General features: G+C 38.5%; 1 long non-coding RNA gene across 4 annotated transcripts; it reads left to right on the forward strand.

Moving 5' to 3' along the window:
* Positions 1-17,922: 17,922 nt before the first annotated feature.
* Positions 17,923-60,449, forward strand: LOC141583628 (uncharacterized). Of its 4 annotated transcripts, none has more exons than XR_012516329.1 (4): positions 17,923-18,133; positions 50,700-50,795; positions 51,145-51,311; positions 59,473-60,449. It is a non-coding gene; the product is annotated as an uncharacterized LOC141583628 (long non-coding RNA). The 4 variants fall into 4 exon arrangements; XR_012516330.1 differs by lacking the exon at positions 17,923-18,133 and adding an exon at positions 48,786-50,394; XR_012516328.1 differs by lacking the exon at positions 17,923-18,133 and having other exon boundaries at positions 48,786-50,795.
* The last annotated feature ends 83,730 nt before the right edge of the window (positions 60,450-144,179 follow it).

Genomic DNA, 144,179 nt, shown 5'->3' on the forward strand with positions numbered 1-144,179 from the left:
AGCCCATTGTAAAAGATGGAGTTTCCTTTAGCCTGGTGTTCCTGTGTTCTGTGGCTGTGAGGCAAACCCACTGTGTGCTCAGCATCCACCTGGCCTACTTGAGACCACCCCTATGGGCTTTGAGGGCAAGGGGAACCAGTATAAATCTGAAGCTTATGCTTGTTGTTGCGAGTAAGAAAGTTCTTTGTCTCTCACCTTGGAGACGAATCTCTTCTGCCAGCATCCATGAACTACGGCAGGCTTCCTTGTTAGCTTGCAAGAGGTTAAAACCTCAGTCCCTTCACAGTTCATGACTGTGTGTGAATAAAATCTGTGTATGTGCGTGTGTGTGTGTGTGCACGCCTATGGGTTCCAAATATTAAAACTTGAAAAAAAACTATTAAAAAAGTCGAAGAAGATGTACTTATTATGAAATAGTGAGAAGTTTCTCAGTAGCATGAAGTAAATAGGTTTTGGGCTGTAATGCTGTCTTCTAAAGCCTTGCCCTTTATTGTGAATCTCTTGCTAACAAAGAAATATTATATTCAATCAGCAAGAAGTCAGAAGTTACACTGAAATAAAGAGCTATGCTTAACTTTTTAAAATGCTTATTTTGCGACTGGCTAGCATGTTTAATTAATATAGACCTTTCCCAAATATTACTTTATTTTATGTAAATTTTTTTCACATTCTTCCTGTTTTTTTTTTTTGTTTTTTAAATATCTTTGCTTCATTTAAATAATAATAGTGGTAATGGTGAGCTAAGTTGTTGCTAAAAAAATTTTTTTTTTCTTTATTGCATTTTAGGTTTTGGGGTACATGTGATGAACATGCAAGATTGTTGCATAGGTACACACATGGCAGTGTGCTTTGCTGCCTTCCATCCCCTCACCTGTATCTGTCATTTCTCCCCATGCTATCTCTTCCCACCTCCCCATCCCCATTTTGATATGCTGTTGCAATCGGTTTGCCAGTATTTTATTGAAGATTTTTGCATCTATGTTCATCATGGATATTGGCCTGAAATTTTCTTTTCTTGTTGAGTCTCTGCCGGGTTTTGGTATCAGGATGATGTTTGTCTCGTAAAATGATTTGAGAAGGATTCCCTCTTTTTGGATTGTCTGGAATAGTTTCAGAAGGAATGGTATCAGCTCCTCTTTGTATGTCTGGTAGAATTCAGCTGTGAACCCATCTGGACCTGGGCTTTTTTTGGGTGGTAGGCTCTTTATTGCTGCCTCGACTTCAGACCATGTTATTGGTCTATTCAGGGTTTCGGCTTCTTCCAGGTTTAGGCTTGGGAGGATGCAGGTGTCCAGGAATTTATCCATTTCTTCCAGGTTTACTAGTTTATGTGCATAGAGTTGTTTGTAATAATCTCTGATGATGGTTTGGATTTCTGTGGAATCTGCGGTGATATCCCCTTTATCGTTTTTTATTGCATCAATTTGGTTATTCTCTCTTTTCTTTTTTATTAATCTGGCTAGTGGTCTGTCTATTTTGTTGATCTTTTCAAAAAATCCAGCTCCTGGATTTATTGATTTTTTTGAAGAGTTTTTTGTGTCTCTATTTCCTTCAGTTCTGCTCTGATCTTAGTTATTTCCTGTCTTCTGCTAGGTTTTGGGTTTTTTTGATCTTGCTCCTCTAGCTCTTTCAATTTTGATGATAGGGTGTCAATTTTAGATCTCTCCTTTCTTCTCATGTGGGCACTCATTGCGATATATTTTCCTCTAGAGACTGCTTTAAATGTGTCCCAGAGATTCTGGTATGTTGTGTCTTCGTTCTCATTGGTTTCGAAGAACATCTTTATTTCTGCCTTCATTTCATTGTTTATCCAGTCAACATTCAAGAGCAAGTTGTTCAGTTTCCATGAAGCTGTGCGGTTCTGAGTTCGTTTCTGCATTCTGAGTTCTAACTCGATTGCACTGTGGTCTGAGAGACTGTTTGTTATGATTTCTGTTCTTTTGCATTTGCTGAGGAGTGATTTATTGCCAATTATGTGGTCAATTTTAGAGTAGGTGTGATGTGGTGCTGAGAAGAATGTATATTCTGTGGATTTGGGGTGGAGAGTTCTGTAAATGTCTATTAGGTTTGCTTGTTCCAGGTCTGTATTCAGGTCCTGGATATCCTTGTTGATTTTCTGTCTGGTTGATCTGTCTAATATTGACAATGGGGTGTTAAAGTCTCCCACTATTATTGTGTGGGAGTCTAAGTCTCTTTGTAAGTCATTAAGAACTTGCCTTATGTATCTGGGTGCTCCTGTATTGGGTGCGTATATATTTAGGATCGTTAGCTCTTCTTGTTGCAGTGATCCTTTTACCATTATGTAATGTCCTTCTTTGTCTCTTTTGATCTTTGTTGCTTTAAAGTCTATTTTATCAGAGATGAGAATTGCTACTCCTGCCTTTTTTTGCTCTCCATTTGCTTGGTAGATCTTCCCTCCATCCCTTTATTTTGAGCCTTTGTGTATCCTTGCATGTAAGATGGGTTTCCTGGATACAGCACACTGATGGGTTTTGGCTTTTTATCCAATTTGCCAGTCTGTGTCTTTTGATTGGGGCATTTAGTCCATTGACATTTAGGGATAGTATTGTTATGTGTGAATTTGATGCTGTCATTTTGATGCTACCTGGCTGTTTTGTTGGTTAGTTGATGCAGATTCTTGATTGTGTTGATGCTCTTTTACCATTTGGTGTGTTTTTGGAGTGGCTGGTACTGGTTGTTCCTTTATATGTGTAGAGCCTCTTTCAGGAGTTCTTGTAGAGCAGGTTTGGTGGTGATGAAATCTCTGAGTGCTTGCTTGTTCACAAAGGATTTTATTTTTCCTTCACTTATGAAGCTTAGTTTGGCTGGATAGGAGATTCTGGGTTGAAAGTTCTTTTCTTTAAGGATGTTGAATATTGGCCCCCAATCTCTTCTGGCTTGTAGGGTTTCTGCTGAGAGATCTGCTGTGAGTCTAATGGGCTTCCCTTTGTGGGTAACACGACCTTTCTCTCTGGCTGCCCTTAGCATTTTCTCTTTCATTTCAACCCTGGTGAATCTGACGATTATGTGCCGTGGGGTTGCTCTTCTTGAGGAATATCTTTGTGGTGTTCTCTGTATTTCCTGTATTTGAATATTGGTCTGCCTTGCTAGGTTGGGGAAGTTTTCCTGGATAATATCCTGAAGAGTATTTTCCAGCTTGGATTCATTCTCTTCATCACATTCAGACGTAGATTAGGTCTTTTCACATAGTCCCACATTTCTTGAAGATTTTGTTCATTCCTTTTTGCGCTTTTTTCTCTGTTCTTGCCTTCTCTTTTTATTTCATTGAGTTGATCTTCGATCTCTGATATCCTTTCTTCTGCTTGGTCAATTCGGCTGTTGAAGCTTGTGCATGCTTCACGAAGTTCTCGTGTTGCGTTTTTCAGCTCCATCAATTCACTTATACTCCTCTCTATGCTGTCCATTCTCGTCAGCAGTTCGTCCAATCTTTTTTCAAGGTTCCTATTTTCTTTGCGATGGGTTAGAACATGTTCTTTTAGCTCATTGTAGTTTCTTACTACCCACCTTCTGAAGTCTGATTCTGTCATTTCATCACCCTCCTTCTCCATCCGGTCTGGTTCCCTTGCTGGTGAGGAGTTGTGATCACTTTTAGGAGGAGAGGTGTTCTGGTTTTGGGAGCTTTCATCCTTTTTGCACTGGTTTCTTCCCATTTTTGTGGGTTTATCCACCTGTTGTCTGTCTCTGTCCCAGGGAGTTGGAGCTTTATGAGTTTCCGTTGCACTACTGCCTTTTTTGATTTTTCTTTCAGGTCGGACCCGCCTAGCTAGCAGCATGCCTAGCCACTGCCTGCCCGCAGGGGCTTTGCTGAGCTGCTGCGGGCTCCGCCCAGCTGCCCTGAGCTCTTCCCTGTAGTTCTTTTTATATGGGCATAGTTAGAACTGTCTCTGCAATGGTGGCCCCGCCTCTGTTATGGGGGACTCTCTCTGTTGTGGCAGGTTGCCTCGGCAATGGCAGCCTGCCTCCATAGTGGTGGAGAGTCTCAGTAATGGTGGAAGCCCCTCACCCACGGAGCGGGACCGTCCCGGTTCAGCTGTGCTTGGTTTGAAGGGCTCAACCCAGAGGGTTTCCAATTACCGTTTTTGTTTTCGTTGTTGTTGGGGGTGGAGGGGTGGGACCAACCGAGCCTGATCACCTGGCTCCCTGACTCAGAGTCTTTTCTTTTAAGTTGAACGACCCCGCGTTCCGGTCGCTTGTTGAAAAGGCGCCGGGATCTCCCGTGCTGCGACTCACGGAGTCGGCTCGAACTGCAGCGCCGGCTCCTGGCGGATTTTTTGCCTAGGAATCGCCTGGCCTGACTCGCTATTTCAGATGAATGGGCAGCTCTGCCGTCTCAGGGTTCTGCTCGCCAGCTAAGAGGGCTCCCAGACCAGTGGCTTTTGTACGGAGAACCGCAGCAACAGGGAGTGGTCACAGCAGCCGCGCGGGCGGAATCAGCCCCGCGGGGGCCAAAACAGCGGCACCGGCTGGGACTGCGACGCTGGCGACCCCTCTGCCTGGGTATCTCCTGGTCTGTGGGCAATAAAAGTTCGTCTGGAAATGCGGCGTCCACTCACCCTCTGCACTTTCACTGGGAACTGAAGTCCTGAGCTGTTCTTAGGCGGCCATCTTCCCAGCATTTCCAATAAAAAATAGTTTAGGCCGGGTGCGGTGGCTCACGCCTGTGATCCCAGCACTTTGGGAGGCTAAGGTGAGTGGATCACCTGAGGTCAGGAGTTCAAGACTAGCTTGACCAAGATGTGTGAAACCCCATCTCTACCAAAAATACAAAAATTAGCTGGGCATTATGGTGGATGCCTGTAATCCCAGCTACTCTGGCAGCTGAGGCAGGAGAATTGCTTCAACACAGGAGGGGTAGGTTGCAGTGAGCCGAGATCGTGCCAGTGCACTTCAGCCTGGGTGACAGAGCGAGACTTCATCTCAAAAAAAAAAAAAAAAAAAAAAAAGCTATACTTTAAATTTTGGGAGCTGACATGAGCCTTGGGTAAACATTGCAAGAGATAATAATTATTTTCAACAACTTTTAAGAAGATTTAATTTTGTAGAAGGGCCTCAGTGTAATAGCACTTCACTAGAAAAAAATCAAAATTTAGTAGATATTTATTGCTCTTTCTAGAAAGATTGAGAAAGTCTGTGAACTATTGCAGCCCTGTTTTCACCTTTTAGATCCATCAAGGAGAAATATAAGTGTGAGTGTGATCTGAAAACACTCCGTGGGTTTTTTTTTTTTTTTTTTTTTCAAAAAGGTGTTATGTTGAGGCTGGGAAAATTTCAGGTATTCAAGTATAGCTTGTTTGGTAACAGATACCACTTGATAGTCTTCTATATCAAATTTGTCTTTTTCTTGACTGTGCCTATTGAATATTCATTGTGTCTACCAAGACAGATTAAATATTTGCATGCAGAACTGTTCCGATTTTTATAAAAAGACTCTAAGTGTGTTGTTTTTTGTTTTGAGTCACCACTATTTCTCCATCTGCTTTTCATAGATTTCTGCCAAGTGAAAGAACATGAAAAATAATCTAGGCCAAATGCTACCGTTTTGTGGTTGAAATTTTGTGTTTGTTTATAGCAGAAAAGCAATAGGAAGTAATTGTATAATAAGGAGTTCCTGTTTGCTGAGTGGAAGATGATTGCCTGGCAGTCCTGGTTAAAAGTAGAGGTGAGTGGTGATGAGGAAAAGTATGATGACAGGTACAATTCCCTCTTATTATACAATAAAAAAAGGTAACTATGTGAAGTGAAGGCTGTGCTAATTAGCTTGTGTTAATCATCTCACAATGCATACATATATCAAAACACCATGTTGTACATCCTAAATATACACAATTGTAATTTGTTAGTCATACCTCAATAAATCTAAAAAAAATTTTAAAAGACCTGTTTTTATTGTAGAGTTCAAGGCCGATCTGAGTTTTTTTTAATTTGAAATTTTCACAGTTAAGTTAAAACAATTAATTCTTCACTGCTTTTTGAGCATCTCCTGTATATAAAATACTTTTAACTAAAGAGTGCAAATCTTTTTTTCTTAAAAACATAGCAAGTCTTGCCAAGCCCCCTTTTTATTCAACAAAGATAAATGCCAATCTCTTTTTGCTGCAGATTTGTTTTTAGTATTTTGCATCTAACCCTCCAAGGAGAAGAGTTGTTCTTGGTTTGATAAAATGTTAGAACCATTAACTTTATCTTCAAAGTTCTCTCTCCCACTTTCATCCCCACTGAGTCAGTAAAGTGTTATGACTTGATACTGAAACTTCTTTTAGCTGATAAGACACCATTTTAATATTATAAGTCATGCTTTCTCTTATTCTTTATCGTTGATGTCAATGCTTGATTTGTTTATTTCCAAACTATTTCTTCATGTTGGAAATACAAATTCAACATGTGACTGAAAGTTTATCAGTGATATTGCTCTTTGACATCTACTAGCCTTTGACAGAAATGCTTTTATTTTGTGAATTATGAATGTTATGTAATATTCCCAGGCTATGTTTTGTGAAATCATAAAAATGAGCCTTGAACTATATTCCCAGGCTATGTTTGTGAAATCATAAAAATGAGCCTTGAACTATATTCCCAGGCTATGTTTTGTGAAATCATAAAAATGAGCCTTGAACAATCTGAGGCATGAAATTTTGTGTCTTTGTTGCTCTCTGGTGTCTCTTTTTAAGGTCCAACTCAACACAAGCCATGGTGTCTTATTGGTATTGTCATTTCCACATACAGTGTAATTTGTAAATACCTATGTAAAGAGAATTTTTTTTCATAAGGGAGAGAGTAAGCCTAAAGAACTTTTTTTTTTTTTAAATAATAGAATGAGGTGAGAGTTCATAGTCTTAGTGTTTCCTCCCTTTAAGGGAAAGTAATATTGCTCCAGGATTAGTTATTCACATAATTCCCTTTGCACTCTACCCCCAACTTCCACCTTGGATATTTTCTGTACTTTGTTAGCATGAAGGGAGTATTTTCAGCAGTTTCTTTGACCAAATTGGGAACTATTCTGGGTAGTCTTCAAAATGCCGTACAAATTCTCAACTCAGCACCCAGCTCAAGTGTTTCCTTTTCCAGTGATGTGATCCCAAACCTGACTCCACTAGAAAGTCCACTCAGCTCAGATGATAGCTTTTCTGAATGTCCTCAATTTTGTCTGATTTAGCCCACATTAAAGTACTCCTTTCTATTAACTCTTATCTGCTGTAGAAGGTCTTTCCTTTGTCTCTTATGCCTTTCTCTAGTTATTTGATTTGTATGTGTTTTGACTTTTGAACTGCTATGTAAAGTCTGTGGGAGTAAGGCCCATGTCTTATAAATCCACTGCAACCCTGTGATGCTGGAAACAGAGTAGCCACTTAGGAAAGAATTGTTATTGATTGGCTGAATGACATCTAGTGAGCAGTGGCGTTTACTTTCTCATGCCTTTGATATCCTTTGTGGGAAGGCCCAGTGCCTTCAATACGGAAGCGGCTTAAAGAATATTAATCAAATATTTGAATGTGGTAATTAATGAGATGTGGTCTTTTTGGGTTTGTTTTGAATTAGGTGACATGATGTTTTTTAAGAAGTCATAGAAATGGTGTCATATCTGCTTGAAATGGAGTATTACAAATGGACATGTCAAATATGGCGGGAGCCGGCTATACAGGACACTGAAAACTAGGCAAAAAGGTGATAGGATAATGAGTTTCTCCTTACAGGGACAAGACCATATGCTTAGACCCATTCTATATGGGAAATGGAAGCTCTGATTGAGAATCTGGGCATCTTAGTCCCGTGCCTGTGGCCTGACCATGTTTTTTTATTGGTTTTCATAGCCTGACCCCTTTGGCTAAGAACAAAACTTTTCCTAAATACTGTTAGACAAAGTGATGGTGAGAAAAATCAACCAAAAACACCCAAAGCTGCTGACTCAGCAGCAGTTCCAGCTATAGGAGTGCTGCCGCGGTAGGTCATTTGTAACAGAGAACAGCTGCCTCTGGAATATTGGCGCCAGAAATTCTTCTGCTTGAGCTTTCATAGTATGTTTCTTGCCAGAAGGGCTGTATTGCTCACGGGGTGCACACATTTTTGTAAGACTATTTTGGCTTCACAATCTGTTAATATGAGAAGTTTTTTTTGGGGCTCCAAAAACGGCCTGGTGAGTGCAGCATCAGTGATGCCTTCATGTCATTTTCCTTGGAGGCAGGTGGCTATGTAGGCGTCTTGATGTTTATTTGTGCAGCATTTTGATATCATGTCATCACCTCTGACTTCAGTAGGGATGGAATATTTTACTCAACTTCTGTGTGTTTTGTTTGTGAAAAATACATTTAAGAGAATATAGTTGAGGTGCTGTGGCCTAGAGATCAAGGGACAGAAACTGTTTTGACTTCAGCCTGGGAGAGATTTGTTAGGGGCTCTGTTAGCAGAACTTGAACTGGTAGCTGTCTTTTGCGGTAGGAAGCACCTAGGATTACTCAGATGTCTTTGTGACTTGAAAAAGAATCTGCTACCCTAAAAATGTCCTAAGAGCTAGTAGTTATTTGACCTATTAGGAAAATTATGCTGCAAGATTTTGGATAAAGATAATATGGGGAAACTACGTAAATGTAATGCCTTAAAATAAAATCAAGTCCTTAACCCTATGAAAAGACAGATTTTTCCTTTTCCCATCTGAATATTAACTTTCAATTACATTAATATGTGTATTAAATCTTTGCTTTTTTTCTTACTTAAAAGAAAAAAAAATCTTTCTTCCTATTCAAGGATGGTCCCTCCATTTTTGCTGATGATCTCATTTATTTGGACTACTTTCAGAGTAGTAAAATAAATTTCTCTTCCTTTTATCATTTGCATATTTATTCCCTCTTCCTTCCTTGGCTCTTTTGCCATTTATCTACAATAAATTAAGGTTTCTCATCATCCTGAAACCCACTGTTTTTTTTTAACCCGACTTCCCTTTGGTCTACTGTCCTATTTTTCTTCTTACTATTAATTGAATTCAATTTGGCTTTATGGGTTATGCGTTGTGTTAGCTGCTGGGGTGCGGAGATGAATTAACATAGAGTGTCTGCTTTCAGATAGCTCATGGTCTGCTAGAGGATGCAGATAAAAACAGCTGACCTGGTAGATTATGCTAAGTACAAAGAAGAGTTAGGCATAGAAGAATTGAAGGACACAGAGCATGGGACATGTGACTCCATCTCAAAGACCAGGAAGCTTTCTCAAAAGAGATCATGATTTAGTAGAATCTTGAAAGATGAGTAGAGCAGATAGAAAGCCCTGTATGGACGGCCACATAAACATGAGGAAATTAATACATGGTTTGGCATCTTGGAAGGTATGGCTTCATTAGTAGGTACGGCCCATATCGTCCCATGCAATGGCTCTGTATGCTGTACAAAGGAGTTTTAGTTTTCTTTTGCCTTTGTAACAAATTATCATAGACTTGGTAGCTTAAAATAATACCAATTTATTATTTTACAGCTCAGGAGGTCACATGTCTGAAATAGGTCTTATGGAGCTAAGATTAAGGGTTGCCAAAATTGTATTCCTTTTGGAAGCTCCAGGGGAGAATCTGTTCCTTGTCTTTTTCAGCTTCTAGAGCCTGGCTGTATTCTTCAGCCTATGGGTGTTACTAGTACTGGGGACCAGGACATACACATCTTTTGAAGGCCATTATTTTTCTTACCACATAAGGTATTTGAATTTATCCTGAAGGCAAGAAGCTCTTGACACATACTTAGCCAATGAATATGGTGGTGCTTTAGAAATTTATGCTTTAGAAGAATCACTCTATGGAAAAGAGACACTGGAGGTGGGGGGGAGGAAATTAGAAGTATATTGCAGTGGTTCACACAAGAACAATGGGCTCCTAAAACAAGGCAGTGGCAATGTGGATGGAAGGGGAGATGGCAGACTTAGTTAAAAAGAATGGATATGGAGGCTGATGCAGGTCTTTAGGATGAGTCACCCTGGATAACTCTCAACTTTCAGACTTAGCGAGCCTAAGTATACAGCTATTCCATTAACCAAGATAGAAAATAAAAAAGAAGGTAACAGCAGATTTGGGGTAGCAAAATATTTGACTCGTTTTGGTTGTGTTGAATGTGAGCAGAGAGGCACTGTACCCAGCTAAAGATGATCTGGAACCCACGAGAGAGGGTGTTATTTGGACTCATAAGACAACAATTGCATAGAAGAGATGGCCTAAAGATAATATGTAAAATGGAAAAGTTTAAGGATCAAGTCTATTTTATTAATGACTGGTCTTGAGGAGCCCTTGCTGTACTTTTTACAAGTAGTACTGAACACAAACCCATGTACATCTTGTATTTTGTTCAAACTCATGGTAAATAAGAGCAGAGGATTTTTGAGGATAGGAATAGCCATTACCCTTGAATCTCCTCTTATGTCCTCCCATTGATTGAATGAATACCCACCCACACCCAGGCATAAATCTAGCTTGGGGTTATATTGCATCTCTTTGTGTTGAAATATAAATCCTGAATTATTACAGTCAGTGGCATATTGGCTCGTTGATACATTTACTAATATACACCTTTACTAATTTACAAGAAGAAATAGTTGAGGTTTCTCCTATTTGAGAATTGTCTTTTAAAGTCACAATAATTATCAGTACTACAACTTGGTTAAATATAGATGCTTTCCAGGGAAGTGGTTGAAATGTGTGCGTTTTCAGGGCTGGAAATCTGAAGAAAAAGTTTATTTTATTTACCTTAAATTAATGACTATACAAAGTGTTTTTTTTTTTTTTTTTTTTTTTTTTTGTTGTTGTTGTTGTTTGTTTTGTTTTTTTTTAGATGGAGTCTCTGTTGCCTAAGCTGGAGTGCAGTGTGCTCACTGTAATGTCTGCCTCCTGGATTCAAGTGATTCTTCTGCCTCATACTCCTGAGTAACTAATTTTTAGTTGAGATGGGGTTTCACCATATTGGCCAGACTGGTCTCAAACTCCTGACTTTGTGATCTGCCTGTCTTGGCCTTCCAAGGTGCTGGGAGTACAGGTGTGGGCCACTGCACCTGGCTGAATACACAAAATTTTTATGTTCTGTGTTTTTTTTAATCACAAAGTTTTATGTTCATTCCACACAACTTTATGATGCTATGTCAGTAAGAAGTGATAAGAGACAATCTGGAAGTTTCCAAGGCTTCCAGATTCTCCCTGGGTCTATTTTTCCAGTGAATAACATCCATTCCTGTCTTTTAGAAACCTCAGAGCTTCAGAGTCACCTTTGGCTTTTCTCCCCTTCTCTTTGTTCAACTAGCCACAAAAATTGGTCAGCTGACCTCCGAAATGACTCATCATTTTCTACTTCTGATTTCTCCTGAGCTCTTGTGTTGTGCTGAATCCTTATGAACCTCAGCAGGGAAGGCACCCAGTTTGAAAGGCTGAAGAACAGACCCAGAATCAGCAAATGAGACACGGGGTTTTATTAGGGGCTTACATACAAGAAAGAGAGTCCAGGAGTGGTGGGCTGGGCTGGAAAACCACAGCCACTCGCAAACAGCATGCAGTTTATATAGCATTTTAACTTACCACACTCTCCTTAATGACTTCTACCTGGCAACCTTCAATTAACTGAAAGCTTAGGGCTTCAATCTCCTCAACAGCCTGTGTTCCACCCAACAGTACAGGGGCTCAGAAGATCCTCATAGACAAGGAACGAATCTCCAGATAGGCCACTTCTGCATTCTCTAGCTTGGAACACACGTTCAGGGGCATCTGCCATAAAGTGTCATTCTAAGGGTATGCTTAAGTTATTGCTGTCAGGTGCATTTACCCTACATCTTGAAATAACCTTTTAATAACTCAGTATTCAGCCTATCCCCAGTGCTAGTTTATTTTGAACACTGTAAATTAGGTAAGTTTTCTGAAACACACAACTATCAAGTCCTGTACAAACCCTTCAGTAGCTCTCCATCACCTGTCAAGTAAAGCCCCAGACTCAGCCTGCCTTCCTCCAGATATTTCCAACCATGGAAACCCTACTCTATGCTTTATGATTTTTCTCACTATTCCGATGAGAATGGCCTTCCTTTTTCTGCCTTCCTGGTTTTTGGAGTGCCTGATACTAGTTGTTCCTTTCTATGTTCAGTGCTTCTTTCAGGAGCTCTTGTACAGCAGGCCTAGTGGTGATGAAATCTCTCAGCAATTGCTTGTTCATAAAGGATTTTATTTCCCATTTGCTTAGTTTGAAGCTTACTTTGGCTGGATATGAAATTCTAGGTTGAAAGTTCTTTTCTTTTAGGATGTTGAATATTGGCCCCCACTCTCTTCTGGCTTGTAGGGTTTCTCCTGAGAGATCCACTGTGAGTTTGATGGGCTTCCCTTTGTTGGTAACCTGACCTTTCTCTCCGGTTGCCCTTAGCATTTTTTTCTTCATTTCAACCCTGGTGAATGTGATGATTATGTGCCTTGGGGTTTCTCTTCTTGAGGAGTATCTTTGTGGTGTTCTGTGTATTTCCTGGATTTGAATGTTGGCCTGCCTTGCTAGGTTGGGGAAGTTCTCCTGGATAACATCCTGAAGAGTGTTTTTCAGCTTGGATTCATTCTCTCTGTCACATTCAGGTACACCTGTCAAATGTAGATTAGGTCTTTTCACATAATCCCATATTTCTTGGAGGCTTTGTTCATTTCTTTTGACTCTTTTTTCTCTAATCTTGCCTTCTCATTTTGTTGTTGTTATTGTTGTTTTTTAATTTGGTGAATCTTCAATCTATGATATCATTTCTTCTGCTTTGTCAATTCGACTATTGAAACTTGTATATGCTTCATGAGGTTCTTCTGTGTTTTTCAGCTCCATCAGTTCATTTATATTCTTCTCTAAGCTGTTTATTCATGTTAGCATTTCATCAAACCTTTTTTCAAGGTTCTTAGTTTTTTTGCATTGGGTTAGAACATGTTCTTTTAGCTCAAGAAGTTTGTTATTATTCACTCTCTGAAGCCTTTTTCTGTTAATTCATCAGACTCATTCTCCATCTAGCTTTGTTCCCTTCGTGGTGTGGAGTTCAGATCTCTTGGAAGAGAAGAGGAGTCCTGGTTTTTGGTGTTTTCATCCTTTTTGCACTGGTTTCTTCCCATCTTTGTGGATTTATCTACCTCTGTTCTTTGTAGTTGGTGACTTTCATATGGGGTCTCTGAGTTGACATCCTTTTTTTTGATGTTGAATTTATTTCTTTCTGTTGTTTAGTTTTCCTTCTAATAGTCAGGCCCCTCTGCTGTAGGACTGCTGGAGGTCCACTCCAGACCCTGCTTTCCTGGGAATCACCTGTGGGGGCTGCAGAACAGTAAGGGTTGCTGCTAGTTTCTTCTTCTATTATCTTCGTCCCACAAGGGTACCTGCCAGATGTCATCCTGAGCTTTTCTTTACAAGGTGTCTCTTTGGATATATAGGGGACAGGGAGCTGCTTGAGGAGACAGTCTATCCCTTATAGGAGCTCAAATGCTGAGCTGGGAGCTCTGTTGTTCCATTCAGAGCTTATGGGCAGGTACGTTTAAGTCTTTTGCAGCAGAACTCATAACTGCCTTTTCCCCCAGGTGCTCTGTCCTGGGAAGGTGGGGCTTTATTTATATGTTCCTGACATGCTGCTGCCTTTTTTCAGATGCTCTGCCCAGCAAGGTGGTAGTCTAGCCACAGTCTGCCAGCAGAGGCATTACTGAGCTGCTGTGGGCTCTGCCCAGCTGATGTGTGAACTTCCTGTTAGAACTGCCTCAGTAATGGTGGTCTGCCTCAGTAATGGTGGACTGCCTAAGTAATGGCAGACTGCCTCAGTAAAGGTGGTAATGGCATACTGCCTTGGTAATGGCTGATGCCCTTTTCCCCACCAAGCTGGACTGTCCCAGGTCCAGCTGTGCTTGCTGCGAAACTCTCAATCCCAAGCATTTCAGATTGCTGGTCTTTTTGGGGGTGGGAACTGCTGAGCCAGATCACCTGGCTCCCTGTTTCAGCCCCACTTTTTTCAGTTGAATGGGTGGCTCTGTATCCCAGGCATTCCAGGTGCCTGTTGAAACGGCCACCTGGATTTGTGCGATTTTTTGTGTGGAGACCCGCAACACCGGCTGAAACAGCTGTGCTGGAAACTCATGGAACTTTTTAGCCTGGGAATCTCCTAGTCTGTGGGTAGTAAAAACTCGTTTGGAAATGCAGTGATCACTCACCCTCTGCATTCTTCTCGCTGGAAAATGTACTCTAGAGCTGTTCCTCTTCAGCCATCCTGGATCTCTCCTTACCACTCTCAGATTCTTTATCCTTAGCACATAACTGGTATTTATAATGATTTAATGGGTTGAGTGGTTTGATGGAAAATCTAGTTGTAGTTTAGTTTCAGTCCCTCTCCTGATTGACTATGGGTCTCTCTTCCTCTTTTGTTTGCCTGTAAAAGGGGAGAAAACCAAAGTACAGGTATATTAGATCAATTCACGATAGCCTGAGATCTGTACTGTAAGTGCTCCTAATTTACATAGTAAAGTTTTAAGATAAAGAATGAGAATGTTACTCAAATTCTGTTCAGGTGTTTGTGCCTAGGTGTGGCTAGCAGGTCCAATATAACTTCAAGTCAGATTTATGCCTGGGCATTTCAGAAGGAGCCATTCTTATTATTTTCTTCCAGGAATGCTTGGTAAAACAATTTCACAGGAATGTATACTTTAACCTTATTCAATTTTCTGGGTTTCCCAGGAGACTTGCTCATGTCTTGCTGTTGTCCAGGGTTAAAGAGCAGATGGGACTGCAAGTAACCTTTGATAGTGAAACCTGGCTTCTATTCAGAAACATGAAAATCTAAACTATTTCAGGATTTGAGAGTCCATTGTTTATCAAACCCCCTGAGTTCCTTAAGGCTGTGGACTCTCCGATTGGGTTGTGAGAATGTACTCACTAGGCTAAAGAACAATCTTCCTTTTATCTTTCCAAGACTCAAGTAAACTGTGCTTATGTTTTATGGAAAGCCAAGGAGGTAGACGCCACCTCATGGAGAGGTGCAGTTAGAAGTGCTGTATTGATGCCGGGCGCAGTGGCTCACACCTATAATCCTAGCACTTTGGAAGGCTGAGGCGGGCGGATCACTTGAGGTCAGGAGTTTGAAACCAGCCTGGCTAACTTGTTGAAACTCTGTCTCTACTAAAATACAAAAATTAGCCAGGCATAGTGGTACATACTTGTAATCCAACTACTCAGGAGGCTGAGGCAGAAGAATTGGTTGAATTCGTGAGGTGGAGGTTGCAGTGAGCTGAGATCATGTCACTGCACTCTAGCCTGGGTGACAAGAGCAAAACTCCATCTCAAAAAAAAAATAGCGTTTTACTGGTTTGCTAATAACAAAGTACCACAGACCAGATGTTTTAAAGAACTGAAATTTATTATCTCCTAGTTCTGGATGCTTGTCGTCTAAGATTAAGATGTTAGTAGGGTAGGTTCCTGCTCAGGCTGTGAGAGAGACTCTGTTCCATGCCTCTTGCCTAGTTTCTTGTGGTTTGCTGGCAATCTTTGCAATTCCTTGGTCTGTAGAGATTATCATCCTGATACCTGTCTTCATCCTCTCATGGTGTACTACCTGTGTACATACCTCTCTGTGTCCAAATTCTCCCTTTTTATAAGCATACTAGTCATGTTAGGTTCGGGTTCACATGAATGACCTCATTTTAACAAACTTATCTCTGAAGAAAGCCTGTTTCCAAGTAAGCTTATACTCTGAGGTACTCGGGGTTAGGGCTTTAACTTACTGTTTTTGGGAGATCCAGTTCTACTCATAGCAAATGGTACGTGCTGGTCTGGCACACTGGCTGAAGCCCTGTAGTAAGATCTTGGAGTCCTTTGATGCTGGATTGTGGGGATACGGAGAACTCTTAGAGAGAGGATTGAAGGGAGGTGCTAGATAAGTGTGTGAAGCAGAGGCTGTTTACCAATTGGTAGGACAGCATTTTAATTATCTTGCCTGGGTAGAGAGATTGACTTACTTTGCAATATATTTAGGGGTGCTGAGAGAGCCACTGCCTCATGAAATTCCTATTTGTTGATGAATACTTGAACTTAACCAACTTCTACAAAATTCAGAAGTTGTTGCTTAGGAAGTGTTCAGTTTGTGCCAGGCATTGTTCTTCCTCATCACAACTCTATGAGGAAGATGTTTTATTTTTTACAAGATGAGAAAGCTAAGTAACACCAGTTAAACAACTTATTCAAGGCAACAGCTAGTAAGACTTCCCGAGTCTGTGCTGCTAACAGTATAGTAGTGTGCCTCTATGTAAATAGCTGTATAAATAGGTAATAATAAGAGACTATAGTATTTTCACTGTTCTTGGGTTGGTCTCCTGATATATTTTTAAATGATTTTGGCCCAATCTATTTCAGATTCATTTTGTAGTAATGAGGAACACAGAAAATATATAAAATGAAAGACTGGCTCACTGGGATGCAATCCATTCTCTCCTCTCCCTTTCTGCAGCAGAGGTCATAGGCCTTGGCTCTGACCATGACCATATTGATTAGGAGCAGATATATGATCTAAGAAATTTTCCTGGCCTCAGCTTTTGATGTCTGAAGTTTTTTTGTTTTTTTTTTTTGAGACGGAGTTTCACTCTTGTTACCCAGGCTATAGTGCAATGGCGCGATCTCGGCTCACCGCAACCTCCGCCTCCTGGGTTCAGGCAATTCTCCTGCCTCAGCCTCCTGAGTAGTTGGGATTATAGGCACGCACCACCATGCCCAGCTAATTTTTTTTTTGTATTTTTAGTAGAGACGGGGTTTCACCATGTTGACCATGGTTGGTCTCGATCTCTCGACCTCGTGATCCACCCGCCTCGGCCTCCCAAAGTGCTGGGATTACAGGCTTGAGCCACTGCGCCCGGCCGATGTCTGAAGTTTTAATCCTGGGGATTCATTGTACTTAAAGGGGCTCTCAGATAAACAGTTGATATGATTTGCCTACACTGGGGTATTCAAGTTTGAGTACCTACTCCCTGCTGTTAGCATTTTAATTGAATCTGAGATTACTTTCTTAGATGACTCGCTGGGACGAGACTTGCAAGGAGTTACATTGATGGTGTAGAACTTGGCTGATGGTAGCCAAGGAATCCAGGAATATAATCAACCAATTAATTAATCAATTAGTTGATATCACCAATATTTATTGAGCACATCTTCTGGGCCAGATATTGTGTTATATGCTGGCATAGAGCCAACCACTACTGTGGCGAAAAAGAGAAGCTGAAAGGAGAAGGGTCTAGGGCTCTGAAAATAAACCCATGATTTTGGGAGTTTTGCCTCAGGCTAGCTGGTCTTTCTCCAATACAATATTATTTCCCGTGGATAAAGTTCAAGATAAGATGTTTCCAGGGAGAGATGATGGATAGTGATACGTGGAATCTTGTTGCTTTGCTTCCCTTCTTTTGTCTTGTAGTTATGCCATAGACTATGAAACTCTGTACCAGAACTGGAAGAGTCAAGGGTAGATGAGAGGTCTCACCAACATTCATAGATCTGGAAAAGACGTTGCTACTTCGACAAAGAAAACTTTTGGAATTGTCTGTGATTAGAGATTTTTGTGTTGTCATTTATTATATCTCCTGTTAATACAGTGTCTGACACATAGGAAGCACTAATTAAATGTTTTTAACATTTTTACAATTAAATAAAATACTATTTTTCTATATGGGCAGATAGTAATTGCTTTGGTTTTCAAGGATACCTGAATTTTCAATTCCTTAGATGGTAGAACCTGAATACTTTCATTAATTAGAGACGTTAAACAAACATACACATGAAGAAAAATGTTGTATCCTTTATCTTAACACTCTCAGAATGGGTGGGGTAAAAATAGGGCTACTGTGGGTAGCAACTTACTGAACTCAGTATCTGGAAAAAAAGATTGTACAAGAAGACTGGCTGATTGAATTGAAGCATGGACATACAACAGCATTAGACTTTGCTTTTTTCCTGCTATTATCTTTATGAATGACCTGTTAGAAGTTTCTAAATACAGTTAACTGTTTCAATTTTCTCAGAGTTTTTTGAAAACAGTTCATGTCAGAACCTGGATGATGAATGTGGCTTCTTCTGCACTGCTGAGTTGATGAATGGGAACTGCTGACAAATCCATACAAATGAGAACTTTCTGGAAGGTGGGCAGTGATGAAAGATAGCTGTTTTTTGCCCCTTGGTTCCAAATTGTCCTGTTTTACTGCATGCTTGGCTCTTGCATATCTCTTTCTGTGTTAGTAATGGTAGATTTTTTGGTGAGGAACGCTGGTGTTCTAAAGGATGTTCCAGCTGGGAATTTTGGGGTTAAGTACTTGTGACTGAGAGCTGGCCTTGATATTTTGGTTCACCTGCTGTTACCATTTTAAGATGCTTAAAAAAGTAGTCCTTTTAATATACATTTTAAATGTTTAATACCAATCTAAAGTGAAACCTGCATCTCTTGTGTTGATGATACAGTTACTCTATCTGGTGGTTAACTGCATCAATAATGTTCATTAATAGAATTTTTGTGGCTGGTTGTTAGGTTTACCAGGAGTCTCTAGTTTTCTTGCTTTATAAATACTTGAGACGCAATTATAGAGACTATTTCTCTTCCTCAAGAGAGCTAGTTTTCCCTCCCTTGATTCTATTTCTATAGTATTTTATTGTACTAAGCTGTCTGTTATCTTATTATCAACCTTAAGCTCATTAATAATTCATGCTCCAGATGTGTGAATTGGTAGCTTTAACTATTACTATTTTCTTTAAAAGATTGTTTCACTTTTGAGTATTATTACATGGAACAAACTATTTAAGGAATGTATGCACTTAAACATGAAATAATTTTATTTGACCCGTGTTTTTAGGCTCCAAATTTATTTTCCTTTGTATTTTCATTTTACTTTAGGTATGAAAGCTTGTTTATAAAATTTTACTTTTGTACATTAGCATGTTTTATACTTGAAGTGCTTACAGTGTTTTGGGAATGCTTTTGCATTGCCTTTCCCCAATATCCCATTTCCTTGGCCATATCAAACTTCAAGTGGTTAGTTTATATTCTTTTATAGGCTATAAATTTGTAAGCCATATGAAGAATGGCTTATGTTTTTGTCTAATATTTCATAAGCCTTTGTACTTTACTCTGACCACAATCGAGTACCTTTTACAGACTTGACATGATTGCTTCCAGCCATTGTATTTTGACTTAGCTGACTCGAAGGGCATGGAGCCTTCAATCAGGCAGAACTTGGCTCCAGGAACAATACTGCTCAGCGCATTTTTATGGAAGTAGAGTCCCTGTGTACATGTTGCTCTCCTTATCAGAAGGTATAGCCATTTGAGTATCCCGACAGCTGTGATTAAGATATCTTAAAACTAAATAAGTTTGAAACCGTCTTGAATGCTTCAGAATTTATAGGACGCAGGGAAAGAGAAGATGCTGCAAAATCTAACACCACAATTTGTCAGGTTTTTAAGCTTTGATACATTGGGTTTGACCAGTGTTCCTCTGAACTGGTCTGTTTGAAGAGATGGTGGGATAATTTTATGATTGAAAAGTTCTGTAATTAAATGTAGCATAAAAGAAAACTTTTACAACTAAAAAAATTTAGAAAACTGTGTAAGTTTGGGTTTAACTTACTGGGTTGAAGGAACTCTTAGATTATCTGAGTAAGTGCCTCTAGATAAACCTGAGAAAAGCAGAGAACCCATTCCAGTGATAGGTTTTCATTTACTTCTAGAAGGACAGTTAAGTCAGTCAGTCTGGGAAAAAATTCCAACTGGAGGCAAATTGTTAGATACGTAGAGATTTACATAGATTCGCTTTCTTGTGAACTATTTGGGCTAATGACATGTTGGAAAAGTTGTCTAAAATTCTTTTGTCATTTACACCTACTTTATCGAGTAATCTCTCTTCCTATTTTTAATTTTATAATATGTAGAATTCTGTGTAATCAGTTCTGAGCTGCTTCTGCTGCTATTCAAATTGAAATACAGACTTTACAATAAAAACTTTTCCTATTAGGCAAGTAGTTTTATTGATTGGTTAATTGTCTAATTTCAAATTAGGAATAACTGTGTGTCTGACTTTCCATCATAATGTTGTATGCAGTGTAAATAATTACAGAAAGGTCTCTGCTAGATCGTGGTTTGCCAAGTACTCATGAGCTCATTGAACATATCAGGCAAAGTGTTAATTTGCCTGTTTTATTTCTGTCTCTGTTATCAATAGCTTTCAAGTCTTCTGGGATCACGGTTTGGTTTCTAGTCATTTGCTAATTGTCATTTGAATTATAATTTCACAAATTACAAACAGAAGATTGTCCCAGGCTCTATAGCCCATTTTTTTCCTCCATGAAAAAAAAATTTATTTCTGTGAAAAGGGTGACATTACCTTTTACACTGATTGTAGTTTCTTAGGATAAATGAAACTGGAAGGCGTTCTGGTTCCTCATTAGGCCTTAAAACCCCTGGTTCAAAAAACCGTGGCCATATTACATTCTACATTCCTTTTGCTGCTTTGCCTTGTTAAGGTTTCTGTGAAATGATTTCAAGGGCTGATTGCATTTCAGAGCATGTTTTAAATGGAAATATGAGTCCTCAAGGGAATTTGTGTTATCTCTGAGGTACTTTAAAAGAGGGAAGAGGAAACAAAGATACAAGTGAGGGGAAAGCAGAAAAAAGGATCCTTTCTGTGAAGAAAGGTGCATATTTAGGTGTGCATAGGGGAAGTCGTATTAATTGATAGAGGTTTATTTTGTGGGGACTCTAAAAGGTAACTGTCAAACCATAGTGCTGCATTTTCAACTACTACTGTAGTCAGAATTCTTCTGGTTGCAAGTGACCAAAAATCCAATCTAAACTGGTTTGTGTTGTTTTAAGAGAGAGTTTATTGATACATATGAGTCATTTGTGATACAGCCTCAACTGTGCCTGAATTCATGGCTCAAAACACACAGCCAAGAACTGGGTTCTTGATATCCATTTATTGGATCAGCTTCTTCAATGCTGGCTCTATTTTAGGACCTCCCATAGTTACTAGGTGCCTATCAGCAACTCAGAGATTTAAATCCAGGACGAAAAAAAGAGTCCTTGTCCCAGTGTTCCTAGGAAATGCCCTGAGGGCCACCAGGCAGAGACTGAATTAGGCTGTCTGCCTGCCCTAAGCTGATCATTGTGGCCAGGATAGGTAATACTCCGACTGAGAGAAGTTCACCCCCAGAACTGAGGATTGGCCCTGCCTAGATCGTATTATTTGAGATTGGGAGGGGGTGGATCCTTAAGCAAAAATTAAGGCAGTTTCCAGAAGAGGGAAGGGAGGTTGGAGAGGTGAAGGACAAATGGACACCATAATATTGTATACGTCTCCCTCCTTGGACTGAGCATTATATTTAGACACTGTGGTATGTTTGCATTCCCAGGGCTCCATAAAATGACTGCAAAACCCAGTAACACATGAGGTATAATTATTCAGTAGAGGAAAATTTATTCTTTTACTCTCAGGCCCAGAAAAGGCAAGGATTCATAATGGTTATCCCCTTTAAACTGCCATAATATTATAATATGCAGTAAAAAAGTGAATCATCTCCAAATATTTTATATTAAACATGCAGATTGAATTCAAAGATGCTCTGGAGTTTATGTAAAACAGTGTTATGTAAATTCTTAGAATCTGGTAAAAAGCTGTCAACACTGTCTAGAAAATGTACATGGACACATACAAGATATGATGTGTAATTTCAGAATTTAGCAGTCCCAGCCCCTTAACTCCTGATGTAGTCCAATCACTCATCCAAAGCTGGAATACCTTCTGTAATACCCTAGTGGGAAGTGGTTCCAGTCTAGATTTGGAATCTCCTGGCCATGCACTCAAATTTGGCCCTAAAAACTCTAGGCACAATGGCTGTCTCTGTCTACTGGTCACCTCAGGAGCTTCTCGGGGCTTTGCTTCTCATCCTTTAGTTTAAAGTCAATTTCTTCTTTTCTTTGTTTTAAAACAGGGTTTCTTTCTTCTATGTCTCTTTCTTTAGGGTGGATTTCTCTTTTCTTCTCTTTTGGAGAGATGAGTCTTTGGGACAATTTGAGAAACTTTCTGATTATGATTTCTGTTAAAGTGCTGCTGCCTCTGGATGTATCCTTTGAGGGAAATACCAGAGGGGTATGTTTGTACCCTATGTAGCCTTCAGGGGAGGTTTGATCCCTATCTAGCCCTTTTAGACTTCTAGAGCTATCTTAGTTCAGGCAGCAATTACAAAATAGCATAGACTTAAAGGTGGCTTAAACAGCAGCCATTTATTTCTCACAGTTCTGGAGGCTGGGAATTTTCAGGGGACATAAACATTTAGCCTTCTGCAAGAGTCTTGAGATTCAGCACTTATCTGTGAGAAGGGATTTGGCATGCCCTGGCAGAGAACTTATTGCCACTAGAAGGTGGCAACACCGTGTCTAGGCTGCCCTTTAATTCTTGCTTAGATTGAACCCAAATCTGTTCTTTTGTAGTTTCTACCCTTTGGCAGTAGTCCTACTTCTTGGAACTACATGGAGAAAACATAGGGCTACACATTGGATGTAGCAGGGCATATTTACAGTCCATTTGTTCTCCTGGCAGCTCTGCCTCTGTGTTGAGGAGGGTCTGCCCCTGAATTCTCTGAGAGTTCTCCCACCTAGTGGTCTTTCTGGTGAAAATACCCAAGGCTCTGATACAGGAGAAACATGACCCTTTTTAGTGGTCACATCTGCAATTCTCTTTTCTGTCTACCCAGACCAATGCTTCTGGAATGGGAGTTCAGTTTCAAGTTGGTCTCTTAATTCCTAGTAATCTACTTGCAAATTGTATTGGTGGGTGATGGAGCTGGCTGCTAGAATTCTGTGGGGTCAGTGCTCTGTGTCTGCTTGACATGAAGGGGTTTTATTTTTACTTTAAAAGGTGGAGCAGATAGAGTTTCCAGCATGTGTTAGTCCTTTTTAAGCCCCATCTGCTCTGCAATCAGTAGATAAGTGAAGGACTATGGGTGTCAGCTGCCAGCGTTTTTGCAGTCTCTTACTCTGTTTCCTGGAAAGATTGTCTTTGTGCCAATGGTGTGGGCTTCTTTGAGTATCTACACTGTCATGCTACTTAGCCGCCCTGGCAGGGAAGCCACTGGCAGCAGCTTTTCAGTTGGCCCTCTAAACCGGACAGGAGGGAGAGCTCAGGGGCAGCTCGTGCCAGAGTGTGGCTAGGACATTCCTTTCAGTCTTTCATAAACACAGGATTTCAGCTTTTGGACTGGAACTAGCTTGCTGTAGGAATCCTTTCAGCACCTAAGCAGGATTGACATGGTGTAGACATGGCAGCCTTGGTGGCTTGTTAAGCCTTGTGTCCCAGTCAGCACATTTCAAATCACCCTCTCTCCCAGCCGCAGGTGCTAACATCACAGAGGGAGTGGTATAAGCTAGGGAACAGCCCAGGAGGAGTTATGAGTGGAGCTAGAGGAAGTTAGCTCATAGCAGACTCCATAGGAAATAAGCGAAGAGGAAAGGCAACGTGACAGGAAGAAATTCTATGGTAGGAGTGAAACCACTGTGTAGTGAATTTGGTGATGCACAGACATCTGTGTTAATGCAGAACTGCTGACTGGGGGAAAGCACCACACCACTAACTTGACCAAGTAGTTTGTAGTTCCCTTGCTTGAGTTTGTAGTTCCCTTGCTTGGGCAGACAAAGCTTATGTAAACATGGTCAGAGTTTCATCAATGCAAAGTATGCAGTGGCTCACGCTTGTAATCCCAGCACTTTGGAAGGCTGAGGTGGGCTGATCACAAGGTCAGGAGTTCAAGACCAGCTTGACCAATATGGTGAAACCCCGTCTCTACTAAAAATACAAAAATTAGCCAGGCATGGTGGTGCGTGCCTGTAGTCCCAGCTACTTGGGAGGCTGAGGCAGTAAAATTGCTTGAACCTAGGGGGCAGAGGTAGCAGTGAGCCAAGATCACGCCACTGCACTCCAGCCTGGGTGACAGACTCGGTATCAAAAAAGAAACTTACATAAATGTGGTCAGAGTTTCATATCAATGCAAATTATTAATGTTTTCTCAGATCCTGCCTGCTCTCTGATTTTACCTCAAATAAAACTAGGACAAATGCTAGGACAAATCCCATTAGGGAGATTCTGGCTTATCCAGAGCAGCCTCAAGGGTAGTCACGCAAATGGATTTTCAGGGCAAGTGGAGCAGACTTGTCATCCCTCCTCATAACCAGTTAACCTTCTCTGCCCCAGGAAAGGGCAGGAAATGGGCAGGGTTGGTTGGGCTAGCTAACCCCACCGCAGTTCCCAAGCCAACGGAGACTTAGGATGCACATTCATGGTTTCACCATGCTCTGTGCCTCTTGCCTTTTCCCTTTTATCCTTGTCTTCTGTCACCTGTAAGCATTTACTAAGCACCTCTTAGGTGTCAGGAAGCCAAAGATAACACAGATGCACTTCCTGCCGTCATGGATCTTACAGCTGAGAGAGAAGGAGAATGAAATAATCATATAAATATATGTATGGTCATAAACCTGGACAAATGCCAGGAAGGAAAGGTATAAGATGCTATATGAGTGTCTAACAAGGGGGCATGTCTGAATTTGGGGGTTTAGGGAATGCTTCTATGAGGCAACAGCATTTGATCTGAGGTTTGAAGGATGGATATGAGTTACTAGTTGGTTGAGAGTGGGGAGGAATATTTTGGGTGGATTCCCTGTGTCTGTGAAGGTCATATGGAGGAAGTAAGTCATGTTCGAAGATCTATAAAGACTGTAAGATTGTAAAGACTCTAAGATTGAGAGAATAATTTGAAATGAGTCTGGTAAGATAGCAAGGATCCGTCCATGTGGGGCCATGCTAAGAATTTGGTCTTTATAACAATGGGAAGCCCGTGACATGTTGTAAGAAGTGGGAAAGGGGTTGTGGGTGGGGATATGGTCTGGTCAGGTTTATATTTCAATATGCAGAGTGGAAACGGCTGGGTGAGGCTGCTGCTGACATAGGGAGAGGGGTTGGGAAGCTACCGTGGCTGTCTTGTGGAGGTGACAGTTGCCTGGACTGGAGTGGGAGCAGCAGGTATAGAAGTGGATAGTTCCAACAGTATTTAGAAGGTAAAATTGGCAGGACTTGGTGATGAACTGAGCATAAGTCGGGAGGGAGGGAGAGAGGAGCAGGTTAATTGAAAGATGCAGAATGACTTCTACATCCTTGGCTGGCAGAACTAGATGGGTGCTGGGATCACTCACCAAGAAAAGAAAATGGAAGGAGGGAAAGAACTTACTGGGAGTGTAAAATCATGAGTTGTTTTTAGACATGTTGAATTTGAGAGAACCTTGCAATATTTTTTCCTCCATTAAGCTGGAATTTGAAACGAATTCACAGCACAGATGAGAAATCTTGACTAAGCCACAGTATTCATATCCTGACAGGTCTACACTCTGAATCCTTACCTCCTATTCCGATCTAAGCGGTGGTATTTTCGGGCTTTGGGGTCAGCCAGACCTGAGTTCCACAGCTATTTATGATGTGGACAACTTACATTTATAAAACTTGGTCTTCTCTCCTACAAAATAAAAGACTTATTGAGATTAAATGTGTGTTAAATCATGTGGCAACAGTCCTGCCTCACCTGTGAAATAATGGTTTCTCAGGAGAAGAATTTGAATGCTTGGTTTCAGAGAAGTTTGGGGGCGTATTTATAGTTCTACTTAGCTCAGGGATGCTAAGGAGAAATGGATCTGTGAACTGTTTCTCGATGTCCTTCCTCAGTACACAGGGATACAGGATTTTATGCTGCCCAGGAAAATTCCATGCCATGATGTATTGGAACCTGTCCACCTGCTCATTCAGCACCTTCTCCAAGACAGACAGTTTGATTCCAGTAGGGCCCCTTCAATATTCACCTTTTCAAACCAGTGTTGATAGTGCATGGTCCGCCTGGCACAAGGCCTAGTATGTGGTAGCTACTCAGTATTCAGTTCCCTTCCCAGCAGAAGCATATGTCTTGCCTTTACAATGACTTTCTCTAAGGTCCTAATTGCTCACAACTGACCACACAGCTAAGTTACCATGATGAGACTCTGCTTCGAAGTTGGGATCCCTTGAAAGTATATCAGAAAGAGGCATTTTTGATAAGTCAATTAAGATGAGAATTGGCTGTTGAATTTAGCAATGTATTTGTGACCTTAATAAGAGAAATTTTGGTAGAGTGATCAAACAAAGCCTGATTAGAGTGGGCTTAAAACTATGAGAGAAGAGGAATGAATTAGTAAGCAGAGAAAACTCTTAGGAAAAAAAAGAAGTTGGGATCCCTAAGTCCAGTCTCTGGCTCCTCAGTGAACTCTCAGGCTTCAGAGATACAGATTTTCAAGGCTTCAGGATATAAAAGGATGGGTTTAGGGGGAATTTTATTGTGTTCCTCTTGGAAGATTGGCTTTGGCCATTCTTTATGAGTATGGGATCCGGACAAGTCTTTTGCCCTAGGAAATTTCTCCTGCCATTATGTAACTACTAATATTGAATGTTGAACTCACCTCAGGTCACTCAATAAATTCTACTGATGCAAAAATAAAATCCTATTCTTGTCAAATTTAGTTTTATTTTTTACATATGTTATTAGTACTAGAAAAGTTGACATGGGTGTAGCTTTCTCATACTTATCAATGGGAAAGTACTAAATTATAAATTTTCATTTAAATATTGCTAATTTTTTTTTATTGCATTTTAGGTTTGGGGGTACATGTGAAGAACATGCAAGATTGTTGCATAGGTACACACATGGTAGTGTGGTTTGCTGCCTTCCTTCCCCTCACCTGTATCTGTCATTTCTCCCCATTCGACCTCTTCCCACCTCCCCACCTCCCCGTCCCTCCCCCATTTCCCAACGGACCCCAGCATGTAGTGCTCCCCTCCCTGTGTCCATGTGTTCTCATTGTTCAACACCCGTCTATGAGTGAGAACATGCGGTGTTTGATTTTCTGCTCTTGTGTCAGTTTGCTGAGAATGATGGTTTCCAGGTTCATCCACGTCCCTACAAAGGATGCAAACTCATCGTTTTTGATGGCTGCGTAATATTCCATGGTGTATATGTACCACATTTTCCCTGTCCAGTCTATCGTCGATGGGCATTTGGGCTGGTTCCAGGTCTTTGCTATTGTAAACAGTGCTGCAATGAACATTCGTGTGCATGTGTCCTTTTATAGTAGAATGATTTATAATCCTTTGGATATATACCCAGTAATGGGATTGCTGGGTCAAAAATAAATAAATAAATAAATAAATAAATAAATATTGCTAATTGGATAGCTCATATATAGCATTTTAATGATTTCTAGGACAGCTTAAGGCAACTTTTTTCTTGCCTATTGATTTTGGAGAGCAGGGGGTCAGCAGGGAAATATGAAATAGGTAATTCAAATACATTTAACAAATAATTTACTGAACATTAGGTTTATGATACTACTCTTGGCCTTTTCTATGAATGTTAGAAAATACGTTATTCCATAGGAATTTTTATGTAATGCTTGCCATTAAGTCTCAAAGCAAACAGGAAATTTGCTTGTAGTTTTGTGCTCATCAGAATTATTTTTCAACCAGAAGGATTTTCTGAAATCAGAGTTTGGCCTTTTTAGTCTGTGTGATTTGCAGGGAGTAGAGCTTGCTCAGTGTTTCTTCAAATCCTTCCCTAATGGCTGATCCTCACACAGCACCCATATGTCAATGTATTTCTGAGTGAGGGCTTTACAAAAAGGTGGTTGCAAAAGTTTTCTTTTCATACCAATCTAAACATCAGCGTCTACTAAATGCAAATGTTATGCACATGATTGGAGTGATACCATTTTATTAAAACTCTTCTCATAATCTACCTCTAAAAGGCCTTCTGTTTCCATTATAGCTAGGTTATTGATGCTAAATAGTTCAGCAAATTGGGTTGTTGAAGCGCATCTGCCATGCATTATTCATTAAGTTCGGCGTTCACAAATCATAGCTGTCTGTTGCCTAATCCTGGAGTCCCAGTAGCACAACTTCTTGGGGAATCTGCTTCCTTTGTGAGCCAAGAAACGGAGTCACAGGCATATCTGTCAAGGCAACACTTGGTTCCACTGTTGTCTTCAAAATGTAGTGCATAATGGGGAAAAGGTTTAATTAATGTTCTACAGTAATGTGTCTGTTTATAAAGAAATAATGTACTATAAAATTAAGCAACGTATAGTGAATGTACCTCCTAATGGCAAGGCTGGCATTTTAAGTGATCAGTAAATCACTTAAATATTAGGACTTTCTTGAACAAGGGTAATAAAAGGAGACATTTGGAAATGGTAGATACCGGTACATACAATTATCCACTAAATAAAACATTTTTATTGTGATCACAGTGTTAATCACATTGTAGAACAGCCTGATCAGGAAATGTGAGAAATTGTATATGAATTTTGTCATTTCTGACACAGTTAGCTTCTACATTAGAATGTAAGTCCCCAAATATTTAAACCAGGATATGGCTTTCCTCAGAGGATGGCTGGCCCTGCTTTAGTTTCCTGAGGCTGAAAGATTATTTCTAAAACCACTAAAGCTGCTTCTTCTCATGATTAAACTCTTCCTTATTTGGATCAAGGTATGTAGGCATGTGACTTTTCTCCAGTGCCTTACCTCTGGGTTGTCTTTTCAGAGCCTGGGGCAGAACTCTATTCTTGGGCCTTTGCTGCTTTTCTCACATTGATGGGGGCTTTTCTCCTTCTGGCATCTGCAGACACCATCAGTCCTGTGTGGTCCCACTGACCCATTTCTTCGGTAGGTGATGTCCCTTTGCTTGGAATGAAAGAAGTCTGAGGGCTGACCAATAAGACTTAATGTTGTCAAGTTGTCCCCTGGAACTTTTTAATGTTGTCTCTGTGCCCTGCCTTCCTTTGATCATGGAGGTCACACTCAAGCAAACAGAATTGACAAGGGGGCTGTATCATTTCCTCCAAGAGTTCAAGTTTTCCCACTTAACTCCTCTTTTCTGGCATAATACAATATGATCATTAAAATTTTCTACTTTAAATCTTCTAACATCATGCTCCCAAATCATATTTCATCCCTGACCCCTCACTAGTTTTTTTCTTTTAAAGAAAACCTTTTAAAAGAGCAAGTCGATATAGTTACATTAAATACTATTTAATACAAACAAAATTTGAGATCTGCAGTCTTTGCATATTGTGTATGATTAAGAGTATTCTTCAAAATGTAAATTGTATCTGAAGTGTTAAGCAAACAGTAATGCCTTTAAAATGCTTTAGAAAGCATCCATTTATATTTAATCTTTTACAAGGCTAATATATGTAAGATAGACTGTCTGTGGAGGGTTTTTTAAAACAAAATTGTAAATTCCAAGATATGTGCTTAATGGGTTGTGATGTTGGAATCCCAGACCTCTACTGATGAAAATTTGGCAGGTTGGGAAGTAAGATGAGGATTTAATGAACAAAATCTAATCTAAAAGATGGAAAATTCTGTTAATCTTAAATACAGATAAATTAGTGGGCTGGAAAAGGCACAGACACTTTACACAGTGGCACAGAGTGATTTCTGTAATGGAAAGAACTGGGGCTGGTTGGTTGCAATGTGTATCAATGTGCTGATGGCCAGGGCTGAGCTTAGCCAGTGGGAATTATGGATGGGTTGTTATTCCCACACCAGATCCCTTGGTTTAGTTCATATTGGTTTTCCAGAGCTCTGATGGGGTGAGGGTAGGAGTGGGGGCTGTTTTGAATTGGTTTAAATGCTTCTGGATGTTTGTTTCTTTAATTTTACAAAACATCATGTAACCAGAAACTTTTTTACTAGGACCTTGAGTAATAAGTACATAACCACTGTTATAAGATAGAAATTCAAAGATTTTAATGAATGGGAAAAGCTTCTCTTACAACCGGTTAATTTTCTGCTGTAAATTCTTATCCAATTTCTCTTCTGGTGTAAGTCAACAAAATCTCTGAGAAATAAATATCCCTTGCTAGAATTTAGTTATGAACGAAAGCCAGTTGCTAGGGCAACCAGGCCAGAGGCAGTTAATTAATTAACCTCTTTCATTGTGTGAAGATAAAGCCACTGAGTCCTGGCTAGAAAGTAAATGGGCAAGGTCAGGGTGCTTTCATGCTCTCCAGAGTGGTGAAGAACAGCCTCGCCTTAACCCTATTCCTGCTCTTCTCCACTTCCATTTCCCAGCAGGAAGTTGGTGGCCTTTGTTTTGAAGTCAACAAGGGAGAAAGATGAAGAAGCAGGGCATGAACTCAGGGAACTTATGGAGAAAAGATCCTTAAAGGAAATAAAATAAAACTATTGAGCTGAGAGATAAGCTATTGGTTAATGCTTAGGTGGCAGGGCCCTGTTCCCTTTCTCTGTCTCTGATTCATTCTCACTCTCCGTCTCTCTCTCTCTCTCTCTCTCTCTCTCTCTGTGTGTGTGTGTGTGTGTGTGTGTGTGTGGGTGATGAGTGAGAGGTAAGAGAGAATTCCAAGTCTGTCAGTGAAGAATACGTGCCGGGGTGATGTCAAGGAGGTCTGAGTTTCTAAAGAATCACAAATAAGGCTCCAGAGAGCTAGTGACACAGTTTGTTTGCTTGTGAGTGCTATTACACAGGTGACCCATTATATGGTAAGTGGTGGGTAGTGGATGGCTCTGTGCCTCCAGTGCTGAATAACATCAGAGGGAATGACAGTAATGGTCAACCATAGGGTGGAGTAGGTTGTCTCCTGGTCATATTCCCTCAGCATCAATATTAGATCCTATGGTAGCTTCATAGACTAGAGGTGTACTCTGCTTTAGAGAGATAGTTGTAGTGACGGCCCTCTTTATTTATGCAGAAACAGCTATCTATGGACAAAAGAGCCTTTGGGTGAGCTTTGGCATTTAGGTAGGAGGTTGTGAAATCTTGGTGGTACCCAAGATCTAGGAGAGCCACTTTGAGAGGACAGACTGGGGTCCGTATCTGGATCTAGAATCCATACTTGGAAACATACATACACAGCTCACTGAGGACTCAGATACAGCTCCATTTGGCCTTGGTTCTGCCTCTAGAACCATCTGCCAAGATACTGGGGAGGAGTCATGACCATTCATACCTTAGGTGACAGGTATGAATTCTGCCCACTCAGGGACCTGGTAGGAGATATACCTATCTATGCCTTTGTAGGCAGGCCAAGTTGATCTGGATCTCACCACAGATCCTGACATGGCCCTGCAGCTCAACTCCAGCACCTCTCAGCTGCAGCCTGAGAGCAGTTCTGACTACCCGTAGACTTGGAGGGAGACATACAAGCCCATGTCCCCCAGGGGCAGGTTTGAAGACATTAGTCTCTGCTGTGGATGTTGAACTATCTCTGTTACTGAGTTCCAGCCCCTGTCAGCCATGGCATGGGACCAGCACTATCTGCCAAGGGACCCACCCAGTCACTCAGTGGAAGTTCTCCCAGGGACACCTGGAGGAAGCTGTACCCATCTGCATACCTTGTAACAGGCCTGTCATCTGCAAACCCTGAAGCAGACCCACATCTTGGCATGAGCTGTACTGACCAAGGTCCTGAAAGCAATTCAGTCTACATAGCAACTGCAAAGGATCCATGCCTGCTTGATCCCCTGGTAACTGTGAACCCAGCAGCAGTCATATGACCCAGCTCCAACCCCAATTTACCATGATTCTGGCAATCCTATCAGCCCAACGACCCAAGAGGGGAAGATCTTTACCTGCTGAAAGTGTGTATTAAGACAGGAATAAGTATTTGCTTCTTTAAATGCACAGACATCAATGCAAGGCTACGCAAATAATGAAGCACCAGGCAGTTATGAACTACTAAAGGAAAATAGTAAAGCTTTAGTGACTGACCCCAGAAATAGAGATCTATGAATTGCCTTAAAAAGAATTTAATATTAAAGAAGTTCTATGGGATGCAAGAGAATAATGATAGAAAACTAAAAATATCAAGGAAACAGTGCATGAACAAAGGAGAAGTTTAACAGAAAGCAAAACAAGAAAAAAGAACCAAGTGAAAATACTGCAGCTGAAGAATACAGATGCTTCCTGATATACAATGGGGTTATGTCATGATCAAACCATTGTAAGTTGAAAATATCATAAGTCAAAAATGCGTTCAATCCACCTAATCTATCAAATGTCATAAGTTAGCCTAACCTATCTTAAATAGGCCTACAGTTGCCCTAAAGGACATTAGCCTATGGTTGGGCAAAATCATGTGGCAACACAGTGCACTGTGGAGGTATTGGTTGTTTACCCTCATGATCATGTGGCTAAATGGAAGCTATGGCCTGCTGCTACTGCCCAGCATTGTGAGAGGGTATTGTACCACTTTCTAGTGAATGCCCATCACTTTTGTACCATCATAAACTAAAAAAATCATAAGTCAAAACTTCATAAGTTGGGGACAGTCTGTAAAATGACAGAACTGAAAAAATAGAAAACTTGAAGAGAAGAATGGAAAGAATTGGCTATCTCAAAGATGGGTCATTTGATGTTTGTCAATTAGAGAAACAAAAAGAAAAAGGAATGTGAAAGAGAAGAAAGCATAAGAGTGAAGAAAGTATTATCAAACAAATGAGAATACGAATTATGGGATTTTCAGAAGGAACAGAGAGAAAAAGAAATCTTACTTTAAAAAAATACTGGCTGAAAACTTTCCAAATATTGGAAGGGTTATGGACTTCCAGATTCATATGTTCAAAAAAATCCTAAAAACCTTAAAATACTGCGTTTGTGACAACATAGATGAACCTGGATAACATCATCAGCATAGATAACGTCATCAACATAGATGACATTGAGTGAAATAAGCCAGGCACAGAAAGACAAATACTACTTGATGTCACTTACACATACAATCTTATAATGTTAAAGTAACATAAGCAGAGAGCAGAATGGTGGTTACCAGGGCCTGGGGGGATGTAGATAAAAGTTTACAGTTTCAGTTTGAAGAATTAGTTTCTGGAGATCTATTGTACACCATGATAACTACAGTTAATAAATGTTTTGTATACTTGATTGCTAAGATAACAGATTTTTTTATTTTTTATTTTTTTGTGCTTTGAAAAGACAGATTTTGGGTTTATTTTTATTTAATTTTATTTTTTTAAATATACTTTAGGTTCTGGGGTACATGTGCAGATCATGCAGGATGGTTGCATAGGTATATACATGGCAAAGTGGTTTAGCTTCATTTTTTAATTTGTCGATTAAAAAAAAAAAGAAGACACAAATGTGGCAAAATTGATGCTACGATATGGATATTTGTCACTACCAAACCTCATGTTAAAATTTAGTACCAGTTGTTGGGAGGCAAGGTCTAGTGGGAGGTGTTTGAGTCATGGGAGCCGATGTCTCATGAGAATATCAGGGTCCTCCCTTGGGAGTGAGTAAGTTCTCACTGTATTCATTCCCAAGAGAGCTGATTGTTAAAAAGAAACTGACACTTTAACCCTCTCTGTGTAATTTCTGAATACGCCAGTTTTTCTTTACCTTCCACTCTGTGTGGAGGCAGCCTGAGGCCCTCACCAGTTAGAGATGCCTCATCTTGGATTTTGCAGACATCCAGAATTGTGAGCCAAATAAACCTTTTTAATTAAATTACCCAGCTTCAGATATTCCTTTATAGTAACATAAAACAGATTAAGTGAATGATTATAATAAAAAGATCCAACAATATGTTGTTCACAAAACTCACTTAAGCCTTAAGGACACATACAGGCTGAAAGAAAAAGGGGTAAAAAAAGATATTCTATAGATATGGTAACCAAAAGAGTATATACATTGAGAAATGATTAAGTCAAGCTTGTTAACATATTAATTATCTCACATACTTATAATTTGTTTTGGTGGTGAGAACATTTAAGATCTAGTTTCTTAGCAATTTTCAAGTATACAATACATTATTATTACATATGGTGATTTTATTTCCATCATATATATACCCAAAGTGGAACTGCTGGAACAAATTGTTCTACTTTGATTTTTTTGAGGAACTTCCATGCTGTTTTTATAATGGCTATCCCAATTTACTTTCCCATAAACGGTGGATTAGGGTTCACTTTTCTTCACATCCTTGTTAATACTTGTCATCTTTTGTCTTTTTGCTGATAGCCATTCTAACAGGTATGAGGTGATATCTCACTATAGCTTAATTTAAATTTCACTGATGATTACTGATGTTGAACATTTTTTTCATATACCTTTTGTCCATTTGTACTTCTTTGGAAAAATGTCTATTTTAATTAGGTTGCTTTGTTGTTCTGTCATGTGTGTATATTAACATATTTAGGATATTAACCCCTTATGATCTGTGTGGTTTGAAAGCATTTCTTCTCATTCTGCAGGTGGTCTCTTCTTTCTGTTGATTGTTTCCCTTGCTGTGCAAAAGATTATTAAAATAAAAATGAAAGATGTAATTTTATTAGTCTACATTGGTTTTTGAAAAATTTACCTGTGTTTTTGGGGTCATATAAAAGAAAAACAATTAGTTCCTAGTCCAATGTCAGTAAGTTTTATCAACTATGTTTTCTCACAGTAGTTATACAGTTTTAGGTTTTGTGTTCCTATTTCTCCACATCCTCTCCAGCATCTGTTGTTTTCTGATATTTTAATGATCACCATTCTAACTAGCATGAGATAGTATCTCAGTGTGGTTTTGATTTGCATTTCTCTAATGACCAGTGATGATGAGCTTTTCTTCCATGTTTGTTGGCTGTATGTCTTCTTTTGAGAAATGTCTTTTCATATCCTTCACCCACTTTTTGTTGTTTTTTTTTTTTTTCTTGTAAATTTAACTTCCTTGTAGATTCTGGATACTAGCCCTTTGTCAGATGGGTAGATTGCAAAATTTTTCTCCCATTCTGTAGGTTGCCTGTTCACTCGATGATCGTTTCTTTGGCTGTGCAGAACCTCTTTAGTTTAATTAGATTCCATTTGTCTAGTTTGGCTTTTGTTACCATTGCTTTTGGTGTTTTAGTCATGAAGTCTTTGCCCATGCCTATGTCCTAAATGGTATTGCCTAGGTTTTCTTCTGGGGTTTTTATGATTTTAGGCCTTATGTTTAAATCTTTAATCCATCATGAGTTAATTTTTGTAGTGTATAAGGAAGGTATCCAGTTTCAGTTTTCTGCATATGGCTAGCATGTTTTACCAACACCATTTATTAAATAGGGACTCCTTTCCCCATCGCTTGCTTTTGTCAGGTTTATCAAAATCACATAGTTGTAAATGTGTGGTGGTATTTATGAGGCCTCTGTTCTGTTCCATTGATCATATAACTGTTTTGGTACCAGTATCAACCTATTTTAATTACTGTAGCCTTGTAGTATAGTTCAAAGTCACGTAGCATGATGCCTCCAGCTTTGTTCTCTTTGTTTAGGATTCTCTTGGATACACACAGGCCCTTTTTTGGTTCCATATAAAATTTAAAGTAGTTTTTTCTAATTCTGTGAAGAATGTCAATGGTAGCTTGATGGGAATAGCATTGGATCTTTAAATTAGTTTGGGCAGTATGGTCATTTTCACAACATTGTTTCTTCCTATTCATGAGCATGGAATATTTTCCATTTGTGTCCTCTCTTATTTCCCTGAGCATGGTTTGCAGTTCTCCTTGAAGAGGTCCTTCATATCCCTTGTAAGTTGTATTCTGAGATATTTTATTCTCTTTGTAGCAAACTGTTAATGGGAGTTCACTTATGATTTGGCTTTCTGTTGGTCTATTATTGGTGTATGGAAATGCTTATGATTTTTGCACATTGAATTTGTGTCCAGAGACTTTGCTGAAGTTGCTTATCAGCATAAGGAGTTTTTTGGCTGAGATGAGGGGGTTTTCTAAATATACAATCATGTCATCTGCAAACAGAGAAAATTTGACTTCCTCTCTTCCTATTTGAATACGCTTTATATCTTTGTCTTGCCTGATGGACCTCGGGAGAACTTTTAATACTATGTTGAATAGGAGTGGAGAGAGAGGACATCCTTGTCTTGTGCCAGTTATCAAGGGGAATGCTTCCAGATTTTGCCCATTCAGTATGATATTGGCTGTGGGTTTGTGATAAATAGTTCTTAAAATGTTGAGATATGTTTCATTAATACCTAGTTTATTATTTTTAGCCTGAAGGTATGTTGAACTTGTTGAAGTTTTTTTCCTGCATCTATTGAGATAATCATGTGGTTTTTGTCATTGGTTCTGTTTATGTAATGGATTACATTTATTGATTTGCATATGTTGAACCAGCCTTGCATCCCAAGGATGAAGCCAACTTGATTGTGGTGAATAAGCTTTTTAATGTGCTGCTGGATTCGGTTTACCAGTATTTTATTGAGGAATTTGACATCAATGTTCATCAGGGATATTGGCCTGAATTTTTTTTTTGTTTTGGTATCAGCATAATGATGGCCTTATAAAATGAAATAGGGAGGAGTCCCTCTTTTTATATTGCTTGAAATATTTTAGAAGCAGTTGTAAGTGAGCTTCTTAATCCTGAGTTCTAACTTAATTGCACTGTGGTTTGAGAGACTGTTATGATTTCCTTCCTTGCATTTGCTGAGGAATGTTTTACTTCCAGTTTTGTGGTTGATTTTATAATAAGTGTGATGTGGTGCTGAGAGAAATATATATTCTGTTGATTTGAGGGGGAGAGTTCTGTAGATGTCTATTAGGCCAACTTGGTCCAGAGCTGAGTTCAAGTTCTGAATATTCTTGTTAATTTTCTGTGTTGTTAATCTGTCTAATATTGACAGTGGGGTGTTAAAGTCTCCCACTGTTATGTGTGGGAGTCTAAGTCTCTTTATAGATCTCTAAGAACTTTCTTTATCAATCTGGGTGTTCCTATATTGGGTGCTTGTATATTTAGGATCATTAGCTCTTCTTGTTGCATTGATCCCTTTACCATTATGCAATGCCCTTCTTTGTCTTTTGAGTTTTGTTGGTTTAAAGTTTGCTTTATCAGAGACTAGGATTGCAACCCCTGCTTTTTTTTTCTTTCCATTTGCTTGGTAAATAATCCTCTATCTCTTGATTTTGAGCCTATGGGAGTGTTTGCATGTGAGACGGGTCTCCTGAATGCAGCACGCTGATGGGTCTTGACTCCTTATTCAATTACCAGTCTGTGCCTTTTAATTGAGGCATTTAGCCCATTTACACTTAAGGTTAATATTGTTATGTGTGAATTTGGTCCTGTCATTATGATGCTAGCTGGTTATTTTGCTCATTAGTTGATGCAGTTTCTTCATAGTGTCAATGATCTTTACATTTTGGTATGTTTTTGCAGTGGCTGGTACTGGTTGTTCCTTTTCACATTTAGTGCTTCCTTCAGGAGTTCTTGTAAGGCAGGCCTGGCGGTGACACAATCTCTCAGCATTTGCTTGTCTGTGAAGGATTTTATTTCTCCTTCATTTATGAAACTTAGTTTGGCTAGTTATGGAATTCTGGGTTGAAAATTATTTCTTAAAGAATGTTGAATGGCCGGGTGCGGTGGCTCAAGCCTGTAATCCCAGCACTTTGGGAGGCCGAGGCGGGTGGATCATGAGGTCGAGAGATCGAGACCAACCTGGTCAACAGGGTGAAACCCCGTCTCTACTAAAAATACAAAAAAAAATTAGCTGGGCATGGTGGTGCGTGCCTATAATCCCAGCTACTCAGGAGGCTGAGGCAGGAGAATTGCCTGAACCCAGGAGGCGGAGGTTGCGGTGAGCTGAGATCGCACCATTGCACTCCAGCCTGGGTAACAAGAGCAAAACTCCGTCTCAAAAAAAAAAAAAAAAGAATGTTGAATGTTGGCCCCTACTCTCTTCTGGCTTGTAGGATTTCTGCAAAGAGATCCACTGTTAGTCTGATGGGCTTCCCTTTGTGGGTAACCTAACCTTTCTCTCTGGCTGCTCTTAACATTTTTTCCTTCATTTCAACCTTGGCAAATCTGATGATTATGTGTCTTGGGGTTATTCTTCTAGAGGAGTATCTTTGTGGTATTCTCTGTATTTCCTGAATTTGAATGTTGGCACATCTTGCTAGGTTGGGGAAGTTCTCCTGGACAGTATCCTGAAGTGTGTTTTGCAACTTGGTTCCATTCTCCCTGTCACTTTCAGGTACATCAATCAAATGAAGATTTTTGTCTTTGCACATAGTCCCATATTTCTTGGAAGCTTTGTTCAACTTTTAAATTATTTTTTCTCTAATCTTGCCTTCACACTTTATTAAGTTGATCTTCAATCTCTGATATCCTTTTTTTTGCTTGATTGATTCAGCTATTGATACTTGTGTATGCTTCACAAAGTTCTCGTGCTGTGTTTTTCACTTCCATCAGGTCATTTATGTTCTTCTCTAAACTGGTTATTCTAGCGAGCAGTTCCTGTAACATTTTATCAAGGTTCTTAGCTGTCTTACATTGGGTTATAACATGTTCCTTTAGCTCATAAGAGTGTGTTATTACCCACCTTCTGAAGCTGACTTCTTTAAATTAGTCAAACTCATTGTCCATCCAGTTTTGTTCCCTTGCTGGCAAGAAGTTTTAATCCTTTGGTGGAGAAACAGCATTCTTGTTTTTGGAATTTTCAGCCCTTTTGCATTCGTTCTTCCTCATCTTCGTGGATTTGTGTACCTTTGGTTTTTGATGTCGCTGACCTTCGGATAAAGCTTTTGCCTCATTATACCTTTCGTTGATGTTGTTGCTATTGCTTTCTGTTTGTTAGTTTTCCTTCTAACAGGCCCCTCTGCTGCAGGTATGCTAGAGTTTGCTGGAGATCCACTGCAGACCCTGTTTTCCTGGCTATCACCAGTGGTGGCTGTAGAACAGCAAAGATTGCTGGCTGTTCTTTCCTCTTACCTCTGGAAGCTTCATCCCAGGGGTTCACCCACCAGATGCAAGCCAGAGCTCTCCTGTATGAGGTGTCTGTTGACACCTGCTGGGAGGTGTCTCCCAGTCAGGAGACATGGGGATAAGGGACCCACTTGAGGAGGCAATCTGTCCCCTTAGCAGAGATACAGTGCACACAGTGCTGTGCTGGGAGATCTGCTGCTCTCTTCAGAGCCATCAGGCAGGAATGTTTAAGTCTGCTGAGGCTCTGCCAAGCTGCCCCTTCCCCCAAGTGCTCTGTCCCAGAGAGATGGGAGTTTTATTTATAAGCCCCTGACTGGGGCTGCTGCCTTACTTTCAGAGATGTCCTGCCCAGAGAGGAGGACATCTGCCTACAGCAGCTTTGAGGGGCTTTGGTTGGGTCTGCCCAGTCTGAACTTCCTGGTGGCTTTGTTTACACTGTGAGGGGAAAACTGCCTACTAATGCCTTGGTAATGGTGGATGCCACTGCCCTGAGCAAGCTCGAGCATCCCAGGTTGACTTCAGACTGCCGTGCTGGCAGAGAGTCAAGCCGGTAGATCTTAGCTTGTTGAGCTCCATGGGGGTGGGATCCACTGAGCAAGACAACTCCGCTCCCTTGCTTCAGCCCCATTTCCAGGGTAGTGAACGGTTCTGTCTCACTGGCATTCCAGGAACCACTGGGGTAGACAAAATAAAACAAAACAAAACTCCTGAAGCTAGCTTGGTGTTTGCCCAAATGGCTGCCCAGTTTTGTGCTTGAAAACCAGGGCCCTGGCAGTATAGGCACTCAAGGGAATTTACTGTACTGTGAGTTGCGAAGACCACAGGAAAAGCATGTCTGGGTCAGAGTGCACTGTTCCTCAATGCACTATCTCACTTGGCTTTGCTTGGGTGGGGGAGGGAATTCCTTGACCCCTTATGCTACCCAGGTGAGATGACGCCCTACCCTGCTTCAGCTCACCCTTCGTGGGCTATACCCTCTATCTAACCAGACCCAGTGAGATGAACTGGGTACCTCAGATGGAAATGCAAGAAATCACACACCTTCTGCCTTGGTCTCACTGGGAGCTGCAGACCAAAGCTGTTCCTGTTTTGCCATCTTGCCTGGGAATTGTTTTTTAGTTCTATGTATTTGTTTTTATGAGTATCATGCTATTTTGATTTGTGGATAAATTTGTTTTGATACAACTTTGTCGTATATTCTGAAGTCAGGTAATATGATGCTTTCAGCTTTATTCTTTTTGTTCAGGATTGCTTTGGTTATTTAGAGTCTTTTGTGGTTCTATACAAATTTGAGGATTTTTTTTTCTACTAATGTGAAGAATGTCATTAGTGTTTTGTTTTAGATTGCACTGAATCTGTCAACAATATTATATTCATGAACATGGGACATTTTCCCTATTTTTTGGTGTCCCTTGCAGTTTCTCTTGTCGGTGTTTTATAGTTTTCACCGTAGAGATCTTTCACTTCTTTTGTTAAGTTTATTCCCAGGCATTTTTTTTTTTTGGTAATGATTATAGATGGTATTGCTTTCTAAATTTCTTTTTCAGATTGTTAACTGCTGGAATATAGCTATTGATTTTTAGATGTTTGTTTTGTATTCTGAAACTTTGCTGAAATTTTTGACCAGTTCTAAGATGTTTTGTTTTGTTTTGTTTTGTTTTTTGGTGTAGTCTTTAGGTTTTTCTAAATGTAAGATTATATAATCTGCAAACCAAGACAATTTTACTTATTCCTTTCCAGTTTGGGTACCCTTTTTTGTTTACTTGTCTAATTGTTCTGGCTAGGACTTCTAGTACATTGTTGAATAGAAGTGGTGAAAGTGGGCATCCTTGGCTTATTCTAGATATTGGAGAAAAGGCTTATAGACATTCTCTATTCAGTATGATGCTATGAGTTTGGGTCATATGGTCTAGGGTATTTGTCACATATGGCCTTTATTATTTTAAAGTATTTCCTTTTCATATCTAATGTATTGAGAGCTTTTTTCATAAAGAGGTGCTGAATTTTATTGAATACTTTTTTGTCATCTATTAAAATCATATGGTTTTTGTCCTTGATTGTAGTAATTGGATGTATCACTCTCATTAACTGGTGAATCCCACTTAATAATGGCAAATAATCTTCTTAATGTGTTGTTTAAATTGGTTTGCCAGTATTTTGTTGAGAATTTTGCATCTATGATTATCATAGACATTGGCTTACAGAGGTTTTTGGCTTGCTTTTGTGTCTTCATCTGGCTTTAGTACCAAGTCAATGCTCGCCTCATAGAATGAGTTTGGAAGTATTCCCCTGCTTTTCAATTTTTTGGACTAGAGTGAATAAAACTGTTGTCTATTCTTTAAACAACTGGCAGAATTTAGCAGTGAATCCATCTGATTCTGAGCTTTCCTTTGGTGGACAACTTTTTATTACTGCTTTGATCTTGTAACTTATAGGTCTGTTTATTTCTTCGTGGCTCAATATTGGTAGGTTGTGTCAGAATTTATCCATTTCTTCTAGGTTTTTCAAATTATTGGCATATAGTTTCTCATAATAGTCTCTAATAATCCTTTGAATTTCTTTGGTATCAGTTGTAATGTCTCCTTTTTCATCTCTGATTTTATTTACCAAGGTCTTCTTTCTTATTTTCTTAGTCTAGCTAAAGGTTTTTTAGTCTTTATCTTTTCAATAAACCAATTATTCATTTCATTGATCTTCTGTATTTATCTGTCTAAATTTTATTTATTTCTGTTCTGATATTTATTATTTCTTGCCTTTTACTAATTTTGGGTTTGTTTTTTATTTTCTAATTCATCATTAGGTTGTTTATTTGAAGTTTGTCTATGTTTCTGATATAAATATTTATTGCTATAATCTTCCCTCTTAGTACTCCCTTTGCTGTGTCTCATAGGTTTTGGTATGCTGTGTTTCCATTTTTATGTATTTTGAAACATTTTTAAACTTCTTTCTTAAATCCTTCATTGACTTACTTGTTGTTCAGAACCATGTTGTCTAATTTCCATGTTTTTGTATAGTTTCCAAAGTTTGGCTTATTGATTTCTAGGTTTTTTTTTTTTCTATTGTGGTCAGAACAGATACTTGATATGACTTCATTTCTTTTGAATTTATTAAGACTTGCTTCATGGCCTAATATACAGTCTACCTTGGAGAGTGCTCCCTGTGCTGATGAGAAGAATGTGTATTTTTCAATAGTTGGATGAAATGTGCAAATGTCAGGTAAATCTGGTCCAGAGTTTAATTTAGCTCTCATGTTTCTTTGTTGATTTCTGTCTAGATGATCTATTGCCAAAAATGTGTTGCTGAAGTCCTTTACAATTATAGTATTACAGCCTATCTCTGTCTTCATATCTCTTAATATTTGCTTCATATGTTTGAGTGCTCTGAAGTTGGTGGCATATATAATTTGACATCTTCTTGACTAAATTGACCTTTTTATTATTATGTAATGACCTTCTTTATCTCTTCCTACAGTGTTTTTTACTTCAAATCTATCTGTCATCAGATTTTTTAAAGTTTGTATGAAGCTAATTTCTTGCATGGATAATTGTTCAATCTGATATTCCTGTGTGTGTAAGAAATTGCTGGAGGGCAATTTGCTCATCTTGCTCTGCTTCCTCCTTCAATTTATTTTATCAGTGTTTTACAGTTTTTGGTATACCAGTCTTGTATCTCTTTGGTTAAAGTTATTCCTAAGTATTTTTTTTTTGGTGGGTATTATAAATGGAATTGTTTTCTTCATTTCTTTTCAGATATTTCATTTTTAGTGTATAGAAATGCTAATGATTTTTGCCTGTTGACTTTATGCTACTTTCATGAATTGGTTTATTATTTTTAACAGCTTTTTGGTACAGCCTTTAGTGTTTTCTCTATATAAGATTATGTCATCTGTAAACAGAAACAAGTTTATGTCTTCCTTTTTAATTCAAATGCAATTTATTTCTTTTTCTTGCTGAATCACTCTGGTTAGGTCTTCCAGTACTTTGTGAATAGAAATGGTAAGAGTGACTATCCTTGTCTTGTTCCTGATTGGAGAGAAAAAGCTTTCAGCTTTTCAACATTGAGTACAATGGTAACTGTGGGTTTTCATATATGGCCTTTATTATGTTGAGTTCAGCTTTTCCTATACCTAATTTGTTGGTAGTTTTAATCACAAAATACATTGAGTTTTGTTTAATGCTTTTTCTGCATCTATTGAAATGATCATATGATGTATCCTTTATTACACTAATCTGGTATGTCACATTTATTTAGTTGAAACCATTTTTTGCATCCAGGCATATAGCCCATTTGGTCATGATGAATGGTTCATTTACTGTGCTGCTTAATTAGGTTTGCCGATATTTTGCTGAAGATTTTTACATCTATGTTCATTGGAGATGTTCACCTGTACTTTTATTTTCTTGTAGTGTTCTTGTTTGGCTTTGGATTCAGGGTAATACTGGCCTCCTAAATGAGTTTGGAAGTATTCCTTCCTGTTTAATTTTTTGAAAGACATTGAGAAGAGGTGGCATTAAATATCATTTAAGTATTTTGTTGAATACAACAGTTAAGTCATCAGGGCCTGGGCTTTACTCTGTTGGAAAATTTTTGATTATTGATTGATTCAATCTACTTACTCATTACTGGTCTGTTCAGATTTACTGTTCATTCATGATTCAACCGTGACTCATGAAAGAATAGAAGGCTGTACGTCTCTAGAAATTTATCCACTTTTCTAGGTTATTCAATTTGCTGGGCATAATTGTTCATAGTAATCTCTTGTGATCCTTTGTATTTCTGTAGTATCAGTTATAATGTCTCCTTTTTCATTTATAATTTTATTAACTAGAGCCTTCTCTCTTTTTAGTCTAGCAAGTTTGTTTTTGTTTCTTTTCAAATACTCTTAAGTTTCATTGTTAATTTTTATCGTTTTTCTACTCTCTACCTTGCAGTAATTACTCAGAATAAAGACAAAGCAATGCTTTCAAATAGAAACAAAATGGGATGCAACTTAAAATAGAAAACAGGTTCAAAATAAAAAATTACCTTCCCATTTTGCTTGCATAAAATCAGAATAAATTAAAAAGCATTCCTCTGTCTCCCAGTAATAACTGTCTTTTTTTGAATTGTTATCCTTTCTTAATTTTAAAATTATAAGTATTTAATGTATAAATTTTTTGATTCACATAAACATAGTGGAATTATTACTATAGTCAAGTAAATTACATATCTATCTCCTTACATAGGTATATCTTTTTCTAATTATTTTTCTGGTAATAAGAATGCCTAAAATTTCTCTTTGTAAATTTCAGTATATTATCTATAGCTATCGTGACATAGATTTTATTTCTAGACTTATTTATCCTCCATAATTGCAACTTTGTACCCTTACATATGAGTCCAGATTTGACTCCACCCTCTACCTCTGGTAACCACTGTCTACTGTCCATTTTGATTTATTTGACTTTTTAAGATTCCAGATGTTAAGGGAGATAATCAAATATTTTTATTTCTATATCTGGTTTATTTCACCCAGCATAATGTTCTCCAGGTTAATCTATACTGCTATGAAAATAGCAGGACTTTCTTCTTTTTATTTATGTAATTGTACTTTAGGTTCTGGGGTACATGTGCAGATCACAGAGGATTGTGGCATAGGTACATAAATGGCAATGCGGTTTGCTGCTTCTATCCTCCTGTCACCTATATCTGGCATCTCTCCCCAATTTCACCACCTCCCACTGTCCCTACCCTAGCACCCTGCAACAGACCCCAGTGTGTGATGCTCCCCTCCCTGTGTCCATGTGTTCCCATTGTTCAACACCTGCCTATGAGTGAGAGCATGTGGTGGTTGATTTTCTGTTCTTGTGTCAGTTTGCTGAGAATGATGATCCATGTCTTTAGAAAAGACATGAACTCATCATTTTTTATGGCTGCATAGTATTCCATGGTGTATATGTGCCATATTTTCCTTGTCCAGTCTATCATTGATGGGCATTTGGGTTGGTTCCAGGTCTTCGCTATTGTAAACAGTGCTGCAATGAACATATGTGTGCATGTGTTTTTATAATAGAACGATTTATAATCCTTTGGGTATATGCCCAGTAATGGCATTGTTGGGTCAAATCGAATTTCTGTTTCTAAGTCCTTAAGGAATTGCCACACTGTCTTCCACAATGGTTAAATTAATTTACACTCCACCAAAATATTTCCTTCATTATGCAGAAGATTTTTGGTTCAGTGTAGTCCATTTGTTTTTGTTTTTCACTTTGTTGCCTGAGCTTTTAGTCTGATATACAACAAATCGTTGCCATGGCAAATGTCATGAAGCATACTGCCTGTATTTTTTTTTCAGAATTTTTATAGTTTCAGGTCTTATGTTTAAATATTTCATACATTTTGAGTTAATTTTTATGTGTGATGTAAGATAGTGGTCCAGTTTTTTTCTGTGAATATTCAGTTTTTCAATACTATTTCTTGATGAGAATATCTTTTTCTTGTGTATTATTAGTTCACTTGTCAAACATTAATTGGCTGTATATGCTTGGGTTTATTTTTGGGTTCATGATTTTGTTTCAGAACCATACTGTTTTGATTGTTACAGCTTTGATCCCATCCAAGGCAAAAATGCATGTTCTCACTACTTCTATTTGGCATACTGCTGGAACCAGCAAGAGCAATCAGACAAGAGAAATAAGTAAAAGGCATCTAAATAGGAGAGGAAGAAATAAAAATATCCCTGGTTGCATGTGAGATAGTCCCATACGCAGAAAAACAAAGGCCCTACCAAAAATATAGCAAATATATGAGAGGCAATTGAACAGAAGGCTGTTAGAATAAGTAAATTTAATAATAATCCAGGTTAAAATACTAATCAATTGTCTTCTTTATACCAGTAAAAATCTATACAAAAACAAAAATCAAGACAATGATCTCATATACAGTAGCATTAAAAAATAAATACAAATAAATTTAGCCAAGGAAGGGAAAGATTTATACACTGAAACTGATAAAACACTGAGAAAAGAAGTTGAAGACGACACAGATCAATGGAGAAATACCCTGCATTCACAGATTTGAAGAATTAGTGTTGTTAAAAATGTCCATAGTACCCCCAACAATTTATAGATTCAGTGCAATATAATCTCTATCAGAATTCCTGGTATTATTTTTCACAGAAATAGAAAAAGCAATTCTACAATTAGTATGGAACCACAGAAGATGTCTAATAGCCAAAGCACTCTTGAGAAAGAACAAAATGGGAGGCATCACACTTTCTAATTTCAAATTATGTTACAAAGTTGTAGTAATCTCCCAACGATAATTGTGGCTGGAGTAGGGCTCATGATAACTCCTCCTTGTTAGGGCACTGCTTATAATCCTCATAGCTGAGCATGTCATACACAACCTAGTGTCACTCTCCAGCAAAATATACTGCTTCTTAGGTTTTAGGTGTGTGCTACCTTCCATCACTACCTAGTATTACCATTTTCAAATTGCCGTGGATAATTCTGAGAGAGCTGAAATTACCAAAAAATGAAAAGAAAAACTGAATGAGTGATGCTTTCGGTGACACAAATTTTTTCTGAAAATATTCAGAATTAAAAGAGGATAAAACTGCTATTTTTCATTCTTTTAAACAAAGTCTCCCTTTTAAAAATGTGGGAAAAAATTTTTCTTGATTTTGAGAGACTTTTTAAAATACAATTCTTTCAAAGAGCACATGGATTAAGGAATTTATAAATGTGTTCTTCCACAAGATTATCTGCCTCCCGGTAAATAATTCTGGTGAACAATAGAATGAGCCCTTGAGGGCAGGGTAATGGACTGGCAGGTGCTGTATGAATAGGCATAGGGCGCTTTAGCTGAAAGCACTGATTCGAAGTAAACTTCTCTGGTCTCTCATCTTATATTCTACTCTTGGCAGCATTAGCTGAGCTAAAAGTTGACTGACCCCCAGAAGCTGACAAAAATATTTCAGAGAGGGGAAATTAATTTATTCTGACTGCCTGTCAAGCATCAGCCTAACTAGCCTCATCTTTTTGCCCTAGAAGGTGCAAGATTCTAACCTTTGCTTCGACAGCATCTGCATTAAGTAACAAAGTGGCAAAGCAGTTTTTATGAGGAGGAATATGCATTAGTACAGCACCATTAATAGCAGTGAGTACTTAAAAGCGGCGATCTTTTGAGATCAAGAGCCAGATGGTCAGATATCTTGACCTTCATTTTTCTTTTTAATTCAAATGATTTATCAAGGAAGTGAATGAATTCTCTAAACTTTGATATGTGATGCAGGGCTCTTGTGGCACATTTCTACTCAAGACAGTTTTAGGTGGACTTCCTATGAGTTTCGTCACAATAGACTTATCAAACACATTTTTGATCTGGGGAGTGTGGAACTACAGACTTGGGAAGTTCCCTGTTAACCATAGGAAAACTCTTGGATCGCTTTTTCTTTTACTTTTTCTTCCTGAAGTTCACTCTCACTGCCCTTCCTATGTGATCTGAGCCAATCATCCAAAGGGACTGGCTTTGTGTGCTACGTGGTGCTCAAGTGGAGGGCACAGGATCTAACAACAGCTATAATGACCTTTCAAAAAAGCAGGCTTAATTATGTCACAGTTGCCCATTGTGCTCAGTATAAAATGTAGAAATCCTTAGTGTGCCCCCAGGTCCTCTGGAACCAGCTCCTTCTTGCTTTCCTGACTGCATCTGCTCCCGCCACTCTGGCCTTCTTGCCATTCTTCAAGCACCCCACACTTCCTCTAGCCTCAGGATCTTCCCACCTGCAGTTCTTTCTCCTTGGAATACTTGACCCTCAGATTTCCAGTTTCCACCAGCAGGTTCTTCGTCATTCAAATCTCAGCTCAGCTATTACCCCAGCTCACGCATCACCTTATTCTTTAGCCCTCTCCGAACACTCAATCTAATATTGCCTTTTCTTCTCTCAGTCTCTTCATTTGTTATTATACTAATTTACTTGTCATAATATTTATTACTCTCTGTAATGCCCCAAGACAAGGATTTGAGCCTAAGTAGTTTTCTTGGAGGTGATCTTAGAAAGAACATACAGGAGTGAGGAAGTAAGTATGGGAAGCAATGGAAGCCAGTGCAGGGTGCCTGCTATGGGAAATTGGGGCCGTTGCCACTGGGGAACTCTGGGTGACAGAGTAGAAGACTGCTTCAAAGTTGTCCCACCTGAAAGGTGAGGGAGCTAGGGTATTTATCCAGTAACTTGAATTGGTTATTGATTGAGGGCTGTTGCTGAGACTATCAAGGCCTCAGCACTTGATGTGGGCCTGTCCTGTGTGAGGACCAGCTTCACCACAGAGAGTCTCGGGAAAGTCATGGGTGCTTATAGGAGGAAGCAGTAGGACTGGCACACATAAGAACGGTCAGTGCACAGCTCATATGAACAAGCAGAGACAGTGGTCACTGCGCTCTTGTTTATGTGTATTCTACTTTACTGACTGTTCCTCTCCCCTAGAATGGAAGCTCCATGACACCAGGGAGGCTACTTTATGTACCCCTGGCACAGTGCCCAGAATAAAATAGGCACTCAATAAACATTAGTCAGGTGAATGAGAAGACAATCAAGTTTTAAGAGGACAACATATAGCCTCATATTTATTTCGTAGTAAGGTAGGTGACACTAATATGGCAGATCCAGGAGGGAAGAGATATTAAGTGAGACCTGGCAATGTCCGAAAAATTCAGGGTGTCTGACTGGGGAGGGGTCAGAATTTGCGTGGGGTACTGGGAAGGCCATCAGAGCCTGGTCTAGATTGGGATTTAGACTTAGTAGGAATACTACCTGTGGAAATGGCCACAGTCAAAACCTTCACTCTCTCTGGGATTCTTTTCCTTCAAGCTACTTTACTTGCTTCACAGAGATGTTAAGACAATAAAAGGAGATAATAGATTTGAAAGCACTCCTAAAAAGAAGTACTCGTATGGAAAAAGCTACTATTTAACTGTTGGAAATATGTTATGTTCAAGTTAAAATTGTTCAGAAGTGCTTAGTCCCTTTAAAAAGTGATTGCTGCTGGCAAGAGCTATTTTGATGGACAGTTATTGCCTCCCAGCTGAAGTGAGTAGAATAATCAATTTCCATGGTGTGCCTGTTGACCCGTGGCTGAAAAGAGAGGTCAGTGGGTGATCGGGTGACACTTATCTCATAGAAGGCTGGCAGCCTGGGAGTAGGGGACCCATGAGAGGTATGCTTAGGTGACACTGGAAATTTGTATCTCCATCTGATCTGGAAATCCATTTTGATAAAGTGAATAAGCCAGGGGAGCAGGGAAAATAGAACTGCAGTGAAACAGCGGATACAGTCAGAACTAGGTAGAGAGGAGAGTTTTAGTATTCCAGCTTATCATTTGAAGGGCTTTGATACTGAGGCTGCCTGGATACTTGTAGGACTGGGGTTGAAGTGAAAACAGGGCACTGGCTCCCAGCCCACCCACTCTGGCTCCATCTACAATTCAGGGGGCCTCCAGTCAATTGCATATATCAAGATCTATAGAACCTTTGTCACCCCAACAGCCTGGAAGTCCAAGCCCCTGGCCATCTTGGTTTAGGGAGCACACTGAGAGAGCATGCCCTGGTCAGGGATGACACACCAGGAAAAGGGGGTTGTACAGACCCTGGGAATAGGAGTCTTCCCTTGAGGCAGAAAGATCCTGGGTATTGAACTGTGCTCTGTAAAGAGGCAGGCAGGTCTAGGTGGGAAAATTGCTTGATCTCTTAGACTCTTCACCGCATGGGGAGAAATAGAGCCCGGAAAAGGCCATCAGGGTAGGCCCTCTTAAATGTGAGACCCAGGACCAGGGCCCAGGTTCCAGGTCTGAGGGAAGTACACTTGACAGGAAACTGACATTGCCCCTCTTAGTAAATGACCTAAATGATCAAGACCAGGACAGCTAGCTGCAAATGCCCCAATTGTCGAGTGCGGAAGAAGATGGCAACTCTAGGCAGCTGCTTGCAGGAAGAGAAAGGTAAGTCGAGGCAAACTCTCCAGTGGGTCTCCATGCGACTCAGAATAAAATCATAGTTGTTGTTGCAGCGGCTACAGGGCTATGCCTGATCTGCCACTCCTCCGTCATATGGTCTTTCTGACTTCATCTAACCCCTTCCCCATTCCCTGCCAGTACACCCTGCTCCATTCACACTGGCCTCCTTGCTGAACTTCAGAAATGCCAGATGCATATTCATTGGCCTTTTCTTCTGTGTGGAACACTCCCTGTGTGATGGTTAATATTGAGTGTCAATTTGATTGGATTGAAGGAGGCAAAGAATTTGTTCCTGGGTGTGTCTGTGTGGGTGCTGCCAAAGGAGATTAACATCCGAGTCAGTGAACAGGAAAAGGCAGACTCGCCCTTAATCTGGTTGGACACAATCTAATCAGCTTCGAGCACAGCCAGAATAAAAGCAGGCAGAAGAACGTGAAAAGACTAGACTGGTTTAGTATTCTGGCCTACATCTTTCTCCTGTGCTGGACGCTTCCTGCCCTCTGACATCAAACTCCAAGTTCTTCAACTGTGGGACACTGACTGGCTTTCTTATTCCTCAGCTTGCAGACGGCCTATTGTGGGAACTCTTTGTGATCATGTGAGTCAATACTCTTTAATAAACTTCCCTTTATCTAGACATCTATCCCCTTAATTCTGTCCCTCTAGAGAACCCTTACTAATCCACCCTGACAGCTGCTGGTGTGCCCTTTGTACAAATGTCACTATCATCATTCACCTACCCTGAGCAGCCTAGTTAAAACTGAACCCAGGAGTCCTGATTCCTTCAACCCCTCTGTTGAATTCACATACTACCCCCGACACCTGTCACCTTCTTAGATCCCTGATGATTTACTTATGGAGGATTTTTTTTTTTTCCCTCTATCCTGCCCTTGGGAATGTAAGCATCATAAAGGCAGGCTCCAGAACCCAAAGGAAGGCTTGGCACAGAGGAGATGCTAAACACATCTTTTTCAAATGAATGCAGCGACTTGAGTTTAGGTAAGTAGCAAATAACAATAGGAATTCTTTAACAAGAATATTAATGTTTCTTAAAATATTCAGGATTTATAATTTCTTAAAATTCTTGCCATATGCAGAGGGTTAATGTCTAGCTATTTATATGAAGGCTTTTCCTTCTTACCGTTTCTCTTGTGGCCTTGTGGATCTTTCTTTTTAAGCCAGTAACATCATTGTCTTTGAGGGTACAGATTTAGACCAGAGCAAAGAGCCAAAGAAGTCCACAGGAGGCTCTGGAAATCCATTAAAAAAAATTACCTGAGAAGAGAACATAGAAACATGGAGATTTGATTGTGCACATTTTGTCTCTTCTTTCTATCCCTTTTCTCAGCTTTCTTTTCTCTTTCCTTTCCTCCTTCAAACTTTGGATCAAGGCACTAGGTTAGGACTGCAGGACTCAGGAATAGATAAATTCAGTTTTCGGAAGATGACATTTTGGTGGCGGAGATTTCTACAGGAAGATATCATCAGCGTTACACGGAGAGTGCTCTCATGGAGGTATGCCAAAACACTATGAAAACAAAGACCTTGCAGGATGACTAGGTTGACCTGAGAAGGGGCTGCCAGGGGAACACTGGGGCACATGAATGGGATTCTGTATCTTAGAGACTGGGAAGAATATGCAGTGATTATTTCCAGATTTTTAAATGTTCTTAGGCCTGAAACACAATTTTTGATTTAAAAAATTACCATCTTGAAAGCCGTATTTCCTTGCACAAATTGTGCCTCTGTCTAGTTACATATTAATATGTACATATCAGTTACAGTATCAGTAGATATATCACTATATCAAAAACACCAATAGTAGTAATTATAGGAACCACGATGCCAGGCATAGTGCCAAGCTCTTTATTCCTTACAATGCACCAAGGCAGAAGATAATATCCTTATTCTGATTTTATAGTTGGGGAAACCAAAGCATCCTGAATGAAAAAACACATAGTGATATCATTATTTAACAAGTCTTTCTGACATTGATTGTCCATGTGTTCTTTCCACATCACCAGTATGTGTTCTAAAGAAATGTATATTCTTTCTTTCTATTTTTTTTTTTTTTTTTTTTTTAAGACAGAGTTTTGCTGTTGTTACCCAGGCTGGAGTGCTATGGCACGATCTCGGCTCATCGCAACCTCCGCCTCCTGGGTTCAAGCAATTCTCCTGCCTCAGCCTCCCCAGTAGCTGGGACTATAGGTGTGCACCACCACACCTGGCTAATGTTTGTATTTTTAGTAGAGACGGGGTTTCACCTTGCTGACCAAGATGGTCTTGATCTCTTGACCTCGTGATCCACCCACCTCGGCCTCCCAAAGTGCTGGGATTATAGGTGTGAGCCACCGCGCCCGGCCAAGAAATGTATATTCTAAGATGAGGGAGATATGTATGTGCCAAAATATGCTGCTAGAAAAGTGGCCAAGTCAACAAGCATAAATGTGTACATTCTAGAGAAGTGGTTGCTTTAAGATGCTTCTAAGAATGGAGAGGACTCAGTGACTGCTGCCTGTGTCTTAAATGCCAGGTAGACATTTTCTGTGAAGAACAGAAACAGCTGCTGTATAATAATACTCAAAATAATGCCTAATTTCCTTATAGCAGAATATTTAACTGAAGCTATCAACATTTTATTTGGTGGTTTTTGGAGAATTTAAAGAAATGGTAGCATGGGGATTTTTCACCACTATGGCCAAATAGAAATAGCTCCAGTATTCATTTCCCATCAAGAGCAATGCACAAGGCAGGTGATCTCTGCATTTCCAACTGAGTTACCTGGTTCATCTCATTTGGGCTGGTTAGACCAGGCATCCCCAAACTTTTTACACAGGGGGCCAGTTTACTGTCCCTCAGACCGTTGGAGGGCCGCCACATACTGTGCTCCTCTCACAGACCACCAGTGAAAGAGGTGCCCCTTCCTGAAGTGTGGTGGGGGGGCCAGATAAATGGCCTCAGGGGGCTGCATGCGGCCCGTGAGCCATAGTTTGGGGACGCCTGGGTTAGACAGTGGGTGCAGCCCAAGGACAGGGAGCTGAAGCAGGGTGGGGTGTTGCCTCACCTAAGAAGCTCAAGGGCCTGGAGAACTCCCTCTTCTAGCCAAGGGAAGCCATTAGGGGCTTTTCCTGACACTCTGGCTCAGACACTGTGCTTTTACCAAGGTTTTCACAACCTGCAAACCACGAGATTTCCTCTGGGGCCTACACCACCAATGCCCTGGGTTTCCAGCAGAAAATTGGATGGCCATTTTAGCTGTAGCAGATTTTTTCCTCTCATATCCCAGTGGTGCCTAGAACACCAGCAAGACAGAACCGCTCATTCCCCTGAAAAAGGGGGCTGAAGCCAGGGAGCCAAGTGATCTGGCTTGGTGGGTCCCACTCCCACGAAGACCAGCAAGCTAAGATTCACTGGCTTGAAATTCTCATAGCCAGCAAAGCAGTCTGAGCTCAACCTGGGACATTCCAGCTCCGCATGGGGAGGGGCATCCACCTTTGCTGAGGTTTGGGTAGGAGGTTTTAACCTTGCCTGTGTCAACAAAGTTGCCAGGAGGTTTACACAGCTACTGGGTGGAGGCCATGGGAGCACAGCAAGGTGTCTGCAGGCAGACTGTGTCACAGGACTCCGTTTTTGCTGTGCGGGACATCTCTCAAAAAAGGCAGCAGCCTCTCAGGGACTTGTAAATAGAGTCCCCAACTTCCTGGGACAGAATACCTGGAAAAAGGGGTGGTTGTGGGTTCAGCTTTGGCAGACTTAAATGTCCCTGCCCAGCAGCTCTGAAGAGAGCAATGGATCTCCCAGAACAATGCTCAAGCTCTGATAAGGACTGCCTCCCCAAGTGGCTCCCAGACTTTCATGTATCCTGACTGGGAGACACCTCATGTAGGAGAACTCTGGCTGGCATCTGGTGGGTACCCTTCTGGGATGAAGCTACCTGAGGGAAAAAAAAAAGGCAGCAATCTGCTGTTCGGCAGCCCCTATGGGTGATTCCCAGGCAAAAAAGGTCAGGAGTTGACCTTCAGCAAACTCCAACAGACCTGCAGCAGAGGGGCCTCTTAGAAGAAAAACTCACAAACAGAAAGAAATAGTTTCAACATCAACAGCAACGACATCCACTCAGAGACCCCTCATCCACAGATCAACTTCAAAGACCAAAAGTACATAAATCCACGAAGACAGGAAGAAAACAGTGCAAAAAGGCTGAAATCTCCAAAAACCAGAATGCCTCTTCTCCAGGGGATTACAATTCCTCAGCAGCAGGGGAACACAACTGGATGGAGAATGAGTTTGACAAATTGACAGAAGGAGGTTCAGAAAGTGGATAATAACAAACTTCTACGAAGTAAAGGACTGTGTCCTAATCCAAAGCAAGGAAGCTAAGAACCTTGATAAAAGGTTAGACAAAAGGTTAACTAGAATAACCAGTGTAGAGAAGAACTAAATGACTTGATGGAGCTGTAAAACTCAGCACAAGAACGTTGTGAAGCATACACAAGTTTCAATAGCCCAATTATTAAGCAGAAGAAAGGATATCAGAGATTGAAGATCAACTCTATGAAATAAAGGGAGAAGGCAAGATTAGAGAAAAAAGAGTGAGAAGAGGTGAACAAAGCCTCCAAAAAATATGGGATTATCTGAAAAGATGAAATCTATGTCTGATTGGTGTACCTGAAAGTGACGGGGAGAATGACAACAAATTGGAAAACATTGTTCAGGATATTATCCAGGAGAATGTCCCCAACCTAGGAAGGCAGGCCAACATTCAAGTCCAGGAAATACAGAGAATACCACAAAGATATTCCTCAAGAAGGGCAACCCCAAGACACATAATTGACAGATTCACCAAGGTTGAAATGAAGGAAAAAATGCTAAAGGCGGCCAGAGAGAAAGATTGCATTACTCACAAAGGGAAGCCCATGAGAGTCACAGCAGATCTCTCAGCAGAAACTCTATAAGCCAGAAGAGAATGGGGCCAATATTAACATCCTTAAAGAAAGGAACTTTCAACCCAGAATTTCATTACCAGTCAAACTTAACTGCATAAGTGAAGGAGAAATAAAACCCTTTACAGACAAGCAACTGCTGAGAGATTTTGTCATGACCAGGCCTGCCTTACAAGAGCTCCTGAAGGAAGAACTAAACATGGAAAGGAACAACCAGTACCAGCCACTGGAAAAACATACCAAATTGTAAAGACCATTGACACTATGAAGAAACTGCATTAACTAATGGGTAAAAAATCAGCTAGCATCAAAATGGCAGGAGCAAATTAACTAATCTGTAAAAAATCAGCTAGCATCAAAATGGCAGGATCAAATTCAAACATAAAAACATTAACCTTAAATGTAAGTTGGCCAAATGCCCCAATCCAAAGACACAGACTGGCAAATTGGATAAAGAGTCAAGACCTATTGGTGTGCTATATTCAGGAGACCCATCTCACATGCAGACACACATAGGCTCAAAATAAAGGGATGGAAGAAGATTTACCAAGCACATGGAAAGCAAAAAAAGGGGGGTTGCAGTTCTAGTCTCTGTTGGTTTAAAGTTTGTTTCATCAAAGATCAAAAGAGACAAAGAAAGGCATTACATAATGGTAAAGGGATCAATGCAACAAGCTAACTATCCTAAATATACATGCACCCAATTCAGGAGTACCCAGATACATAAAGCAAGTTCTTAATAACCTACAAAGAGACTTAGACTCTCACACAGTAATAGGGGGAGACTTTAACAGCCCACTGTCAATATTAGATAAATCAGTGAGACAGAATATTAAAACGGATATCCAGGACTTAAATTCAGATCTGGAGCAAGCAGACCAATAGACACGTATACAACCTCAAATCAACAGAATATACATTCTTCTCAGCACCACATGACACTGATTCTAAAATTGACCACATAATTGGAAGTAAATCACTCCTCAGGATTTCCATTCTTTTGTATTTTCTAACAGTCTCTCAGACCACAGTGCAATCAAATTAGAACTCAGGATTAAGAGACTCACTCAAAACTGCATAACAACATGGATATTGAACAACCTGCTCCTGAATGACGACTGGATAAATAATGAAATGAAGGCAGAAAGAAAGATGTTCTTTGAAGCAAATGAGAATGAAGACACAATGTTCCAGAATCTCTGAGACACATTTAAAGCAGTGTCTAGAGGGAAATTTATAGCACTAAATGCCTGTAAGAGAAATGAGGAAAGATCTAAAATCGATGCCCAAATGTCACGATCAAAAGAACCAGAGGAGCAATATCAAACAAATTCAAAAGCTAGCAGAAGACAAAATATAATTAAGATCAGAGCAGAACTGAAGGAGACAGAGACACAAAAAACCCTTCAAAAAAAATCAGTGAATCCAGGAGCTGTTTTTGAAAAGATCAACAAAACAAATAGAGTGCTAGCCAGATCAATTAAAAGGAAAAGAGAGAAGACTCAAATAGATGTAATAAAAAATGATAAAGGAGATATCACCACTGATCCCATAGAAATACAAACTACCATCAGAGAATAGTACAAATACTTCTATGCAAATAAATCAGTAAATGTAGAAGCAATGGACAAATTCCTGCACACTTACACATTCCCAAGACTAAACCAGGAAGAAGCTGAATCCCTGAATAGACCAATAACGAGGGTTGAAATTGAGGCAGCAATTAATAGTCTACAAAATTTAAAAAGTCCAGGACCAGATGGGTTCACAGACAAATTTTACCAGATGTACAAAGAGGAGCTGGTACTATTCATTCTGAAACTATTCCAAACAATACAAAAAGAGGAAATTCTCCCTAACTCATTTGATGAGACAAACATTATCCTGATACAAAAATCTGGCAGAGACACAACTAAAAATTAAAATTTTGGGACAATATCCATGATGAATACTGATGCAAAAATCCTTATTAAAATACTGGGAAACTGAATCCAACAGCACACCAAAAAGCTTATACAACACGATCAAGTCTGCTTCATCCCTGGGATGCAAGGCTGGTTCAACATATGCAAATCTAGAAATGTAATCCATCACTTAAAAAGAACCAAAGACAAAAACCACATGATTCTTTCAATAGATGCAGAGCAGGCCTTTTTGAATTGACAAAATTCAACAGCCTTTTATGCTAAAAATTCTCAATAAACTAGGTATTGATGGAACGTATCTCAAAATAATAAAAGCTATTTATTTCAAACCCACAGTCAATATCATGCTGAATGGACAAAATCTGGAAGCATCCCCTTTGAAAACTGGCACAAGACAAATATGCCCTCTCTCACCACTCCTATTCAACATAGTATTGGAAGTTCTGGCCAGGGTAATCAGGCAAGAAAAAGAAATAAAGAGTATTCATTTAGGAAAAGAGGAGTTGTCTCTATTTGCAAACGACATGATTGTATATTTAGAACACCCAAAATCTCCTTAAGCTGATAAGCAACTTCAGCAAAGCCTTAGGATACAAAATCAATGTGCAGAAATCACAAGGATTCCTATATACCAGTAAGAGACAAACAGAAAGTCAAATAATGAGTGAACTCCCATTAACAATTGCTACTAAGAGAATAAAATACCCAGGAATACAACTAAGGGATGTGAAGGACCTCTCCAAGGAGGCTACAAACCACTGCTCAAGGAAATAAGAGGACACAAACAGATGGAAAAACATTCTATGCTCATGGTTAGGGAGAACCAATATTGTGAAAATGGCCATACCACCCAAAGTAATTTATAGATTCAATGCTTTTCCCATTAAGCTACCACAGACTTTCTTCACAGAATTGGAAAAAACCACCTTAAACTTCATATAGAGCCAAAAAAGAGCCCGCATGGCCAAGACAATCCTAAGCAAAACAAAAACAAACAAACAAATAAACAACAAAAACAAAAAGCTGGAGGCATCACTCTACCTGACTTCAAACTATACTACAAAGCTACAGTAATCAAAACAGCATACTGCTGATACCAAAACAGAGACATATATCAATGGAACAGAACAGAGGCCTCAGAAATAACACCACACACCTACAACTATCTGATCTTTGACAAACCTGACAAAAACAAGCAATGGGGAAAAGATTCCCTATTTAATAAATGGTGTTGGGAAACCTGGCTAGTCACATGCAGAGAATTGATACTGGACCCCTTCCTTACATTTTCTACAAAAATTAACTCCAGATGGATTAAAGATTTAAACATAAGACTTAACACCATAAAAACCCTAGAAGAAAACCTAGGCAATACCATTCAGATCATAGGCATGGGCAAAGACTTCGTGACTAAAACACCAAAAGCAATGGCAACAAAACCCAAAATGGACATACGGGATCTAAACTAAAGAGCTTCTGCACAACAAAGGAAACCATCACTACAGTGAACCAGCAACCAACAGAATGGGAAAAATTGTTGCAATCTACCCATCTGACAAAGGGCTAATATCCAAAATCTACAAAGAACTTAAATTTACAAGAAAAAAACAGCCCCATAAAAAAGTGGGCAAAGGATATGAACGGACACCTTTCCTCCTTTCCACTTTAGTCAGTTTCATCAATTCTTTGCTTTGACCCGCATATATGGGTGTGTTTAATGGGAAGCAACTGAAGTTTCCTATGCCCACATTGTTTTACCTATAACAATGGTATGCTCCTCAAAGATTGTATAACAGCGAGGTTCTGTAGTAGTAACACTAGGGATAATCAATGGGCATTTTTCTGAAGAAGCTAAAAATCTTTCAGAATTAAACATGCATACTTAAGAACACAGAGAAACAAATTATAAGCTCCTTGAGGGTAATTTCCATCTCATTCATAATTAGGTCCCCAATATCTGACACATATTAGGTACCCCAAATGTTTGACTCATGTATAAAAGCAATGTTTACTATGATGATGGACATAGGATAGATGTTTGGTAACTGCTTATTGATTTAGAGGAGAATCCTGAATCTTCACACTGGGAAAAGAACTGTTATTAACTGGAGTATCTTTTTAAGGCATGGGTGTAGGCATGGAACTGAGTAAGGTTAGACATAGGTTTTCACCTATTCTTTTCTTCCTCTTCTTCCTCTTTGCTCCCTTCATTATCATTTTGCTGTCATAAGCAGCTAATTCAGAATCCTTTTTGATTTAACGCCATAGGCAAATGGATTTCAAAGTTCCTCCTTACAGTACAACCTGGAACTTCCTGTCATAGTATATTTTAAATTTACATAGCAAAACTCACTGTGAAGGGACTGCTTAAATTTTGAACTGTACTCCGTGCCTAGAGTTGTGTGAATGCTAAGAATACATGCACTTATGAACAGTGTCGCAATAAACATACAAGTGTCTTTATAATAAAATGATTTATAATCCTTTGGGTATATACCCAGTAATGGGATTGTTGGGTGAGATGGTATTTCTATTTCTAGATCCTTAAGGAATTGCCACACTATCTTCCACAATGGCTGAACTAATTTACACTCCCACATTCTGCATATGTACCCCAGAACTTAAAGTATAATTTAAAAAAACCATGCACTTGCCCAAAAGAGTTTACAACATTCACAGCAGAAGCTTTAAACTTTCATTTGGAGGTTAGAGAAAGTTGGCTGGATGGCAAAAGCAAATTTATTTAAATACCATTTTTACACTCGTTTCATAATAGTAACATTTTATCTTTTTTACAATGATTTATAGGCACTGGAGCAGAACAGGAGAGTCAAGAAGAAAAGCAATTAACGAATAAAGGAAAAAGTACCAATAGTGAAGGAAAAAAAAATTCTTCTGAAAGCTAAAGAAGAGAGAATAATTGATGGTTCCATTTTAACTTAATGTTATTTCTGGACCTCTTTTATAATGTGTTATTTACTGCATAGTTTAGAGTTGACAGAAAATAAACAGCATTTGCAATATAATGTCTTTAGCTCTGCATGCACTTGCTCATCCCACTTCCTTGTCAAGTTAGAACTTCAACCAACATCCGTCAAAGTCTCCTGTGATAGAGTCTGTTTTTAATAAGCCCGGCACTATAATTACCTTATTGCAAAGTTAAGGCCAAATGACACTTATGATGAAGGTTTCATGGCTAAACAGTAAAGTCAGTGAAGCATATGCATACCAACTGTCAGACAGGAAATAGCTGTTCGAGGATTTGTTTCTTTATTGCCTGACGAGGGTCACTTCATTTGTACTTGGAAAGTTTATCACAGCTACAACAGGTAGCACAGAAGGAAAAAGAATAACAAAGAGGATAACTGAGGAAGATACCATTATTAACAGATTTTTGAAAAGATGAATTATTGAGCATCGGTGCTCAGTAATGTCTGTGCTGCGTGTTTTCACAAATATTTCCTAATTTAAAACTTCCCAATAATCCAGAGAGTTAAAATATTGTCCAAATTTTGTAGATGGGGAAAGTGGGGCTTTGCAAGTTTTAAAATTATGTGCTGGAGGGCACTTAGCTGACAACTGGCAAAATTACACTAGCAACCCAGTCTAGATTATTTCAAGTCCAATGAGGTTTTCGCTTATGTGATAGGGGCCATATTTGGTCAAGCATGATCCAGATTGTGGTCTGGATGGAAGTGAGGTATGGTTTAGACAGGTCCACATACTGAGTTACTAATAGTAGAAAGGCGGAGAAGCAGATAAATGATGATCCTCTGCATTTCATAGCCAAGATCCATCTCTATTTTACATTGTCTGAAGTTTCACATTTTTGTGACAATTACAATCAACTGTGAATGATATATCAGTATACATCACATTAAGCATCACAGCATCTTTCACCAAAGCAGCTCTGGAAACAAATGGAGTCTTGCTCTCATCTTAGCATGTCTGGATGACAATGACAATGACAGAATGGCACTATGTCTGAAAGGTTAGGAGCATCATTTTCATTTAACGGATGATAGAAAATGAATCACTGCATCATTTGACTCATTTAGTAGTCACCATTAGTAGTCATCAGTCTACTAAATCTGGGATATTTATTCTCCCTTTAATATCCCAAGGCAGAAACATGGGACTTCTTTTCTACTCTTCTCCTGAGGTATTTCAGATTCTTCTCGCAGTTTACCTGAGGGTTCATGTTGGATCAACTTCAGAATTGCTCTGATGCACATCCTGGAAGAGGAATGCTCTACTTTTCAGTGGAGTGCTTAGCATTGGTGGCATCAGACCTGAAGTTTATTTACTGAATAGGGTATTTTGATTCCCAGGACTAATCCACATCAGGGCAGGGTTTTAAAATAATGAATTGATGCAAGGTAAAAATAACTTAAATATTTTGGTTACAAAATCAATGTTAAAGAAACTTGTATTTCAGGCTATGGGAGTTAACATTTAGTCATTGCCATGATATACCAGCAAAGATGGATAATGTTGAAATCAAACTCTTGGCTCTTCAATGGTATCTCTGTGTAATGCCCGGCATCTCTGTATAACTCCCCAATTGAGTTTTCAAGTACCATTCAGGACACAAAAAAACAATTAGGAAGTCAACAAACAAGTGGATTGAGTGAAAGCAGGAGCCTTTCCTCACTCCGTAACACTGTTCACCTCTCCTCCTCTCCTTAGTGTCTGTTGCTTTGGAGATTAGAAGGTGGGGAGGGCCTGGAGATTGGAGAGATCAATGTGGTGGTGGGAGGTCACAGGACTGATTTGGCATCTCCTAGTAATCAACAGAGGGGGTGTCTGGCCATCAGCTTTCCACAGCTTTCTTCAGAATGTGGAGTGTGTGATGCTGCTGTCATCAGTTTTGTCTTCATGCCACTGTTTCTGAGGTAACAGGTCAAGTTCTCCCTCAACATGGTTATATTCCTTGTCTTACCAGAGACATTGAGGTTTTCTGTAATTTCTCCAAAGAGTACTGGTATCAACAACTTGCAGGCCTGGGGTTTTTATGCTGCACTACTTCCTCTAGTCACATTTGATCTTTTTGTGGTTTTATCCTTGCTTATATTAAGACCAAGTGCATAACCGATGTGAATAAGATAAATTTAGTGTTGCAGGAGGGAAAACATTAGCAAGATCATCACTGGGATACATTCTGCCCCCGCAGTGGAGGGAGAGGATTTACTTCTGTTGTGTCCAGCCATCTTGTGGATTTAAAAATCATCAATCTTGAGTTGATTTTTGTATAGGGTGAGAGATGGGGATCCAGTTTCATTCTCCTGCATAACAGTTATCCTAGCACCTCTGTTGAAAAAAGAAATCCTTTCCCCACTTTATGGTTTTGTTTGCTTTGTTGAAGATCAGTTGTCTTTAAGTATTTAGGTTTATTTCTGGGTTCTCTATTCTGTTCCATTGGTGTATGTGCCTATTTTTATACTAGTACCACACTGTTTTGGTGACTATGGCCTTATAGTATAGTTTGCAATCAGATAGTGTGATGCCTCCAGATTTGTTCTTTTTGCTTAGACTTTCTTTGGCTAGATGGGCTCTTTTTTGGTTCCATATGAAGTTTAGAATTGTTACAAATATCAACTCAACATGGAGTAAGGACTTAAACCTAAGATCTGAAACTATAAAAATTCTAGAAGATAACATTTGAAAAAACCTTTCTAGACAGTGGCTTAAGCAAGGATTTTATGACCAAAATCCCAAAAGCAATTGCAATAAAAACAAAGCTAAATAGCTGGGACCTAGTTAAACTAAAGAGTTTTACATGGCAAAAGAAGCAGTCAGCAGAGTAAATAGACAACACACAGAGTGGGAGAAAATGTCCACAATCTATACATCTGACAGAGAACTAATATCTAGAATCCACAACAAACTCAAGTCAATAAGAAAAAAAAAATCAATCCCATCAAAAAGTGGGCTAAGGGAAGAATTGCCAGAAGATGGCCTGACTAGGAACACCTCAGGATTGCAGCTCCCAGTGAAAGTGCAGAGGGTGAGTGGATGCCACATTTCCAGACGGATTTTTATTGCCCACAGACCAGGAGATTCCCAGGTGGAGGAGCCCCATGGGTCGCCAGCATGGCTATTTTGGCCAGTGCAGCTGTTTTGGCTGGCGTGGCTGCTTTGCTGGTGCCCTGGCACAGTGGTTCTCCGTACAAAATACACTGGTCTGGGTGCCTCTTAGCTGGCGATTGGAGCCCCAGGAAGGCAGATCGCCCATTCATCTGATTTAAAAGCGGACCGAAATAGGGAACCAGGCCAGGAGATTCCTGGGCAAAAAAACTGCCAGGAATCTCAGCGCCACTGTTTCAGCCAGCACAGTGAGTCACCACACGGGAAATCACAGATCCCAGAGCCTTTTCAACAGGTGATTGGAAACCTGGGAGAGAGTTGACTATTCAACTAAAAAAAAAAAAAACAAAAAAGACTCTGAGTCAAGGAGCCAGGTGATCAGCTCGGCTGGTCCCACCACCACTCCCCAAAAAAACATAGTAATTGAAAATGCTCTGGGTTGAGAGTTTCACAGCAAGCACAGCTGAACCCAGGACGGTCGAGCTCTGTGGGTGAGGGGCGTCTGCCATTACCAAGACACTCCACCACTACGGATGCAGTCCGCTGTCACTGAGGCAGCCCACTGTTGCTGAGGCAACCCGCCACTACAGAGAGAGTTCGCCATTACAGAGGTGGGCCACCACTGCTGAGGCAGTTCTAACTACACCCATATAAACAGGACTGCAGGGAAGATCACACAGCAGCTGGGTGGAGCCCGCAGCAGCTCGGCAAAGCCTCTGCAGGCAGACAGTGACTAGGCTGCCTCCTTGCTGGGCAGGGCAGCCCTGAAAAAAAAGGCAGCAGCACAATGGAAACTCATAAATAAAGCCCTAACTCCCTGGGACAGACCACCTGGGAAAAAAGGGGGTTTATGAGTGCTGCTGCAGCAGACCTAAACATACCTGCCCAGCAGCTCTGAATGAACAACAAAGCTCACAGCTCAGCATTTGAGCTCCTATAAAGGTCAGACTGTCTCTGCAAGCAGCTCCCTGAACGCTGTATATCCAAAGAGTCACCTCATAAAGGAGAGATCAGACTGACACTTGGCGGGTATCCTTCTGGGACAAAGATAGCAGAAGAAGAAACTGGTAGCAACCCTTACTGTTTTGCAGCTGCTGCAGGTGATCCCCAGGCAAACAGGGCCTGGAGTGGACCTCAGCAGTCCTACAGCAGAGGGGCAAGACTGTTAGAAGGAAAACTAAGAAACAGAAATAACTTCATCATCCACAAACTAGAAGTTCACTCAGAGACCCAATCTGAAAGACAGTAACTACAAAGACAACAGGTGGATAAATCCACAAAGATGGGAAGAAACCAGTGCAAAAAGGATGAAAACACCCGAAACCAGAACACCTCTCCTCCTACAAGGGATCACAACTCCTTGCCAGCAAGGGAACAGGCTGGAAGGAGAATGAGTGTGATGAAATGACAGAATCAGACTTCAGAAGGTGGGTAATAAGAAACTTCTGTGAGCTAAAAGAACATGTTCTAACCCAATGCAAAGAAACTGAGAACCTTGAAAAAAGATTTGACAAAATGCTAACGAGAATGGGCAACATAGAGAGGAATATAAGTGAATTGATGGAGCTGAGAAAGACAACATGAGAACTTCGCGAAGCATGCACAGGCTTCAACAGCCGAGTTGACCAAGCAGAAGAAAGGATATCAGAGGTTGAAGATCAACTCAATGAAAGAAAACGAGAAGGCAAGAATAGAGAAAAAAGGGTAAAAAGGAATGAACAAAGTTGCCAAGAAATATGGGACTATGTGAAAAGACCTAATCTATGTTTGATAGGTGTATCTGAATGTGACGAAGAGAATGAATCCAAGCTGGAAAATACTCATCAGGATATTATTCAGGAAAATTTTCCCAATCTAGCAAGGCAGGCCAATATTCAACTCCAGGTAATACAGAGAACACCAGAAAGATATTCCTCAAGAAGAGAAACCCCAAGGCACATAATCGTCAGATTCACCAGGGTTGAAATCAAAGAGAAAATGCTAAGGGCACCCAGAGAGAAAGGTCAGGTTACCCACAAAGGGAAGCCCATTAGACTCACAGTAGATCTCTCAGCAGAAACCCTACAAGCCAGAAGAGATTCAACATCCTTAAAGAAAAGAACTTTCAACCCAGAATCTCCTATCCAGCCAAACTAAGCTTCATAAGTGAAGGAAAAATAAAATCCTTTGTGAACAAGCAAGCACTCAGAGATTTCAACACCACCAGGCCTGCTTTACAAGAGCTCCTGAAAGAGGCTCTACCCATATAAAGGAACAACCAGTACCAGCTACTCCAAAAACACACCAAATGGTAAAGAACATCAACACAATCAAGAATCTACATCAACTAACAGGCAAAACAGCCAGGTAGCATCAAAATGACAGCATCAAATTCACACATAACAATATTAACCCTAAATGTAAATGGACTAAATGCCCCAATCAAAAGACACAGACTGGCAAGTTGGATAAGAAGTCAAGACCCATTGGTGTGCTGTATCTAGGAAACCCATCTCACAAGCAAGGATACACAAGGGATCAAAATAAAGTGATGGAGGAAGATTTACCAAGCAAATGGAGAGCAAAAAAAAGCAGGAGTTGCAATTCTTGTCTCTGATAAAATAGACTTTAAAGCAACAAAGATCAAAAAAGACAAAGAAGGACACTACATAATGATAAAAAGATCAACGCAACAAGAAGAGCTAACAGTCCTAAATATATATGCACCCAATACAGAAGCATCCAGATACATAAAGCAAGTTCTTAATGACTTAAAAAGAGACTTAGACTACCACACAGTAATAGTGGGAGACTTTAACATCCCATTGTCAATATTAGACAGATCAACCAGACAGAAAATTAACAAGGATATCCAGGACTTGAACTCAGACCTGGAACAAGCCAACCTAATACACATTTACAGAACTCTCCACCCCAAATCCACAGAATATACATTCTTCTCAGCACCACATCACACCTACTCTAAAACTGACCATATAATTGGAAGTAAATCACTCCTCAGCAAATGCAAAAGAACGGAAATCATAACAAACACTCTCTCAAACCACAGTGCAATTGATTTAGAAGTCAGAATGCAGAAACTAACTGAAAATTGCACAGCTTCATGGAAACTGAACAACTGGCTCTTGAATGTTGACAATGAAATGAAGGATAAACAATGAAATGAAGGCAGAAATAAAGATGTTCTTTGAAACCAATGAGAACGAAGATACAACATACCAGAATCTCTGGGACACATTTAAAGCAGTCTCTAGAGGAAAATATATAGCAATGAGTGCCCACATGAGAAGCAAGGAGAGATCTAAAATTGACACCCTAGCATCAAAATTGAAAGAGCTAGAGGAGCAAGATCAAAAAACTCAAAACCTAGCAGAAGACAAGAAATAACTAAGATCAGAGCAGAACTGAAGGAGACAGAGACACACACACACAAAAAAAACCCTTCAAAAAATCAATAAATCCAGGAGCTGGTTTTTGAAAAAGATCAACAAAATAGACCACTAGCCAGATTAATAAAAAAGAAAAGAGAGAATAACCAAATTGATGCAATAAAAAACGATAAAGGGGATATCACCACAGATTCCACAGAAATCCAAACCATCATCAGAGATTATTACAAACAACTCTATGCACATAAACTAGTAAACCAGGAAGAAATGGTTAAATTCCTGGACACCTGCATCCTCCCAAGCCTAAACCCGGAAGAAGTCGAAACCCTGAATAGACCAATAACAAGGTCTGAAGTTGAGGCAGCAATTAAGAGCCTACCACCCAAAAAAAGCCCAGGTCCAGATGGGTTCACAGCTGAATTCTACCAGACTTACAAAGAGGAGCTGGTACCATTCCTTCTGAAACTATTCCAAATAATCCAAAAAGAGGGAATCCTTCCCAAATCATTTTATGAGACAAACATCATCCTGATTCCAAAACCCAGCAGAGACTCAACAAGAACAGAAAATTTCAGGCCAATATCCATGATGTACCTAGATGCAAAAATCTTCAATAAAATACTGGCAGGCCGATTGCAACAGCACATCAAAAAGCTTATCCACCATGATCAAGTAAGCTTCATCCCAGGAATGCAAGGCTGGTTCAACATACAAAAGTCTATAAACGTAATTCACCACATAAACAGAACCAAAGACAAAAACCACATGATTATCTCAATTGATGCAGAGAAGGCCTTTGACAAAATTCAACAGTCTTTTATGCTAAAAACCCTCAATAAACTAGGTAATGACGGAACACATGTCAAATTAATAAAAGCTATTTATGACAAACCAAACAGCCAATATCATACTGAATGAGCAAACACTGGAGGCATTCCCTTTGAAATCTGGCACTAGACAAGGATGCCCTCTCTCACCACTCCTATTCAATATAGTACTGGAAGTTCTAGCCAGAGCAATCAGGCAAGGAAAAGAAATAAAGGGTATTCAAATAGGAAAGGAGGAAGTCAAATTGTCTCTATTTGCAGACGACATGATTTTACATCTGGAAGACCCCATCGTCTCAGCCCAAAATCTCCTGAAACTGATAAGCAACTTCAGCAAAGTCTCAGGATACAAAATCAATGTGCAAAAATCACAAGCATTTCTATACACCAATAACAGACTTAAAGAGAGCCAAATCAAGAATAAACTGCCATTCACAATGGCTACAAAGAGAATAAAATACCTAGGAATACAACTAACAAGGAATGTAAAGGACCTCTTCAAGAAGAACTACAAGCCACTGCTCAACGAAGTAAGAGAGGACACAAACAGATGGAGAAACATTCCATGTTCATGGTTAGGAAGAATCAACATCGTGAAAATGGCCATACTGCCCAAAGTAATTTACAGATTCAATGCTGTCCCCATCAAGCTACCAATGAGCTTCTTCAAAGAACTGGAAAAATACACCTTAAACTTCATATGGAACCAAAAGAGAGTCCGCATAGCCAAGTCAATTCTAAGCAAAAAGAACAAAGCGGGAGGCATCACACTACCAGACTTCAAACTATACTACAAGGCTACAGTAATCAAAACAGCATGGTACTGGTACCAAAACAGATATACAGACCAATGGAACAGAACAGAGGCCTTGGAGGCAACACAATATATCTACAACCATCTGATCTTTGACAAACCTGACAAAAACAAGCAATGGAGAAAGGATTCTCTGTTTAATAAATGGTGTTGGGAAAACTGGCTAGCCATGTGCAGAAAGCGGAAACTGGATTCCTTCCTGACACCTTACACTAAAATTAACTCCAGATGGATTAAAGACTTAAACATAAGACCTAACACCATAAAAACTCTAGAAGAAAATCTAGGCAAAACCATTCAGGAGATAGGCTTAGGCAAGGACTTCATGACCAAAACACCAAAAGCACTGGCAACAAAAGCCAAAATAGACAAATGAGACCTAATCAAACTCCACAGCTTCTGTACTGCAAAAGAAACAGTCATTATAGTGAATCGGCAACCAACAGATTGGAAAAAATTTTTTGCAGTCTACCCATCTGACAAAGGGCTGATATCCAGAATTTACAAAGAACTAAAACAGATTTACAAGAAAAAAAATCAAACAAGCCCATTCAAAAGTGGGTGAAGGATATGAACAGACACTTTACAAAAGATGACATACATGAGGCCAACAAACATATGAAAAAATGCTCATCATCACTGGTCATCAGAGAAATGCAAATCAAAACCACATTGAGATACCATCTCACACCAGTTAGAATGGCGATCATTAAAATATCTAGGGACAACAGATGCTGGAGAGCATGTGGAGAAATAGGAACACTTTTACACTGTTGGTGGGAATGTAAATTAGTTTAACCATTGTGGAAGACAGTGTGGCGATTCCTTAATGACCTATAAATAGAAATTCCATTTGACCCAGCAATCCCATTACTGGGTATATATCCAAAGGATTATAAATCATTCTACTATAAGGACACATGCATGCAAATGTTCATTGCAGCACTGTTTATAATAGCAAAGACCTGGAACCAACCCAAATGCCCATCAATGATAGACTGGACAGGGAAAATGTGGCGCATATACCATGGAATATTATGCAGCCATCAAAAACGATGAGTTCGTGTCTTTTGTAGAGACATGGATGAACCTGGAAACCATCAATCTCAGCAAACTAACACAAGAGCAGAAAATGAAACACCGCATGTTCTCACTCATAGGTGGATGTTGAACAATGAGAACACATGGACACAGGGAGGGGAGCACTACACACTGGGCTTTGTTGGGGGGAAATAGGAGAGGGACAGTGTGGGGTGGGGAGTTGGGGGAGAGATAGCGTGGGGAGAAATGCCAGATATAGGTGATGGGGAGGAAGGCAGCAAATCACACTGCCATGTGTGTACCTATGCAACAATCTTGCACGTTCTTCACATGTACCCCAAAACCTAAACTGCAATAAAAAAATAAAAAAAGAAGTGGGCTAAAGACATGAATAGACAATTCTCAAAAGAAGATGTATGAATGGTCGACAAACATATGAAAAAATGCCCAACATCACTAATGATCAGGGAAATGCAAATCAAAACCGCAATGTAATGCCAGTTTACTCCTGCAAGAATGGCCATAAAAAAAAAAAAAAACCCGAAACAGTAGATGTTGGCGTGGAGGTGGCAATCTGGGAAAACCCGTATACTGCTGGTGGAAATAACTAGTATGTATAGCCACTATGGAAAACAGTTTGGAGATTCCTTAAAAAACTTAAAGTAGAACTACCATTTGATCCAGCAATCCTACTACTGGGTATCTACCCAGAGCAAAAGGAGTCATTATTTGAAAAATATACTTGCACACACGTTTATAGCAGCACAATTCACAATAGCAAAATTATGGAACCAATGCAAATGCCAATCAATTGACGAGTGAATAAACTCTGGTATATATATATATATATGATGGAATACTACTCATCATAAACAGGAATGAATTAAAAGCATTTGCAGTGACCTGGACAAGATTAGAGACTATTATCCTAAGTGAGTTAACTCAGGAATGGAAACCCAACCATCATATTTACTCACTGATATGTGGGAACTAAGCTATGAGGACACAAAGGCATAAGAATTACACAGTGGCCTTTGGGGACTCGGAGGGCAGAGTGAGGGGAGGTGAGGGATAAAAGACAAAAAACATGGTGTAGTGTATACTGCTAGGGAGATGGGTGTACCAGGTTCTCATAAATCTCCATTAAAGAATGTACTGATGTAACTACCACCTCGACCTCCTAAGTTTTCCATAACTTATGGAAAAATAAAATTAAAAAAAATAAAAATAATATCATTGTGTCACTTCTAACATCGACACTGGATATAACAATAAAATGACAATATGATTACTTTTATGCAAATGTACCATATTATTTTTTAGATAGGGTCTCCCTCTGTCAGCCCAGTCTGGAGTGCAGTGAGGTGATCTTGGCTCACTGAAACCTCCTCCTCCCAGGGTCAAGGAATTCTCCCACCTTAGCCTCCTATGTCAGACTAAAGGTGTGCAACACCACACCTGGCTAATTTTTCTATTTTTAAATAGATACACGGTTTCACCATGTTGGCCAGGGTGGTTTCAAACTCCTGACCTTAAGTGATCCACCCACCTCAGCCTTCCAAGGTGCTGGAATTACAAGCCCAACCAAGGGCTTCACATGGAATAATTTCTGTAACAACACTAAGCGCCAGAGATGAGAAAAATAAGAAAAATCTGTTTTGAATTTGAATACTTTGGAAAAGCCTTCTTAGAAGAATTAAATGACTTACTTACGATGCAGAGTGGCAGAGCATGTTGGATGTTCTTGATTGTGGTGGGGGATAAGAAAAGGGAATGCATGAGCAAAATGATGAGATTAAGCAGGCCCTCTCTTACAATGTTCTGAGTTGAATTTTAAAACTCTAATTGTAATGAGTCTATAATTACTATTTAAATTCATATTATGGAGGCCACATTACTTGCCCATTAACACATATACTTTATGGACACCATTTTTAGTGTCTCCATAGTGTACTCAAAGTGTACTCTTGGATACAACCACATCAGAATCATCTGGGGTACTTGAAAAAAATGCACATTTCTAGGCCCTCTCCCAGACTTTTTGGATCTGAATCGTTGAAGGTGGGGTCTCTGAATCTGCATTTTAAATATTCTTATTTAAGGGAATTCTTAAACTCACTGAAGTTTAAGAATTACTAATGTAAAGGAAGCTGAAAGCCCATGTACACTTGTGATAAAAATGACTTAGGGAAATGTCATTGTGATAGAAGCCCTGTCATGTCACAGCTGAGTGTTGCAAAGAGATGTTTTTTTTTGCAAAACCAGAGTTGTCAAGAGACATTAGTTGGCTGTCTCAGGAGGAGCCTCATGGGATGAAGTCTTCATGGTTTTGGGGCCTGGACCCTTACTTTTCATAGGCAGAAATTACATTGGATGTTTTTGCCTATGGGGAGCCTGACTCATGCTAAGAATTTGACAGGAGACTTACTTGTAAACCCGATTACTGCTTAATGAATTTGTGGTAGAAATTATACCTGATTTAAGAACCAAGACCACACTGGTGGGTCTCCAGGAGAAAGGATACACATCAAGTGACTCAGTGAACAGTAAGTTATCAAACTTGATAGTACATGTCTCTGTACTCGTCTACTTCTCTTACTAGACTGACCTCTCTTCAAGCCTTTTATTCCTGGTATCTCCCTCATGTACTGAGGTGCCCATTACAAAATCAACACTTAATAGAGAACTGTTGGATGAACAAATGATTTATTCTAAACCAAAGGGATCAAATGATCAGAGGCATATTTATATTGATCTGGGCCAATAGATAAGTCCCTTGTCACTGTTACAAAAAATGGTTAGGGTCTACACAGTTGGATTTCTGATTGGCCCTAATGAAAATTTTATGACATCACTGCTATAGAAGTTCAGGACTAAGAACGTGTCATGTGTGTTTTGTGAAATCACACAGGCCAGCAAGATTCTGAAGTTTGGGTATTGTTCTCTGCGTAGACTGAGAGGGTACATACGGGACAGCTGGAGAGAGCACAGAGGTGAAGGACAGAGCACAGCAGCAAATGGGCTGGACAGGAGGAGAGGGTTCTCGGCAAACCTGCTGGCTGTGGAGGTTCAGGTTCTAATAGAGGGCTTTTAGAATTTCCCAAGAGAAGTTTGTATTCAGAAAAACAGGCAAAAAGTCAGGCTTTAAATTATATATTGAAAGGAAGAGAGGAGTGTGAACAATGTTTTGGCCTGATGGTTGGAGCAGATGGGGAGAGACTGAAATCAGTCCTCCTGTAAGGACAGACACCTAATTAGTGGGTCTGCTCCAATATTTGCATAACTTTAATTCTATTTTCTCTTTCATTATTTAAAGCCCATTGTCTTCCCACCCTGAGCTCAGTCCTGTTCTGGGGGGGACTTCTGGTTTATGCCTGTGGACATTCGAGTGTGCATATCCAAACTCTGTCAACCACCTTCAGTCTACCCTGAAATAATATGGTCATAAGTTAGAGCTGTGGACATTGTTACTTGTGCTACTGTCTGCCCTTAGGAGAATGAACCCAGGAAGAGACATATGTATGTTTCAGCTCTGGGTTGTTTTGGTATCTGGGTGAGGTCTAGAAGGGGAGACAGCTCTAGGTAGGTTTGGGCTTAACCCCTTGGCCTCAACATCCTCTTCAGCCTGTGTGGAGAGAGGCTCAGCTGGTGGATGGTCAGAACAGGGTCCTACCGGCAGGGCCCTGAGTTACAAGCCCTAGTTGACTGGTTCTAAGTACTGCTTATTAGTAATGTTTAGGACCTGGGGACATTATGATATATTTATAGGTATCTTGACCTACCATTTCAATCTTTTAATTAGCTTTCACAAAAGCTCTGGTACGTCTTTGGGAAAAATAGTTTTTGGGACTGAGGGAATAGTTTCTTAGTTTTATTGAACTTCTCACATGATTTCTTATGGTTTTTCTAAAAGGGGAGGAGGAGATACATAGGGCCAAGCTTGCCAATTTTCCATGTATGGCTCTAATATTTTTCTTTCATTTTTTCAGGAATTTATTGAGCACCTTTTCTATAGGGCATCTTTCAAGATCTGTACTAAGAGCAGATCCTACAACTATGAACAAAACAGACACAGCTCCTTTTCTCAAGGAACTTACAGTCCAGCAGGAGAGGTAGTCTTTAAGTAAATAACCAAAAGATCACACAAATTGATATAATTTCAGTAGTTAGTGTATTTAATGACAATGTAGGTAACTTTAAAGGACACAACCAAAGAATATGACATAGACTGCAGGGTCAGAGCCTGCTTCGTTGACTAAGTGATTGTTGAATTAATTGAGGGGTAAACTTATATTTTTAGAGCCCACGGCTGTTGCCAAGACCATGGAGGAATATTGATTGTTTGACGAACCACAAGAATGCAGAGGAGGAGGAAAAAATGAGGCATCATGAAATAAACAGGCAGCGGGTAAAATATGTAGAAAATTTAAAGAACTTGGAGGTCTTTTAAAGGTCTTTATTGTAAAAGAAATAGTAAGCCATGGAAAAGCTTATGTTAAAAAAAAACCAGGATGTCACAGTCAGATTTGAATATTTAAAGGACATTTCTGGCCTCATAGTGGAGAACATTAGAGATGGGAGGAGGCCAGTGAGGAGGTTTGTACAGTACAGGCAAAGATGATTATAACCTGGATAAAAGATGGTGTTCATGGAGATGGGGAGAGGTAATGGATTTGAAAACTAGGAGGCAAAATTAATCAGACTTGAACAGGGAGATTCCAAAGATGATTCTCAAGAATGTCTTGGAACTTCTCTCTTTGTCAACATTTAATGGCTGGGAGACCAGAATGAGCCCACAAATAAATGTAAGATGAAGCAGCTGGAGAAGGAGGAAGGAAACCAGGAGAGTATGATCCACAGGCCAAAGGAAGATCAATTTCAAGAATGTTTTGGAGTGTGTAAAAAAAAAAAAAATGAAGTCTGAGGAACATCCTTTGGATTTAGCACTGTGGAGATAATTGGTAATCTTAGCAAGTATTGTTTCAGTAAAGTAATGGAAGGAGGAGGCAAAATTAATTGGTTAGGAAGGAAGAGGTAACACAAATACGGATTACTACAGAAATCTGGCTGGAAAATGAAAATGAGACAGCTATCTATATGAATGTAAAGAATTTTTTTTTTAACTATAGCAACTTGAGGATGTTTGAATTTCTATAGAGAAAGGGGATCCAGGAGAGAGGGATAAATTGAATATACTGCAGAGAGAGGCTTTCCCTTATCTTGGCATTCACCAATATTCATTGCTTCAGAAAACTTTTCATACCCTTGACAAATTCTGAGAGTAAGAATCTGAGAACTTTGTAGCAACAGCAATAGCAGTTGGGATTTTGCTGGGGTAGAAAAACCATCAAGGAGAAATAGTGACAGCTTTGATAATTGAAGGACTGATCTAGAATTCAAACACTCCATTGTTTGCAACTGCAGCAGAGCTTCCGATTATGCTGAGTGGGGATGTGACTTATACAGACCAATTTCATAAAGTCTTTTATTCCTTGGGGTCCCCGGAACAGTGCTACTGTAAAGTGTCTGTGCCAGTTTCTGAAGCTTGACTCACTCCATTGAAACCACAGGAAGAATGTTATTTGATTTATGAAAGGAGTTAGCCAGCCATTCGCCTAATTTTGGAACAGTGACAGGAATAGGAGGAAACAAAAAGGATATTGAACCAGAACTGTGCAACTTGCAAGTTACCGAGATGCTGAAGGAAGACAAAGATTTTTTAATATTTAGGGTCATAACTCATTCAAATAAAGTTAAGAAATCAATTTTCAGGACAATACAAACTCACTAATGCAGACAGACTTTAAGGGGATGATATCATTCAAAAAGTTTAAACTATAGAATATATGGGAAGCTAGGTTAACTACTTCAAATCCGTTCTGGAATGAGAAAAAGAATGGGTTTAAGTACATGAAGGTACTCTGTTAAAGCAAAGCATTAGCATTTCTAGTTAATAAACTGGTAACTCTATTATTTGCATAGAAAAGAATAATTTGGTTTCCTTCAGTCAGTTAAACATGCCTTCTGTAGCTTCACCCATCATCATTTGCCTAACAAGCTTTAAAAATAGATAGTGTAAAAATAGATTTTACCCAAGAATAAAGTGTCATAGCCAGAAGAAACTAAACTTTGACTGCTTTATAGAACATTCACCATGCCCTAGACTATCAGGATAAAAATAAAGTCTGCACTAGATCCTTATATTTGAAAGTACCAAATGTAATCTCCGTAAAATTAACACATTCGAGTGATTTAATGTATTTATGAAGGTGATGTATTTGAATACTTACATCAAAATAACTTAAAAGAGTCACAGTATCTTGGAATATAACTTATCTGAATGTATTGGGTGCCACCTGTGGTTAATACTGATAGAAATAATATGATTATATTTGCAAACAGGACCCTGATAGGTCTAAGTTGAATTATATGGACATAAGGCTAGATTACCTGAGCTATAGATGACTGGTTCCACTGGTTGTAGTGGACAAAATATTAACATTTGGAAATCCAGCCTCCTTCTTTTACCCTGTTCCAACATTTATGAACTATCAACCAGTCTCTAATTTCGTCTTACTCCATTGTAGAAACTATTATTTCAAAGAAAGTTTCTTTAAAAAATAGTCCAAATAGCAACTGCTTAATGTTGTATTACTAATATGTCCTATTACCGAAATAAGAGAATTTGGGTCAACTTTTACAGACTTGCAAGTTTCAGAGACCTACATTAGACCCTTGTAAACTGCGTGTGAGAAGAATGCTTCCCAGTTAGAGTCGGCCGGCTCTTCCTTCCCCCTCAGTTTCTGAAGCCATCCAGATACAACAGCAAATCCCTAGGAGCTAAGTTCATTGTATGTACCTCAGGGGGAAAAAGGAATAAATGGTTCGTAAATTGAAAAACAAATTTAAATCCAATGACTGGTTTTAAGTATAACCTGAGGAAATGTTTCACTCCATGAAGCCACAGGTATACAAAAGGACTACCGAATTCTCCAGTGAATGAGCAGTAAACATGGTTGCATTTAATGTTTCCAGATTTGGTAGAAATGAACAAAACTCTTGACTGCTGTATGAAATATATGTTATTTGTTAACATGTGCAGCTCTTAGAACAGCTGTGGGCATGGATGCTAATTAAAGGTATATCCATCACTTTAAGTTTGTGAGGAAGAGAATTTATTTGATGGATGCTTATTTTTAGTGTTCCAAGGATATAGTCCTTTACAGTTTTTAAAGTTCAACTTGAGCTTTCATGATGCATCTTTTCTTTGTTCACCTGGCTTGTATACCATCCAAGAAAGTCCTACGGTCCTGCTTGCTGTTATTCACATGGGGTATTTCTATTGGGCAGAAACCGCTCTATAGCACCTTGAAAACCCTTATACCTAGCCTTTGGCTTGAGCCCCTACCATTCTTGTATTTTTGGCAAGGACAGCTAGGTCAGTTTCTCTCAACACACATGCCATATGCCATAGAAACATACAGAAAAACAGAGAAAAGCAAAATAAGAAAAAAATCAAAACGACTTTGGACCTCTAAGGATGGGGGGAGTATGTAATGGAGATTACGGAACACAGCCTTTGGCTTCCGAGACACACGGGTTTCATTCAGGCTCTGTCGTTTGCTCCCTGTATGACCTTGACGAAGTGACTCTAAGCTTCATTTTCCTTATCTGTAAAATTGGACTTGTAACAATAGTGTCATAGGGTTCTCATGATAATTTAAAAGTGGTTTATTACTACAAATACATAATGAACACTTGTGTCAGCCAGAGTCAAAGCAGAAACAGAATTCATGTTAGAGGCTGCACTTGTTTTCTATTGCTGTGTAATAAATTACCACAGTCATTGTGTAATAATGGTGTAAATACTGATTTACTCTCTCATAGTTTCTGTAGGATACAATTCTGAACATGAGTTAGCTAAGTCTGTTCTGGGTCTCAGAAAATTGAAATCAAGGTGTTGGGCAGGGCTGTTATCTTCTCTGGAGCTTGGGACCCTCTTCCAAGCTTCTTTGGGTTGTGGTTGTAGGACTGAGGTCCCATTTTGTTACTGGTTTTCAGTTGGGACTACTCTTAGCTCCTCAACATTGCCTGCCAGTCCCTGCCAGTGGCCTTTCCACAGTATGGCAGTTTGCTCCTGCAAGGCTGACAGGAGAGTGTCCACTGCAGTTTTGAGTATCTCTGATTTGTTTCATCTCAGACCCCTAGACTTTCTCTCTTTAAAGGACTCACTCACTGGAACAGTCTCACTCACACTTAAAGGGAGAGGATTACATAAAGTGTACAAACAAAGGGGTAGGGATCTTGGGACCATCTTAGAATTATGCCTCCCACAAATGGTTCAGATGAATAGACATTAATAAAGAGACAAAGTACAGAGGTGTGAGCAGGATTAAGGAAGGAAAGGGGGAACAGAGAAGCAATCAGACCAACAAGAGGATGTCGTCGTCATAACCTGGTGAGTCTTTGGATTGTAGGGAAATGCTCTGCTCCTGGAGGAAAGTAGCCACTGCCAGAGTTTTGTACTGAGGAAGGAAGAAACAGAGAAGGAAACCCCTATGTCTCTCTTTCTGCCCTCTGATCTTCTGTAGATGGCTCCCATGGGCCCAACCGAACCAGAAACCAAGGGCTCATAACTTGGACTGTGCAGTCCATAGAGGTCAACTTCCTAGGGCCCAGAGGGGCAGAGAAGACTAGTGAGTTGACTTGAGGTGGCAAATAACTATCACATTGCTTAAGAAATGGTAGTTATTAATTAAACCATTATCTCTCGTTTATGAACATATTTATGAGTCTACAAGTGTGAAGGACTGGCCTACCCTTTTAACTTTGTAAGTGGTTCTGAGTGGCGGGTGAGAGAGGAAGTGGCCTTTTTTTTTTTGAGCTGAACTATAATAATGAGCTACCTCTAGCACATTTCTTTTCATGGAGGAGATAAATGACATATATTTGTAGCAACAGGCAATGTAATAATGAGGTTATAAAAATTCATAATAAATTGGAACTTCCTCCATAAATATGTATTAAAGGAGGCAAACAGAATGTTAAGTTATATTAGAATTTTAAAAGAAATAAGTTGATTTTTAAGAAAAGAATTCTATAGGTTCCATTGATAGATTAACAAAAGGGTAGAAACTTGCTCAAAGGAGGGAGGCAGGATCATGTGTTTCTGTTTTGGTCTTCGTTGACTGAAATACGTGATTATATTTACAATATCCATAAACAACGGCTTACTGAAAGCATCTGAGTAAATTTGAGAATCGAAATGATAATACTTAACAACAATCACATTGAACCCACAGCCAACCAGGGAGAATGCTCAGAGTTAGGGTCTTTTATGAATTCCTTTAGTTGAAACAGTGAAAACAGCAGTATGTATTATAAACTTTTAGAACCAGAATTTAAAATTTACACTTATCCTTCCTCTGGTGAATTTATTTTTTATCTTTATGTGTAAAGCATAGAGCATTCTGTTTCCTTTTGAAAGTCTAATTTTTAAACTTCACCCAGTTTGTATTTGGGGATGGGGAACCAGGGGCTTGGCTTATTCATTTCTACCACACTGGCAGTTGAACATGGAAAAGGAATCTTTTGCAATGAACAGGACAGAGGAAAATTTAGACTCATTTTTATGGGTAGTATCTCTTCGTATTACATATTAGAAATCAAAATGAGAAAATAGAAATCATTTTCTATGGGAGTAATTCTTTAAAGTATTTCCAGTTGTTTTTGGTTATTCATTACTGAGCAATGGATTTAGATTTCCATCCAAATTACTAATGCATTTAGAGTGTTAGAAAGCAAATAACATAATTTTCTTTTCAAACATGCAAAGTCTGATTTAAGAACTTTCAGTGTTCCAGTGCCTATACTACTTTTTTTAATGTTCATTTTGCATTGAAAAGATTGCCTTAATGTTCTAATTAGCATTTCCATCCTATTTGCTCACATACTTTTACACTTACATAGTGGAAAACTACAGTCAAATATTCCCCTAGGAAAATTATGAGGTTTTTCATTTTGGATATATCTTTTCCCAGCATGTCTTGTAGCAGGAACATTGGTTTGGCATTCTGAGGACAGAATAGAAAGTCGGAAGCTAAAGATATTCTAATATTATGTTAATTTTATCTTTAATATTGGACCTGGAAGTTTTTCTGATCTACTTTCTCCTTTGACTACCAAATTCATATATATTATTTAAATTGGTGCAGTGAATATAAAAATTTGTCTCTGAATTGTATGTAGAAGATAGGTTTCTACCAATGTTAGACCATCTGGTATTGTTTGAATACCAGTGGAAAGGTTGCTCTATTTTTATTAAAAAGACTTATCTTTACCTCCTTAAATTTTATGAGTAGTTCAAGCTAATCTAAACCTGTTTCTCTCCAAATTTCATTATTCTTGGATATCTAGCCTGAACAGCAAGAATATAATTTTATTTCGTGATTAACGTTACTCTAATTCAAAATTTTCATCAACTCTAATTATTCAAGAAACAATGATCATTCCTAAATAGAGTAATCTAGAATTTTAACAGTAATATAACTTACCCCTTTATAACTTAAAAGCCTCATTGAACATATTTTAAAAGATAAACACTTTAAAAATCATAAATGTTAGACCTTTGCTAATGACTTTAAGATGATTCAGTACATCTACCCTTTGTGATTTTAGTTCAATTTCTATTTCCCTCTCCAAAAGTCAAGTTCTTACTGGAAAATTCTTCATCGAAATAGGATGGAGTATCTCCAGAAGTAAGTGCTACATTAGTATAATTAGGTAGTAGTTCCTTTCTGCATTGAGCAGGGAGGGAAATAGAAAGTAATATTATCTTGTGACCTTGGAAACATGGTTTAACTGCTACATTGGGAACTTTAATGTCACGTGGCCACATAGTTACCCGGAAGCCTTGTTCTGCATACTCGCATTTGTTTTGGAACGAGAGAGTTTACAACCTTTGGGGAGTGGGATTTATGATTCTTTGCTCTTGGGATTCTACTTCATTACATACAGTGCGATTTACGTTTTTGCCCTCTAGAAAATGTGGTCATGTCATAAAATGGAAATTGTAATCTTGAAAACTGAAAGGAAATTGGGTAGCCGGATTATAGAAAACCATTTTTTTTCAGGCTGTTTGACTGCAACAGAAGTAATCTGTTTGTGGATGTTAATAAATTGTAGTCTGCCAGAGTTTAACACCACTATCTATTGTGCAGTTTTAGATTCACTTAATGTTTGCTTAACCTACTCTGTTCCAGAATTTCAGCATTGTGGATGCTCTAGGAATGTAAGTATTTCCATAAGGTACAAATACAGGTTGATTGTTCAGTAACAGTCATAATAAGTGATTGACAATAAACTTCATTGTTTTCCTGTTATTCCAATCTCTGCAGAAACAATATACTTAATTATCTTAGGAACAATATTTAGGTTCATGGTATTTATATTCTTCTAACTATGAAGTTTGGGTAGACAATTGAATTGTTTTGCTTTGTGTTATTTAGTAAATTTGTCTAGGATAAGTTTATTTTGATTAGTGGGCTAAAGTGGTTTTATCTTTATGCCCTTGCTGTTTCTGGCATAAATTCTAGGTCAAGGTAATTCTCAAACTGCTAAATGAGTATTTTTCAGTGGAGTCTTGTAAGTTGTGGACAGTGCTCTTAAATCTTCCTGGCTGAGTTGCCATCCACTGAATCACTGGGCTGAGATAGGATCAAAGTCATTTTTTACACCTAAAAAAGGTAAGTTTTTATTAAAAAAAAAGACTCAATCCAGAGAATATCTTTAGTCAATGAAAAAGAAGGTCACAGTGTATTTTTTTCTAATAAATTATATGCTGAAGCATTTGGAATAATTCTGGAGAAGAAATTCACATTTCTTAATATAAGAAAGTATAGCTCTTGTTAAAACATTCTCCTGATTTATGTTTTTAATCAGTTTGTTTTTATTATAGTTAATCCACCTACTATCTCTGAGAAGTGGGTTAAAATTATTAACCCTGTTTTACAGATTGGGAAATGGAGACACAGTGAGGTTAAGTGAAGTCATCAGCATCCTACATTAAGTCACTGCACAAAGAGGAGTAGTCTGGTTTTCATGTGGTATATTCAGTCCTCAGTGTCTCTGATTTCACTTGTAATGAGTTACACTGTTGCACCCTTAGTTCATATTTGGAAAGAAAGCACTGACATTTGACCACCACCTTTCTTTCTTCTGCTTAATGATCCTTGTGAGCCCTTGAAGATAAACTGTTGTGACTGTTGAAAAACTACAGCTTCTCTTAACTTTTGAAAATATGCATATGTTACAGCCATCGTTGACTTTCATTTTGCATGTTAATGTTAAAGGTCTGAGACTTGGAACTTAAATTGAGATTTAACCCATGGTATATTGTAAGTGCTAGCCTTTTCATGTATAGCTCTTTGGAGATAATCTACCAAGTAACCAATCAACTTTACTGAGCATTACATGTGAGTTGTATTTACTGAGCATTACCTGTGAGTTGCTTGATTTTTGGCCACAGATTTTCCTAGGTGATTGTGATGTCTTTGTCCCAGGTATTGACTAAAACTGTGGCAAACGTTGGATAATAACTCAGCCTTCCTCAGTTGGTACTGGCTGACTTAACTAGGGTAAGATCATATTATAAAATCTCAGGATGGAGGGTTCAAAAGCCAGTATTCTCTCTCATATCATGTTGCTCCTCTCTGATCCCCCACCACACACATAGAAAGATCAGCATAGCTTACACGCAGATATAATTTGTTCTTCACACTCTAAGCTCCAGCCATTTGGGAGATGCCATCTCTCTCCTGTTGTTAGGGCCAGCTTCTGTTCATGAGTGTCCCTAATCCAGTCATCTCTCTCCCCTCTCCTTTTACCTTCCATTCCCTGCCCCAGGATGACTTCTTAACACTCACCTCCTATTCAGTTTACATCTTCACCTAGGTCCCACCTCCTTAGGGAGGTGTGTCTCCAACATCCAGCCTAGATCGAATCCCTTGCCACAGAAGCTCCAATAACAAACATGTGAAGCTTTCTCTTTGGTGTGATACTGCTACCTACTGCTAGTGACTAGATTGCAAACTCTGTAAAAGCAGAGACCATGCCTTTCTTGTTTTGCATTGCATAATAAATTCTTAGTACAGTCCCTGAGACATGACACATGTTCAGTAAAATACTACTTGGTTGGTGGGCTGGTTCATTATCTCTAAACATATGAGAATTTAAAAAAATAGCAATAATATATATAACTGTGGTAGCATTTCCAATAAGAAAAAAGTATGAGAACTTCTTCCTCCATCCTAGAAAAGAAGTTAAAGAAAAAAAAAAATTACAGAAATTAAGAGAAAAGCATGGATTGTAGTTTTCATAATAAACAAAGTGAAATTTATGACAAAGTGTTTTTTTAATGAGAAAAGTTAGAAATCATAATGAATATAACTATAATTATAAATAGATTTGCACTAGGCAACAAAAATATTTCCACTTAGTGAAAAATTGAGTCCAAGGTATGGAAGACAAACAAGATAAATACCGTCATAATACAAAGGAAAAAATAGGAGACATAAACATGACAAAATACAAGAAAAGAGCTATGGAAATTCAAGTTTTGGATGCAAGTAAGTATTCTGGAAGAATAAGACAAAAAATGAATGTGGAGTAAATAGTCGAAGAAATAACAGGAAACTTCTATAAGCTAAAAAAAGATCTGAGTTTGGGAATGAAGTTTCCCTACAATATATATCTAACTGAAGAAAAGAAATCCGTATTTATACTTTTTCCAGTAACAATCATATATCCAAGTACATAACCCAAACAAATAACAATGAGTTTGGCATCAAGTTCCTTTTTCAGAACACCAGGTATCTTGAGATGGTATTTAAAGAGTATTTTGGGCAAAAAATTACGGCCTCAGAATTCAGTGTTGCCCAAAGTTGAAGTCCATGCATAAGGGAATATTTTTCTGCCAGGCAAAGTTACAGAATATACAGTACTTTGGAGAAATTCCATTTTGGCCTTTATAGCAAATAACCTGTAATTCTTCTAAGAAAATTATCCATTTTCATATCCACGAATTGTGTAACTACAATGGCCTTTATTTTTAAAATTCTGAATAGTTTTATTATTACTGCCATCCTTACAATTCTATATTTAAGAGGATTATTAATGGATTTTCTTTTTACATTGATTGTATAAATGGCAAGAATCAAACAAATTAGAGGCCTAATGTGATGAGATCGAAGCATCTGGTTATCCACTGTGTCTGTTCTTCCCCTCCCTTATACAATACTAGAACTTGTAGCTGAGTACATGGATTCCTAGGTAAAGATTTTGTTTCCCAATCTTCCTTGCAACTAGGTGTAACCATGGGAATACATGGCCAATGAGATTGCATGGAATGGATGTGTGCAGTTGGAATGCAAGTATAATGAGCAACCATCTCGAACTGTGTGAATGTAGACTATGCCTTTGGGATGACAAACCGCAAGGTACACCAAGTAGGATGGGACTCCAAAGACTGTAGAGCATATCCACTTTGTTTAAAATTCTCTGTGACAGGGAAATAATGTTGTATCTTTTAAACTCATTGTTATTCTCTGGCACATCAGCTGAATTTCAATTTATACAGGTAAAAAGTACATACAGTGCATTAGATGTCTCAGTCCTAGCACTAATTTATGTTCTCATCATTCTTTTTCTATTTCTATTTCTATTTTAGTATTTCCTATTATTTCATGTGCCCTTGTATTCCTGCTTAAATATTCTAAATATAAATAAATACATTTATCACCTAGGTATTCTTCTTAATGAAACTACTTAGAGCCATACTCTAACCAAGAGATGAATCAAAATTTAGACTCAGAAGTCGGGAGTTATAATAAGATAGGATTAGTATGAACACTGATTTAAAATATGTAACAACTATAGATATAGCCAGATTGCCTTTTTCTTCCGTCTACCCTTTGCTTTTTGGCCATGGGACATAATGAGGTTAATGTAGGAGGAGAAGAGAGAGTCTAGCAATACAGCTCAAGCCTCTTCCTATCCCAGCCTTGTCATAAAAAGAATAAAAATGAAAGCCTGACCTTCAAATATCTACTTGGAAGGAACAGAACAGTATTCCCATAAAAATCCTTCACTAAGACATTTATGACCTTGAAGCCTAGCTTGGGTCTCATCATCTTCAGCCACTGAAGAAATACACAAGCCACCAACCCCTGAAGAAACACACAAACCACCTAAGGCCCTTTGTTTCAGTGTCCACTATGTCTAATGTTAATGTTATCCCTCTACTCTCTTTGTTCCCATTTGCTTGATTTACTTTGTCTATCTTTTAACAAATTTTGTTCTAATGGGAATGGCTTTGGCTTTTTATTTTGAGCAATTCTGTCTTTTAATTAACTAAAGTTCTGAACACTATAATCTTGGGTGAGACTCACTCCTGGAAGCTGGGGAAGGCAGTCATGTGTTAGGTATAGAACTGTGACATTGTAGGTCACTGAGCAGCTAGGCAATTCTTCCCCGTGTACACTTTCATTAGGTAACTTGTTTGTGTTGTAGTTTTTGCCTTCTGGTGACAGGAAACCTGCTGATCTTTTTTTTAATCATTACAGGCCCTAAAAATGTAAAAAGACTATGTTTACAATTTATCACCTTGTTGTTTTAGTCACAGTATTGTTTCAGGTATAGCATCTTGTTGACCTTAAAATGTTAACATTTTGAATTAAGAAAAAAACACAAATTTTGGTTATTTATTAAGGGAAAGTGAATTTCACTTTATTTTATGTTGTATTAATAAAAACTGATTTATTGTGTTAAAAATTGTTATTACATCAGCAGTATTGGCTGATTTTCAGTAGTATTGAAAAATTATTCTAATGCTTATTTTTTTCCTAAAGGATAATACTTTAAATCTACTACGTAATGGGGATAATCTAGGCTTACAGTGTCCTGTGGTTTTGATGATCTGAAAAACATAGTTTGGGGCCTGCAGATATTCTGCTTTGGACAGCCTATGCATTTTGAACTATGATGAAAATACACACTGGCTGGAATACATCGAGATGATGGTGGTTTAACTCCCACCATTAAGTTTAGGACATTGTTGAGGGTTAGATCTCACTCATAATGGTGGTGACAGCTCACATTTACAAGGCACTTTCATCGTGAAGGATCCCACAGTGCCCTCTAAGCGTATGTCTACAGGAATGACTATAATGCAGCCATTTCTTAGGAGAGTGATGCCACCACCCACTGGTGGCTGTACGCACTGAGGACAGGGGGATGCTGACACTCAGGCCTTAATTTTAAAGCAATAGTGTTTATTCACCCACTTTGACTAGCATACCAGTGGTAACATTCTTCAAAAGATTTTCGGAAAGGTTGTGATGATTGTGAAGTCAGAGGTTAACTTTTACATGGCTCTTGGTAGGGCTGTCTCTCAATATCATGCCAACTTAATAGTTCTGTCTTCTGACTTAATTAAAAAATAGATGTTCTGTGTCCCCTCTATTACTCTTATGTTCCCTTGGAGTTTTTTTGTTTGTTTGTTTGTTTGTTTGAGAGGGAGTCTTGCTCTGACCCTTATGCTGGAGTGCAGTGGTGAGATCTCGGTTCACTGCAACCTCTGCCTCCCAGGTTCCAGCAATTCTCCTGCCTCAGCCTCCAGAGTAGCTGAGATTACTACTCTGTAGTAGGTGCATGCCACCAAGTCCAGCTAATTTTTGTATTTCTTTTAGTAGAGACAGGGCTTCACCATGTTGGCCAGGCTGGTCTGGAACTCCTGCCCTGAAGTGATCTGCCCGCCTCAGCCTCCCAAAGTACTGGGATTACAGGCCTGAGTCACCGCTCCTGGCCGGAAATTTCTAATTTCTGTATTTCCCTTGTGTATGTCTAGGTGGGTTTCCTCACTAGAATATACTTGACAATCAGGAAAGAACACCAAGAGGTTTTTAAATTCCCCCCAGATAACTGCCTTTGTGATGGCAAATACAGTTTAAAAATAAGAGGCTTACTTCTCCCTAAGGAAAATAAAGAAAGACACTTTCCTTCTCCCTTTTCTTAGAAAATTTGTCATTTTAAAGTCTTTTTCTATCTCATCAAAATGCGGGTAAACCTTTTTAACAGATAAATTAGCCTCTTACCAGTTTTATGGCCCAAGAATATCTTTCATAAGCATCAGAGCGCTCTCTCTTTGAAAAGGGCATCATCAAGAGAGAAAGATAATGCACGTGTCTTCCAGTCTCTGTGAGAGGGTGACATCCTAGCATCAGAGGATACCTGGCTCCACAAATACCTTCTGTCATAAACTTACATTAAATTTATTTTTCCTTTGGGGAAAGCCAAGTTAACTAACACGAGTGTTCGCCCCAATTAATGGGTCAATTTTGTATGAACTTTATGTGAGAAACAGTGCCGTCAAGCCCTCTTACATGAGGACTACTTAGTATCTACTTTGAGAACGTGTATGTAATGGGTTGTATCTGCTTGGCAGTATAAAGGAAGGAAATCTCTTCCTGTCTTTGCATTCTCTTTGCAGATTGGCCGTGATGAGCACTGCATTCTGGTTTAATGCTTATTTAGTAATACAACTTTTCTTTCTTTTCTTCTTTTGCGGAGAGATTTTCTGGGTTGGCAGATTTGGTTTTTAATTTTATTTTCCTAATACCTTCCTTTGCAGCAGTTGCCATTGGGTGATTGCTGAAGTTTTACTAAAATAACCTAGGCACAGCTGTTGGCATCACTGTGGGAGGGTGTCATGGAAAATAAGAACAGCTAATCCTGGCTGAAGACTCAATGATATGCTAGGCACTTTTCTACATGCTTTAATGTATTATTTTCTCTATAGCTCGGAGAAAACCTGTGAGAGGTCAGTTCAATTTTCTTGTACATTTTCAAAGATAGAAAGATAACTATGAAATCAATAACACATTAGTTATATTTAATCTATAAAGTTTATAAAATAGCACGTAGAGCTAGTGTCAAAAATTCTTAAATTTCACTTCTGAATGCCTTTATTTTGTTCTCCAGTCATCTGCCTCAAGCCTTAACATGTGCTCTGAATTCTTCCTTTCTTCCTTATTGATCTTGGGAGAGGCCTGCCTAGGAGGGGAAGACATTTCTGTAGGTGCTACTGTTGTTTGACAGCAACTTAATGTGTTACGTAGTAAACTTGAGTAAGGCTTAAGCTACGTAAGGGTGATTCCTGTTAGTCTAAGTCCATCATCATTTGGCTAGGATACTCATACTGCTTTTTACTTTAAATTGTTTCTTTTGCCATATTAAGATTCTTAATAAAACATTTTCAATCCTTTCTTTCCAAAAACCTTTATGCTGATTTTCCATTAACATTTACTAGAATTAAATCTGACAGTCAATACAATATATTCAGTACACAGTGCATACTAAAAGGGGTCAATAAATTTTAGCTGTTGTTATATACTATAGGCCTTGAATGTGACTCCTCTTATTACATATAGTTCATAAAAACATAGGAAAATTCTAAAACCCCTCTGAGTCTGTCTCCTTATTTTCAGGGTGGGGATAAATATTAGATAATATATTAAAAATCTAAAACAGTTTTTAGGGAAAAGTCAAAAAATAGAATGGAGGAGTGAAGTATTAGGGAGGAGGTGGCAGTGGTTTCCTCTACAGGACTTGAGATATATCTCAGGTACAAAGCCCAGGAGAATATGTGATGCAAGCTTCCTCCACAGCCAATCCACTAACTTACAGGTTTGCTGTAACCAGTGCTCAGGATGCACTTAATAGTGATGCATCTCAGCACTGGTCCAAAAACCGACTTCATCAGAAATGCTTAGAGTGAGGTCATCAAGCCAATGGGAGCAGAATCATTAGGGGTGGAGCTTAAATATTTGCATTTGAAAAACTACCCAGGGATTCTTATGTTCCTTGTATTATAAAATCCTTTTTTCTTTTATCCGAGAAAGGAAACTAAGGTGGCCAGATGTTAATCCGAGTCGAATTTCCTTCTGTTGTTCAGTATGCCTTTTCTTGCCACTAATTGTCATCTGTACTTTAAAAATGTGCACTAATTCTAAAATTAGCTTAAGCTAATTTAGCAAATGTGTTGCAAAAAAAAATTGCAGAGATATTCATTCTAAGGTCAGAAGTCTGTCTTACATTTGGATTACACACTTCCTCTGTTCCCTGTGAGATGTGAACATTGCTCATCTTCCAATATCTCAATCTCCTTTTGCATCAGAGGGGCTCTGCTGTCTCACCTCAGCACCAGACAGTGGGACAGTCTGCCCTGCAAGACACTGGATTATTGTCCCAGAGGCCAGCTCTCGCATTTAGTGCTGTTATCACCCTGACCAGGCAGCTGCCCCCACCCTTCCTCTGCTTTGGATTGTTTCCAGTGTGGAGCAAGAAACCACATTCCCGCAATCTACCCTTCAAAGTATATTTGTACCTCGGCAGTGGGTGCAGTACACAAGGCTAAATGTTAAAAACGGAATTTTCTCCGTGAACCAAGCAAAGAATTTTTCATTTTATTCATCGTTTGCCTCCATTGCAGCAGCTTCTCAAAATCTCTCCCTAATTTTTAATACAAAAGATGGAGATGGGGAGGGGTGTGAAGTATTGATGCTATGGTTAGAGAGTTCAACACATTGAACAGAAGCAGAGAGATTTCATTTTCCAAAGAGCCACAGAAAACATCCCAGACCAAAAGCTGTACTTTTTTTTTTTTTTTAAACTAGAAATGAAAGTCTGCCCACTTGCAGAGATGACTGCAACAGAGGGACACTGGAGAAGATGTGGGCATGAGTTTGCCTGTGTTCCAACATGCTGAGAAAACATTATTCTACCAAGCAAATTTATTTCTAATGTCAATTGTATCACTCAGGATCATTTCTTTGCTTTGTGCTTGAAGACATATTAGAACAAATGGGGAAAATAATAATAACTACCCTCTATTGAGCTACTGTATTTTTCCAGGCACTTCATGAGGAATAGTATGATACAGTGCAGTGGTGATTCTAGCAGTACCTACTTCATGGGGTTTTTAAAAAAATGAAATGAAGTAATTCAAGCAAGATGCTTAACAATACTCTTCATAAAGAAAGTGCTTGATAAAAGCCAATTATGATTGGTTTTATTACTGATGCTCTGAGAGGCAGTCTTAGTGTGGTACAGGTTAAGAGAACAAGCTCTGATCCCAGACCGGCTGGTTTAAAGTCCAGGATCTTTGAGCAGGAGCAAGTGAACATTTCTGGGCCTCAGTTTCCTTACCTGTAAAACAGGAATAATAATAGTACCTATACCATGAGACTATTATAAAGATTCCATGTATTTAAAACAATGCTTAGTATATAACACAAGCGTTTGCCGTATTTAAATTTTTTATATGGTCTATTGCTAATCTCAGAAAAGCAAGTGGGTATTATCAACACTTTATAAAAAGGAGGAGGAGAAAGTGACTTGCCTAGACCGTGGCTTAAAAGTGCTAGAGCCACGGCTTGATCTGTGATACTTACTCCTCCTTCCAAAGCCTACATGCTCACCATAAGCAGGGCGGCAATTACCGCAAACACAGTCTGTTTTGGAATTCCCACATTTTAGAAGTCCTACATTTGTTTCTTTGGCTTAATAGCCTGAAAAATTACTATATCACAGTCATAAGATATTTGGTTTGTAACATTTTTTACTAGCTGATCAGTTGATTTACTTGAGGTCAAGTGTGAATTTTTATTATTACTATTGTTATAGTTATTTTTATTTTAGAACTTGGTTGTAGCGGCCCCTAAAAACAAAAATTTAAATTTTTATTACTTAACAATAAATCTTATATAGTGGGGCAGACTGATATTTATCTTTCTTATTTTCATAATTTATTTTTATTTTTCCTAAGCACATTTAATGATGGCAGCACATTATTTAAAACTTTGTATTTCTATGCCAGAATTCAGGAAAGGGCTAAGAGAGAAAGTGTCCATATCGTCCGTCAGTTTCTGTGTAACAAAGGAATAGGAGAGAAGGTGCCTCAAGTTTTGAGGACAAGTTAAAGTATAATAAACTCCCATGGTAAATTAGAAAATTGGAGAGTGATCCCTCAATATACCAAAGGTTGCAGTGTTCTCAAAGTGCAGGTGCTGTAATCAAGGCATGGCTCTATACTCAGGAAAGCTGAGGGAAATGAATTTACATAAAACAAAACATACATGTGGGGGCTTTTTGCCACCATCTAGTAGATGTAAATCCACTGCTATGGTTTGAGTTTGTCCCCACCACAACTCCTGTTGAAATTTGATCCCCAGTGTGGCTGCGTAGAGAGATAGGGCCAAGTGAGAAGTGTGGGTCGCGGGAGGCATCCCTCATGAATGGCTTGGTGCTGTTCTTGAGGTAGTGAGTTCTTGCTCTTGGGAGACTGGATTAGTTCTTGCAGGAGTGGATTACTTCCCACAAAAGTGGGTTGTTATAAGGCCAGGATGCCCTGCAGGCTTGGCCTCTTTTTACCTGTCTATTTCCCCTTGCCAGAAGCCAGGCCATGCCCCTGAGCATCCCGTCCTGCAGAACTGGGAGAATAAACTTTTCTTTATAAATTACTCTGTCTCAGGAATTCTGTTATAGCAACACAAAACAGACCAGGACAGCTACTTACTCCGCAGTTCCTCTCATTCAATTATGCACCTAAAACCTGGCATCAGAGGATCAGAGGTAAAATTATTTTCTTTTCTCATCAGTGGTAGTGCTAAGAGGTGACTATAGCTATCAACTTCCTTCCCAACATCCCATTTTTTAAAATGCATAATTGATGTTTAAAAGTTCTTATATAAAGTCTAAAGTCTAGGCAAACACATCCGAAGACAAGTTTTTGACTTCTTTCCCATCCATATTATGCCCCCAAATCCTTTCTATAAGGAAACTCCTGAACTGCCATTTTCTTACCATTAGAGCTTTTCTGTATGAATCCAGCTTTCTCAAGGGATCTCACTTTGATCTCCATTATTTAAGACCTATAATCTGATCTTTTATGGTGTTTTCCTAGTGTTTATTTTGTAAGCTAGATTCCTCCCTGCCAGTTACTCTGGAACATGTAGGTGTTGACGTATTTGCAGCTGATGTTTTCTGAAACCTTGCAGCTTTATTACACAGTCCTTGGATTTCTGGTTTTGTTAGCTCTTCAGTGAGCACTGCACTGAGATATAGTTATGTTAATGGAATGAACTGCTCTGACTCTTTACTAATGAGGAAAGTAAATTTCAGTCATAGATCAATTAAGCAGATGTATTGATTTCTTGTAAATTTTACTTTAGTCTTCTTTTCTTATATAAAAAATTGCATAGATTCAAACGGCACAGTCTATCAACATTTTACTATACACAAATGTTTATTTCCATCCCCCCATCTCCTGCCCCACTGTCCTTGGCTCTCTATTTGTCCTTTCAACTTAAAAGTCACACAAATGCTATTTTACTTGCAGAGTAAGAGAGACAAGATTCTCATATATTTTTCTATCTCTACCTCCAAGTTTTTTTGATCCTAAAAGTCATTTATCACCTCTAAAGGCACTTTAAATAAAAGGAACATATAGTATAAATGCCAACCATGTGTCATTTCTCTACATCTGTAATGAAGCTATTGTTAATGGTTTTATAGCTATATATTTAAAATACAACCTGAAAAAGATAGCAAAAAATTTATAAGAAGTCATCTGTGGTATTCTTTTCTGAGAATTCTCTCTCATCATAAACCATCATGAGGGGATGATCCAGCTTAGAGCAAATGAAACATCAGCGAAAGATGCTATATTAATGGATGTAGGGACAATGAAAATGATGTGTCTGAACGAGGAATAAATTGGTTCACTTTGGTGGTGCATAAATTTGATCAGGCCATTTGGACACAGTTTAATAAATTTTGATTCATTGCATGAGATGCTTTCCCATTAGCTGGAAAGAGTCGCAGTGTGTCTGGGAAGGAATAAAGTGACAAAAGTAAATCATAAAATGTGCACACTAGATTAACCCACCAACCCAAGAGTCAGTAAGAGTCCGAAGAATAGGAAACACGGTGTGGAAGACAATGAAATGCTGGCCTGTGTTAGTCTGTCATTCTGTACAACCTGAAGTCCTATTTTTCAGGTTGATTAGTATACCTGCTTGGTTAGTATATTTGTTATATAGGTTTTGTTAGTATATTCATTTACTATTGCTGTGTAACAAATTATCCCAAATTTAGTGGCTTAGAAGAGCATGCATTTATCATCTAACAGTTTCTGTGGGTTGGTAATGTAGGTAAGACTTAACTGGATCCTCTGTAATGATACAGTCAAGGTGTTGGCCAGGGCAATGGATCAGAGGGATCAGCTTCCAATCTTGCTCAGTTAACTGATAAATTTCATTTTCTTGCAGCTGGGAGACTGAATGCGCAGGCATCTTGATGACTATTGTTTGGAGGCTGACTATAGCTCATAGAGGCTGCCCTTAGTCTCCTGCCATGCAATCATCTTTACAAAGCCACTCTTACCATGGCAGTTTGCATCTTCCAAGTCAGCAAAGGAGAAAGAAGCAAGCCTCTATAGCAAATCTCTTAGAAAGCTGTCATTAGATATAATGTCATCTTAGGTATAGCATCTCATCTTTTTTGCTTTCTTCAGTTGGTTAGAAGCATGTAACATGTCTTACTAGGGGATAAAAGAAAAAAAAAGGAAGGAAGTCACAAGTCCTACCCACACTCACGGAGAGGAGATCTCACCAGAGCAAGAAAACCAGGAGGCAGGATTATGGGACAACCTTAAAGTGTGTCCACATTTAGTCAGGACATTTGAGTCATGCCGAAGAGTGGCTATCACTCCCTTTGTAGGACATGAAAATACCTCCAAGACACTGATGTACCTGCAGTAACCTAGGCAAATTATCAGTGAACCTTCTTTGGGTAGTAGTGGAGGTGGCTACTCTTTGGACTTTTTTCTCTAATATCAAATTTTGTCATCGTCAGTTGCAGTGTTTATCTGCAGTTGACGATGTTCTATCTTTAGAAGTTTTTCTGGGTGGAAGAGCTGTAATGAACTAAAAACTGCCTTGGATTGCTACCATCTATTTGACATTTTTGTAGAGGAAAGACAATAGATGTTCTTTTGAACTATATCAAAGTGACTTTGGTATTCCCTAGCATACAACATAATTCTTAGTGGCTGAGAAGAAATGATGTGCAAAGATGTCCTCACATGTATCCACTACCACACACCACTGGCTAAGGGTTTTACAGAGCCTGCCATATATATATATGTGTGTGTATATGTATGTGTGTGTGTGTGTATATATATATATGTATATATATATATACTTTGCAAAAACGTTAGTGTATGTGTGTGTATAATATATATAAAATACACTAGTTACCTCATACTATATATAGAGTATTATACACTATATATATATACATATACATATATGTATGCTTAAAAATAGAGGGAATTCGTTGTTGTAATCAAGGGCAATAAATTCACTGACCCTAGGAACACGGTAGCTTTTTACTGAAAGATGTTCAGAGCTGGTGATGATTTATGGTCAGGATGATGATCATTTAACTACTAAAGGATCTGAGAATGGCGTATTGCCCACAGAAGGCTGGCTCATAGAATCCTACTCCTGTGTTTTGATGGCTTTCCTCTAATAATAGTTAATCCATGTTTTCCTCCCCATTTTTAGTTGCCCCATCCCCAGCCATTTATTATCCAAATTGCTTTTGGACTCTAATGCTCATGTTACCACATCTACAGACCTAATATGAATAGCACATTCTGCCTTGAAAGTGAACACTAATTGAATTTGCTTGCTTTCAGTGATTTTTAATGGGGCTCTGGAGTATTATTTAGTGACAACTTTTATATGGAAGACACTGAAAAAATTAACATGTTACATTTAGTAAATTAGCAATTACTTAGCGCCATTATATCAAAACCAGTCACCTACATTTATTAATATTATATTTAAAAAGTGTGGCTTTTATGCTAAGCTTTAAGTTTGTTTCCACGGGATAGTGTTTATGTCAGCATCTTATTTTCTCAAAAAAAAAAAAAAAAAACCCACCAAAAAAACCCCCAAAAAACTCCCAAAGAATGTAGCAAATGAATTCTTAGGTGAAAAAAATCCCTAAAATACAGAAACCACTGTTACTCATTTCACTTTTTTTCTGTCAGACAAATCCTTCCCAAATAGTGTCAGTAAAAGCTGATTTGTCCCTAGTTGTACAAATAAATGTTTGTTGTCCATGTTCATATTCTTCTCGCCAGTAATAGTTAGGCAAAGGAAGTGAGCTGTGCAATGAGGTCTTCATGTGAGATTTTGGGAAAATTAATTTTGCTGTTATAAAGAAGCCAAAGAAGAAATGGACTCTTTTTTTTTTTGAAGTTATTGTGTTTACAGGTGACAGTTGGCACTCTGGCAGCCATCTTGAGGTAGGTTTTGAGGGGTGCTGACATGTAATGAAGGCAGAGAAGATTGAGGGAAGGAACCTGAATCTTTATTATGTTATTTAACTTCTGAATGAGCCTATCTTAGAGATGTCCCACCTTGGTAAAATCATAATTTCTAAGCTAATAATAAAAAGCCATTATTAAGTAAGCCAGCTTAATCATCACTCTTTCTTCTTCCTTTCTTCCCACTTGAAACCATGGGAATGAATCATGACTGATTCACAAAAGTATCTGGAAATATCTATAAGGTATTTATTCAACATGAGCATCCCTTATGAAACTTTCTACCTCCTGCTGCTGCCACCTAGGAACTGGAGACTCCTAGTTATTGTTTATTTTTAGGTCAACTGTTAAAGGCCTTAACAATTTTCTTGGTGTGTGGTAAGATTAAGGAGCAAAGGACAAATGAATCCACTGCCAAGAAGCTGTTTATCCACTAAGTGGGTTTAGAATCCAGCTCTTTATTAAAAAACAATTCCATGAAGGTTTTTCAACTCTGGCTTCTGCTTGCTTAGTTACTAAAGTCCAGCCTAGAGCCAATAAATCTGGATCTAGACACCGTTCTGCTCCTGCTTGAGGATCAAAAGAAGGATGTTTTCAAAAGTCTAGCCTTGGATCCTGCCTAGGAAATGGAGACAGCTCTATCGCTATTTCCATGCTTCCCTGATGACAAAAACTACATTTTCCACATGGAATAGTGGGTGGGAATGTTGTATCTAGCTTTTCTACTCACAAGCTATGGGATCCTGTTAACCTCTGTGAACACTGGAGTGAGTCCTTGCTTATAAAGTGGAAATAATGCCTCACAGAGCGTGGTGGGAGTAAAATAGAACGTGTATGTGAAAATAAATGCTTTTGTAAATAACAAAGTGCTATATAAATGTAAGCTGAGGTGACAGTATATCGTTATAATTATCATCATAGCCTATCTTTTGTAGTTCCTTGTGAAACCTATACTGTCTTTTTCTTTTTAAAGCCAGTCTCACTTGGTCACCCAGGCTGGAGTGCAGTGGTGCGATCATGGCTCAGTGCAGCCTTGAACTCATGGGCTCAAGCGATTCTCTTGCCTCAGCCTCCTAAATTGCTGGAATTACAGGCATGAGCCATGATCCCCAGCTTGCATTGTCTCTTTAGCTCTAACTTGTTACTATTCTTGATCTACTCTAGCAAGGTTCCCAAGATGCTTTTTAGAGAGTCTCTAAGGTCAAAATTGTTTTCATAATAATGCTAACATGTTATTTGCTGTTTTCACTCATTCTCTCACAGTTGGAGTTTTCTAGAGGCTCCATGATTTGTAATATCACAACAGATTAAATCTAGAAGCAGATATGAGACTTCTAATATGCCAGATTCACAAAAATATAAAGCAGAGCCACTCTTTTCACTATCGTTTTTTGGAGGAGAATATATTTGCCTTTCATAAATACATATAATTGATGTTGGCACTGGGTTTGAGTATCAGTTTTGTAATTTCTTGCTTTTGTTTTCAATACACCAAATATACATAGCTATAATCCATATTAGAAAAAGATGTTTGAAGTCTCTGATAATCTTTAGGTTTGCAAACAGGTCTTAATGATCAAAACGTCTGAGAACCACTAAACCAGACTAGGTTCCTTTCTTCTAACTCTGTGAGAAGCACTATGCTCCTTATTTTACTGCTTTCTAGACCAAATTTCTTTGTCAGCCACACTGATTGTTCTTACCTAATAACCTGCTTCTTGTTGTCTTTTTTTCTCTCACTTTCCTGTGTTTTCTACTTGACTAGTGACTTGGGGGTGATCTCTGTTCTCTGATTCTCATAGTCATTCTTCTTTTTCTTGGTAAGTTAGCAGACCTGGGAACGTTCTCTTCCCAGCAACTTAGAAGAGTAGGAGACTTCTGTTTGGTTTGGCTTTGTTTTCTTCCCCTCACACATCTAAACTCTCTTCCTGTTCTGAAAGATCCCCACCCTGTTGAATCTTGGTAGGAGGCAGGGCCCCATCTCCCACTTGAGGAACTAAAGGGAGTGGATATTTCTTCCCACTGGTGCTTGGTGGATGTAGCTAGGTAACCAAGACTTGGACATTGAATGCCCTGCCTGGGGCTGCAACTCTGGAGCTCTTGATATAAAAAGGGAGGAAGGATCAGTTCAGACTTATTTGGGGCAGCATAAGGTGTCCAGTGGACAGAGGGGCCAAACACACTGCCTGGCAGCAGCACTGTCCTGGGGTGATGGGGTCGTGCTGGTGTCTGGCGCATGTTACATCATCTAGGGGATCCTGCTTTTTTTCAGCTTTCCTGTTGATGCTGCAAGATGATTTCTTTTAAATATACTTCCTCACTGCCTGAGTTAGCGACCATTTCTATTGTTTATAAACAATAATAGCCAACATTTGAATAGTGTAAACTGCTTAGAACAGTATCTGGCATGTTCTAAGCAGTTTACATATATTAATTCATTTGATACAACACTGTGAGAAGGATACCATCACAATCCTCTTTTCACATATGGAGAAAATGTGATAGAAGTGAAATGAGGTTCCCCAAATCTCAGATAGTCAGTGACCAGGCCAGGATGCACGCCTAGGCTGACTGCTTCCAAGCCTCTTTTTGAGCTCTCTGTACGGCCTGTGACTGAGGCGCACACACCTCACTGAGACAGATTTATGGTTAAATCACTGCTTGGCAGGCAACAGTGGCTAGTTCCACATGAAATTTGCATCGTTTTGTCAACTCTTCCAACTATAATCTTTTTGACACGCAGACGTGTACCTTAATTTGCAAATGAGGTTAAAAAGAAAAGTAATTGTTGTCTATTACGGGTATTTTTATAAATAGGTATTTTTGGTATTCCTGTCCAGCTATGCTTTATATGGATAATAAAGAGAGACTATTTAGAAACTGTCAAATCAGGATGGTAACAGCTCCAGTACTTAAAAAATTTTACATATATATATATATATATACACACACATATATATATATATTTATAAAACATACACATGCATGCATGCATTCATATTTAATACTGCTAGCTGGCGGCTGTACCTAGTGCTGATGGCTTGCTGGTAGGAGGAAGGAAGGAAGCAACAACACATGGTGCAGCGGGTCAGCAGGCCAGCCTGTGCTGCCCCAGAACGCAGAAGAATTCAGTCAGTGACAGCCTCTTCACTTCCATTCCCGCACTGCCTCATTCTCCAGGGGCTAGGCCAGGGAATGTGGATGTTATAGCTTATTTTATTTCAACACAAAATGCACACCAGGCCATGGAATTAATAAAGAGGAAGAAAAAAAAATCAAACAATTAATAGATTTCAGGGCATTAGCTCAGTTCCATATACTGCATTGTGTCATTACCAGCCACAGGGCTCCTCAGCAATTACATCATCCTCAACAGGGAAATTATATTTCAGTGATCATTGTAAAGCTACAACAGTGGCAATCCAGTATTAATAACTCTGAACATGATTTTGAAAAGCTAATGTCTATGTTTCAGTAAATACTACTATTTGCAGTTACAGTTAAATTTTCATTTACCGAGATTTAACATGCTACTGCTTTAACCTTCATCGATGTCTTCCTTGTACTTTAAATTTTATAATCCCACTTAAAGGCAAAAGGTAGCACCACCAACTCCTGACATATAACAACAGACAGCTGGACTTTGAGAGCAATAGAAGGGTATTCACGGAGCCTGCTCTGCAAAGTTCCCAGGAAATGATTATGTAATTCTGCCATATTGACAGCTCTGATAATTTACTGAGGAGGAGGCAAGAGCAGAAATGAATTGTGATATGACATGAGCTGTGTTTGAATACAGGCAGAGTATGGGACTGCTGGCCAGCCTTTACTTGCTCCATGTGAAGATGACAGTACACCATGTTCTCTTTTGGAACACAGAGAAACAGGACTTCTGTTCATTTAAATTTTCATTCTTCTTCCTTAAATTGTCAGAGCTATCTGACAGCCTAAGACTCATATTCTGAACTTTAGGAGTGGCCGAAGTAAGGGCTTCAGGCAAAATTTTGCTCCAAGGATATTGATCCATGGAGGGTTCAGTTTAGATTTTTGCGTTTGGTCCAATTTTACCAGAGGGCCACACTTTGATCACCACTGTGGTTAAGGCTGTATAATTCTAAGCGTTTCAAGTGCTGCTTGTGAAATGCCCTTGCTCTGGTAGGAAAACTGGGTCAAGCATAGCTTATGTTCCTCATAGAAATAATTTCATAGAAGTATTTATTTCTCTCTGTCATAACTACGGAAAATCAGGGAAAGTACTTGCAACAATATAATTTCTTGCTGGAACTTACAGATAATACAAAAAGCCCTAAATAGAGAACTGTATTTCTCTATTAGCTTTCAGGGTATACACTTTAGATTTTAGATGCAGCCACAGAGCAATCAAACTGCCTTATGTAACCCTCTCTTTCTTACTGTGCTTGACCACTATTCCTCACAATGTACATACGTATCTCTCCTCAGGATTCTTTCTCATTTATAGCTGTTGGTCTGTTTCTCTCTCACCCTGCATTAGGCACATCTTCAGAACGTTAAGAGAGATGGGAGATTGACATGGTATACTCTATCTTACTGCCTTCCACTGTGTTTTGAAAAGCATCCTAGGACTTCTGTGTGTCCTTCAAAAGTGTTTCTCTTGTTGACTTTTTGAGAAGTTGGGTCACTGGCCTATGCCAGGAAAGATAAGAGGACATTGAATTGGCTCCCTGGAGTAAAGGATCAGGGTGATAAATTGGACTATCAACACCTACAGGACTGGGAATTGCTTTCGATTTGTCTTACATAGGTTGTTCAACTGAGTATAACTTTTATACCAACAGCACACTTTGCAATAGATACCCGCATGGAACATTTGTAGTGTTGAAATATAAGAAGAGATCAAACTAAGTTCAAGCATTTTTGAAATTGAATCAATGGAAATCCCAGAAGATCTGGAGTAATAAAAGCTGTAAAATGAGGAAAAGTACATGCCACAGACTTAAGAGAATTAATGCCTTAATTGTAAGAATCCATGGGCCTTGGAACTTGGCAGTGTTTATAAAGCACTGCAACCTGGTTGGGTCATGTTCAGGAACCATGGTTTGAGTCAAAGCCCAGGGTATTCTGGCGCAGCTAAACTTTGTAGTCGCTGAGTAAAAGAAAAAGTAGAAAAGTGAAATAACTATCCAATAAGCTGTCTGCTGGATACTGGGAGGAACTGTCAGATTGGTGGTAAGTGACGAAGGTTTTGCCAACAATTGATAGTTCACAGTCCTATGCAAAGTGGTAAAGTATTTAAAGTATTGAATCTAAACACAAGTGAATAAACACAGGCAGTTCACCCTGGAAGACAGCTGTGGGAGCTATCGAAGACACTGTCATTCATTCATTTCACAAGAATTTACTGAGAACCTAGAATATGCCAGGCATTCTTTTAGACACTAGGGATATAGCAGTGAGTAAAATAGTGAGAATGCTTTCCATTCAAGTAGAGGGGCATAGATAATAAACAAAATAAGTAAAATCTCCAATAAGTCAGATGGTGCCACAGAAAAGATTAAAGCAGAGAAAACAGATAAGCATCATCGAGGTAAGGCTGTAGTTGTATGCAGCCTGTTTATAGAACCCCATCCTAAGAGGAACAGACAATGAGGAAAGTATACTAAACTATAGTTACCTTTTGGTTTCTTAGCTTGAGGAGAGAGCGAAAACTATTCAGTAACACATATTCTCTACTTTCCTGCTTATTATCTAGAATAAAGAGGATCACTGAAGAAATAAAAGGGAGCCAGGAAATTGAAGATTCTGAGGCTACAGAGGAGAGTCAGAATCAGAAATGAGAGTGAGTAGATGAGTGTGTGTAGAGAGCCAGATGAAAAACGGATCACAGGAGTTCCAAATGTGATATTTTCCAACATAAAGAACCAGAATCTTCTGAAGAGGAAGCAGATACAGAATGTGGGAGTTAGTGTGGAAAAGGAAGAGAAGCTGCCTCCTGTCCTGTGTATACTCTCAGTGTGCATGTCCCAGTGGCCCCTCCAACTCAACCTCCAATGCATTGAAATAATGTGCTGATTACAAGAGAAATCTGTGTTTTTCCTATCATGTTGCTCTAACTCCTTCTACAGTATTTTATCTAGATCAGGGCATCATAATTCAAGACAGACAATGGCAAACTGGTGTGTATTCAGGAAAGTGTGACTGCTATGGTGAGGAGAATCAACACCATATCACAAAAAGAATAAATGAAAGAAACAGAGATATTTAATTTATTGAGCAGAGTTACGGAGCCGATCTATTGGCTGTTTTCAGAAATTTCAAAGTTCGTATGGGGAGACATTTTCAGTTTGTTTTATGTGACACCTGAGAAGAAAACCAGGATCAGGTAGTAGAGATTTCTGGGGTATAGATTTCAAATGAACACCTTGATGATCTTTAAATCTCCAGATGTCTCAAAACTGGAACACAATATCTTAGGAGACTGAGATTTTACTACCAGAGGTGGTGTCTTTTCAGAGTTAGCCTGGCCACTTGAGGCGCTATTCTAGATGAAATAGAAGCCTCTGCTGCTGTAGGGTTCAGCTTCAAGTCTGCAGCTGAAAGATGAAATGTTTGGACGGGTCATGTTGCTGTTCTGGAAGAGGATTATGGGAAGAATGGCGTTATTGTTAGGGCTGGATTCAGTGTTTGCCCTTGCCACAGCCACTGTCTACAACAGGTGTTGTCAACCTGGCTGTCAATCAGAATCCACCTAGTCTCCCTCCTTGAGGATTCTGATGCTGATGGTTGGAATGGGGCCCAGGCATGGGAATTTTAAAGAAGCAACTCAGATGATTCTAACATTCAGACATAGTTGAGAACAACTGATTAGAAGAAAGCCCACATTGGCATTCAAAGCTTTCCACAATCAAGTCCCACTCAATTCTTCTCACTTGATCTTCCACTATTTCATGAGAAAATCATAGGCTGCAATCAATTTCACCCCATTGCTGTTTTCCAAATCTCTGTGGGTGTTTTCTGTGCCTGGTATATGAAAATGCCCTTACTTCTGCTGGGAATATGACCCTCCTAAACTCACATTCTGTTCTCCCCTGCCAGTACCCTTCCATTCCTGGATACACTTAAACTTCTTTCAAACTTTCAAGTGTTAGCTCTTATAAGAAGTGTAGGGCCCAAGGAAAAAGTAGTGGTCACTGGTGCTCAACCTTTACCTTAGCCTGAGCTGACTGTTCCCTTCCTTTTCGTGACTGCAGACTTAGTAAATGTCACATATTTGTTATTATTATTTACTAACATTTATGCTCAAATTTGCCTCTGTGTCTTTTTATTCCCACTATAATACATGCTTCCTGAGAACAGGGCCAGGACTCAGGCATTTTAAGATCTTTAAAGTAACAGATGATATTTTCAGAAAGCATCTATAGCAGTTGTTCCTAACCAGCAGAGATTTTGTAGTCCAAGTGACATTTAGCAGTGTTGTTGCTGCTAGCACCTAGTGGCTAGAGACCTGAGACACTGACAAACAGTCTACCATGCAGAGGGTAGCCCCTCAGAACAAGGTATCATTTAATTGTAAATGTCAACAGTGCCTAGTTGAGGAATCCTAATCCAGAATAATAAACCTAGTTCATTCTGCCTATTCCAGAACTCAAGTCCTGGTTTTAAGGACTAAAACCAGGATTTCCAGTTAAAATTTTGGGTTTAATTTTTTTTTATATTATTAGAAAAAATAGGCCGAGTGTAGTGGCTCACACCTGTAATCCCAGTACTTTGGGAGGCTGAGGTGAGCAGATCACCTGAAGTCAGGTGACCAGCCTGGCCAACATGGTGAAAACCCATTTCTACTAAAAATACAAAAATTAGCTGGGCATGTCAGTGCAGGCCTGTATTCCCAGCTACTTGGGAGGCTGAGGCAAGAGAATCGCTTGAACTCGGAAGGTGGAGTTGCAGTGAGCTGAGATCATGCCATTGAACTCCAGCCTAGGTAACAAGAAACTCTATCTCAAAAAATAAAAAAATAAAAAAAAAAAAGATGTAAATAAAATTAAAAAAATAAAAACTAAAAAAATCTGTAATCTCACCAACAAAACATAATCTGTTATCCTTTTTGTATATATTTACTAATAATTTTTATGTATATTTTATGTAATTTTAATCTCATCATGAACTATATATCTAGATATTTCACTTAAAATGATACAATAATCAAATAGGGTGAATCCAAGATGGCCAAATAGGAGTAGCTCTGGAGTGCAGTTCCCAGCAAGAACAACGCAGATGGTGAGTGATCACCACATTTCCAAATGAGTTTTTACAGCACACAGACCAGGAGACTTCCAGGCTGAAAAGCGTCCCAAGTTTCCAGCATGGCTGTTTCAGCTGGTGCAGCAGGTCTCTGCACAAAAACTCATACAAATCTGGACGGCCTTTTCAACTGGTGCCTGGAACACCTGGGAGACAGAGCCGCCCCTTCAGTTGAAAAATGGGGGCTGAAACAGGGAGCCAAGTGTTCTGGCTCAGCAGTTTCCACTCCCACAAAGACCAGCAATCTGAAAGGCTCTGGACTGAGAGTTTCACAGCAAGCACAGCTGGACCTGGGATGGTCCAGCTCTGTAGGGGGAAGGGTGTCTGCCATTACTGAGACAATCCACAACTACTGAGGCAGTCCACCATTACTGAGGCAGTCCGCCATTACCGAGGCAGTCCGCCATTACTGAGGCACTTCTAACTATACCTCTGTAAACAAAACCACAAGGAAGTTCACAGAGCAGCTGGGCAGAGCCTACAGCAGCTCAGCAACACCTCTGCTGGCAGACTGTGACTAGGCTACCTCCTCACTGGGCAGGGCACCTCTGAAAAAAGGCAGCAGCACATCAGGAACTTATAAATAAAATAAAGCCCCACCTTCTCAGGACAGAGCATCTGAGAAAAAAGTCAGTTATGAGTTCTGCTGCAGCAGACTTAAATATACCTGCCCAGTAGCTCTAAACATAACAATGGAGCTCACAGCTCAGCACTTGAGCTCCTATAAGGGACAAACTGACTCCCTAAGCAGCTCCCTGACCCCCATATATCCAAAGAGACACCTCATAAAGGAGAGCTTAGGCTGGCATCTGGCAGGTACCCTTCTAGGATGAAGATAACAGAAGAAGAAACCAGCAGCAACACTTGCTATTTGGCAGCCACTGAAGGTGATCCCCAAGAAAACTGGGTCTGGAGTGGACCTTTAGCAGTCCTACAGCAGAGTAGACTGACTGTTAGACGAAAAACTAAAAAAACAGAAATAAGTAACTCCAACATCAACATTCAACATCAACAAAAAGAACATCCACTCAGAGACCCCATCCGAAAATCACAAACTATGAAGACCACAGGTAGATAAAACCACAAAGATAGGAAGAAACAATCACAAAAGGGATGAAAACAGCCCAAACCAGAATGCCTCTCCTCCTTCAAGGGAGCACAACTCCCCATCAGGAAGGGAACAAAGCTGGATGAAGAATGAGTCTGATGAAATGACAGAAACAGGCTTCAGAAGGTGGGTAATAAACTTCTCAGTGCTAAAAGAACATATTCTATCCTAATGCAAAGAAACTAAGAACCTTGAAAAAAGCTTTGACCAAATGCTAAAGAGAATAAATAGCTTAGAGAAGAATATAAATGACTTGATGGAGCTGAAAAACACAACAGAAGAACTTCACGAAGCATATACAAGTTTTGATAGCCAAACCAATAAAGCAGAAGAAAGGATATCAGAGATTGAAGACCAACTAAATGAAAAAAAAATGAGAAGGCAAGATTAGAGAAGAGTGAAACGAAATAAAGCCTCCAAGAAATATGGGATTATGTGAAAAGACATAATCTACGTTTGACAGGTGTACCTGAATGTGACAAGAGAATGAATACTCGCTGGAAAACACTCTTCAGGATATTATCCAGGAGAACTGCAACCTAGCAAGGCAGGCCAACATTCAAGTCCAGGAAATACACAGAACACCACAAAGATATTCCTCAAGAAGAGAAACCCCAAGGCACATAATCGTCACATTCACCAGGGTTGAAATGAAGGAAAAAATGCTGAGGGCAGCCAGAGAGAAAGGTCAGGTTACCCACAAAGGGAAGCCCATCAGACTCACAGTGGATCTCTCAGCAAACCCTACAAGCCAGAAGACAGTGGAGGCCAATATTCAACATACTTAAAGAAAAGAACTTTCAACCTAGAATTTCATATCCAGCCAAACTAAGTGTCATAAGTGAAGGAGAAATAAAATCCATTATGAACAAGCAATTGTTGAGAGATTTTATCACCACCGGGCCTGCCTTACAAGAGCTCCTGAAAGAAGCACTAAACCTAGAAAGGATCAACCAGTACCAGCCACTCCAAAAATGTACCAAATAGTAAAGAGCATCAAAGTAACAAAGAAATGGCATCAACTAATGAGCAAAAGAAATGGCTAGCATCAAAATGACAGGATCAAATTCACACATAACAATATTAACCTTAAATGTAAATTGGCTAAATGCTCCAATCAAAAGACACAGACTGGCAAATTGGAGAAAAGGTCAAAACCCATCGGTGTCCTGTATTCAGGAAACCCATCTCACAGGCAAGGACACACATAGGCTCAAAATAAAGGGAAGGAGTAAGATTGATCAAGCAAATGGAGAACAAAGAAAAGCAGAAGTTGCCATCCTGGTCTCCGATAAAATAGACTTTAAACCAACAAAGATTAAAAGAGACAAAGGAGGCATTACATAATGGTAAAAGGATCAATGCAACAAGAAGAGCTAATGATCCTAAATATATACACACCCAATACTGGAGCACCCAGATACATAACACAAGTTCTTAATTACCTGCAAAGACACTTAGAGTCCCACACAGTAATAGTGGGAGACTTTAACACTCCACTGTCAATATTAGATCAACAAGACAGAAAACTACCAACGATATCCAGGACTTGTACTCAGATCTGGACCAAGCAAACCTAATAGACATTTACAGAACTTCTCACCCCAAATTCCCAGAATATATATTCTTCTCAGCACACTTACTCTAAAATTGACCACATAATTGGAAGTAAATCACTCCTCAGCATATGCAAAAGAATGGAAATCATAACAGTCTCTCAGACCACAGTGCAATCAAATTAGAACTCAGGAGTAAGAAACTAACTCAGAACTGCACAACTTCATGAAAACTAAACAACTGGTTCTTGAATGTTGACTGGATAGACAATGAAATGAAGGCAGAAATAAAAATATTCTTCGAAACCAGTGAGAACAAAAACACAATGTAAAAACACAATGTGCCAGAATCTCTGGAACACATTTAAACAGCATCTAGAGGGAAATTTATAGCATTAAATACCCACATGAGAAAGGAGGTAAGATCTAAAATTGATATCCTATCATCAAAATTGAAAGAACTAGAGGAGCAACATGAAAAAAAACTTAAAAGCTAGCAGAAGACAAGAAATAACTAAGGTCAGAGCAGAACTGAAGAAGACAGAGAAACAAAAAACCCTTCAAAAAAATCAATAAATCCAGGAGATGGTTTTCTGAAAAGATCACCAAAATACACAGGCCACTGGCCAGATTAATAAAAAGGAAAAGAGAGAAGAATCAGATAGATGCAGTAAAAAATGATAAAGGGGATATCACCAAGAATTCCACAGAAATGCAAACTACCATCAGAGATTACTACAAACAACTCTATGCATATAAACCAGTAAATGTGGAAGAAATGGATAAATTTGTCGACACTTGCACCCTCCCAAGACTAAACTAGGAAGAAGCTGAAACCCTGAATAGACCAATAGCAAGGGCTGAAGTTGAGGCAGCAATTAATAGCTTGCCAACCAAAAAAAGTCCAGGTGCAGATGGGTTCACAACCAAATTCTACCAGACATACAAAGAGGAGCTGGTACCATTCTTTCTGAAACCATGACAAACAATCCAAAAAGAGGGACTTCTTCCCAAATCATTTTATGAGACCAACACATAAAATGCAATAAAAAAATAGACAAATGGGATCTAATTAAACTCCACAGCCTCTGTACAGCAAAATAAACAATCATTGGAGTGAACAGGCAACCAACAGAAAGGGAAAAGATTTTTGCAATCTACCCATCTGACAAAGGGCTAATATCCAGAATCTACAAAGAACTAAAACGGATTTACAAGAAAAAAAACAAAACTCCATTCAAAAGTGGGCAAAGGATATGAACAGACACTTTTCAAAAGAAGACATATATGAGGCCAACAAATATATGAAAAAATGCTCATCATCACTGGTCATTAGAGAAATGCAAATCAAAACTATATTGAGATACCATCTCACACCAGTTAGAATGGTGATCATTAAAAAATCTAGAGACAACAGATGTTGGAGAGGATGTGGAGAAATATCAACACTTTTACACTGTTGGTGGGAGTGTAAATTAGTTCAACCATTGTGGAAGACAGTGTGCTGATTCTTCAAGGTCCTAGAAACAGAAATTCCATTTGACCTAGCAATCCCATTACTGGGTATATATCCAAAGGATTATAAATCATTCTATTATAAAGACACATACACACATATGTTCACTGCAGCACTGTTTACAGTAGCAAAGACCTGGAACCAACCCAAACGCCCATCGATGATACCGACTCGACAGGGAAAATGTAGCACATATACACCATGGAATACTATGCAGCCATAAAAAATGATGAGTTCGTGTACTTTGTAGGGACATGGATGAATCTGGAAACCATCATTCTCAGCAGACTGACTCAAGAACAGAAAATCAAACACTGCATGTTCTTACTCATAGGAAGGTGTTGAACAATGAGAACACATGGACACAGGGAGGGGAGCATCACACACTGTGGTCTGTTGAGGGGGTCTAGGGGAGGAAGAGTGTGGGGTAGGGAGGTTGGGAACACATAACATGGTAAGAAATGCCAGATGTAGGTGACGGTGTGATGGAGGCAGCAAACCATATTGCCATGTATGTACCTATGCAACAATCCTGCATGATCTGCATATGTACCCCAGAAGCTGAAGTGCAATGTATATAATATATATATATATATATATATATAAAATATTGATGTAATAAAATGATACAATATTTTCATTATAAAAATTATATGTAATAATTACAATTAAAATTGTAAATTACACATTTGTGTAATATTTAATCAGTTATACATATATACCATAATTTGCCCAACCAATGTATTATTGGTAGACATTTAGATGAGTTTTAATTTTTCACCATTAATATTAAAATGTATTAAGATAGATTTGTAGGCCGGGCGCGGTGGCTCAAGCCTGTAATCCCAGCACTTTGGGAGGCCGAGGCGGGTGGATCACGAGGTCAAGAGATTGAGACCATCCTGGTCAACATGGTGAAACCCCGTCTCTACTAAAAATACTAAAAATTAGCTGGGCCTGGTGGCGTGTGCCTGTAATCCCAGCCACTCAGGAGGCTGAGGCAGGAGAATTGCCTGAACCCAGGAGGCGGAGGTTGCGGTGAGCCGAGATCGTGCCATTGCACTCTAGCCTGGGTAACAAGAGCGAAACTCCGTCTCAAAAAAAAAAAAAAAAAAAAAAGAGATAGATTTGTAATCACAAAACTGTGATGGTTAATTTTATATGTCAGCTTGACTGGGCTAAGGGATATCCAGTTTGCTGGTAAAATATCATTTCTGGATATGTCTGTGAGTGTGTTTCTAGAAGAGATTGGCATCTAAATTAATATACTGAGTAAAAAAGATCTACCTTTACCAGTGTAGGTGGGCATTATCAGATCAAAGGCTGAATGGTACAAAACGTTGGAGGAGGGCTAATTTTCTGTCTTCTTAAGTTTGGACATCCATTTTCTTTTGCCCTGTGACATTGGAAAGGCTGGTTCTCGGGCCTTTGAATTCTAGGACTTACACTAGTAGCACCCTACTCTGGTTCTCAGGCCTTCTGACTCTGAGAGTTATACTGTCAGTTTTCTGGTTCTTAAGCATTTGGACTCAGACTAAATTACCTGGCATTCCTGGTTCTTTAGCTTGCAGATGGCAGAAAATGGGACTTCTTAGCCTCCATAATTGTATGAGCCAATTCCCATAAGAAATACACATATAATCCCAGCACTTTGGGAGGCTGAGGCAGGTGGATCACGAGGTCAAGAGATTGAGACCATCTGGTCAACATGGTGAAACCCTGTCTCTACCAAAAATACAAAAATTAGCTGGGCATGGTGGCGTGTGTCTGTAGTCCCAGCTACTTGGGAGGCTGAGGCAGGAGAATTGCTCAAACCCAGGAGGTGGAGGTTGCGGTGAGCCGAGATCGTGCCATTCCACTCCAGCCTGGGTAACAAGAGCAAAACTCTGTTTCAAAAAAAAGAAAAAAAAAAAAGAAATATACACATATGCATACAATATGTGTGTGTATATATGTATGTGTGTGTACGTGTGTGTGTTTCTGTGTGTTTGTATAGGTTACCAGGTTATCAAAATTTTATCCTTCAAGGTGCTAATTTTGATGGTTTCTGGGTACGCATAAGTATTCTGAATCAATGAGTAGAGGTAAAGGAAAAAATAAAGCAACAGAGAGAAGTCATTTTGTAAATATATGGACACTTAAGGCTATCCTTCCCTGAGGATATGATGTCAGATATCTAGCCCATAATCTTTGTGAGATTTGTATACTTCTTGTACATTCCAGGTCTCATCTGAATGTTTCCAGAAGTTCCCTGTAACATCAACTTTCTATGACAACCGTTAATAGACCTCAATATTTCTGTTCCAATCAAGCTGTTCTCAGTTACCACTGCTTTTCTCATATGCCTGAAGTCCAAACTTGCTTCTTTACCTATATTTAAAGAATTTGAAGGTGTCTCTCTGCACCTTGATTTTTCCATTTTTATTCCCAGGAAGTCATGCCTCAACTTATTGTAGGCAAATTAGCTGATGGGGCTCTACAGCTATGATTTTTTAGAAACTGCAGCATAGAAAGAGGCAGTCTTTTTCCAGAATTAGGTTTAGTGCCTTTTAAATGTAAGTTTATTAAGTGGTAATGGGCCTATATATTGGTTTAGCTGCTTGTTCTTCTTGAGGGTATAAAACGACTCACAGTGTTCTGAACCACAAAGATTTTCTGTTGCTTTTACGGTATTGTTATTATTTTTTGAGACAGAGTCTTGCTCTGTCTCCCAGGCTGGAGTGCAGTGATGCAATCTCGGCTCACTGCAACCTTCACCTTCTGGGTTCAAGCAATTCTCCTGCATCAGCCACCTGAGTAGCTGAGATTACAGGAGCATGCCACCATGCCGAGCTAATTTTTTTATTTTTGTATTTTTAGTAGAAACTGGGTAACTGGGTTTCACTGTGTTGGTCAGGCTGGTCTTGAACTCCTGGCCTCAAGTGATCGGCCCGCCTCAGCCTCCCAAAGTGCTGGCATTACAGGTGTGAATCACTGTGCCCAGCCCTGTTTGTTGCTTTTGTACATGGCTGGAATGGAGGATCCTTAAATGCTATCAACAGACCCTTGAACGTTTCTGTTTCTGGCCAGACAGCACAAAATATTTATCTCTAATTAACATTCAGGGATAAGTTGCTCCAACTATCTCTTTCAGTCACTTCTGTATTGGGGGAGCTCCAGGACCACTCTCAAGTTTGATGATTAACTAGATTCACAGGATTCAGAAATACTATCATACTAGTTATGGTTTACCATAGTAGAAGGATACAGATCAGTATCAATAAAGAAGAAAGATGCATCGGTAAAGTCTAGTAGAAACCAAATGTAAGCTTCCAGGAATTCCCTTCCAATGGGGTTGCACAAAGATGTGCTTAATTCTCCCAGCAATACTTTGTGAAAATGTGTAATGTTTTAACAACCAGAAAAGCTCACTGGAGCCTTGGTGTCCAGTGTTTTTATTCAGGACACTGCCAGCTTTAGCTATTCAGTGTCTAGGCACTCCTTCACCCTCCTACCACTGCTGAGAAGTCAAACTAATACAGGGAATTCCAGAGCCTCAGACATGCAAAAACAGTTACCACAAGTCATTGCTAGCATAAGCTGTCTAATCAAACTGACATATGGTAGCCTCAGGAAGGCCAAAACAGTCTTATAAAGCAAAACATTCTAAGGGGTCAAAGGTTATCTCACAGGTGCTGATCAGGGCCAGTTCTCCTTTGGAATGTATAGCTTTACAGTAATTAGGACCTGATGAATTAACCCTCTACTGTACAATTTCCATCTTCAAGTTTCTGAAAGACCAGAATGGCAGACTAACCACAAAGTCAAACCCAACAGAATGGAGATGGCCGGGTGCGGTGGCTCAAGCCTGTAATCCCAGCACTTTAGGAGGCCTAGGCGGGTGGATCACGAGGTCAAGAGATCAAGACCATTATGGCCAACATGATGAAACCCCGTCTCTGCTAAAAAAGAAATACAAAAATCAGCTGGGCATGGTGGCACATGCCTGTAGTCCCAGCTACTCGGGAGGCTGAGGCAGGAGAATTGCTTGAACCCGGGAGGCGGAGGTTGCAGTGAGCCGAGATCGCGCCACTGTACTCCAGCCTGGCGCCTGGCGACAGAACAAGACTCTGTCTCAAAAAAAAAAAAAAGAAAAAAGAAGAAAAAAAGAATGGAGATTCATTTTAAGGTTAAGGTTAGGGTTAGGGTCAGTGTCTAGTTCCCCCTTGGCCTCCAAATTTCTTTTGCTTTTTTAAATTTTTTTCTTCAGTGCTAAACCATCTTTCTTCAAATCAAGGCACCTTGCTTCCTAGTCTGCGGTGGTTACCTGACATAATGGTTGCTTCATTTTAATTGTAACCAGCCCGTAAGAAGACAGAATGCTTACGTGTATTTTTTGTTTGGGGGATATTCTAAGTATAACTAAATGATACAGCAGGAAATGCTTTGTCCCTGCATGGAAAAAGTGCTGGATAACTCCAAAAGAATAATGTGATTGTGGAGAATTCACTTAGAGGTTTCTCAAAGCTAGATGTCTTCCTTTCCTTCTCTGAAATAGCATTTTTAGTTGCTCCCAATGTAGCAATATATAATGAGAGTTTTCACTTACTGTGCATGAGGAAAATTGCAATCTTGCCAAACAGTTATCCTAAATGTAGCAACTCAAAAAGTTATAATAGAAATGATTTGGAAGTATAAAGACAGCTCCCTGCCTCCAAGTAGGGGTTGTGTAAAGTGGAATGTGTATGCCAGGTTTATGAAACAGACATTGTTGACTAGAATTAGAACTGCTATTAGCTCCCTGGCAAAACACATGCTTTACAAGCCAAATACTTTGGTGATAGTTTGAGACAAGGTAGTTTCTGAAAAGAAAACAAAATGTGTCTATTTTACAATAATGAAAATCAGGCTTTTTGTACCTTTTGTGCATGTGTATGTGTCTGTGTGCGGGGGGCGGCGGGGCAGTAAGTGGTTGGGGGGGGGGGTGATCCACCACTGAAGCCCTGATTAAAATCATCTTAGCACTCACTTTTGGGAACCAGCAGCTCGGGATTATAGGGCAGTGATGGCCTGGCTGATAGGAGACACCTGCTTTCAAACTGAAGTCCAGGCTTCATTTCTCAGGAGCAAAGTCAATATAATTGAACAACTCCCAGATGCCTTAAAACACTATTATGGATTTTGGAAGGAGATTTTAGATTTTACTATCCTTTTGTAATGTTATAATTAGTTTGTACATCATGCAACTGTCATGAGTTATATTAAATGATACAAAGGCGGAGAAGAAAGAGGAGGAGGAGGAAGTGGCAGAGGAGAAAAAGTAGGCATGGGTATTATGGTGCTGCTTTCTGATTCTGAGATAGTTTACAAAATCAGTGCAATTCTTCTGGGGCTAATTAACAAAATTTCACCGTGTTGTTGGCCAGGGAAGAGATGAGAGAAGAGCTCAACTAGAGATTCAATATATAGTATATGTATTCCAGGTAGTTCAGGTGCTGTTAAGGGGCCTGTATTGAAACAGGAGTCCCAGCCTAGCGTATGGGATGTGATTGCTTAAGCCCTAAAAAGCATACCAACAAACCTGCTCTTGAAGCTTTGCCACAGCTTTGCCTTCCCCCATGGCTTTCTCAGATATTGCCATGGAGGTCCATGGACAGCAGAGATCCTCCAGGTGAGTACCGTGGAGTGACTGAGCTGATGAAGGCATCACTTTACCTTTGAGGCAGTGAGTCCTTATCTCTGACTAATAGAATGGGCAATGCTATGAAGAGCTAACTATTGAATGTTGCTTCCTTTTGTCTCTCCCAAATGGGTATCACTTCTCTTTATTCTGTTTTCCTTCTATGTCTGCAAAGCGAGGTGAAATTATTCAATTGGCCATAGGTTGCTAGGTCTTAAGGAGCCATATTCAAATCTGATGGAAAAAGATACATAATATTCAGAAATTCTAAGTATATGAGAATTCAGACTATGTCCCTTGAGCAGAAGGTTAATGTATTTTAGGTTTTATGTGAATATTTGCATATGTTAAGTGAAATACTTTTATACATATGACCAAAAAAAAAAATTGCAATATGCTTGCAGGTTAAGGGTGATGAATGTAATTGACATCTCTTGGTTTTGCTTGCCTAGAATTCATTTTCTACTTTCTCTAGAAAGATAATACTTTCATGTGTTATGGCACATGGTAGGGATCATCCCATGTGGTAACAGAGAGGGCTTAATTTGTATCTTCCCTCTCTCAAAGAGGTATATAGCAGACCCAGGGCTGACCAATAATTTTTCTGGCCACAGAGCTTGGTTCAGGAATGGGCATGCAATTTCAATCAGAGCCTTGTGGGAAAATACTCTATGCCGGTGTTGGTAAACTCTAGAGATGTGACTCTTCTCTGCTAATGGCTATCATGCCTATATATATATATATATATATATATATATATATATATACACACACACACACACACACACACACACACACACACTCACATATACATATATATATATATTTTATTTTAGGGGATGAAGAGAGACACAGAACCCTGAAGACATCCATTTGGCTACCCATATCCAGCCATGTTTCAAGCCAGAGCTCTCTATCAACGTTTTGATTTTGTAAATTGGTGATTCTCCCTCACCCTTTTTCACTCAAGATAGTTTGAATTCAGTTTGTTTTGTGCAATTGAAAGAGTCTAGAAAATACAGAAGTGACTTCTCTGATTGCTGCAACTGTTTCCCCCACTAAAAATGAGCTGATAATACCTACATGGCAGGACTGTTGTGAGAATTAAAAATAGTATGTATATGTTAAAGCTGGAATTGGAGGGCTATTTAGGACTATGTTGTATGCAAACATATATTTTGTAGTTAATAATTCCTTCTTACTGTGTTCCAGGATTACATTGTATAGCAGCCCTCCATTTTAAAGCATGCTTTTATTACTCATCTTTCAAATAGAGCTATTTGAAGATCATTTGTTACCCCTTTCATCATAGACTACTTAACCTTTAGTGTTCACAGTTCTGTACAGTGTCTATGTAATTATAATATGCATACCACAGTGTATATACGAAAACCTATGTGCATCCCTACAATCTATTGGTATAGAACTTGGGGGAAAAACTCAAGATCCAAAGCACTGAAGTACCTGTTACTAGATTCTAAGAAGGAAAAAAGACAAGCATCGAGTTAAGAACACAGGTTGATTGTATGGTAAAACAGAGAAAGGGAATTTTGTCTTTTTTACTTAAATTTTGTTGTTTAGAGTGTCAGAAGACAGACAAGAGATAGTCCTATAGCACTGTGGGCTACCCATAACCTCTATGCAATCCCCTAGATTTTAGGATAAGACAGTACTTTTCTTCTTCTAAGTTGCCACGTAACTTGAGAATGCTATAGTACAATCCAATTTTTTTTTTTTTTTTTTTTTTTTGAAATGGAGGCTCCGTTAGTCACCCAGGCTAGAGTGCAATGGCACGATCTCAGCTTACTGCAACCTCTGCCTCCCAGGTTCAAGTGGTTCTCCTGCTTTAACCTCCTGAGTGGCTGGGATTACAGGCGTGTGTCACCACACCCAAATAATTTTTTTAGTAGAGACAGGGTTTCACCATGTTGGTCAGGCTGGTCTCAAACTCCTGACCTCGTGATCTGTCTGCTTTGGCCTCCCAAAGTGCTGGGATTACAGGCTTGAGCCACTGCGCCTGGCCTGAGAATGCTATAGTAGAATCTTTAACACCAACAATAATGGCATGGCTTTTCCATTTTCTCTCCTTCCTCTGAATCCAAACTCCCAACCTCATGGCCTACATGCTCTAAATTCCAAGTATTCGCTGCCATATTTCAAAATACATGCTGTATTATATATTATAGAACCATATATTAGACAATTAGTTTTGTATGTGCAAATGTGTGCCTTGGCAGTGGAAATCTATTTACCTTTCAAATAGACTGGTGGGGTAAACATTAAGAAGGAATTGCAGTAATAGTTTTATTTGCACAACTTTGCTATTAGGCAATCAGATTAGAAAGTCATTCTGTAGTGCAACTTTAAAGGGACTGGACACATGACCAGTACAATTTGATGGGGAAAAGGAAACATGCAGCATGGGGTGCTGACCTGGGAGGTAGCCCATGCAGAGTCCGAGATCAGCACTGGTTCAAGGGTACTTTGCAGTAAGGGGATGTGATGGGAAGGAGTAGGAAATACGAAACATGACTAACAACAAAACTTTCCCCAAGACTAGACTTGAGTGATGGCCCAAAGGAGTCCAGTGAGTGGCCCTTTACAGAGCTCTGCAGTGGCCAATGTCATGCCACTGAGACAGGCTCCCCTCATATGCATTTATGCTATCACAGTACCCTAGGTGACAGATAAAATGCATCATGTTTCTTCATAGTACTCTCTCAGTTCTTTAACCAGTCTGATAGTAAGTACCTGCTATGTCCTCAGATTTAATTTCTCCTGATGTCCAGTGATATTTTTTGAGAGATATATTTTTGATTTCACTCAAAGATACCTCCTTTAGCTCATATTTTTGAGGTATTTGGGTGACTTGAGAAAAGTTTTCAAGTTGGACACACTGGATTTCCAAGGAGAAAGCCTACTCTCTCTGTTCCTTACGGTCAATCAGAGATCCAAGTCAATGGAGGCTTTACCATTTTCAACTTGTGGCTTCCAAGGTTACTCTGGTCATTCCCATTCCAGCTAGTAGGAAGTGGAAAGACTAGAAGTCAGGACTATAAAACTCATCTTAAACATGAGCTGTGGAAATTGCATACATCAGTTCTGCTCCCATCCCATTTGTGAGGGCTTAGTTACATACTGCCTCTCCTCATTGCAAGGGAGGCTGCGAAATATAAAATATCTGTAACTGTGGCCCAAATACCACTTTGTCACTATGGAAGAAGAGGAGAACAGATTTTGGTGGATACTCAGCAGTCTCTGCCATAGATAAGTTGATACAATTCCTTGAATCCACCATATTCTGTAATCTATGCCATATTAGGGAACCATATATTATAGACCAGGCGTCCCCAAACTATGGCCCCCTGAGGCCATTTAGCCGGCCCCCCACCACACTTCAGGAAGGGGTACCTCTTTCATTGGTGGTCAGTGAGAGGAGCACAGTATGTGGCGGCCCTCCACCGGTCTGAGGGACAGTGAACTGGCCTCCTGTGTAAAAAGTTTGGGGATGCCTGTTATAGACCATAAACTCCCTATTCCTCTTGACTTTGAGAAAGCTTAAAGCTAAATTTAGTGCTCTTTTATAGTAAATTGTTTTCATTTTTGATAAGTTTATTCATTATTCTGATCTGGTTTTTGATCTCCCTTTTTACTTCTAGTGGTCTTGTCTATCACATATTTTAGTATTTTATGCCATCTCAAATTCTTTCAGAAAGCAGATGGGATATAAATAACGAACAGAATTACACAATGCCATAAGGAACTTGCACAAACAGCAGCTAATGTAAGGAGACTGAAAAAGGAACCATGTTAAAATCAAATTGGTGAGCCTGCAAGAAGTGTGGGTGGTAGTGGAATCCCTTTGGAGGACATCACAACATTTCTTATATCCATGAGGTGGCTACGCAGTGGTGGCATACAGTTCAAGTAGTATAATGATAAAGGATGGGGTGACCCTGTCTGAGAGGCAAGGTTGCCTACCAATATATTGGGATCTTATCCCGTAATTTGTAAGAATTAGTATTTTGGTGCTACCAAATAAAATATCTTAGAGTATAAAAATTAGTTGTTTATATGCCAGCAGCCACCATTAGTATTTTCAAAAATATTCAGTGAATTTTGAGGACCTAATATCTCAAAATTAGCTCAGCACTCTGCTAATCTCCATGGGAGACGTAAAACATGTTCCCTTCCTTAAGGATCTTTCACTTTTATAATACTGAGAGCCAAAACATAATAAACCACAAAGTGTTCTTCATTCACCCTTCTAAACCCCAGTCCCTATACTGGTGCTGGGCACAGGGTGGAATCTCAACAACTAATGCCACATGAAAAATATTAAAATGTCACTGAGGCTAGGTGCAGTGGCTCATGCCTATAATCCCAGCACTTTGGGAGGCCGAGGCGGGTGGATCACGAGGTCAAGAGATCGAGACCATCCTGGTCAAAATGGTGAAACCGTCTCTACTAAAAATACAAAAATTAGCTGGGCATGGTGGTGCACGCCTGTAGTCCCAGCTACTCAGGAGACTGAGGTAGGAGAATTGCTTGAACCCAGGAGACAGAGGTTGCAGTGAGCTGAGATCGCACCACTGCACTCCAGCCTGGGTAACAACAGTAAAAGTCTGTCTTAAAAAAAAAAATGCCACTTAATGCTGAACTGAAATTTGAAATAGATATTAGGAGTCTCAGAAACATGCAGGGTTTCTGCTGATGCTTCTACAGAATACCAAGGTTTTGCTTGTGTTGACTCAAAGACTAAAAGTTGGTCACTCATTTGACAGGGAAATTCATAGTAAAACTATTTAATAGCTCCTTTTAGATTTATTTGTCAGTGAGCCTGGATATTCACTCTGCTTCTTATAACTGTGAGAAAAATCTATGTCTTTTCTCTAGGCATTTTGTGACAATGTGTAGCTACCTAAGATGTGTGTGTACCCTGAGGGCTGGATAGTAAAGGATTAAGCTTTTAAAATATCTACCCACAGGCATTTATTAGAAGGTATGCTTCACATTTTATTAAGTTATAAGCTCTCCAAAATTGCTCATATTTTAAATGTTTTTTTTTATCTTTGTTGGTGTTTATCTTTATTATGCCTAGCTTCTGTCAAAAATCTCCCACAACCTTTTAAATTCATTAAGAAGGCACTTGAGTTATATGTAAGATCTGATGTCTGTATTATATAGCTCTATGCTTCTAATGTGTTTAAAAATCTCTATGCTTCTAACTAATGTGTTTAAAAATGTGTTCCTGTATTTTTATATGTATACAAACAGTATAGTGCTAACTGGACAATGATAGAGTATTTCAACTTCAAGTCTCTGTCATCTTTACTGAATGGCTTTGTGCTGGTAATTCTTTACCCTTTGGTGACATCAGAGTTATTTTTCATTCTAGTGAACTCTATATGGCATTGTTGCATTTGCTAATCTATTAAAAAGCATGTTGAATCTAAATAAAAATGTTAACAAATATAATTAATAATAGTAGTATTAACAGGCATAAAAAACTTATTTTCTGCTTTGGTAAGTGACTTTTTGCTTTTCACATTAAATGAAATTAAGGAAGCTTTTGATAACGGGGTGCTTCCTGAAAGTGCTATAGAGGGGAAGTAAATCAAATCCCTGGGCATAATAACCTATGTAATATTCTACTAGAGAAAAAATTCAAATGGGGCTTTAAGAAAATTTTCATTTATCTGCACTTTATGAAAGTTGTTCACACTTCAACAACTAGGAACATTTCAAAAGCCTGCATAGGAAACAGCCACATATAGGAAATAATGCTATCTATGGATACTGTGATTTAAATTGGTAACTTCCCCAGGTAAATAGGTCTTTTGCCTCTAGTGATGTTTTGTGAGGCTTCTGAGAATAAAGCATTCAGAAAACCAAACTATCAATCCTTTCCTAGTCACCTAAAGACAGCCTGTAGGGATAGCCTCACAGTTTAGAAAACTGAGATCTCACGAAGCTCATCAAAAATTACAAGCCATACAAAGAAAAGAAAACGACAGTAGATAAAGAATCAATAGATGAACATACACAATTTTCAACCAAAAGCATTTGACTAATTGGACCTAATACACACCAACAGAATACTCCACACAACAGAATGTACCTTCTTCTCATCTGTACATGCACATTCTCTAAGACTGACCACATGCTGAGCCATAATGCAATTCTCAACAAATTTAAAAAATAATCAAAATCATACCAACCACACTCTCAGATTACAGTACAATAAAAATAGAAATGAATACCAAGAAGAGCTATCAAAACCACACAGTTACATGGAATCTAAACAACCAGTTTCTGAAAGACTAAAAGGTAAATAAAGAAATTAAGGCAGAAATCAAAAAATTCTTTGAATCTAATAAAAACAGACACACAACATACTGGAATATTTGGGACACAGATTAAGCAATATAAGGGGAAGGTTTCTAACAGTAAATACCTACATCAAGAAGTTAGAAAGATTACAAACTAACAACCTAATTTTACACCTAGAGTAACTAGAAAAACAAAAGCAAACCAACCCCACAGCTAGCAGAAGAAAAGAAATGACCAAAATTAGAGCTACACTGAACAAAACTGAGATGTAAAAATCCACACAATCAATGAAATCAAGTTGGTATTTTGAAAGACTAAACAAGACTGATAGACCGAGAGCTAGAATAAAAAGAGAAGAAGATCCAAATAAACACCATCAAAAATGAAAAGAGTGACATGACAACTGACCCCACAGAAATACAAAAAATTCTAAGAGATCATTATGAACACCTCTATTCACACAAATTTGAAAATCTAAAATAAGGCTGGATGCGGTGGCTCATTCCTATAATCGCAACATTTTGGGAGGGTGAGGTGGGTGGATCACGAGGTCAAGAGTTCAAGACCCACCTGGCCAATATGGTAAAAACCCGTCTCTAATAAAAATACAAAAATTAGCTGGTTGTGGTGGTGCATGCCTGTAGTCCCAGCTACTCAGGCTAAGGCAGAAGAATCACTTGAACCTGGTAGGTAGAGGTTGCAGTGAGCCGAGATCACGCCACTGTCCTCCACACTCCAGCCTGGGCCACAGAGACTCTGTCTCAGCAAAAAAAAAAAAAAAAAAAAAAAAAAAAACAACAACAAAAAAACAAAAAAACAAAAAACAAAAACAAAAACAAAAGTCAATCTAGAATAAATTGATAAGCTCCTGAAAATACAAAGCCTCACAAGATTGAATCAGGAAAAAACTGAAATCCTGAACATACAAAGAATGAGCTCTGAAATTTAATCAGTGATAAAAACTTTACCAAAAAAAAAAAAAAAAAAAAAAAAAAATCCCCAGACAAGATGGATTCACGGCTGAATTCTACCAGATGTGCAAATAAGAGTGACTACAAATCCTACCAAAATTATTCCAAAAAATTGAGGAGGAACTCCTCCCTATCACACTGTATAAAGCCAGCATCATTCTGATACCAAAACCTGGCAGAGACACAACAAAAAAAGAAAACTTCATGCCAATATCCCTAATGAACATAGACACAAAAATCATCAACAAACTACTAGCAAACCAAATCCAGCAGTTAATTTATCATGATCAAACAGACTTTATTTCTGGGATGCAAGGTTGATTACACACATAGAAATCAATAAAGGTGATTCTTTACATAAACAGAATTAAAAACAAAAACCCCATGATCCCCTCAATAGACACAGGAAAGCCTTTGATAAAATTCAGTATCTCTTCATATTAAAAACCCTAAAAAAATTAGGCATCAAAGGAACATACCTCAAAATAGTAACAGCCCTCTATGACAAACCCAAAGCCAACATTATACTGAATGGGCAAAAGCTGGAAGCACTCTCCTTGAGAATTGGAAGAAGACAAGGATGCCCACTCTCACCACTCTTATTCCACATAGTATTGGAAATTCTAGCCACAGCAATGGGCAAGAGAAAAAAATAAAAGGCATCCAAATAGAAATAGTGGAAGTCAAACAACTTCTTTTTGCAGATAGTAGGATACTATACCTGGAAAACCCCATAGATTCCACCAGAACTGATAAACTACTTTAATAGACTTTTGGGATATAAACATCAGTGTACCAAAAGCAGTAGCATTTCTATACACCAGTAATGTCCAAGCTGACAGCCAAATCAAGAATGAAATCCCATTCAGAATAGCCACAAAAGAATCAAATATCTAGTAATACAGCTTACCAAAAAAGTGAAAGATCTCTGCAATGAGAATTACAACACACTGATGAAAAATATCAGAGGTGACATAAACAAATGGAAAAACATTCCATGCTCATGGATAGGAAAAATCAGTATTGTTACAATGGCCATAGTGCTCAAAGCAATTTATAGATTCAATGCTATTTCTTCCTTTTTCTTTTCTTTTCTTTTTTTTTTTTGAAATGGAGTCTCACTCTGTCATCAGGCCAGAGTGCAGTGGTGTGATTTCAGCTCACTGCAACCTCCGCCTCCTGAGTTCAAGGGATTCCCCTGCCTCAGCCTCCCAAGTAGCTGGGACCAGAAGCTTGCACAACCATGCCAGGCTAATTTTTTTTTTTTTTTTTAATTTTAGTAGAGACAGGGTTTCACCATGTTGGCCAGGATAGTCTCGATCTCCTGACCTCATGATCCACCTGCCTCAGCCTCCCAAAGTGCTGAGATTACAGGCATGAGCCACCATGCCCAGCCCAGATTCAATGCTATTTCTATCAAACTATCAATGTTATTTTTCACAGAGCTAGAAAAACTTTTTAAAAATTCACATGGAACCAAAAAATATCCTGAAGAGCCAAAGTAATCCTAAACAAAAGGAACAAAGCTGGAGGCATCACACTACTGATTTCAAACTATTCAACACAGCTACAGTAACCAAAACATTGTGCTGGTACGAAAACAGTATGACATAGACTAATGGAACAGGGTAGAGAACCCACAAGTAAAGCCACATTCCTGTAACGACCTCATCTTTGACAACTTTGACAAAAATAAGCAATGAGGAGAGGACTACTGTATTAGGCCATTCTTGCATTGCTATATAGAAAGACCTGAGACTGGGTAATTTGTAAGAAAGTAAGTTTAATTGGCTCATAGTTCAACAGGTTGTTTAGGAAGCATAGTTCCAGCATCTGCTTCTGGGGAGGCATTAGGAACTTTTCAAACATGGTGGAAGGTGAATGAGGAACAGGCGTCTCACATAGTTGGAGCAGATACAAGAGAGTGTGAAGGGGAGATATCACACTTTACAACAATCAGATCTCACAAGAAATCACCACTATCACAAGGACAGCACCAAGCCATAAGAAATCTGCCCTCATAACCCACACATTTCCCATCCCTCACCTCCAAGACTGGGGAGTGCAATTTAACATAAGATTTGGCAAGGGGATATATTGAAATCATATCAATTCCCTATTCAAAAAATGGTGCTGGGATAACTGGCTAACGATATACAGAAGATTGAAACTAGACCCCTTCCATTCATCATACACAAAATTTAATACAAGATGGATTAAAGACATAAATGTAACACCTTAAACAATGAAAAACTCTCAGGAGAAAATCTAAGGGAAACCATTCTGGACATCTGACTTGGCAAGGAATTTATGACTAAGAACCCAAAAGCAACTGCAACAAAAACAAAAATTGAGAAGTGACACCTAATTAAACTGAAGAGCTTCTAAATAGCGAAAGAAACTAACAACAGAGTAAACAGACAACCTACAGAATGGGAGAAAATATTCTCAGTCTATTCATTCAAGAAAGGTCTAATATCCAGAATCTATTAGAAAGTTAAACCATTTACAAGCAAAAGGCAAACCACCACATTAAAAATGGGCAAAGTACATGATCAGACTCTTCTCAAAAGAAGACATACATGCAGCTAACAAATATATTACAAAATGCTCATCATCACTAACCATTAGAGAAATACAAATTACAATCATAATGAGATTCCATCTCACATGAAGCAGACTATTATTTAAAAAGTCTAAAAATGGCCGGACAGGGCACAGTGTCTCATACCTATAATCTTAGCATTTTGGAAGGCCAAGGTGGGAGGACTGCCTGAGCTCAGGAGTTTGAGACCAGCCTGTAGTCTCAGCTACTGGGGAGGCTGAGACAGAGGTGGAGGTTGCAGTGAGCCAAGATCACCCCACTGTACTCTAGCCTGGGAGATAGTGCCATACTGTGTCTGCCCCCTCCAAAAAAGGCTAAAAACAACAGATGTTGGCAAGGTTGCAGAGAAAAGGGAAAACTTAGACACTGCTAGAGGGAATATAAACTAGTTTAGCCACTGTTGACAGCAGTTTGGAGATTTCTCAAAGAACTTAAAACAGCGCTACATTCAACCCAGCAATTGCACTGCTGTGTATATACCCAAAGAAAGATAAATTGTTCTACGAAAAAGATATATGTACTCATATGTTTAATGAAGCACTATTCATAATACTAAAGACATGGAATCAACAGAAATGCCTATCAATAGAGGAGATAAAGAAAAGTTGGTACCTATACATCATGGAATACTACACAGTGATAAAAAATGAAAATCATGTCCTTTACAGCAACATAGATGCAGCTGGAGGCCATTATACTAAGTGAACTAATGCAGGAACAGAAAACCAAATACCACATGTTCTCACTTATAAGTGGGAACTAAATACTGAATACGTATGGACGCCAATTGGGACCCAATAGACACTAGGACATGCTTGATGGAGGAGGATGGGAAGCAGGTATGGTTTGGAAGGCTACTTATCATGTACTGTGCTCACTACCTCAGTGACAGGATCATTTTGTACACCAAGCCTCAATAACATAAAATTTACCCATGTAAATGTATTCCCTGAATCTAAATGCATATGTATCCCCTGAATCTAAATGAAAGGTCAGATGCAGTGGCTCACACGTCTAATTCCAGCACTTTGGGAGGCCAAAGTGGGAGGATCACTTGAACCTAGAAGTTCCAGACCAGCCTGGGCAATATAGTGAGACCAGGTCCCTACAAAAAAGAAAATATTAATTAGCCAGGTCTGATGGGGCACACCTGTAGGGTTACTTGGGAGGCTGAGGTAAGAGGATGGCTTAAACCCAAGAGTTTGAGGCTGCAGTGAGCCATGGCCATGCCACTGCACTCCAGCCTGGGTGACAGAGTGAGACCTTGTCTCGAAATAAGTAAATAAATAGAAAAATAGAAAGGGGGAAAAAAAGAACTCCCTTAATTTCATATCCTCTAAAAAGTGAATAAAATATAATTCAACTTCTATGCATGATTAAAATTTTAAAACCTCTTAAAATAGTAATAAAAACAAACTTCCTTAATTTGATAAAGATTAACTGCAAAACACTTTCAACTCTGTACAGTACATAATGGTGAAGTATCAGAAGATTTCTCCTGAAACTCAAAACAAGAATGTCATATTATCAACACTTCTTTTAATACTGTACTAGGATCCAAATCCAGAACAATAAGGGAAGAACACATCAAAAACACTTAAGAAAGCTCCGGGGAAGAAAAAAAATCATTTTAAATGACTTGTTCATAGACAATTTGATTGTCTACAAATATACTATTTAATAAGTTCTGTGGATATGAGATCGACATATGCAAATCAATTGTATTTAAATATTACAAAAACCAAAATATGGAAAATCATATTTAAAAATCAACAAACCTTTTATGATTTACCAGAAAACATGTATCTAGGCAAAAATCTAATGAAAGACATGTAAGACGTCTTCACTGAAAATACAAAATATCAAGAGAAATCAAAGACCAAAATAAATGGAGGAAATGATCACATTTAAGAATTTGAAGATTATCATGAAATTGATAATTCTTCACCAAATTGTTCTCAAAACTCAGTGTAATATAATCACAATGTAAATCTCAGCAGATTGGGTGCAGAGGGGAGAAGTCAGAAGGTATAGCGAGGGAGACCAACAAGCTGATTGTGTCAAAAATATCAAAGACACTCCTGGCGAACAGGAACATAGTTGGAGGATGTATGAATCCTGATATAAAAACTTATGTTATCACTCAGTGATCCAAATAGCATCCCACCGATGCAGAAATAACTGGAAGCAGCCAAGGAGAGTTTAGAAACAATCATATAAATATGAACAAATAATTTATGACAGAGATGGCACTTACATTTTGGTAGACATTGAAATTCAAAAAGTATTATATCCTACCCTGTACCAAACACACACACACACACACACACACACACACACACACACACACACAGAAACAGACTCTCTCTCTCTCTCTCTCTCTCTCTCTCTCTCTCTCTCCCCTCAATTCTAGATAGTTTGCAAATAAAAATGTGAAACAACCACCATTCTGGAAAATATTAGGAGACTACCTTCATTAACTCTCTGTACTAGGCTGAATAATATAGCCTTCTAATCCTTGTAATCTGTAAATGTTACCTTATTAGGAAAAAGCAACATTTAGATGTGATTAAGTTAAGGATCTTTAGATGGGGAAATTGTCCAGGATAATCTGAGTGTACCCTAAAGGCAATCACATGTACTCTTATGAAGGGGAGGCTGAGGGAGTTCTGACTAAACAGACAGAAGTGGTGAAGGCAATGTGAAGAGGTGGAGAGCACAGTGATACAGCCACAAGTCAAACACCACCAGCAGCCATCAGAAGCTGGAAGAAGCAAGGAAGGGATGTCCTTTAAAACCTCCAGAGAGGATGTGGCCCTACCAATTCATTGATTTCCACTCAGTGACACTAATTTTGGGCTTTTGGCTCTAGAACTCTGAGAGAAAAAAATTCTGTTTTTTTTAAGCCACCAAATTTTTGACAATGTATTCTAGCAGGCACAGAAAACAGACATACGTAGAGTAAACAAAGATTGCCAGAATAAGTCACTAGAAAACACCAAGTGTAAAGAAAAATATTGATAAGGAAGACTGTTCAATCAAAAGACATCATTAAGGCAATGAAAAAGAAGGCTAGCAATGGAGAAGATATTTACAACATACAAAACTGAAGGACTTTTGTCCAGAAAAACATACATAAATCAATAAGATAAAAACAGACATCTTAACCAAAAATGGATAAACATACCTAGGAAGATATTCTACAGAACAGCAGATATAAATCATCAGTAAAAAAAATGTTGTCAACTTCACTATTCATTATGAAGTACAAAGTAATGCCATGATGATATATGACTACATCCCTACCAGACTGGCTATGATTAAAGAAATTGACGATATCAAGTGTTGGTGTGTCATGAACAACAGAAACTTTGCAACAGTGACTATAACTTAGTAAAGCTATTCTGGGAATGTGTCAGGCAGTACAAACTGAAGTTGAACATACATGTTCTTATGACCTCAAAATCCTATTCTATTCCTAGATGTATACACAAAAGAAGTGTTGCGTGTTTGTGTGTGTACCCAAAATATGTACAAAATCATTCATAGTAGTGTTGTTTCCCATAACACTAAACATGAACCAAAAAAAAAAAAAAAAAAAAGTAAATGAACTTCCAATGAAGGAAAAGAACAAGAGGGTGGCTGATGATGTGCTAAAAATACTTGTCACTCAATCTGTGTAGTGACTTTCTAAGTTTATTTAGTGACAATCCATTGAGCTTTACTGTAATAATTTGTATATATTTTTGTATGCTATACTTTTATAATAAAAATGCTATTTAAAATTTTGGGGGGCACTTTTAAGCCTCTTTAGTTTTCCATATGTAATTCCAGGAAATAATCCTGGAATTTTTTATTTTATTTTTTTAATTGCATTTTAGGTTTTGGGGTACATGTGAAGAACATGCAAGATTGTTGCATAGGTACACACATGGCAGTGTGATTTGCTGCCTTCCTCCCCTTCACGTATATCTGGCATTTCTCCCCATGCTATCTCTCCCCACTTCCCCCCCCGTCCCTCCTCCATTTTCCCCCAACAGACCCCAGTGTGTGATGCTCCCCTCCCTGTGTCCATGTGTTCTCATTGTTCAACACCTGTCTATGAGTTAGAACATGTGGCATTTGATTTTCTGCTCTTGTGTCAGTTTGCTGAGAATGATGGTTTCCAGGTTCATCCATGTCCCTACAAAGGACACGAACTCATTGTTTTTGATGGCTGCATGATATTCCATGGTGTATATGTACCACATTTTCCCTGTCCAGTCTATCATCAATGGGCATTTGGGTTGGTTCCAGGTCCTTGCTATGGTAAACAGTGCTGCAATGAACATTCATGTGCATGTTTAATAAAATTATCTTGTGTACATTTTTATGAGAAGAATTGTCATTATAATAACACTGCATCTCCCCTACACAAGCAGTTTTATTGTGTCCTTTGATGATTTACATAATATTTAGATATATCTGTATGTATCTATATCACTAATGCATATATACATAGGATACTATGTATATATTCCACCATGTGGGTCTTACATCTTGTAGGTTTTATTCTTAAATGTGACTTTGAAATGTATTTAAAAAAAATAGACTTTCCTAATTTTTTTTTAGGGCATAGAGAATTGCTCTTGGTACTACTTTATCTGTTGGTACTATTGAATTTTTTAAAATCAGCAATCATTTTTATCAGCAAATAACACAATTTTATTTTTCTAATTGTATCTCCTCTTTTAAAAACGATATTGCTTTCTTGGACACAAGTTAAATATTGAATAGAAGCCATTGTAACTAGTATCCTTGCTTTTTCTTAACATTAAATATTTCTAACATTTGCGCCTTATTATGCTTAATTTGGGGTTTATAACAATTAATATAAATATATGTTAAACTATTCAACTTTTGCATATTGAGGTTAAATTTTACTTGCTTCTGATGCATTTTATCTATGTATTATTTGATAGATTTTGTGATTAATTTCTTAGGATTTTTATTTCTATGTTAATAATAACCTGTAATTTTTATTTTTCTTACTATCCTTGTTCAGTTTTATGGCAAAGTAATACTAGGCCTTCAGAAGGATTTGGAAGACCTATTGCTCTTTAATCTATAGAGTAGTTTATACTAGATTGGCATTATCCTTGCTTTAAGGTTTTGCAAAGTGCCCTTGTAATCACTTCTAAACCCAGGATTTTGAAAGGTGGGAACAGGATATAGAACTATGATTCTATTTACTCAGTAGTTGTAGGTTTCATTTAGTTTTTACTTCTTCTCAGAGGCTGTTTTGATACTTTAAGTGTTTTTCAGAAATTTTTTTAATCTAATCTTTCAGCTTTGATATAAATTTGCTCATTTTGTTGATAATGTGAACAAATATAATGTAACATAATCCATGTCCTATTTGTATAATGAATACTGTTTTTTTCATCTCTTCTTCATCATCATTCTTGTTAGGTGGTGGTGAATTTATCTTTTCAAATCATCAGCTCTGGGTTTAGTTTATCTTAGCTACTATCTCTTTGTGAAAAATACATTTTTTTCAGTTGAATACAATTCGAAGTGCTCTGAAATTACATTGTCAATTTAATTATATACAATAGAAGATGTATCTGGCTAGATTACCAACATGAGTCATTTTCTAATAAAATTCACTATTGGTAAGGGAGATCAATCACAGGATTTTTTAATTAATGGAAGAAAAGATTTTTAAAGAGTTTTTAAAATAAGCATGGTTAGACGGATGATCATTATTCTTCAATTAAGGCATTTTTCTGTCTTAAGTACCAAAATTATTCTTAAGGAATCAATGTCTTCTTTCCTCTTTATTGTCTGTCATATATTAATAAAAGGTACTCAATCTTATGTCTTGAGTAAGTGAAGCAGGCAAACTAACACATTTTTATGTTCTGTCACTGTTTCTTGATTTCAGTTGTATTTTTCTCATCTTTATTGACTCAATCCACAAACAAATATTCAGCACTATTCTGGGACATGATATTTGTAAATAACAACAGGAAGATTCTGATTCCCAGAGCTGACATTCCTGCGTGAGGAAAGTTTGAAAATAGACAAGTAAAGATATAAACACAATGCCAAATAGAAGGGAGGGAACATACTATCTGAAGTGGTTGTCAAAGGTATCTCTGAAAAATATATTTCTGATACCAAAATTATGAAAATTAACCAGCCATGAGAAAATAAATTACTGGCCAGGCACAGTGGCTCACACCTGGAATTCTAGCACATTGGGAGGCCAAGGTAGGTGGACTGCCTGAACTCAAGAATTCAAGACCAGCCTGGGCAACATGGTGAAACCCTATCTCTACTAAAAATACAAAAAAATTAGCTGGATGTGGTGGCATGTGCCTGTAATCCCAGCCACTCAGGAGGCTGAGGCATGAGAATCACTTGAACCTGGGAGGCAGAGGTTGCAGTGAGCTAAGATCATGCCACTGCACTCCAGTCCTAGGCAACAGAGTGAGATTCTATTTACAGCAAGGAAAGAAGGCAGGAAGGGAGGGAGGGAGGGAGGGAGGAAGAGGAAAGAAAGTAATTACTGGAAAGGCATTGAAAGAAAAGGATGTAATGAATACAAAGACCAAAAATCCACAAAGAGCTTGGCCTGTTTGAGTAAAAGCAGGAACTCAGGGAAGAGAGGCGCCCTGAAGATGATGGAGTAGGTGAGAGTCAGATCACATCATGTCTTGTAGGCCCAGGTTTGGTTTTGATCCTGAACACGGTAGCAAGTCATTACATAGTTTTTGTTATTATTTTGCTTTCTGTTTATATTTTAAACAGATTGTTATGTGTGGGGAACATTCCCGTGTGAGACTCCCAAAAGGCGTGGGTCTCACTATATGGTGAGTTTGATCCCAAACAGTTTCCTACTGGAGGCAGTTGAGCTATTGTAAAGAACGAACTGAAAGATGGATGATCAGTTTCTAATATCAACCACGATATTGTTTGGGCCTAAACTATGCGGTGCTGCTAGACCGAGTGACTCCCTACCAGCAACCAGTTTCTGCTTTTAACCTTTATGACTTTAAGAATAGCTTTAACCTTTTCTTTACTTGCATGACTGCCTTGTACCCTAGATAATGGTTTGACTGTGGGGATATTTGCAAAGCAAATGCCACTATACGGATGGCTTTGATCTCAGACTCAGAGACTCCTGAATGGGGGAGTTGAGATAAGTTGAGTCAGGAGCAGACAAAGGAGAATCTGGTTAAAAGATATTCTGATGAGCAAAACCAGAAAAACTTTTAACATGTGAGTCCTAAAACAAGATCAAACCAGAAATACCTGCAGCCGTGAGGAATAATGTCTGGATGTAAACAAGCTTTGTGATCACAGGAAATTCTGTTACTTTTTACAACCACTGATTGTGTATCTGACTTCTCTATTGTATAGGCCACGTAAGGTATAGATTTGCATTTCCTCTTGCAATAACGTAAACCAGAGCAAGGAAAGTGTATTTATTCCTGGCCTTTGAAAAACAAAGCTGCTGTCTTAGGCACGGCCTATCCAGCCCTCCAGACCCCTGCTTTATTTCTGTCTTTCTTTATTTCTTTAAGTGCACGCTCTCTTCCAGGTATTGGGACCCTCTTGCAGGTCGAGAGACCCCCGGCAGACGAGCTGTCCCGGACCAGACCCCGACAGTTATGACCTAATTTCACTTTTTAAAAGATAATTCTACAACTCTTTTGGCATGTGTGTTTTTATTCTCACTGCTTTACAAACCATTCTTTGCATAATTAATAACCTATAATTTTTACGTTTCCTACTGTCCTTGTCCAATTTTATGGCCAAGTAATACTAGCTCTTGAGAATGTATTTGCAAATAATGGCTTGTAAGGTGATAAGAGTAGGGACAAAAATGCCAATACAGTTTAAAGATGATACGGGTTTGAACAAGAATGACAGTAAAGGTGGTGAGAAGTGAGCCAGTTAAAGACACAGTGTAGAGGTAGAACAATCATGATTTACTGATGAATTAAATGTAAGTGGTGGGGAGAAATAAAGGATAATAAATAAATGATAAATCCATGGTTTAGGCCATGAGAAGAGGAATACTAGAACATTATGATACATTGCAATACAGTTATTAGGATGCCAAATTTCTTTCTACTAATTATATCGCACAGAAGTCTTCCTGACAGTGCATAGACATTAAAGTACAATGTATAGGCCAGGCACAGTGGCTCATGCCTGTAATATCAGCACTTTGGGAGTTCGAGATCAGCCTGACCAACATGGTGAAACCCCGTGTCTAGTAAAAATACAAAAATTAGCTGGGCGTGGTGGCAGGTGCCTGTAATCCCAGCTACTTGGGAGGCTGAGGCAGGAGAATCATTTGAACCCAGGAGGCGGAAGCTGCAGTAAGCTAAGATTGTACCATTGCACTCCAGCCTAAATGACAGAGTGAGACTTCATCTCAAAAAAAAAAAAAAAAAAAAAAAAAGTACAGAGCAATTAATTGAGTCCAAAGAATTTGGCACAACTCTTGCAGATAAAGCTTACTCACTGCACAAAATCTTATCTCAAACAAAATATTACAAAATTAAAAAAAATGATTGTGAGCATTAAACTAGATAACAAGGGCAAAAGTAACCAGTACAATACCAGCACATAAAAATTAGTTAAATCTGGGGATATATATATATATTCTGATCACCTCAATGAGTGATGAAATATCCTGATATCCTGGTACCCTTGGATTAATTTTGACCTTTTTATCTCTTCATATGTGGAGACTGAGGACCATCATATTCTGAAGGGTCCTAAGCTGATGTGTTATTTCAGCTAAATTACTTCTTAAAATGCTTAATTTTGTCAATTTTAATATTAAATGTATTTAACTTTAAAGAAGTAATTTTTTGATACTATTGTCACATTTTCTAAAATGTGTCACACTTTAAACTGTCAAAGGAGAAATATAAGGAAGGCATTGAATAATTTGACATTATATTGTTTAGGGATTAACTCCATCTCAATGCTTCTGTATGATTTGTGCAAGTCAAATACCTCTAATCTCAAGTTTTCACAACAGCAGACCATAAGAGTTGAAATAGATGATCTTTTAAATTGCATTTATATATTGCCTTCCTTACTAATACTTGTTCATTGGATGAATTTATAGGCATAAAACCCCTTTGTGAATTCTAATATGTTAATGAAATAATTCCCTGCAAATGTTTATTGAACATTTATTAAATCCAGCACCAAGCACCTGCACTGTCAGAGCCCACAGAATAGAGAAACAAGCAATAATTGAACAAATGAATCAGTAAAAACACAAAACAATTATTAAATCTCTAGAAGGAAATAAACAGGAAGATGTAATAAATGAGTAACAACGTGGACTGAGTGGGTTATTTTAATCAGTGTAGGTCCTACTAAGAAGTTATTTCAACAGAGCATTGAAAGATGAAAACAATTCAACATTGCAATCCAACAAAAACAAAAGGAGAGTTCCAAAAATAATAGCAAATATAAATGTTCAAGATGAGAATCAGTATGAACTGTCAGATAAAATAATAGAAAAGCTAAAGTGGGCAGAGAGGAAACTGGGTAGAGAACAGCACAATAAGAGACGAGAGTAGGCAGTGGCCGTATCTTTTATGACTTCATAGGCTGTGGAACATAATATGGATTTTTATCATAATGAAATTATTAGAAAATTGTAAGCAGTAAAATAACCAATTGGTCTGGGGAAACAGACAAAGGGATCATTTAAAACACTAGTAATCATGAAGGTAGTAGTTAAGGAGAAGGTGAAAAGTAATAAAGTTTGGGAAACATACTGTTGGTAGGTAGGGTTCACAAGAATTGCCAAAGAATTAGATACATGAAAAATGAAAGTCAACTGTAACTTCTATTTTTCTTTAGTAACTGGATCAATAATGACATCATTTACTGAGATGTTAAAGGCCGGAAGAGAAGCAGAATCACAGGAAGTGGGGGATGGAGGCAAAATTGAGAGACAGTTGGGATAAAGGAGGTTTAATATGCCTACTACATATCCACATGGAGTTGGTGAAAAAGTAAGATAGTCAGGTACATCATTGTGAAGCTCAGACATTAGGACTAGGTATCCAAATTTGATAGTCATGAGTATAGGATGGTATTAAAAGCCACAGGACTATGTCAGATAATATAAGGAGAGAGTACAGACATGAAAGGTTGAATTATTTTATTTAAAGGTTGGGAAAATAATTCAGCAGAAGAGATTAAGAAATAGGATAAAGGCAAGAAAGAATGGTCTTCCAAGAGAAAAATAAAGGAAGCATAATTTCAAAAAGAAGAAGTAATCAGCCATGTAAATTCTGCTGGGAATTTGAAAGTTGAAGACAAGAATTTACCATTGGATTTACCAAGATGGAAAATATCAGGGACTTTGACAAAAGCGATTTCAGCGGATTAATGAACGAAAGTTTAACTGAACTGGACAGAAAAGAGAATGGGAGGAGAGACAATCAGAGACAGTACGTTAGAATACATGTTTGCAGAAGAGCAGAGAAATGGGGTTAAGAGCTAGAAGACTATGTGGGGACTAGGATTTATTTTTAAGAGTAAGATACTCTCATTGTTTTAACATTGGTGGGGATTTTCAGAAGGAAGAAATCAAGGTGATTAAGAGACAAAGGAAGCATAATTACATGATCAAAATCCTTGAGTTGACCAAAGTATCTAATAACCAAGTAGAAATAATTGGCTTCTTATGGGCACAGAGGAGAGTTTGTTGATTTTGACAGGAAAGTAGAGAAAGTACACGGCTACAGCTGCAGACAGTATGTGGATTAATGTCTATTCACAAATATCTTCATCTTGACCTCCTTCCTCTATGAAAGCTGTCTGTATATGGTGATTAAAAGTGTAGGTAAGGCTGGGGCAGTGGCTCATGCCTGTAATCCCAGCACTTTGGGAGGCTGAGGTCGGTGGATCACTGGGTCAGGATATTGAGACCATCCTGGCCAACATGGTGCAACCCTGTCTCTACTAAAATACAAAAAAATAGCTGGGAGTGGTGGTGGTGTGCGTGTAGTCTCAGCTACTCAGGAGGCTGAGAACGTGAACCCGGGAAGCGGTGATTGCAGTGAGCCGAGATCTTGCACTCCAGCCTGGGGACAGGGCAAGACTCCATCTCAAAAAAAAAAAAAAATGTGTAGGCTATGGAGTCCAACTCACATAATTCAAATCCCAGCTCATTATGACTACGAACAAGCTGCTCATCTGTGTCTCAGTCTCTTCATCTATGAAATGGGGATAATAATAGCACCAACCTCATAAAGTTTTAAGATCCAAGTTGACAGGAAATTTCAAGTAAATGTTTTTATTATTATGGCATATTATTATTATATCCAACTGCTTATTCTACATTGCTATTTGAATGTCTGAATATTTAGTACCAAACATCTTAAGAACAGCATGTCTAAAACCAAATATGTAATACATTTTTAAATTTGTGAATGCAAAGCCAGAAAGGGTGTTTCTAAATGAAAACCTAGTTTATATATGTCTGCATGTATTTTCTTTTTCTTTTCCTTTTTATCTTTTCTGGAATTTATCAACAATAATAAACGCTATTACTTCTAACATGCATTTCATAACTTGAGATATTATTTTTCTAATCTACAACTTAATTCATGGTGAAATACAAAGTAATATCAACTTAGAAAGCATTTGAATTTTTACCTCCATATTTAATCTTAATATTGTAATAGCTTCTCAAAAGCCTTTTAGTCATACTAAAATTGTGTTGATGTTTCATGATTTGGCAAAGAGTCAATTTATAAATATAAAAATCTAAATTAAAATTGGCCAGTTTCAGATTATTCTATCAAAAAATTATTGACATATTTGTTAGAAAATATTCAAAGTTGTCTTTAGCTATCAGAATGTTTTTTATTTTTCTTCTCTTTAATAAAATACAATTAAAATGAAAATATTCCCAAATGAAAGAAAAAGACATTTCAATTAAAAATATTTTATTAAGTTAAAATTAAGTTTTAGATTTCATTATATGTGGCTGCATTAAAGCACACTTCAGCATTTATATCTATTCAAATTATGTACAGAATACTTGAGAATACTCAAGTATGTCATATTGTTTTAGTAAAAAGAGTGAGTGTTCTTAGGAAATGATATCTTACAAAACTGTAAGATATAATGATCCTTATCAGCAATTAATGACCTGTAACCAAAATGGACATATAAAAGAATTAAACCTTATAATGAAATATTCCTAGGAACAATATTAGGTAAATGTATTTCAAGCTTATTGAAGTTATTATTTAATTAGGTTGTTACTGTGGCACATACTTTTATATTTCTTTTAAAAAGCTTTCTGACAAGCAGTTTCATTCTGATTTTTAGTAAAAAATAAAAAGTCAATAGAATCAAGACGTATATATATAATATCATGTATAGTTGAATTGTGTGCTATACAGAATCCTAAAATAAGATTTCACTAATGCTAATTACTGGGTATTGAGTGCTGAAAACAACATACCTTAAATATATATAACCAAGAACATTTCATATATTCACAACACTAGAAGACAGCAGAATTGAATTATCGCTAATTGTCATTGATATAACCCCCCTTTTATATAACATACTTTTCAGAACCCAAGTAAAAACAACTGAAAAATACTCATAGATCTAAGGATATTAATGACACATATATTATCTAATATTCTTTGTACTGCATCTGAAGTCCATGCCCTTTGCAAAACAAGAGTAGAGAGGAGAAACAAAGGCAACAGATTTAGATATATGAAATTGCTGAGATTTGTTCATGTTTTTAATTGCAAAAATATTTTTACATGATTCAACTTAGTATATGACAGCAAGAGTATGGAAAATATATTAATCAGTTTTTTTATGTGATTGAGATGCAAGGAGTTAATTTTCACTTGTTAAGAATTGGTTAGAATCTAAATTTTTTAAGTAACTCATGCTTTTATAAAGTCTGAAGTTGCATATATGTCTCACCTTGAAATTGATCAATTCAATTGTAGAAAATCATGTGGAAGAAAGAAAACTGAAGACATTTTTATCCTAAGATGAATAACTTAAACATTCCATTTTGCTTCCATTATTATCTAAGAAACCATAGTTTATAACAGATTAAAATTATTTTGTTTTATTTTAAAGAACTTTTTTTCCACTTTCACCTAATCATATCCTCAAAGGTTTTTATGTGCTACCTTAGAAATTTCACATTAAGTAATCATCTATAGTTTCCCACTTTGGCTTACTTCTGGGTACATCTCTCCTCTCATCTTGTCTTCATTTTAATTTTTATCAATATGTAATAATTTAACATATTTATGGGGTACTCTGATATTTCGATATATGCATACCAGGTATAATGATCAAGTTAAAGTCTTTAGGATATCTGTTATCTCAAATAGTTATCATTTCTTTGTGTTGCAAATATTTCAAATCTTTCTTAACATTTTGAAATCTACAATAAATTAACTATAGTTACCCTACTGTGCTATCAAGCAATATAAATTATTCCTTCTAGCTAACTATATGTTTCTATCCATTAACCAATCTCTCTTCACTCCCTCTCCCCACACTCACTCTTGCCAGCCTCCAGTAACTATCATTCTAATCTACACCTCCATGAGATCAACATTTTTAGCTCCCATGTAAGAATGAGAACATGTGCTACTTGTCTTTCTGTGCCAACCTTATTTAACTTAATGATCTCCAGTTCCATCTATGTTGCTGCAAATGACAAGATTTTATTCTTTTTCTTTTTATGGCAAACTAGTATTATCTTATGTTTTTATCCACATGTATTTCATATGTTCTTTATCCATTCATGTCTTGATGGATACTTAGGTTGCTTCCATATCTTGGCTATTGTAAATAGGGCCTCAATAAACATGTGGGTGCAAGTATCTCTTTGATACATGGATTTCCTTTCCTTTGGGTGAATACCAAGTAGAGGGATTCTTGGATCATATGGTAGTTCCATTTTCGGTTTTTTGAAAAACCTTTATACTATTATCCATAATTAACATTTCCACCAACCTCATGTAAGAGTTCCCTTTACTCGAAAATCAGTCAGGCAGGCTTGTGGCTCACACCTGTAACCCCAGCATTTTGGGAAGCTGAGGTGGGAAGATCATTTGAGGTCAGGAGTTCGAGACCAGCCTGACCAACATGGCAAAACCCTGTCTCTATTAAAAATACAAAAAAATTAGCTGGGCATGGTGGTGCATGCCTGTAGTCCCAGCTACTTCAGACGCTGAGGCAGGAGAATCACTTGAACCCATGAGGCAGAGGTGCAGTGAGCCGAGACCGCACCATTTCACTCCAGGCTGGGTGACAGAGTGAAACTATGTCTCAAAAAAGCAAAAGCAAAAGCAAAAAACAAAAACAAAAGGAACAGCAACAACAAAAAAGAGTTTCCTTTTCTCTGGATCCTTGCCAACATTTGCTATTCTTTTGTCTTTTCTATTACAGCCATTCTAAATGAGTTGAGATGATATTTAAAGTAACCAAAACAGCATGGTATTGGTATAAAAACAGGTACATAGGTCACAAGAACAGAATACAGAACCCGGAAATAAATTCACATGTTTACGCCTGATTTTCAACAAAAGTGCCAAGAACATAGATTGGGAAAAAGACACCATCTGCAATAAATGGTTCTGAAGAAACTGGGTATCAACATGCAGAAGAATGAAACTAAATTCCTGTCTCTCATCAAACACAAAAAGTAACTCAAAATGGATTAAAGATTTAAATGTAAGACTCAAAACTATAAAACTACTAGACAAAAACACGTGAAAAATGTGTCAGGACATGAATCTAGACAAAGATTTTATGGTTAAGACGTCAAAAGCACAGGCAACAAAAACAAAAATAGATAAATGTGACTGCATTAAACCAGAAAGCTTCTGGACAGCAAAAGAAACAACAGAGTAAAAAGAAAACCTATAGAATGGGAGAAAATATTAGCAAACTATTCATTCAAGGACTAATATCCAGAATATGCAGAGAATTTAACAGCAAAAAATAAAAATAAAAATAAAATAATCTCCTTAAAAAGTGAACGAAGGACGTGAGAAGACATTTCTCAAAGAAAGACATACAAATGGCCAAAGCATACATGAAAACATTCTTAACATCACTAATCATCAGGGAGATGTAAATCAAAACCACATTGACTTTTTAACATAAGCTTAAAATGACTACTTAGAAATGTAACTTACAGGAAATACAATTGTAGGAAAACTTAACTCTTTTAAAACTGCTGCTCAGTAAGTCCTCAGTATCAAGGAACTGGTTAAGTAGCCACCATCCTACTGCCTGACCACATCTTCTATCATTCACCAAGATAGAAAGGTCTTTCCACTATGATCTTGGAAAATTAAAAGAAGTTATGCTTCAATGAGACCAGCAATTGTGGTTCAACAAAAATCAGTAAAGGTCAACAGTTTCAGTTTGATCTTTCTTCTTTAATATTTGCACACCTTAAATATAGAAGTCTCCACAGATTCAATATTTAAAGCTAAGCAGAAAGAAGCAGAGAAGTTGGGGACAAATTTAATAATGGTACCTTCACAAATTTCCTGTATGTACTAACAATCACGACTTCAATAATTTTGGTGTCAGGCCTTACCTGCCTTTTACTTATCACACACATCCAGAACACCCTTGATACAAAATTAGTAAGAAACGTGCTAATTCACAAAGTTTGCTTTTTGTTTACTAAAATTAAATCAGACTAATCTTCAAGAGGGTTATTTTATAAACAGTATATACATGAAATTAAATGTTAGTTATGTCAAAGGCAAAAAAGTCTCTTCACAAATAATGTTTTTCTGTTTCTAAAGTGCTTTTACATGTTATTTCATTTTACCATTACTAACATAAGGTACATAAAATCTCACTTTACTACTGCTGGAAAGGAGTCCTTAATGGATTAGGTTTGTCGAAGCTGATATAGCAAGTAGAAGAAATAAAACTCAAATTCTACCTAGTTCTCTTTAATATTGTAGACTATTTTAACAAAGTTACTCGACACATTGTGAAATACACAAAGAGATCCTACTAAAGCTTAAACGGTTTTTGCATTTTCTGCAAATTATTAGGCTATCATTTAGTCCTTAACTTTTGGGGACTTGACCGCAGTCAATTCCTGTTATTATTTTGATGGTTATAATCATGGTCACTGAGGAATCAATGACATTTCTGAAGTAACAGTATCAAGTGACTAGTAGTTGTATTTCAGCTGAAAAAGAGAAGTGCCTTGTGTTGCTGAGAGGACTCTGAGTGACAAAACAGAACCAAGCAAACAAACAAACCAATACATAAATAAAAGTATAGTAAGAAATAAAGAAGACAAAAAACGTTCATGAAATCCAGCTTTTGCCCAGCTATGCTAATCTCTAGTAAGAAATTATTCTGCACTCTTTTGTCTCTCATGCTTTCTTAATGAATGAAAGTACCGATTTGGAGAAAAAAAAATATCAAGTATAATTATTGTCTTTACATAATTCTCCTCCACAAATGAAACTAAGTACCTTTTTAGCTTTACTGTTGTTATAAATTTTAGCAGGTAATTTTTAAAGGAAAATATAGAAAAATTAAAAATATAAATATCTTGGTGTTTGTTTTTATATACTACATTTAATTCTTGAATATAACACTTAGAAAACTAAGACCAGCAAACAGTTTTTTGACAATAACTTCACCAGCTTTATCGTATTTGCCATCTACCTAATCATGTTTTGAAAAATCATAATCATTGATAACTTAATTTTGCTAAATAATTTTTGTTTTCTAATAGCAATATGGTAGAAGCATTAGGAATTCAATGCACATTTAAAATTCTCTGAGAAAACAGATGAAAATTACAACTAAATAAATTTTGTTCTTATTGATATGTACAACAGTATTACCAAATTAAAATATCAGTCCATGCATGGAATAAATAATAGAAAGGAATTGGCCAGCTGTAATGTCTATTACATGTAAGATCAATTAATTTCCTCTTTCTAACTCTGCAGACATTTGTATATAATTCTAAGAATATTAAATTTTAAGAATATTAAAACAGACTCTCAGTAAAAAATGTAGTGCTAGAAATGTAGAAATTGATACTACTGGAGCAAAGTACCATTTAGCTTTCATTGGGAAGATGAGAATATTATTGTGCAATGGACTGGAGGGAACTTGAATTAGTTCAGTCAATTAAGTCATGATTAATTTATGTTAGATTCTGCTCTCCTGAGTCTATAAAATCCAAGAGACTTTAGTTAACCAACAGTAGTTTAATAAAAGTCTTTAAAAATGAAATCTAAAGAGAAAAAAATTTACTACTGACACAATCAATAGACAGCAAGTTTCCTATTTTGAGTCAATGGAAGCGAAAATAAATTTAGAAATTAAAAAGAACAAGGTTGCTCCTTTCAAAAGGATTACCAAATTTCCCAAATAGTTAATAGCATGGCTTGTACAGCAGCTCTTCCCAGACATGTGGTAAATTTTAAGTATGCACAAGAGCAAAGGCTTTCTTTGCAGCAAGAACTGCTGCTAGTGATAAGTTCATCTTCTCTCTGTCTAAATCGAAACATTCAGTTGCTAATACCTTTGATCAAAAATGATTCTGCAGAGGCTGTGAGTAGATGGTGATTACTCTAATTATCTATCTGAACGTAATACATGAGTCTAACGGACCTTTGTGTATTTCGGGTATATTGAGAGAACGTGCGGTTGTAGGCCTAGCTGGGTTCTTAAACCACTGAGAAAATAATAGCAGCTTATTCAATCTCTTCCAGGAAAGAACTGAATCTGAAGGAAGATGCTTTAGCTCCATTCACAGAGTGGCTGAGATACTCTGAATATTATGCAAAGCATTTGATTGAAGACAAGTATAGCACTTTTAATAGATCTTTCTCTACAAGAAACCAATGAGGGAAGTATACACCTTCAGGAATATCTTCCTGTTCGATGAAGAAAAATTACGTAACTAATTTGGGTCACATCGTTTTTCAGAAGCATTTGAATAAATCCTACCTGTGCAATCTGAGTTCTATGTAAGTTATAAATAATGTCATCATATGGGATTGCCTTTAATAGGGCAACTACTACATATGTTGTTTTAAATTTTTTAAATTAGAGATGGGATCTCGCTATGTTGCCAAGGATGGTCTGGAAATCCTGGGCTCAAGTGATCCTCTCACTTCTACCTCCCAACATGCTGAAATGACAGGTGTAAGCCACAGCACCTAGCCATATTTGTCACGTAGAACATAGTAATTAAACAGAAACTTCTTCCCAAATATGCTCTTATATTCACCTGAATTTAAACTCCTATTGACTTTTAATTGTTACTTTAAAAATACTTCAGTGTAATATTGGTATGTATACTTAAAACCGTATCATGTTATATAAAGTGTCTGAGATCATAACATTCCTTTTTCTTTTTATTCATTTTCATTTTTGATTTTGAAACATATACAGGCCAGGGAACCATACTTGAGACATTTTTCCAAACTGAGTATGTTGTAGTTGTTCCTAAGAGTTCTGGCTAATGGCATCAATGTCAGATATTAAGTCACTGTTCAAAAAAAATGACAATGTGAAAGACACTCTCCATGATAGTAAATGCCGAAGTGCTCACATTATCCCTCATGAACCACACACTTCAAGCAGCGATCAAGCACAACAATCCATTCTGCTTACAGCCAGTGTGGTGGAAAGTAAGAGAAGTCCAATCTCTGTGACAGGCTATGTTTCACTGCCAACATGAGGGATTTTTTTTTCACCAAAGTCATTCAGTAATGATATACTAGCTCAAATGTGTTATTTTCAGCAGTAACTATCATAGTTTCTATTGGTCTAGAAAATCAACAACGGCTTGCTTGCACTGACTGAAGTGTTAAGTGTACAATGGAGGAAACGTATTTTTGACAATGGCACTTGTGTTAGGGTCTTGAAAACAAAACCAAGGGAGAAGGGTATGAAAAGTGCTATGTTTTCTGCCATAGATGTGAAGATGCCTTTGTGTAATGACAGACTGATGTCTCCAAACGGAAAATCAAACAGTGAACTGCTTTCTAGGTCTGACAAAGGATGGATCACTAAAAATAACATTTAAGATTTGGTTAGAAAAAACGCCCTGAAAATATGTATATATCTATACAAAAGACAAGCCCTTTTGGAAGCTGTGGAAAATGATGAAAACAGTAATTATCCCACATGCCTAATTGTTAAAAAAATTATTGCTTATTTTCTCACAAAGGAATATCTGACGATTTTAATTGTTTTGGAAAATACAGATGAAAAGAGAATCATTTAAATAATCCATTATCCCACTATTTTTGCCCCAGGAAAGTCCATTTTGTACAAAGCAATTAATGTGATGTTTTAAAATTGTTAATCTGTTCAAAACCCTCTAATGGATCCTTGGCATATCTAAAATGACGTCTCAATGACTCTCTCTGCCTGCATAGCCCAAAGTGACCTGGTCCCAGGCTCGCTCTTTCTCACTCATTTCCCACCACTCTTCCCCTAGGTCATTCCACTCTAGCCCAGAACCCAGTAGCAATTTCTCCAGCATGCCAAGTACATTCCCATCACAGGGCACTCCTGGCTGTTCCCTTGACTTGGACTGTTATTTACCCAGATACTCACACTTTGTTCAGGTCTCTGTTCAAACATCTCCTCAGAGAGGTTCTTCCTGAAAATCTCCTCTAAAGAAACACCTCTACCACCAACCCTTCTTCTTTTTACACTGCCATTTCTTAAACTCTAGCACTTATCACCACTTAACTTTGTATTGTATATTCATGTGTTTAACTCCACGTTGTTTACATCCACTAGAATGTAAGTACCCTGAAGATGAGAACTTGGCCGGCATTCCTACTGCTGATAAAGTTCATGATCTAAAGTGTGTGTTCAATAAATATTTGCTGAATAAATACTCAAGGTTAACATTGTGGTTATAAAAGTAAAAATACATAATATTTTGGGATATTTATTTGGGGCCAGTTGTTCTTTTAAATGCTTTATAAGCATAAACTTACTAAACTTATTTAATCCTCCCAAACATTTGATGAAAAAGGTATTATTTTTTCTCATTATATGAATGAGGAAATTGAGGCATAGGGATATTAAATAACTTGCCCAAGATACAGTTAGAAAATGATGGAAGTAGAATATTTATCTAAGCCATCTGGCCTCAAAGCCAAAATTCTCAACCACTATCTCATGCTCTCCTTTCTCTCTCACACACACATTCTCACATGCACAATTATGCACACACAGTGATACCTTATGTAGTATTGTGGGCACACTTTTTTCATATATGTAAATTTTTTCTGACATCATCATTTTAATACCTGAACTACCTTCTACTCTGAGTTTGTGAGAAGAATTTTTAAACCTGTAACATATGGTGGGCATTTACAGATGACTTGCTTTAATACAATTAACACATGTCCTAGAAGTCAAATTACCAGATAAAAACCAGACACATTCTCAAGGGGTTTTAATTTCTATTACCAACTTGTTCTCAAGAAAAATTACCTTAATAATCATTTTCTCATATCCTCACAAGCCTGGGTTTTTGTTTTTAGTTTTAGTCATTTTGGTAAAATTTTTTATTTTTTATATTTTTTAAGGTTTGTCTGCTTTCTAGTGTGGTGGAACATTTTTTAGAAACTGATTTCTCCATTTTTTGATTCCCTATTTTTATTGAGCAACATTTCTGTGCTTCCTAACTAGTTTTATGTATTATTAAACAAAAGCCCTAATGCATAGTATATACAAGTTATATCCAAGTTCTTAGTTTTATCTACATGGTTTTATTTTAGGGTTAAAACCAGATTTCCATGAACTGCGTTTTGACAATTTTTATATATTTATTACTAAACAAGTCATTGGATAAACCTGGCATTTCCTCTAAAAGTGAAAAATTTACAGGTTATAACAAGTAAAAACAGTCTCACATTTTGGTCTATGTTCCATCTACCTACTGACTTGGCCCCCTATAAATCTCGGATTAACAGAGAGAAACAAAGAGGTAGGTAAAAGCATGAACGTAAAAGAGTAAAGGTGCTAGAGTCATTTTATGATTTTACATTTTAACTACCTACCTGGCTACTGAATAATTTATTGTGAAACTATGCTAGATCAAAAAAGAAGAGGCATTTATCTCTTCACAATAGGATGGTGAATTCAGTTGCACTTTATCAGCTATACAGGCAGTATTTTTGATAGGTGGTTTTGTGCCAGACAGTATGCAGTTTTATACACACACACACACACACACACACACACACACACATACATTTTTTACACATTAACATGTGAAATGCACTGACAAATATATAGATCAATCAACCAATAACAAAGTTATTCTTTCTCATTATGATGATTAAGTATTAATTTGATTGGATTAAAAAATCCAAAGTATTATTTCTGGGTATGTCTGTGAGGGTATTGCCAGTGGAGCGATTTGAGCAAGTGGACTGGCAGAGGAAGACCCATCCTCAGTGCGGTGGGCGGCATCCAATTGGCTGCCAGAGCAACTAGAAAAGAAGGCAGCAGAAGGACGTAGCAGCTGGCTTGCTGAGTCGTCCAGCTTTCATCTTTCTCCTGTGCTGGATGCTTCCTGCCCTTGAACATCAGATTCCAGGTTCTTCTGCCTTTGAACTCTTGAACTTACACCAGTGGTTTGTCACAGGCTCTTAGGCCTTCTACCACAGACTGAAGCCTGCACCATTCTTCCCTGCTTTTAAGGCTTTTGGACTTTGACCCACTAGTGGCTTCCTTGTTCCTCAGCTTGCAGATGGCCTATTGGGAGACTTCACCTTGTGACTGTGTGAGCCAGTACTTCTTAATAAG

This window comes from Saimiri boliviensis, chromosome 2 (assembly GCF_048565385.1).
Source record: "Saimiri boliviensis isolate mSaiBol1 chromosome 2, mSaiBol1.pri, whole genome shotgun sequence".
Classification (NCBI taxonomy): Eukaryota; Metazoa; Chordata; class Mammalia; order Primates; family Cebidae; genus Saimiri; species Saimiri boliviensis.